Below are 144,179 nucleotides of genomic sequence, written 5' to 3' on the forward strand. Positions count from 1 at the left end.
GTGGGGAGCATTATTTAGTCCATGGGCCACATTGCCTTGTAGGTAACCTTATATGGGCTGTTTGCCAGGGGCGGGTGGGCAGCAGAGCCCAAAGCCAAAGCCACAGGTTTCTTCTACACATGCACACACACATATCCAGACAAACATGAGACAATATCGCAGTTTAAGGACACATTCTTGAGGAGGGTCGTTGAAGAATGTGGCCTGAGGAGAATTCCTGTGTTGTGTGCATGCACATCCATGTGCATTTGAACGTGTGCATGTGCAGCTTAATAATTTCAGTGCTTTTCTTCCTATATACCAACAGGGGGCCATGCAAATTGTACCACGAGGGCAGAACAGCTCACTCAGACAGATGGGCACCCAGGCAAGTCAGAGAGGAACAGCAGCAGCTGCCCTGTCCTGTCCTGTCCTGATAGTTACTGTATAGCTTGCCTGGGCCATAGTTTGGCAGGTGGGAAAGCAAGTGGCCAAGGCCAGTGAGGGGCTGAGGAAGTCAAGAGAAGGTAACTGGAGGTTGATGCCTGGAGCAGGGCCGGATTTAGGTTTGATGAGGCCCTTAAGCTACTGAAGGTAACGGGGCCCTTTATATGTCCAGCTGTCCTTTGTCAACAACAAATGGTCACTGTTTTTTGTTTTGAACATATGCTATATGGTGATTTATGGACCTAATAGATGTCTAAAGCCAGTCGCACATAACAAAATATGTATTTTATCAAAGTAATTGTTGAACTGAAATACAATTAAGAAGAAGTATATTAATTGTGAAATACAGTGGTACCTCGGGTTAAGAACTTACAGTAATTCGTTCTGGAGGTCTGTTCTTAACTTGAAACTGTTCTTAACCTGAGGTACCACTTTAGCTAATGGGGCCTCTCACTGCCGCACGATTTCTGTTCTGATCCTGAAGCAAAGTTCTTAACCCGAGGTACTATTTCTGGGTTAGCGGAGTCTGTAACCTGAAGCGTCTGTAAGCCGATGTGCCACTGTACAATTAAGAAGAAGTATATTGGGGGATCACTGCAGATAGTGACAGCAGTCATGAAATTAAAAGATGTCTGCTTCCTGGGAGAAAAGCAATGATAAACCTAGACAGCATCTTGAAAAGCAGAGACATCACCTTGCCAACAAAGGTTTGTATAGTTAAAGCCATGGTTTTCCCAGTCGTGATGTATGGAAGTGAGAGTTGGACCATAAAGAAGGCTGACCGCCAAAGAATTGGTGCTTTTGAGTTATGGTGCTGGAGGAGACTCTTGAGAGTCCCATGGACTGCAAGAAGATCAAACCTATCCATTCTTAAGGAATTCAGCCCTGAGTGCTCACTGGAAGGACAGATCCTGAAGCTGAGGCTCCAATACTTTGGCCACCTCATGAGAAGAGAAGACTCCCTGGAAAAGAGCCTGATGTTGGGAAAGATGGAGGGCACAAGGAGAAGGGGACGACAGAGGACGAGATGGTTGGACAGTGTTCTTGAAGCTACCAGCATGAGTTTGACCAAACTGCGGGAGGCAGTGGAAGACAGGAGTGCCTGGCGTGCTCTGGTCCATGGGGTCACGAAAAGTCGGGCACAACTAAGCGACTAAACAACAACAACATATGTGGGGGTGCAAGAGAATGGGGCCCTAAGCTATAGCTTGTTCAGCTTATATGTAAATCCAGCACTAGCCTTGAGGGAGGCAGGCAGGCAGGCTGACATGCTCTGAGGCTGGGTGAGACTGAGTAATCCAAGGTCATCCCGTGAACTTTCATGCCTGAGCAGGGATTTGAAGTTGAGTCCCTTTGCTTCACAATCCACATTCTATCCACTGCCTGCCTGATCAGACACACTGATAAAGCAAGCTCCCAGCCACATGAGGCTCTGTAGATGCTTATTGTGGACCTTGCTTACTCAACATGGGCAGGCAGTGTTTTTTCCCTTAAAAAATGTATAGGGGTCCTCTCATTTTGACTCAAGAAAAGCACCATTTTATAGTTCAAATCGGGGGAAATAAATACAGTAAATGGACCAAAAGCCGTCATCGGGGGGTAGCAACGGAATGGACGATTCACCGGTCTAGAGAAGAAACTAAAAATTTTAATTTTTTTTAGTTTCTTGTCCTGTTAGATTCACAAAATGTTTAGGGGTATGCACTCCCCTGTGTCCTCCTAGGGGAAAAAAGCACTGGGCATGGGGACTAAGTGGGTGTATGATGCACACACACAAGGATGTTGTGAGGGGCAGGGTTAACATGTACACCCTGATCCTGTCCACACTTTTGAGTGTTTGCATGTTCAGGCCGATACCTAAGCACACCTTTTCGAAGAGGCGCTCCTAACAGTAACAAGAAAGCAGCTTATGTTGTCATTTGCACCTCTGTTTTTGTCCTCTCCCTTTCCACTTCCTAGGTACCGCTGTTGTCAATTAAACCTAATCCTAACACTTCTGAGCGGACAGGGGAACAATTTGCAAAAAAGAAGGAGGCCCTTTTTGTAGCCTCAGAGAATTTAGGAGTTGCCTCGTCTTCCATCTGAAACTTGGTTCCTAACGAGTTTCGACCGAAATAGCGTCAAGGCCACACGCTTCCTTAAATATTAGTGGTTACTCAAAATATTTCAGAGAACAGCTGAATAGAATGCTGCTGACACAGCCAGTGTTCCAAAGTCTAGTAGCAAAATGTGGCGCTGAAGATAATCAGTCTGAAAATATGTCAAAAACAATAATAAACACTCATCTCCTGTTTACAGTGGTATATTCTTCAGCAAAGGAAGCGGAACCTACAATCTGGAACAAAAAGGAACCAGCCAAGTGCCTAAGCAGCAGTACTCTGAGCAAGCCTCTGCCTGACAAAATGATTCAGCCACATGGTTCGGCAAATATTTATGAATAACGAATTTGTCCATGGAAATCTGGAGGAGTGTCTGACAAACCACCAGCTGGAAGGGGAATGTGGCTGACATAAAATATGACTTGTAACAAACAGCTGTTTCAAATTGGCCCTCGCAAATCAGCCAAAACCCAGCAAAACAGTGACCTGCCTGCCTGCCTGCCTGCTTGTTGGTTTATTTATTTTTTGCTGCACAGAAAATCCACAGCGAAGACAGCTACTCAGTATCAAGTCATACAAGCTGGTCTTTCGAAAGCGGTTTTGTGTCTGCTCCGATATGCGTCTAGGCTGTGATTCATCACACCCTGGAAAACCCTTTGGAAGCAGAGAGATTTCTTAGAGTAAAAACAGAAGAGAAATACCCATGGATCAGCTCTGTCTCTGCCCTAGCTAGCATTAGGCATTACCAACAAAAGAGGGTACCTATTTGCCTCCAATCTGCATAGTCTAATTGATATGTCTAGATGTACATGTAGAATAATTACTATAATCTAAATGAAAATGCATTAAGCTCACCGTAACAGGGAAGGCTGTGGCCTGGTGAGCTTAGTCTGCTGACCAGTGTTGATGGACAACTTCAAGGCCCCTTTCTGCTCTCCCTTATGTTTCTGTTATGTACTGAGTTGAATAGGATCCCAAACTGCAGCAGTCTGATTGGTCCTAGAATAGGATCCAAAAGGCAGCAGTCTGATTGGTCCTAGAACAATAGGATTCAGAATGCAGCAGTCTGATTGGTCCTAGAACAATGCAGCAGTATGATTGGTTGGCAGGAACCACCCAATCATGCTCCAGATAGAAGTGAATCCACAACCTGCTACTCGGCCCAGTCTCATTTTGTTCCCCTCCAGGCCGACTTCCTGTGTGGTGAGCCAGTGTGGTGTAGTGGTTAAGAGAGGTAGACTCGTAATCTGGTGAACCGGGTTTGCGCCTCCGCTCCTCCACATGCAGCCGCTGGGTGACCTTGGGCTAGTCACACTTCTCTGAAGTCTCTCAGCCTCACTCACCTCAGAGTGGGGGAGGAAGGGAAAGGAGAATGTTAGCCGCTTTGAGACTCCTTCGGGTAGTGATAAAGCGTGGTACCAAATCCAAACTCTTCCTCCTCCTCCTTCTTCTTCTGCCGCTGTGGCAGCCTGCCGAAGATGCTGCCTGTCCTGCACGCCCTCTTTGGGCCCCAATCCTCCTCTGAGAAGCCCCTGCTGCCCCCAAAAGTGGAGTGTGTGGGACAATGGCACCGGTCCCATTTTGCCCACGCATGGCGCCGGGAGGAACAGCGCAGCGCCACCCTGTGTTTTCGGCAGCCCGGCCTCCCCTTTGCTGACCCAGCAGGCTCTTCTTGTGTCCAAAGTTTGGCCCGGCATTAATTTTTATGCTGAAACCTTGAATTGACAGCACCGCTACCCACCTCTTGGCTGTGATGGAGGAGGAATATATGTTTTGGAGAAACTGTTATATTCAGAGTTTGCTTCTGTTAAAAGGAGGGGGGTGGGAAGTGGTATCCATGAGAGTTGTAAGTGAAAAATCATGCATGGAGAGGTGGAAGAAGCTTTTTCTCTTTTTTGTACAGTGTGGAACTCTCTGTACAAAACCTTCACAAAGTTGGGCAGCACGTAATGCCAGTCCTTGTTAACAACAGCTATATGGAACGTGTGTGTTCTCCCTCACAACCAATTATTTGGACAAGTGAACAAAGTCATCTTCATGCTGATGTCGTAAAAAGCAGAGCATCACTGCAAATTAATTTGTGACATGCCTCGTCTTGACTTTTATGGCTACATAAGCCAGAAATCAGAGTTACTCAAGGCTATATATATATATATATATATATATATGCTTTCGTAGATTTTCACGGGTACAGGAATGCAGGTTTTGGTGTCCTCTGGAAATTAGCCCTCCCCACAAAAACTGACACCAGATCCAGAGGCACACAGAACGCTATCACCAATCAACCACACCAGACCCAAACCCAGACCCTCTCCACAGATAAATTACAGACACCATCCAGTAGCCAAACCATGGTGGCACCTCCGGATGCTGCACCCCCCTGCAATCCCTACACAGATCTGGCTGACACAGGCCACAAAACCACAGCTCGCCCCTATACACGAAGCCAAGCCAGAGCACAACTAAGTGCAGTACAGCCATCTTCTCAGAAAAACTCTTCACAAAGTTCAAGAGGTCAAGACACAAAGACTTTAGCAACTAATCCACACCTAATGACCCACCTAAGTGGTACTCAGGATATCACTCAAGAAATCACTCAAGATATCCCTCAAGTAATTAAGGAACAAAAGAAGAAAAGGCACACTAGCCTGGGAACTTCCTCTCTGCCCAGAACATTGGAGGCTATACACCACACCCCCTCAACAGTATTTATAGGAACTCAAACACTGAGATCCTGCTCTGTTCCAGTAACAAGAAGCCGAAAGCACCAGCCTGAAGATGACGAGTGAGACCTCGTCGAAACGTCGCCTAGACACCCCAACTTTTACACGGGAAGACACCCGAGGACACCAAAACCTGCATTCCTGTACCCGTGAAAATCTACGAAAGCATATATATATATGATTTACACACAAAGAAAAATACTGTGGAGCATAGCATGTAAGATTGTGTAATTTAGTATCTGTGGGTTCTCCTGATTCTGATGGGCAAAACACATACATTCAGACTAATCAAATCAACACATTAGCTCAACCACATGGAAACCATCACAAAATGGAGGTGGCTCCACATGAGGGGCAATAAACGTGCACCATTTTGTTGCCCTGAATGAAATGGAATGCCACTAACTCCAGCCAGGAAGGGGCAGTGTCAACATGCAGAGACTCTATGTACCGGTAATTTGAGTCAACTCATGCAAAGTGTTTCTATATATTGCAGCCAGTTCTATTTTTTTAGAAAAAGAGTTGCTGGAACTCGCCATGAACACCTCCCTCATTCTCCTAGAATGGCAATGGCGGTCACCTGAGAGGTGACAGAACTGAGTTCCAGCGAGTTCCGGCTGAAAAAAAGCCGATTACAGCTCTTCCAATCATAGAGAGTGGCAGCCACAGGGAAGCACTTCTCAGTAGGCTGGCATGACCGAGATAGTACGCAAATTGGCCCTGAACTTTGGCCAAAGGAGAGAATTACAGGAAGCCAGACCTACAGGAGCCATCCAATGCTGTATAGGTCAGAGCAGACCATATTATATACCCTACACTCTGTAAAATCAGCCAGGCTATGAACTCAGCTTAGGAATCTTCTCTGCTCTGGAACATTTCAGAAACATAAGAAGAAGCTGCCTCAGTCTATTTGTCTGTCTAGCTCAGTGTCGTCTGCTTGCGCCTCTCTATGGTCTTGGTCTTTCATCACCTGCTGCTTGTTGACTGGATATTCCAGAGACTGAACCTGGGGGACCTTCTGCATGCATAGATCTACAAGGTTGCACAAACTCATTCTCATAATTATCCTCTATCTTGGAATAGATTTTGAGATTTTTTCGTGTGTTCTGTGTTTCAACATGTAATCATCTGCTTCAGATTTGCATGCAGAGCAAAACTATACTATCAAACAAAACTATAAACACAGAAACCAACAAAGGAAGCCGATGAAAACCAACAAAATCTCATTCCCACGGTATGCTCTGAAGGCACATGGAGCCACTATCTTGCTAAAGCTAAGTTGCAGTCGGTGCTGGGATAAGAGACCACCTTGGATGCTACTTTGAATTCCCTGGTGGAAGAAAGGTGGGACGGAAAGTTAAGTTAAGTCAATAAACAGTGACACATCTCTGTTGTCTTTTAACTTTTCTGCACAGATAGCAGAACTGCACACAGCAACACACTGATAAATTCAGCTTCAGCCCACTAAAACTCATCCAATCTCCTCTCGGTTTTCCTAGACTTGCTGCATTCCTCTGAGCATTGCCTTATCTCACCTTGACCTTTGCACTTTTGTTCCTGTTCAGGAGCTTAAGCCTGATAGGGAGATGGGGTTACCTTTGCAGCTCAAGCCATTTTGAGCTCTAAAATAAAAATAAAAATGTCATCTTGAATTGTGCATGAAAGGTTATTTGAAAGCGACTGCAGGCTCCAGAGCATATCAGACACACCAGCAGTCTGATTACATTCACAATCTTTCTCCAGTCAATTACAATACCATTCCCCATTGAGGAAGGGTAGCTATTTTTAGCAGCATGTGAGAAAACCAGCGTCAACAGCCACAAACAGAGATTAAGCCAGCAATGGGTGGAACATGAAAGCAGAATGGTTCGGTCACCACACCCAGGGAATCAGCTGACACACGACCTTTCTCTTGGAACTATTTTCTACTTTATGGGGTGTCTATTTGAGGCTGGGTTTCGTCTGGTCTGCACATGTGGTCCTTTCTTGAGGGCTTTACGGCGACGAATGCTTACATTCAGACCTCATAACTGGAACAATGAAATTTGCCACCCACATAATGCTCCACCCACATGTATACAGGAAACAACTGGCTAGTAAATCAATTTAGCATGGGGTCTGGGCATGCTTATGCTCAGGAACATGGTGTCGCTGGTCACAAACCATACGTGCAGTTTTATGTGGCTCAGAATGGCCTGGAGGTTCACGCACGTACGCAGCGTTTGAGCATGTCAACAATGAGGTGTGTTCCGAATGCGGAGCTGATTGACTGCAGGTAAATGGCTGTCACCAACCTACCTTTGTGGTGAGTGTGGCGAGTCAAACGTACAAACTTTATGGTCTGGGACACCCAGAAGCCCTTGAATATCTGAACTCTGAGGATCAGCAAAAAAATATTGGTAGTGAAAGAAGTCCATCTAGACAAGACTCTCATTGTGAGGAAGGACATACCAGGCCTCTCCCTTTCCATTGGCTTTCTGATAAAAAGATCTTCACCTCGGTGTGCTGACAGCCTTGTGACCTATGAATGGCTTGAAGCAGGTTATACCAGCAACACCCCCTTCATTATCCTTTTAAAAGAGGTTTTGAAAAGAAGGAGAAGGAGATAAGTAGAAGGAGTTTTTTTTGGGGGGGGTAGAGAGAAACAGAAGGAAAACAGAGGGAGAAAGATAAAATTGCTTGGTGGGTGCTGAATTTCTACCAACTCCTGGGGCTTATCTGACAACCATATTTATTTGAATTATCAGAACATTACCTGCCTTCCTTGGAACACAGTCTCACAATGTTACCAGCATGTTCTCAGTTTTGACTTATATTAGCATTAGGAGATTTAGGAACCACTGCAGGAATAAAAACGTAGACATTTCTAACTTTCACGTGTGTTGTAAGAAAGTGAATAATTCAGCACTTACTATGGGGGGCTTTGTCCTCCAAAATATGAAAAGGCAGAGGTCTCCATGCATTGTTCTCAAAGCTCACCACGCCACTGTAAATTATACATATTACCTTGTGCATGACAAGACATGGAATTGCTTTGGTTTTTCATTTGAAGATGCTCACATCATGGTTTTTGTACTACTTATTAAGGTCAACCCCTGGTTATAGGTTACCCACAGGACAGAGGCATGCAGGGCATGGAATGAAACCCTCCAAAAGCTTATCCACCCATGTTTTCTCCTGCCAATTAAAGGCTTTGTAGCTGGGCCTGACATAGGGCAGTGGTGATTTCATATGTCAAGGAGAGCTAATGCACTTGTAATTGATTATTTTTCCTAGGTCTATCTATCCTCAGGGGAGTTGTGGAAGATATCAAGAGGCAACAACAACAGAACATGACAGAAAAAACGTGTCCCACACATCAGCAACTCCCCCCCCCCCACCAAGAAAATCTAGCCTATGATTGAAAGGCCATTTTTCATGGGAGGGAGGTAAACAAAAACAAATAACCACCATGCCTATTTTAGGAACTGAGAAATGAAGGGAAAATGTTCTTGTCCATCGAGTCCACTGTCCTGCCAATGTACAAAGGTTCTTCAGATAATATTTTCCATGGGATTTTCCGCCCTGTCCAGTTTTAAAGTGAGCAAGTTATGATGTTTCCATTTCTATTCTAGCCTCGAGGGAACAGAGCACAGAGGACATCCTGCCCTCTCCATCTTGTTTGCCCAAACTTTCCATTGCTAAAAGTTATCTTCCAGCCTTGGAACATCCAATCTTCTGTTACATTTGGGGGAGATGTTGATGATTGCAAGGAAAAAATAAATATAGATATAAAGGAGAATTCCTGGATGCCAAGAACCAAGTTTGGGGCAAGTAGTCTTTGGTAACATAACCCTAGCAGAGATTTTAAATCGTGAAATATGTAGCAAAGCATGAAAATAGAGGCTGTCAGACCTTTAAAATATGCCCTTGTGAGTTCCAAAATTTCCTTCTTCTCCTAGCATAGAAAAAAGCCCCACACACATTATATATTTGCTAGGAGATGCCTGATCAGTTCTCTGTGTTGGCCAGGATATGGCAAAACATCATTGTTGAGACTCATCCCTGCAGAGGCAGTATTGGGATGACATTAAAGGCTCACCTTACTTGGCCTGTAAATGCTCAAATATGTTAAATGTTTCAAGTACTTAAGAAAAGCTCATGATTGTGAACACAATTCAGCCCAAACTGAAATGAAACACTTTTATAGCAATTGGTGACAAATGTTGAATTATTTACTTTTTAAAACAATTCATGGTGAAAAATTCGCATCTAGATAATAGATTCTTGTTCATATCTCACTTCGCTTAGAGATAAACTGCTGAAAGTTTTTTTTAAAAGTAGGATATAATTTTTTTGAAATAAAAAAGTAGAAATGTTTGTGTATGCAACTTTCAGAACAAAATAGTGAAATTGCGATGTCCAGTTCTCAAGTAAGTCAGGCAATACTGTTGCTGTTGAAATAAATATGGCTCTTAGCAAACTCCTGGAATTTAGAATGCATTCACCATATGCCACCAAACCACATGCAATATAATGAAAAAAGCAGGTGATAATATAAACGTTTCCCTCCTTCGCTTCACTTCAGCCTGCATTCTGCCACTGGGAGGCACCTCTGACTTCTGGAAGAAGAACAGAGCATCACCAGAATTAACAGTTTGTTCCTTGGAAAGTCACAATAAAATGCTTTGACGGGATGGCTGCAGGAGCTTGCCAAGGGTAAGGAAGAAGCTGGTGAATTATGCCTTAGATGACTTTGGGTTTATGACTAGCTGATTCCTACAGTTCCCCGTGTGCTAAGCAGACCTTCCCATGGCTCTGCAAATATTGTTACAAGGTTTAGGTGCCCTTGCTTCCTCCCCAGTGGCTTTCTATTTCTACTTCTGTTCATGTTCGCTGAGCTAAGACTGAGCTTGCCATCTACAACCTGGTTTATATAAGCTGCAGAACTAAGGGAGTAGGAAACAACAGGTTGCTGTGGACGAGATAGGCTTTTAATCTTCTCCAGCAGGGCTTTTCTTGCTGTACCGCTTCGGACTGCAGACAGGAAATCCAGTTCCCAGTTGCTTATTAATGTGAAAATTCCACACAAGTAGAAGATCAGCACATCGGGAAGCAAGGTTCTTCTAGCCCAGTTCTCTCCCTGCTGTGCTGTGCTCTTCTTCCAAGGATTTTCCTTTTTCTTTTTCTAATGTTGGGGAACAACGATGGGATTCATGCATCTGCAACCTCAAGTGGTTTAGTCAACTCAACCTCAACCTCAGAATTCTTCCAAGTAATACAGTGGTACCTCGGGTTACAGATGCTTCAGGTTACAGACGCCACTAACCCAGAAATAGTATCTCTGCTTAAGAACTTTGCTTTAGGATGAGAACAGAAATCGCGTGGCAGGAGGCCCCATTAGCTAAAGTGGGTACCTCAGGTTAAGAACAGTTTCAGGTTAAGAACGGACCTCCAGAACGAATTAAGTACTTAACCCAAGGTACCACTGTACAGCGAGGTGTGAATGGACTGCAGGCCGGATATTCCATTTTTACATGTTTCCCCCATGCTCTTTCTTTAAAATTCCCAATACGTAGAAAATCAGCACAGCAGAAATATAGCTAGGCTAGCCTCTTATCATCCCTGCTTTGCTGGCTTTACATTTGACTGGAGTTTCACATTAAGGAAGAATTCAGAAGTGTGATCTCCTTCTCAGAACCCACGCAGCAACCTCAGCACTCGATCACCTTGTTCTGCTGCAAGGCCTATGTTTTCTTTATTAGCAAGGTCGTTTATATTAGTTTTAACTTCCACCTTTGCTAGGGGGGGACACCAGTTCCCTTTTCCCTGCAGGAGCATCAGGAATCCATCTCAGAATACAAGACCAACCCTTTGCATAAGCCATTTAAACCCTCCCTGACCCTCCCACCAAGTCTGTGGTTTTTTTAAAAAAAATAATAATTAATTTGGCCCGACCCTGAGAGATTTATTACCTCAGCCTTTCGGCAGACAGACATCCATGGAGCTTTGTTTCAGAAGAGCCCCCCAAATCGCGCCCTTTTGGTGTCTTTCAGAATTCCCCCCTCTGAGAAGCTTGACACGGAGGACGAGCGAGCAAGACCCTCTTTGCACCTCCTGGTGACCCCCTCCATGGAGAAGGTCAACCTTCCTTTCATGAACAAGCACCAGCCACCCACTGAGCTATTTAGAAAAAAGAAGCTTAAAGGGCAGCTCGCTGCCGGCACTCACATCTCTACAGGTTCCCTTTTGTCACTGAAACAACCCCTTGCCCTCCTTGCTTCTCTCGCCTCCCTTTCTCAGCTGTTTGCAAACTTTGCTAAAACGGCCCCAGATGAGTCAGGGTGATCAAGTTGCACTGGCGTAGATCTCTGGCTGATCCAGGAAGCTCCAGGCTCAGCCAGAGATCCGCTGCACCCTCAGCTGATCAACCGGGCAGGTCTCGCCATAGGATTGAGATTCTTGCATTGGTTGGGAATCCTGCATTGCAGGGGTTGGACTGGGTTCCTTCCAACTCTGCAGTTTCGTGATGATGCCATGAAATCACCAGTGAGTGCATCACAATGCATTTGCTGTGGCCAATTGCAGCTGGGGTGAAGAATGTTACTGAATACATCATACCAACCGTCAGAATGAATGCAAGTCATACTAAAGAGGAAATAAGCTGTTATCTCCAGAGGTGATGCTGTTACGTGAACAGAAACGGCCCAAAAGCTCAGCATCTCCTTCGCTCTGCTGAGATTTCATTGTGAAACAAGATGGCTGCCTCCTCCCTACTTGTGTCCTGGGAGAAATGGACAATTGGGCAACTGGGCATGTGCAGGACAGCTCCCAGTCAAGGATCTTGTGTATGGGCTTGTGTGGATGGGCCTGGCTTAAAGAAGGAGCAGCCCAATGCCTAGGTTTCCCCCAAGATCTACGGATGAAGGGCGTCGTACCAATTTAATAAATAATAACCAATGAGGGACTTGCTTGCTGGCAATGTTGCTGAGTTAATGGCGACTGACTTGACTATAAAGGAGGCAGGCAGGATTTTGTACAAGATTCTGGAGGGGCCCAGAAGTGTGGGGCCCAGGCAGTTGCCCCTCCCTCTAAAGCCAGCACTGTAGGACCCCTTGTCAGATCATCCCACCCCAACCCCATCGCCATTTGCAGAATTCTTCGCCTTCTCCCCAATGAATATTTGAAACCCAATATTCTTTCTGAATCAACAAAAGTGTATAATAACTAAACCCACATTTCTTTCTTTCTTTCTTTCTTTCTTTCTTTCTTTCTTTCTTTCTTTCTTTCTTTCTTTCTTTCTTTCTTTCTTTCTTTCTTTCTTTCTTTGTAAGGCCCAAACTAGAGGTCGCCTGATGGGGCCCTAGTCTGCAAATATAACAAGGGTGGTCTCACTTTAACAGCCAGATGAGTGTTCAGGAGAGGGGCCTTCTTTCTTTCCCTCCATTGCTCCAGGCACTTTTCCTCCTTTCACTAGTGGAAAAACAAGCAGAAATCTTTCCTACGTCTTTCACTCAGCGGGCCCCTTTCACAAAGATTGCAGCTCTTCCACATCTTCCAAATTGTTTGAGAGCTGCAGCCTACTCCGGCCTTTACTTAGGCTGCAATCCTCTCCCTGTTTACCTGGGAGCAAGCCCCACTTCATTTACTCCTGAATAGACATGTATAGAATTGCACCGTGAATGGCCCAGCCCAATACGACATCACTGTGCCTACTTCCAGACTCTGGTAGCGGGGCTCGTCTCGCAAAACAGTTCTTCAGATCCAATAGTTCTGTGTGTGCATTTGGCATGTTGGCTTAAAACAGAGGTAGGCAGCCTAAGGCCCGTGGGCCGGATGCGGCCCTTCTAAATCTGGCCCACGGACGGTCCGGGAATCAGCGTGTTTTTACATGAGTAGAATGTGTCCTTTTATTTAAAATGCATCTCTGGGTTATTTGTGGGACCTGCCTGGGTTGCTGACCCCTGGGCTTAAAAACATAGGATCATAGAATTGTACAGCTGGAAGGGACCACAAGGCTCATCTAGTCCAACCCCCTGTGATGCAGGAATCTTTTGCCCGGTGTGGAGCTCGAACCCTTGACCCTGGGATTAACAGTCTCGTGCTCTACTAACTGAGCTCTCCAGCCTTGTCAGAACACAAGAAAAGCCTTCTGGGTCAAGCCAATAGCTTGTCCTGTCCTCACAGTTGTCAATCGGATGCCTGTGGGAAACAAGCAAAACCTGAACACAAGAGCCCTTTCTCTGCCCTTGTATAGCTTCCAGTAACTGGCATTTAGACGCTTTACTCTCTCCAGCATAACCATCATGGCTAGGAGCAGTACTTTTTTTCCTGGTGGTACTCAATGGTACGCAGTACCATTTCCGTCAACAGGTTGCACTGTTCCTCTTTGGCTGCCCCGCAATGCATACTCTTCCCCCTGAACACACTGCTGTGTTGCTGCCTTGCTGCACCATGAGTTCTGGTGGTGCAATTATAGTGTCTGCAGAGCTGTCTTTACCCGGGGGTGCAAGGGGTGCAGGGCATCCGGGCGCCAAATTCTGGGGGGGCGCCAGGCGCCTGCCACTGAAACCACCTAAGCTCTTAACTATCTACCTGTTATGAAATAATAAATAATTTTGATCAAGCTAGAAAAACAAAATACATATATACCTAGGTATTACCAAAATGTATACCTACTGTTTCACTAAAGGACTTTCGACTTTGTGCACTCATTTACCAAAGATGCGCCATGCCAGCAGCGGCACTTGTCATTCACAACAGTGGCGCTTGTCAGACTAAACGACGGGCGCTTGTCATTCTCAGCGGCGCTGTGCAAGTGAAATTAACTCTTACATCAAAATATTATGTTATGTATTGTATTGAGCTGCTATGCGGCAGCGGAGTCAGCAGCACCTTTGACACGACTGATGTTTCTCCTAAGTAGGTGCCTAAACAATACTTATAAGTTTAAGTGTGGTGGTGTTGTACACTTAAGTATAAGTGTATTGTAAATAAATGAGCAAGTAAAGAAGTTTGTTTCTTTTTCCTTCTTTCTTTCATAAACAAGAGATAAGGTGTAAGCGTGGTATCTGACATAAGCATAATAAAAGTTAATTTGGGGGCTAAACTAAATTTGGGGGCGCTGGGTGGATCTTTGCACCCCAATGGCACATATGCTAAAGACAGCGCTGAGTGTCTCAACTAATTCCCCCCCCCCATTGTGTGGAGATCTTGAGGGAACAGAGCTCCTAACTGGGTTGTTGAAATGCAAATATGTTTTCAATGTGGCAGTTGGAGGAATAGACCTGCTCTTATTTTCCTGGAAACAAAATGGCCAACGTTGAGCCCAGTGTTGGACGAACTGCCCTCCCTCATGAAAAGACCTACGAAGTTTCCACACGACTAGCGACTGCAGACATATAATAGGTTGTTTTTACTTATCAGATTTTCTGCAGTAAAGAGAACTGTGCATTACGTAACTGCAAGGGGGGGGAAGCTTTCATAACAATGGCATTGTGTGGACAAAAAAACTTGTGCGCATAAGCTGCACTGACTCCACAATAAGCTGTTTATCTTGCAGTGATATTTGAGAATGTCTTTAGCAAGCAGCGGAACTGCATGCAAGAACTCAGTTTATATCTGCAATTATTTTAATATATTTATTCAGCATTGCTTCTGCTTCAAGCTATAGTTTCTTTTCATCACCTGAGTCTTGGTTACACTGAATACCACTTCCAATTTTCATTTTTGTTACTGATCTGCTCAGATATTAACTGTACAGTGGTACCTCAGGTTAAGAACTTAATTCGTTCAGGAGGTCCGTTCTTAACCTGAAACTGCTCTTAACCTGAGGTACCACTTTAGCTAATGGGGCCTCCCGTTGCCACCGCGCGATTTCTGTTCTCATCCTGAGGTAAAGTTCTTAACCTGAGGTACTATTTCTGGGTTAGCGAAGTCTGTGACCTGAAGCGACTGTAACCTGAGGCACCACTGTATTGTTTCCTAGATACTTAAAAAAAAAGGTGGTTTTGGTTCAGCTCCCCTCTCCTCTAATATCTTAGGGATCTGTTTGGTGCCTGGTGGGCCTGTTTGATGTCAGTCAGCTGAGTACATATTTGCAGTGGCTACACCTTAAGCACTGAGCAAGGTGCGAATGTTCCCCTGAACATTTTTAATGGGCTGTTAAGACCATAAAACGTGTCACCAAAACAGAGCGCTCCATTTAAGTAATTGAAATGCAGTAACACGGCGCAGCTGTTGGGCTGTATATTCAGCTGACCTAAAGAACAGATTGAAAGACAAGGACATGAGGCCATTCTCCCCCTCCCTCTTTCCATAACTCAAAAGAAAAGCAGAGGGAGGCCCTTAAACAAACTTACCCTTTCATGGAATGTGTTCTGTCTGTAGGCATCATTTCAGGGAAGGGAAGACTGAGGGTACATTGTAGGGTAAGCAGTCAGGTTGAACAAATCTATCAGTTTTGGCTTCTCTCCGTTTCTCACTTTTCCAGCATAAAATTCAGTTGTGTACATTTCCACAGAAATTTGCAGTGTTAAAAAAATCCTACTGAAAATTCATCAGTTTTGTGTGAATTCCCCCCCCCCACCTTTTTAATGTTGTTTTGATTAATCTACGTATTTGGCAAGCATTTTTCCACAATACAAGGCATTTTCGCATGTTATTTTAACAAATATAGACACTATCCCGCTCCCACGGCCTTCTGGCAGGCAGCTCCCCTCACTGTGAGAAGTTGAAGTTACAGGGAACCAGGCAGAGGGCCTTCTCGGTAGTGGCACCCGCCCTGTGGAATGCTCTCCCATCAGATGTCAAGGAGATAAAGAACAACACAACTTTTACAAGGCATCCAAAGGCAGCCCTGTATTGAGAAGTTTTAAATGTTTGATGCTTTATTATGTTTTTATATGTGTTGGAAGCAACCCAGAAGGGCTGAGGAAACACAGCCAGATGGACGTGGTATAAATAATAAAATTATTATATTATTAATGCTTACTTATCCCTAAAAGATGCATTTGTGTACACAAGAAGGGGAGGCCCTTCTTTTAATCCTGCCACCATCACAGGCATGTTTGATGGCGACATGGGAGAGGGCCTTCTTGGTGGTTGCTCCCAGACTTGGCATTCCCTTCTTAGAGAAGTTAGACCAGCTCCCTGCTTCTTGCTCTTCCACCGGCAGGTGAAGACTTTCATTCCTGCAGGCTTTTCGGAACTGACTGCTCTGAAGCAAAGAATAGTGCTGACAGTCGGGTGCCTGACTTAATAGAGATGGTTGCCTCTGTATAATGAGCGAGATTACATACAGCCCAATCGACTGCGTTCAAATTCAGCAGTCTCCCTGTGTTTAACAGGTTTGCTCCCTAGTACTGTAAGTGGTTTTAGAACTGCAGCTTTGTGAATGTGCTGGGCCTGGGGGTAACCCGTGAAACACTGTCCAGGACCGGTCCAGAATCCAAAGGTTCCACTAGGAGTCAGTCCGACAGGGCCAAGGCAGGACATGAGGCAGGAAACCAGGCAAGGACAGGTACAGGATCTCAGGCAGGATCTAGCATACAGCAATGTTGCTCCTGTAACCTAGGGTGGGGTCCGACAGCCTTTTATCTTTGTTGGGGTAGCAGCCGGTCCTGATCCTCCCTGTTTCGCCCGAAGGCGAGCGCTCCTCCTGCGAGTACTCAGGTCTCTTCTTCTCTCAGACCTTAGTCTCTGCAGCTCGGGAGACGTCTGTGGGTTACTAGACTCAGAAGCCGCCTCAGCCTCCCCTGACCAAACCGGTAGTGGAGCAGCTGTAAGTGATGGCCCTGCTGAAGGCAACGAGATAATCCCCACATCTGGAACCAGGGCAGGCGCAGGCCCCTGACTCAGCCCAGCTGGTGTTTGTTGTAGGGGAACCTGTGCAGACTGGGACTCTTCAGGATCAGGCCCCAGACTTGGTTCAGATGATGCCTGAGGCAAAGGATCCGGTGGAGACTGAGTCTCCTCTGGTTCCTAGTCCGAGCCCAAGTCCCAGGCCATTACTGTGAAGTAATCCTAAGCACGCTTGCTTCCTTACTCAGAAGCGAGTCTTGCTGATTTTACTCCCAGGTTCCATGGGTCTAGGTTTGTAGCCCAAACAAGTTTTGCAAGGATCACTAGTAAATGCACCCACCTGGTGTGAACAGAAACAGCTTTGTTTCAGAAGACAGAGAGCCCTTGGTTGAAGAGCCTCTGAGAAGGTAAGAAATGGCTGTTCAAGCCCAATTGCAAAAATAAACACAAGAGCCCTCCTTCCTCTTAGAAGCTGCTCCACTCTACCATGAAAAGAAAAAGTGAGTGCCAAGGAGTGTCCAAGTAGGGCTTGAGAGCCCGTCAGAGCTGCTCCCCAATCTGTCATAACAGCCTGTGGTATTGCTTGGTAATGACTTGTCCAAGTCTCTCTAGCCCAATTCAGAATGGCATTGATCTATAGCGTAATTGCATCAATGCATCCGCCTCTGACCCAGGTGGCAAAGATCTTCCAGTTCTGCGGTATGAAGGACGCAGTGCTGGAAACACAAGCTCTTCACTCCCTTTATACAGTTATGGGGTCTACTGGGCAGTGGGCTTCTCATATATATATATATATATATATATGCAGGTTTTGGTGTCCTCGGGTGTCTTCCCGTGTAAAAGTTGGGGTGTCTAGGCGACGTTTCGACGAGGTCTCACTCGTCATCTTCAGGCTGGTGCTTTCGGCTTCTTGTTACTGGAACAGAGCAGGATCTCAGTGTTTGAGTTCCTATAAATACTGTTGAGGGGGTGTGGTGTATAGCTTCCAATGTTCTGGGCAGAGAGGAAGTTCCCAGGCTAGTGTGCCTTTTCTTCTTTTGTTCCTTAATTACTTGAGGGATATCTTGAGTGATTTCTTGAGTGATATCCTGAGTACCACTTAGGTGGGTCATTAGGTGTGGATTAGTTGCTAAAGTCTTTGTGTCTTGACCTCTTGAACTTTGTGAAGAGTTTTTCTGAGAAGATGGCTGTACTGCACTTAGTTGTGCTCTGGCTTGGCTTCGTGTATAGGGGCGAGCTGTGGTTTTGTGGCCTGTGTCAGCCAGATCTGTGTAGGGATTGCAGGGGGGTGCAGCATCCGGAGGTGCCACCATGGTTTGGCTACTGGATGGTGTCTGTAATTTATCTGTGGAGAGGGTCTGGGTTTGGGTCTGGTGTGGTTGATTGGTGATGGCGTTCTGTGTGCCTCTGGATCTGGTGTCAGTTTTTGTGGGGAGGGCTAATTTCCAGATGTCTGGCAAGCGGGATGTGTCGTCACGCTTGTTCATGTTGTGAGGGTGTTTCTCTATCTCGATGGCTTCCATGATTATTCTCTTGTGGTGATGTTCCATGTTAAAGAGCAATTTGGAATCTGCAAAATTAATTTCGTGTCCTGTTTCTTTCATGTGTTGGAAAAGAGAGGAAGTTTTTTCTTCTTTTTTGACGGCATTCTTGTGTTCTGCGATACGTGCATTTATTCGTCTGTTTGTTTGTCCAATGTACGTGGCTGGGCAGACTTTGCAGGGTATTTCATAGACCCCTTGGTTTTCCAACTGGATTTTATCCTTGGGGTTTCTGAGGATATTGGCTATTTTTTTGGTTGGTGCAAAAGGCTGTTTTGATATTGGCCCTCCTTCCTTATATCAAGGGCACTACAGATAAAATTAGCAAAATCCTCCATAAACACAATATCAAAACAGCCTTTTGCTAATTTTATCTGTAGTGCCCTTGATATAAGGAAGGAGGGCCAATATCAAAACAGCCTTTTGCACCAACCAAAAAAATAGCCAATATCCTCAGAAACCCCAAGGATAAAATCCAGTTGGAAAACCAAGGGGTCTATGAAATACCCTGCAAAGTCTGCCCAGCCACGTACATTGGACAAACAAACAGACGAATAAATGCACGTATCGCAGAACACAAGAATGCCGTCAAAAAAGAAGAAAAAACTTCCTCTCTTTTCCAACACATGAAAGAAACAGGACACGAAATTAATTTTGCAGATTCCAAATTGCTCTTTAACATGGAACATCACCACAAGAGAATAATCATGGAAGCCATCGAGATAGAGAAACACCCTCACAACATGAACAAGCGTGACGACACATCCCGCTTGCCAGACATCTGGAAATTAGCCCTCCCCACAAAAACTGACACCAGATCCAGAGGCACACAGAACGCCATCACCAATCAACCACACCAGACCCAAACCCAGACCCTCTCCACAGATAAATTACAGACACCATCCAGTAGCCAAACCATGGTGGCACCTCCGGATGCTGCACCCCCCTGCAATCCCTACACAGATCTGGCTGACACAGGCCACAAAACCACAGCTCGCCCCTATACACGAAGCCAAGCCAGAGCACAACTAAGTGCAGTACAGCCATCTTCTCAGAAAAACTCTTCACAAAGTTCAAGAGGTCAAGACACAAAGACTTTAGCAACTAATCCACACCTAATGACCCACCTAAGTGGTACTCAGGATATCACTCAAGAAATCACTCAAGATATCCCTCAAGTAATTAAGGAACAAAAGAAGAAAAGGCACACTAGCCTGGGAACTTCCTCTCTGCCCAGAACATTGGAAGCTATACACCACACCCCCTCAACAGTATTTATAGGAACTCAAACACTGAGATCCTGCTCTGTTCCAGTAACAAGAAGCCGAAAGCACCAGCCTGAAGATGACGAGTGAGACCTCGTCGAAACGTCGCCTAGACACCCCAACTTTTACACGGGAAGACACCCGAGGACACCAAAACCTGCATTCCTGTACCCGTGAAAATCTACGAAAGCATATATATATATATATATATATATATATATATATATATATATATATATATATATATATATATATATGTTTTTCTTTTACAAATAGTTCTATCAACCATGATTACAAATTTGCAATTTTTGAACTTCCATCAGCACCTCCCTCAATCATCCATTTTTCTTATCTTCACACATTTTCTGTGTAGTATTGCCAATTTAATATTTACCTTCCATCTCTGTTTCTTTCTTACAATATACCTTGTATTGTCACAAAGCCTCTTTAAAACCCACTAGCGTTATCTGTTCATCACATATAGTTTTCAGATATTCCGTAAACTTTCCCCAGTCCTCGATGAATTTGTGATCTTTCTGGTATCTGATTTTTCCAGTCATTTTATCCAATTCTGCATAGTCCATAAGTTTCATCCTCCACTCGTTCAAGGTCGATAATTCCTCTTGTTTCCATTTTTGGGCCATTAATATTCTTGCCGCTGTTACTGTATACTGAAAAAGTTTATAGTCACATCTTTTTATCTCTCCTCCTGTTATTCCTAGCAAAAAGGCTTCTGGTTTTTTAACAAACATGTATTTAAACATCTTTTTCAATTCATTATATATCATTTCCCAGAAACCCTTTGCCTTCTTACATTCCCAACACTTCTTACATTTCCAACACTTATTACATGTTTTATACATTTTTGCTAACTTTATGGGTGTAATGTACCATCTGTATACCATTTTCATAATATTCTCCTTTAACGCCGTGCATGCAGTAAATTTCATATTTTCATTCCATACCTTTTCCCAATCATCCAATTGTATATTATAACCAAAATCTCTGGTCCAGTAAATCATAACCGACTTTATCTCCTCATCTTTTGTTTGCCATTCCAAAAGTATTTTGTACATTTTTGACATTATCTTAACATCATTGTCAATTATCTCCGTTTGAAATTTCGATTCTTTCTCTGTAAATCCCCTCTCTTTGAGGTCCGTTTTGAACCTTTCATTTACCTGAAGATAATGCAACCAATCATAGACATGCTCTTTAACTTGTTCATATGGCTTCATTTTCCATTTTGCCCCCTCTTTCATTACTAACTCACCATAGGTTATCCAATTTCCTCTCATATTGATTTTCTTTACACTCATTACCTCTAATGGTGACAACCAGTGCGGAACTTTGGGTTCCAATATATTTTTGTACCTATCCCATATTTCTATTATGGAGCTCCTGAAGATATGATTGTCGAATCCCTTGTGAGTTTTCTTCTTCTCCAGCCATAAGTAAGCGTGCCAACCAAATCTATTATCAAAACCTTCTAGATCTAATAGTTTGTTATTTTTTTATTTTATCCATTCCCTTAACCAACAGAGACAAGACGCTTCATAATATAGTTTCAGGTCTGGCAGTAGGCTTCTCATACTGTTCATGCATATTTCCCCATCCCCCATCTTGCTGTACTAAGAAATATGCAAGTACTCAAAATGTTGATTGGGGATGCAACATTGCAAAATTGCATGCACTGTTAAGTGGGAAGATATACCCTTCAACCTTTCTCCAATAGAAATTGGGAAGTCCTACTCATTATTATTGTTGTTGTTGTTACTACTCCGCCCATTTGACTGGGTTGCCCCTGCAGCTTCTAGCTAATATTAATAATAATAATAATAATAATAATAATAATAATAATAATAATAATAATTTATTTATACCCTGCCCATCTGGCTGGGCTTCCCCAGCCACTCTGGGCAGCTTCCAACAAAATATTAAAATACAGTAATACATCAAACATTAAAAGCTTCCCTAAACAGGGTTGCCTTCAGAGGTCTTCTAAAGGTTGTATAGTTACTTATCTCCTTGGCTCGGGGGTCACATAACTCCATACCTTCCAACATTTCTCTGATGAAAATAGGGACGTCTTCAGGAAATGTGGGACATTCCGGGATCAAATCAGAAACCGGGACGGCTTCTGTAAATCCGGGACTGTCCCTGGAAAATAGGGACACTTGGAGGGTCTGTGAAGATCCAGTCCTGCACTGTGTTGCTTCTGGGGGAAGGAGGAGTGACCCGGACTTTCTCCCACAAAGATGCAGCTGCTTTTCATTGTTTCTCATTGTTCTCACTCACACCTGACTTTACTTTCTGCCCCTGACAGCCCCAGATGGCTCCACGCCATTCAACACGACCAGTTGTGATCAAGAGCTGTCTCAACCCAACTCAGATGAGACCCGGATCCCTCCAAAAAGAACCAGTTTGGTTTAGGATATGGGCTTCAGCCAAATAGTAGCCCTAGTAGTTATTACTTGGACAGCAAACTAAACAGGCTCCATAGGTCACCTGGTCTCAGTGTCCCCCTTCTCTGGTGACAGGTATTGTATTTATATTTAAATTTCTAAATTTGCATCTAAAAATATAAAGGTAACGCTTTGATTAAAAAGGACATGGCAGAGTGAAGCAGCCTCTAAGAGGAAGGTGGGCTCTTGTGTTTATTTTTGCAATTGGGCTTGAACAGCCATTTCTTCTCAGAGGCTCTCCAGCCAAGGGCTTTCTGTTATATTTACCGTGTAAGGATAAATTAGCATATGCTTTTCTTGTGCAATGCTGCATCCTCTTCTTTGGCAATATGTAAGCAGCCACTAGAGGCACCTTCACATTTTTATTGAGATATGAGCTCAATTTTGTGTTCGCAAGCATGGGTTAGTTTTTCCCCATTTTGCTTTATTACCTTTTAATATTTTAATGCTTTCATTAAAAACAACCACCGTTTCCCCCCTGGAAATGTCTCTGTCTCCTGTAGGATGGAGCCTAGTAAATCATATGGAGGAACGCAATCGGTTGCCTTATATACCGAGTTAGACTTTTGGTCCCTTCGGCTCAGCACTGTGTACTCTGACTGGCAGCAGCTCTCAAGGGCTTTAGACAAGACTGTTTCCCAGCCCTACCTAGAGATACTGGGGATTAAAAAAGTACCTTTTGCATGCAAAGCGGATGTTCCACTGCTGAGTGATGGCCAAACTTGAGTGGTATATAAGCAGAGACTATAGAGATTTATGGCTTCCCAGTATGAGTTGTCTGGCAGAACATGGTATTACTGCTTGGCCCAGGAAATGCTGGCTGATCTGCAATCCTAGACTTTATCTCAATGTTGCTGAGGATTTCCAGTGTCAGGCCTTGGTAATCCTTTGCATACAGATGCTTCTCTTGTTGCAGTTTCAACTCCCCCTTGTAAATGGCTCTGGGATTTTGCACAAGCGTCAAGCATTTGTATAGGAGCAGACTTGATTTGCACAGTAATGAAAGCAAACAAGATCCTGACCTCTATCTATGGGGTACCATTTGTTGACTGCAAACGGCCGCAGGTGCCAAAACCAGACCTCCAGAATGAGACAGGTGGGGACCTCTTTACAATCAATGCTTTTATTTCACTCTGACTTTCATACACAATCCTCCTTTTGAAACTTTGTTACACATACACACACACACACACACACACACACAAATGCAAAAAATCCGAGGAGAGCTTTAAAGACCTTTTTCTATCATGCTGTTCCCTGCAGCTGGCCTTTTGATTCGGAATGTGTTCAATGTAATCAAATGCCTATTTATGCTAAATTGTTTGTCAACTTTTTGCTGCAATTGAGACATTCAAAAGCTCCGAAATATCTCCAGCTGTAAACACGGACCCTGCCCCACACCTTGATGCCTGGAATCAATATGGGTCCCCCCCCCTTTTTTATCGCATCTGCAAAAAATAAACAAGACATTTTGACAAGCATCTCCTACCCAGGTTGCTCAGGAAAATGCAGAGTGCATTGCATGTCCTTCCTTGAACTACAGCCAATAACGACCTCTAAAGCCTTTCCTTTGACATTTTTATGGTTCCATTATGTCATCTTCATTATGCTCTCAGCAAGCTGATGTTTGGAATGGCCCCCAAGTAACTCGTTCCTTTTAATTAGAAGACTTAACAACCTACATTGTCGTTAAAGCATCGCGCTGAAGGACTGCTTGCGAGGTAATCAAGGAGAACCCAACATACTGGCAGCTGTGCCATAACTTTGAGGGGGGAAGTGCTCTTCCTCAAATTTTCTAACAAGAGCTGGACTCTGAATCGTGCACCAAATATAATACCTAGTCCTGTTTTCAAGAAGAGATTGCGAGGTACAAAGACGGAACGGTATATGTTATGCCAGAAAAGGAAAACACATCAAACCTTCATCTTTCCAAATGAAGCAAGAAAGCTGTACTTTCTTGTTCTTTCTCCCTTTCAGTTCTTTAAGGCATGAGGAACCTTTGGCGCTCCAGATGTTGCTGAAGTGTAACTCCCAGCAGCCCCAGCAAGCATGACTAAGCGCCAAGGATGTTTGGAGTTATAGTTCAGTGACAACTGGAGGGCCAAAGGGTCCTCACACCTGCTCTGAGGTGATCTCTGGGCCATTCCCTCTGCTGGCTTTTGTGGCATGTGTTGCCACAGACATTTTTTCCTCTGTTCAAAAGTCAAAAGCTAATAGGCACCTAACTTCCTCTGCACAAGATACAATTTGTCTATACAGTCATACCTTGTCGAACAGCTTAGTTCCCGAACGTTTTGGCTCCCGAATGCCGCAAACCCGGAAGTGTCTGTTCCGGTTTGCGAACTATTTTTGGAAGCCAAATGTCTGACGGGGCTTCTGCAGCCAATCAGAAGCCGCACTTTGGTTTTCAAACGTTCTGGAAGTTGAATGGACTTCCAGAACGGATTCCGTTCGACTTCCAAGGTACGACTGTACTGCCCTTTACCGTACAACATATTGAAATACACTAATGAAAATTTCTAAAATCAATCAAAATAACAATACAAGTAAAACAGCATAAAGCTAATAGAGGACAACATGGGTTAACGAGTAAGGTAAAAGGTAACAAGTACCAAATACTGAGCTTACTTAATTATATTTCCTCATTTCCTGGTGGAAGGGGTACCTCAGTTATGCAGACTAGGTATAAACATAGTATTGGGAAGCAGCCCAACCCAACACAGATTCAACTTCTCAACAGAGTCAGGGCCAGCCCAAGACATTTTGTTGCTTGAGGCAGAATCGCAAATGCTACCCGCTCCCACCAGCAGAAAGCACCCAAGGCCAGTTTGAGACAGAAAAATCCCACAAGCACCTCTCTCCTTTCCTAGACAATAATAAGAAATTGGGTCCCCCCCACCGCCCTTTCATGACACCCAAAATCATCCACCTGAGGTGCCAGCCTCAATCTACCTAATGTACTAGGACCGGCCTGGAGAGGTGATAGAGATTTTCACTTTGATGCAGCCCTGGAAATGCAAGAAGGAACACCTGAGATCAAGAACGCTTCTTCATGTACTTAGGAGCCTCAGATGAGGAAAACGAGTTTTGGTAGCCAAGAATATAAGATAAAAAATGGAACACTCCATGCAGTGAATCCTCAAATGCTGGTATTTATTAACTTAAGAAGCAAATGAGGTCCAAGTTAATTGCCCTCCCAACCTCGCCGATGGGAACCCATCATTCAAAGAACACATTCAAGTTTCCAAAATGAGCAGGATTTAGAATGTAAAGGTTATTTAAACAATAATATGATGTGATGAAGGGACACAGGTGGCGCTGTGGGTTAAACCACAGAGCCTAGGACTTGCCAATCAGAAGGTCGGCGGTTTGAATACCCACAACGGGGTGAGCTCCTGTTGCTCGGTCCCTGCTCCTGCCAACCTAGCAGTTCAAAAGCACATCAAAGTGCAAGTAGAAGGTAAACGGTGTTTCCGTGTGCTGCTCTAGTTCACCAGAAGTGGCTTAGTCATGCTGGCCACATGACCCGGAAGCTGTACACCGGCTCCCTTGGCCAATAAAGCGAGATGAGCGCCGCAACCCCAGAGTCGGCCACGACTGGACCTAATGGTCAGGGGTCCCTTTACTTTTATGATGTGATGAACCTCTGGTAACAATATAATTTATGTCTAAGAAGGCAATGCTGTCGGTTCACGCTGTGTCAGTCTCCTTCAGCGTGAGATGGAAGAAGCCATGCAGAGCTGCCCCCCCCCCAATTTTGCTGCCTGAAGAGACAAAATGGAAGCCACCATTTCCCGTCTCACAAGCCAAGCAAATTGATGGGTGAATCTTGCTTCAACGCAGAGGGACTGTGTCATGGCAGAAGGGTCCTTTGGAGGGCACAGGACAGGACACACCCAGCTCTGTTTTCCTGCAAAGGAAAATGGCTGGGGAGGACTGAGGGAGAAGGGCAGGACGGAAGGCACTACTATAGCTGCTTCTCACAAGCCCCAGCTCCTGCTACCAGAGGCATCTTGCTCATTTGGTCCACTGGTAGGGCTGGCCTTGGCAGAAACACCCCCACCCCTAATCTTTCCTCATTCCGAACTGGACTTTGCAGCCAACTGCAGCCAGTATTTTTGCATGTGTGAAACCATTTGTGCTAATAACGCAGCACGCTGTGATCTTCGGGCTGATGCAGTCCAGAACTAGGTGTCTTTGGATAGACTGTGCCGTATTACTAACCCTTTGGGGTCAAGAGTTTTGGGAGCCTACGAAAAAAACATTCTGTCCTGCAATAGGCACAGAGCGTTCACTAGTAACATTGGGCTTTCATTCTGAGACTTGTGTTAGCGTCAGTCATCGTCCCTTAAGGAATTATGTGAAATATTTTTAACTCCTTGGGCCTGCTTGCTCTGCATTAACTATAAAACGAACCTTTAACGGATGCTTGCTTACTAGACTTAAAGCAGTGGCAAAACATCAAACAGCATGAGTTCCTGTGCACGTCTCTCTACTTTCTGTTCTAATAATCGGGGAAATTTTGTTTCTCCTCCATTGCATATTCTAGTTTAAATAACGGTGTAACTCTGTAATAACAGGATATTTACTGCCTTGTGGGTACAAAAAGAACCTCCTTTTATTTATTGAGAACGCAGGTCATTTATTATCCTGGTGCCAGTAGAAATTCATGACAAACACAGGGTTCTGGGTGGCAAGATTGTAATAACTCGATATTTGTAACCCTATGTTTGCTCAGTGGGCAGAAGAGTCTCTCTTGAGGGCTGGACAGAGACAATGTAAAATGGCAGTGGCTTGTTGGAGAGATTTTGTGTCTCATGTATTATCGAGTTGCGATTCTGGCATTGCAGGGGGTTAGACTAAATGACCCTGCAGGTGCCTTCCAACTCTACAATTCTATGGCCCAGGGAGGAGTTCACAATACGACATTGGGGGCTCAGGGTGTCCATTGCACAAATTGTACCTCCAGCAGAGAAACCTTTTGCCAAAAAAAGAAATAGAAAAAGAAAAGCCCCTGGCAGAGCGCTTTTGAAACAACCTCTTTAAAAGATGGCGGTGATTATTCTAATGTGCTTCAGAAAATGATGGATGCTGTTGAAGACTGAGCATAAATGAATACTCATTATTATTATTTGCTCCTGGAGCGTGTGCAACATACTAGATACTTACGGGAGGAATAAATACCTTCCAGTTGCTGTAATCAAGAACACATATTAGCAAAACAACAAGGCTTGTTGAAAGAAAACAGAATTCTGAGTTGGTAGAGTGAACTACACTGCTTCAGACTGTAGGAGGCTGGGTGATTAAAAATAAATAAATTAACATTTCCAGGCCTAGCATGAGCCCAAGGCATCCCCAGTCAACCTGCCAAGGCCCCAGGACCCAACTGTTGCCCAAGGCCCGCTGTTGCCCAGCCCAGCCCAAGCCCCCTCTCCACTCCAGCGCCAGGCTATCCACCGGCGCAAGCCTGGGCGCCACTTTTCAGATTTCCTACGATGTCTCTGATGTAGCATTTGGTCAGATCCCTCTTGGAAGGCAGGTGGAAGGAACTGTGCTCATCAGCCTGTCACTGAAGCCACTGATTTCGGAACAGGCCCATCCTCTCACCCCTTTAGCCCTCCACATGAAAAGCTCCCTGCAGCTGTGTTTATTAAAAAGTACTCTTCCCATCAATTTGCTGCTGCCTTTCCTGGGCCTACCGGTTGCCCCAGGCCTAGAATTGAAATATTTTTTTTAAAAAATTGCAGGAGCGAGGTGCCACTTTTGGGATGGTTGGACTAACATAAAATGGCACCTTCCGTGCAACTACCAAAGCAGGAAATGCCTAATTAAAAATCTCAGAGAGCCTTTTGCTGAATCGGGCTTGCTTCTGAGTAAATATTGTGGAAGGATATTTATTGGATATGCTAGGGAGACAGGAATTGATGGAAAATATAGCACTGTATTAAGCGCTAATTCCACCTGCTAATTGCAGAAAAGCATCGCCTCAGCCGTAGAAGCAGCTCCATGGAGAATTCTTTCATGAAACATGCACTTAGGATAATATGACATGGCTTCTTTGCCTCCATCATGACTAATTAAATCCACTTACTCCAGCCTAGCGGGTCCAAAGATCAGACTGATAAAAGGTTCTTATATTTCTGTCTAGTTAGAAGCTAGTGTCTTCCTGCATGCCCTAGAATAAAATATCCATCCTAATATAAAATACCTTGCAATATTTTCTGCCTCCTCCAGACATGCCTTGTTTTTCCTCTCTCATTCACTGGATCCATTAACCACGATTCCAGCTTCTTTTAACTTCGGTCTTCAGGTAAAAGCAGAAAGGAATTAAAAGGAAACAATTCCCGTTTCATTCCGGCCTGAGATGGCACACACTTGTTAGTGAAATCTAGCTGCACCGCTTGGCAGAGCACTTCAAAGATACGATAGTTACAGAGGGAGCCTTTTTTTTAAAAAATGTGCCTTTACTAAAAGGAACATTCCAGAATAAAACCATGCTCCTTGTAATATGCTATTCTGCTGTCAAACAGTTTGTGCCACAAACAGTACCAAATTTGAAAGTGCCTTAGCTTAGTGAATAATATAACTGGCCACATGAAGAAGAAAACATTGTGATAAAGCTAGTTCTGGCTGATAGGATTCTTCATGTTTAATAGAATCTAGGTTTGATGGGGGCATCTCAGTAGGACACATATGGTTGGTACAGAGCAGTGGAGGTGTTGAAAATAACACACACAAATTTATTTGCTTATAAGATGAACTTTTGAAACTATTGCTTCTGCTGCTTCCTGACACTCATTTAGCAAAAACTTCCAACAATTTTGCTGTTATTATACAACTTATGGCTGTTCAGCTCATCGCTGAGCCACCACCAACATCTTCAGGTCATTTGGCTTCCGCTCAGTGTGATGTTTTAAAATTTTTGCGGTACTTTCCTTTGCCCCACAAGCAGTTTGTTTATTCCTCAGGCAAATATTCTGTTACCTCTCTTCATTCTGCAGTGCTTGGCTATTTGCACATCTAACCTTGAAGTCAGAATGAGAAATACTGGTCCTTTATGAATACTATTTGTTTGAACAGAGCAATTCCACCACAGTACAATCATGCGAAGTAGGACAAAACCAGAGGTTGCGAGGTGGGGGAAAATTTTGCATGTTTTTATTAACTTTTTAACAATGGAGGCACGCAGTGTGAAAAATACCACTTCAGGATAGTGTAGGTGTGAAATACTTTAATCAATTTACTATATCCTCTACACCCGTTGTAGAGAGGCCTCATTCTCATCAACGTGCTATATCTGTGTCTGCATTGTACCACTTCAGACTGAATACATATCCTGTACACACACGAATGTTTTAGCCCAGTCTTCTCCTTGCCACACTAGTTTTCTACATGCAGGAACAAGGCTAGGCTTGACACCCCTGACATCTACTTTGCTGTAGGGAAACATTCCCACCCTGCTCTTCAGTTTATCCTTTACGTGAAGCCCCATCTGCAGGCAGAAGCCCATACACAAGATTGCTATTTTAGTCGGAACCAGACCTAAGTCACCAGCATTTACTAAGCAAAATGCCGATTCATGATTTCAGTATAAAACATAAACATGTGTGAGATTAAAAACCACTGCTTAGCTTAATTTGATGTTGCTTGTTAAAGAAGCACTGTGAAATTTGAGAAGTATTGTTTAAAGGGAATAGAAAAAGAAAGGTTTAAATAATGACAATACAAACCTAAGGAATGCGTAACTTAAATAATGACTATGGATGATTTACGGAAAAGCTGAAGGAAGTCCAGAAAAGAAATAATTTGTGAAAAATTGGATGTGAAATTATTATGTGTTTTTGTTGTAAACCAATAAAAATTATTTTTTTAAAAAAAAAATAATCATTTGATGTTGCTTGTATATAAAACAACAACACTCAGTGCTAGAAACATGCTAATTGCCCAACAGTAAAATCTGGTATCTTCCCCTGTGGGCCACACTGAGGTGGCCTAATGACCTATGCCACTGGTTTTTTCCTGACTCTTCTCAATAAAAGAGAGAGAGAGAGCAGTCCCTGACTCATCACAGCTCACTCATCTGTCTTTTTAGAACTGCTGTGATTCTCTTCCTAGATTCATCTAGAGATGTTTTTCTGCTTGGGGACTGCAGCGCAGGCAGAGCAGGCAAGCTTGCGTTCATGCTGCTTTTGTACCTATTCGAGAGCGGTGCTTTAGTGGCTCTTGAAATCCCACAGTGTCCCGAGAATGTTATTCCTTTCCCACAGTTTGGGCTCCTCTGCCCGTGATTGCTGACCAATGCAGCGGAGGTTAGGCTGCCCTGACTGAGAGAACACTGTGACAATTGGAAGTTTCCACCGAGTTTCTTTAGCTCCACGACTTGTTCTTTGGCTTGAGCCAAGGCTTCGGTGAGCTCATACCGTTCCTCACACTCCCTGCGCACTGTGTCCTGGAGAAGAGCATTCTGCGAGCATAAAGAAACACATATTTCATAAGGCATTTGTCAGGGAAGACAAAAAGGAAAGGTATAAATATTGTGTGCTTTCTTCTTAAAACGTAGAGGACTCAAGGAACAGAGTGCACAAGCGACTACGCATTATGTGCTGAAACGCTTGAAAACAGATAAGCAACGTATTCATGTCAGTAAAAGTATTGGCTGCCGCATTCTTCTGCCTTGGGTGTGGTGACAGAACATCTGTGCCTGGGATGCAGAGAGGTACTTTAGAGTTCAGATGCGCTCAGGGCTCTCTAAAACTGTCTTTCCTTTGAACAGTGCAGAGTGTCATGCATGACGCATCACAAACTGCTTTTGAAACTCAACTCAGCTTCAAAAGAGGTTTGCTTTTTTGGAAATGGTTGCTCCACTTGGTTCTTTGGCTAGACACAAAACTGTCCCTGGATATAGCTTGATTAAAATACTATATACCACTGTTCATTTTTTAAAATACCAAATATACAAAAAAAACCCCACATAGTCAAAAGGTAACTTAGGCAAGAAGAACCTGCTGCACAAATATAAGATTGGGGGGGGGGGCAACCTGGCTTTCCAGTAGTACATGTGGAAAGGATCTAGGGCTCTTAGTAGACCACAAACATAACAGGAGTCAACACTGTGATGCAGCAGCAAAAAAGTTAATGCTATTCTAACCGATAGTGTCCCAATCAAGGGAACAAATTTTATTTATATGCCACCCATCTGAATGGGTTGCCTCAGCCCCTCTGAGTGGCTCCCAACAAAATATGTAAAAATAAAACATCAAACTTTAAAAGCTTCTCTATACAGGGCTGCCTTCAGATGTCTTCTAAAAATCAAATAGTTGTTTATTTCCTTGACATCTCATGGGAGGGCGTTCCACAAGGTGGATGCCACTACCAAGAAGGCCCTCTGCCTGGTTCCCTGTACCTCCAGAAGGCCCTCAGAGCTAGACATCAGTGTCCGGGGTGAACGGTGGGATTGGAGGTGGTCCTTCAGGTATACAGGACTGAGGCTGTTTAGGGCTTTAAAGGTTAATACCAACACTTTTAATTGTGCTCAAAAATGTACTGGGAGCAAATGCACCAGTGTTATATGGTCCTTGGCAGTAATCCTTTGTATGTGAGTTGTGATATTGTTGAAAGCGAGTAGTTTATGTTTGAGTGGCTGGTCGATAAGACAAAATGTACGAGGCAGTGAAAGGTTCTGGTGGCTGTGCGGACTGCTGAGTGAGATTGGCAAGTTGCATGAAAGTGTGCTATATTGCTTGAATAATCTTCATTATGCTGCCTTATTAATGCTCTCTGGTTTTATCTGTATGGATATTCTTTGTACATTTGTTCCTTTATGTAAATTATTTGACATGGTTTTTATTGTACAGTGGTACCTTGGTTTAAGAACAGCTTAGTTTATGAGCAAACCCGGAAGTAGGTGTTTCGGTTTGTGAACTTTGCCTTGGAATAAGAACACATTCCGCTTCCTGTTGAGTGTGTTCCATTTGTAAACTGAGTCCCCCGCTGCTATGGGAAAGCACACCTTGGTTTAAGAATGCTTTGGTTTAAGAATGGACTTCCAGAACGGATTAAGTTTGTAAACCAAGGTACCATTGTACTTATTATGTGTATGTATATGTGTCTCATTCATACACACTCTCTCTCTAAATGGTCTGTAAATTAAATAAACAAAAAATAAACAAGATGAATTATGTCTACATCATTCATAATTTTATAAATCTGCCTTGGGTTGTCCATTTTATTTTCAACCACTTTTCTCAACAGAATTGTGGTTAAGGTTAAATGAGAAAAGGATGATAATGGTAGAGGAAAACATCCACAATGATACTAGATATTCAAGCTGCATTTAATGGAGCAAAACCCTTTTTCCTGAGTCATAGTGCGTAACCCAGCATTAAGAATTATACTGTGCAAGCCACATTGAACTGAATGTCAGTTGGGTGCCTTTTCCAGCAACTGTATAGCACTTAGATTTGCTGACAACAGAACTGCAAAGGCCGTATATCCCCCCCCCCCCCCGGAAGCTCACATGGTTCAGAAATGTCTTTGGCGATGTCTATGTGCCTCAAGCCCTTGGAAGGAGTGAGTTGGAATTTTTTTAACACACACATCTACCTTCACCTTCATTGCAGCAAGACCGCTCATCTTTAAATGGATCCGAGGGTGTGGCTTCTGTCTGATGCCCGGACGTGGGCTAGGACTACAGCTGTCAACTTTCAGATTTGAAAATAAGGGATCAGCAGCCTTGAAAACAAGGGACCAGCAGCCTCACCTGTCCCGGGGACAGTTTACGGGATATCTAACAATCCGGAATAGCAGCGGGAAGCAGTGGGAAACAGCGCTGGAATAAGGGAATTCCCCCTCCCAAAAGGGAAGGTTGACAGCTATGGCTAGGACCATGCCACAAACCCAATGGGGACCCCTCGGGGTGGCCCTCTTTTATGTAAGTTATAGGGCTCCTCTTATTGGTGATTTACTCTTAGTTGGACTCCCTGCAGACAGGTGGGAGTCGAAATACAGCCTGGCTTCACCCAATGCCTAAGCCAAATCACTCACATCTGTAACCAATAAAATTGTGGCCTATTTGAACCCATAAGCCAAAATACTTGTGTACATGTGTTTATTATCTGCTAAGTAACTGTGGGCCATGGGGCCTTGGCATGCAATAACCATTGAGCATTAAGGGCTGGAAAAGCGTTAGATGGTTTTGCATTTTATAAAGAATTAAAAGCAAACAAACCCCAATAGAGTCAAGGACATTGTGAAGGATCTGATTCTAAATTATGAGCTCAGTCTGATTTCATTAGTAGTCCTATTTCAATCTGAATCTGAATAATGAGGTCTTATTTTAGTATGAATCCAAAATAAGACCTTGTTGAGAGAGACAAAATCACATCAAGCAATTTTTAAAATATTTAAAAAGCAAAGGTGGTTCTAAAATATTTAAAGGTGATATATTCACTCTTTCATCAATACCCCAAAATTTACCAGCTCCCACCCTGCAAGGAAGATCAAGAAAATTTGAGGCAAGAAATAAAACTGAACAGCCTCTGGTTGCAAATGTCTATTTGAATGGCTCAACTTTCCCACCTTTCAGTGGGAGACAGGGGGGCATATGGTACAGTCTCAGAGATGAACATATTTATTTTAGTGGCAGAGTTTTATGATGAGCTAAAAAGCTACCCAAACTCACATGGGTCAGTACCATATGGCCTAGTTGTATCTGTTTATGTTTGCTCTCAATTCGATATTGTATTTAGCAAAATTTTGGGTTTGCTTTTTTAAAAAGAGATATGAATCAAGGACTTTCTCTCTTATTGACTGCATAACATCACTAGGGTGGTCTACACCATTAACAGTTGTACAGAAGAGGAAATTTCAGCAGGTGTAGCTTGCACCTGTCTACCTTCGTTCTAATGCCACACAAAGGGAAATATCTGGATTGTGGAGATTTAGCAAAACATGCCATCATTTTACCCAAACAAAAGGATAAAACCTAACCCTCATGCTTCTATCTCTTTCCCCTAGGACTAGGATAGCGAACCTGTGGCCCTCCAGTTGTTGTTGACTACAACTCCCATCCTGGCTGGCCATCAGCTGGGGCTGATGGGAGTTGGTGTCCAACAACATCTGTAGGGCCACAGGTTCCCCATACCTGATTTTTGTTTCTATCCATTGATCAGTACTGTGGCAGAGGATCTCACTACGGTCCCTATCTGAATTGCCCCTTTGCATCCATGCTGGCTATGCATGTTTTAGAAAAGGGCTTATTCACATGAGGGCTAAAGACATTAATATTGTCTTGTTTGGCCCCTAGGTTGCCTTATCTGCAGTACCCTTTCCAAAATATGGCATGAATTTGTAGAAAGGGATGTAATCACCCGGAGATGGCCTATGTCCCTGAATAGGCTTATCTTGCCTGATCTCAGATGGCTGCCATTTTGTGAACTCTTTTTGATTTTGGTGTTTAGCTTCTCAAACGTTTTATACTCTCAGGAATCTGAGCTATTTAAATCATATATTTTTTAGAAACCTCCCAGTTCTTAGCCTCTTTTTGGGTGTATTAGGGTTTTGATTTTTTCACTGTTTAATTATTTTATTATAAGCTACCTTGGCCATTTTTAAAAACCAAAAACTGGGGTACAAATTACTTTTAATAATTAATCCAATCAGTTGTCACAAAGAAAATTAGCACGTCCCATTTGAATTGATAATTTTTTGACATCTGGCTCATAATTCCCACCCACAGCTGAGTCTTTGGAGCTTATTGTATTTTGGAATATTCTATTTTGGAATGTCTTGTTCTGGCCTATGTACTACTATTCCTACTATATTTTGCAAGATTCAAGGTCACTACCACAGTCTGACTGAACTTGACAGCTACATTTCATAGGGCACTTTTATTGTGTCTGGGCACTTTGTCTGCGGCTAGCAGAGAACTCCCTGGAGACTTCAAAAGGATATGCGCTCTTTGTTGGAAGAGAAGCGGGAGCGGGGAGAAATGTGGACACAGCTTCTGTTGAGGGTCATGCGCAGAGTGAGACAACCTTGGTCAATCTGCAGCATGACACTGCTACCACAAAGGATGTCTTCACCCTGGCGCCAGACGACACTCATTCAGGAATGATGTTGCCATGGATTTTACTGCATCATTGTTGCTGTTTCTATAAGCTGATAAAATTCCGCGAATATGTCCCAATAGAAAGGTTTCCTTAGATCTTTCCTCATACTCTTGGGCTTGGATCAATTCCCCATATTCCTGGTTGTATCCTGCAAACCAGACATGCTCGAGGGATGAGTTCACACACAATGGCTCATCACTCGATGGCAGCAACACTCAAATGTGTGAAAGTCACTGCAGCTCAAATGCTACACAAAGATGTACCTCTTCCAAAAAATTTGTTTCGTCTGACATGACACTTATCAGTGGAGCCAGTTCTATTCAGACAACTATGGGTGCTTTCAAGTGCCAAGCAATGATACCTTTTTGCATGTTGCTCTGAACATTTGAAAGTCAGCAGCATTGTGCAGTGTCCCTGCTCTAGACATCCCTGTGCCTGACTGTTTGCAAAGAACTTGGTTGGCATCCATCTGTCTTGGGAGATAATGAAGGAGTGCGCCTTTGTGGGTGAAAACAAACTGTTGGAAGGTTACAGCGTCTGCTGTGGCTGTAGAGACCAATATGGGAGAGACATGTTTTGTTGTAGCTAGGGCAGATGAAGGCATTCGCTTGTGCTGCTACAGATGCACCATGGTATTTCTTCTCTCTGCGCTCCTCCCAGCAAATAACTTATGCATGTACTATGGTATACTTGTAGGGCTTTCTGGGAAAGCGGGTTTCTTAAGTATTGGAGGACGCGGGGAGAACCCTACTACACTGATGCAGACAGTCAAATGAGCATGTAGAATTTGGGAGCCAGGTCAGTATGTGCAACCCCACTCCCCTCTTCCACATGTTCAACATAACGGGCTTAACAATCCTAATGCAACAAACCACTGTTTGTTCAACCAGGAACAAGCTCTGTGCCTGATGTTCCCTCCATCTCTTCCATTGTGTCTTAACTGAATACTTCCTTATTTCTTAACACAGTTTCTCATGATGTCCAAACCGGTAAACTGTGTTTTGAAAGATCCCTACATACTAGGACATCAAAACACAAGTTGATCTTGGTTAGATATTCTAGTTTTTGGCTCTGATGTCCTGGACGAACACGTACACATTAAGCAACCAGGAAGGTACACAAGAGAGGAGGAAAACGTTGGGGAAGAAAGACTGTGCAGGTTCATGGTTTGCTCCCTAGTTTGTTGGACTAGGATGGTTAGGTCTCAACCAAGACAAGGCACGAAAAGGACTTAAGAGATGAGACATTCAATTGTGAACCCTGGTTGAATTCATACCTCCTCTTGAACCTGACTCATTTTCTGAATCAACTGCGTTTGCTCTTGAGTCAGTTTTTCCAGCTCATAAGTTTTCTTCTTTATTTCTTCTCTCATGTCTTCTGTCACTGAATGATGGGCGCTCTGTTCCTCCTGCAGCTGGAGCTCAAGCACGGCAACTTGTTTTTTTAAACTTAGCCATTCCTCCTCTCTCTCTCGGTGCTTCTCTGTAAGCTTGATCTGGGCTTCACAGAGTTTCTTTTCAAGGGTGGCCACTTCCATCTTCAGGTTATTCGTGGCACTGGATATCAATGCAGGTATCTGAAAGACAAATAATGACATTCCTTGGTTTGCAAGGCGTGATGGCAAGGCACCCCTTTGGTTAAACACATTTTCAATAGGGTTAAGTGAGGTTTCAAAAGATGGAGAAAGATGTGAAATCATCACTTCATAAATCAGCAGTGCTAACAATAGTTCAGATAAAATGTGTAGCCTTTTTTTCTTTAAAAAGGGGTGGGTTTTTTCCAATTTATTGTGGACTTGATGCTTGCACATTTTACACCGTGGACCCACACAATATTGTCTTCCTTAAAATGCCATTAAGTATTATTTTCCCATTTAATCAGGATTTATCTTTTCAGGGGGGGGAATGGATGTTGAAAGGAAAAGCAGAATGGCATATCTGGTTCAAAGTGGAGGCATGGGACAGCAAAAAACATAGAAAATAATAATAAATAAAAACAATTAAACCATGACAGAATTAAAACTATATACATATATAATATCTGTTTAAATCAAAGTTCACGATAAACAGTTGTGTGGGAACGCCTGTTCTTTATGTAAGTGTATTACTGCAATAGGACAAGAGAGAGAGCAAACTGCACTAGATCAAGGACAGATCACAAATGAATGAACAAGGAATATTTATTATGTTATATATTGTATTCATTAATTTACTCTGTTTTCCAATAAACGAATAAAATAAATGGAGAAGAACTAAAAAGATCCATAAATAATGTAGTAGAAAAGTTTTAAGTATCCAGAAGTCAGCATTGAAAGCCTTGCAGAACAAGCAAACAAACAAACAAACAAACAAACAAGCCTTTGTGACATGTCTGAAGACTCTGTGTGAGGTGGGGATGTTAGCTGCTGGATTTTCTCAGGGAGCCATAATGGAGCCTGTCTAATGAAAAGGCCCTGTTCCTGGTGATTTCCAGTCTTAACAAATGACAAGCTCTGCAAAGCAGATCCTGCTTCTCAAATCCAGAAATTCTGAGGTGATCCTTGCCAAGTGAGCTGCAGTGCTGCACAAAGGCATGGCGGGGACTGTGAGAGAAGTTAGTGGCTGTTCCCCTCTATAGAGGTGGCTGCCAATGGCTTCTCAGCTTCCCTTACTTTTCCGGTCTTACTTGGGGTTGCTGTATTTCAAAAAATGAAAATTCAGACACAAATGTTGTTGAGGGGTTTTTTGTTTTTTTGGCAAAGTTGCTATATACGCTCAGGTTTCTCCGGACGTTTTTACCGATTTCTGCAAATTCCTCCCGGACGCTATTTCTGACAGGCAATTCCAGGCTATGACCGGGAAATTCTGGACATATGGCAGCCCAAATCCTATCTTCTTCCCAGCCAGCTTCTCTTTCATTGAAGAGGAAATGTCCTTTTTTGAGGGTGGCGGGTGTAGAAGGAAGGAACTCCTAGCCACCTTGCATACAAAAGGTAAGACACACCTCTTCCTCACAAAAAATGTGAAGAATTTGCTTTTCCCCACCTCCAGCCAACTGGATTAGGGGGAGAGTTCATTCCCTCTCCAAAACTTACAAAAATCACCAGGAAGATACTTGGGTCCAGTACTATTGGAGATGGAACCTGGAGCTTTCTGCATATTCTCCTCTATTGAACTTTGATCACTTCCCCCTTCCCGGCCCCAAATATGATCTTTATGCATTTTCAAAACAGGAGAAGCCAGAGCAATAAAATAAAAATTGGGTTAGGAATTTTGGGCTTATACCAAAATGTAACACTGCATTAGATTGATTGCACATTCTTTTATCATTTGATAATCAGAATTTACTTCAAGCACAAAGACATGTGAGAATTACCCTGTTTACATGATCAGTTTTCCTGGGACAGCCACCATAGAAGTCACTTTGGACTCTTTGAAGTATCAGCCTCCAGGGCCAGAGCTCAAGAAGTAAAATGAATGGAAAGAGGGTTCCCGATTCATTTCTTTTCTGAAGTGGGATAAATGTGTTTAACAGCAGAGCTGCTGCCTCTGATGAATGGATTTCACAGTCACACAGAAGAACACTGTGATCTGTAAAAGTCCGAAGGGAGTCGCAAAAGGGTGTGCCTGAGACTCCCAGGGATTCCTCAAATTTTGTAGACAGGATTACAATTCAGAAATGACAAACTGGGCGTCTTGACTGTATAAACAAGTCCAGTTTGAGCAACATGCTGTAACTAAAACACTCTTTTGTTGCTTGCCCATGTCAACAATAACTATTGATTCTGGGATTGTTTATTGATGTCAGCTCTAAATCTTCAAAACCTAGACTGTGACACTGTTTGTGTCTAACACCCTGACTGTGTCTAACCGCCCCATGGTATCATTTGATCTACATGATGAAATTAAGTGAATTCCCCCCTGCCCAGTGCATTTGTCAAAATCCCAAAGCAGTTTATTTCTATGTTGCTAAAACCTTAAGGTGTAGCTGGTCATCATGATCTTTCTGATATTTTGCAATCAATTCCTGATGCTTTTGTTTCTCAATTTCTAGTTCCATTCTGGCTTCCTCTTTGAGGCTGAGAATCTCCTCTTTGTGATGAGCTTGTTCCTTTGCTCTATCAGCTTTGATCTAGAAAGCGAAAAACCTGGGTGTCAGTAAGTATCTGTTCAACTCGTGTCTTGTTTTACATTGAATGTACAGGCACCCAATTCAGAAAAAGGTGGTGGTAAAAAATTATGTTCATCAAGATGAACAGCCTTTATGTATCTATTTATATCTATACATTTTCATTAGTATGAAATACACAAAGCATGCAAAACCATAATATATATATAACACTAATCACAGAGAAATATAAAAGCTATCAGCAATATTGTATGAATACACACAGATATAGATAGCTGTTGTTGCCATCTGAAGTGCCTGATGCACCACTGGTCTCTAAGCTTCACACAGCCAGCTAATCTTATGCATGTTTACTTGGAAACAAGTACCTCCCAGCTTGATGATGCTCAGTTCCAGTTAGTGTACATAGGACTGCAGTCTAAGCTCCATTCCAATTGTTTTCAATAGAACTTAAGTGCATACCAACATATTGTTTTGAATGATCTGAATATGGGTTGTATTGATAAGAGTGAATCATTAACACAGCGATTTTGCCTAAAGAGTTGCCTAAATGGGTTCAGGGATTTGTTCCCCGATGACTCTTGCCTCCAAAATGCAACACCCCTCAGAAGGCAATGCAAAGAAACAGCTTGAAGCCAGTCTGAAGAACAAATTTGGGGAGAGGGAACGGTGGGACATTTGTCTGTGGAAGGTGAAGTACGGGCTTTTTCTGGAAATCTTAAAAACTGTTAAATACGTCTCTTTGTTTCCATTTGCATAGGTGAAAATAGTCTCCACTATTCTTTCCCCCTCTCTCCCAACAGAACCTAAGCACTGTAACGTAACCTCAGGAATTTCTCATTGCTCAAGGAAGTGAGAGCACACCCAGAACTTTTGCTTGCTCTGAAAAGCATTATTTTGATTATATCTCAAAGGCAAATTAGCAGAATGACTGGAGCCCACACAAAAGGATGATCTCATTATTGCAGCTTTCTAATCAGAGATTCACACCTTGGCGCACTCTCAAGCTCTCATTATGAGAATTTCATGAACATTTACGAGAAATGTCAACATTTTTTGGCACAGAAAAGCAGTGGGGGAGCTCCTGCCTTTCAACCTGGCAGCTGTACGGATTTGGCCCACAAGGCAGTTTGGTGCAAGCCATACCCACGTTCCCCACACTTGATATAATGTCAAATGTGGAGCAAGTTGAAGACACGGGTGAAAAGGAACATGGCGGCAAAGGACTATCAGGAGTCTTTAAATGCACCTTCAATAGTTCCTTGGCAGGCAGGGCTTATACTTGGTGCCTTTTAAATGTGCCCTTGCCCTCTGCTATGCTCATTTTGCTGGGCTGATGCCCAACCTAGAAAGAACCCCAACCCCAGTCAGATTGAGTACTGCTGGACATCTCTTCGGGGAAAGAGGGGAGCACAGCCTCAGCTCCCAGATCAGGCTTTTTAACCCTGTGAAATGTGTGGGCAGCACCCCTTCTGTGTATACAAATCAGGATAATGGTGTTTTTCCTATCAGGACATCACCTCTGTGCTGGTAAAGAAGTGGACCTCATCACTGCTGAAGTGCAGCCCAAGTGTTTATTATATGTTGCATGTGCAGGTCAGGGAAGTGGCTGAAGTACACTTAAACATTACCAACAGGGGTCTAAAATGAAAGTTGACTGGCAGTATTGACACATCACTGGAAACTGCTCTCAGGATGAAAATGTTTCCCATTTAGCAAACACCTGAAATCAGGGGAACTAATAACCATAATAATGAGGATTCTGAAAGACATTTCTCAATTATCTTGTTCAAGTTGCATAGCAACAATTGATTTCTTCTACTTGCAGAGCATTTTTATAACTCTGTGCATTAAATGCCAAAACACCACTTGAAGCAACTTAATTTTAAAAGAGATTTTTTTCCCATTTAACAAAACATGTGGATTGATTTTTTAAAAAAATAAAGGGAACACATTATGCCTATGTAATGGCACAATGACCCAAGAAAAATACAGCAACATCTCTTTGCTCTGATGAGAGCATTTTCAGAACACTTGACATTCAGCACATTTTAATACTGGTTAGCAAATCTAAGTGCTGTCTCTTATTTCTGTTAGTTCTTTATCCATTTTAAATGTCAAGCTGCACAACAAATTCTGATGGTGCAAACAGAGTGACCTCATGCTAAATTATATCCTATATGTGAGAAATTAAGTTGTTTAGGACAGCTTGATATATTTATTAATAAAAGCCTAAAATGATGATGAATGTGTATAATCTGTGCCTACTGGGATAAAAGATGTGAACATTAAGAGCCTGGCATTGAAAGCTTGGGGTTTAATGACCAATCATGAGTAAAGAACATAAGTAGACTTTTGAGGAAGTTGTTTGAAACAAAAGATTGTAGATCCCTCAGCCCAGACACCTGAATAGAAGACAGAGAACAGCTGTCTAATATAGAACTTATTCACATAATCAAGTCTGTAGATGAGCCATTATATGTTTGTTATAATCATGAAAACGAGGCACCACAGAAAGAACCTGCAAAAAACCCCGATGGCATTCAGTGGAGTAAGTTCACACATTCAACTGCAAGTAACCAAGTGATGCATGTGTGAACTGCTCAAAGAGGGTTTTAAAAAGCAGCATATCAACACGTCTGAGGTTTATTGCATGAACAAGCAGTGTGGTTTGCAAGAAGTGGAGGAGACCAAGAGCAGATTCTTCACCATGAGAAAGAGTTCAAAAGGAGACTCGCCACTTCGATACTTCAGTAATTAAGCAATATATAAATACCTTAAACAAACAAACAAATTGTCAGGACTTTCCATAGCCAGTCAATAGGTGACACAGTTCTGCTTGTATTAGAATAGGAACTGGAGGAAAGTTGGGCCCTAATATTTTCAGGAGGTCCCACGCTAGTGTATAGAGCTGTGTTTGCCTGTTGCCCTACAGATTTTTTTGACTACAACCCCCACCACACCTGAGGGCACCCGACTGGCAAAGGCTGATGCAGAGGGTCTGAGACATGTTTTGTCTCAGCTGAGGGATCCTAGCTCACCTTTCCAGACAAATGTTGCCTTTTGTGTCAAATACAGTGAACACACAAAATGGCAGTGGAAGTGTGCTCCCTGGTCACATAATGGCTGAATATTTTGAGTCGTGTGTTTTATAGCATTGGGTCTTTAAGCAGAAATGCTACCCCTGCTTCTCCTGCTTTTACATTCACCATGTTTTTTAAAATGCCATACGCTGCCCTGTGTTTCTGTGGAGTTGTATGTTGGAATAAACATTTTAAATAAATAAATCAGTATTTTTTTGTACAGTAACCTTAATTTTGGATGAAAAAATATGAAAGCGTAGCTGAACAGAAGCTGTTAGGAAATGAGTGTCGGGCACATTTGCCTGACAACTGACTGAAGTTGGAGAAAACAAATAAACGTGACCCTGGAAATCCAGTATTACCTTTTCCTGCCAGTTCTTTTCCTTCAGCACCTTCTGCCTCAATGTTTCCTGCAGTTGCTCCATTCTGCTCCGATGGGAAATCAGCAGAGACTCCCTAAACATGAGAAATATCCATGAACACCAGAGTTTCTATGGAAAGAGTGGGGGAAACCAGCTCTAGCTTATGAGATTTACCTTCCCTCTCACCATTCAACTACAATACATGCTCTCTGTTTCTAATTAATTTTGTTTCCTATTACTGCAGTGGGCTCAGAAATCTAGTCAGAGCCTGTGTATGCTTCACACTATAATTAAAAATATTGATGTAGTTGATTCCAACTCTCTCATGTACCGCATGGTATTTGTAATATTACTGATGTGCAATCTTGTGAATACATTGATGTAAAATACTTTTCTGTGCCTGAAATAATTTTCAGATCATATAACTGGATAAATATTGACATGTGTGGCATCAGATGCAGGCAAGGTGGGCATGGCTTCACAAAAACAGCCTCGTGGGCCACATGCAAAGGCCTCAGCCCTGATTTCAAGGCTCTCATCATTCTTCATTCCCAGTCCTCCCTGGGCACAGAGGTCAAAGCAAGTACTAACATGCCCAGCCCCAATTAGATGGGAGCTGCTGGTGGTATGGGTACAATTTATATTCCACTCAACTATCTCCCAGAAAAGCAGCTTCTACTATGGGAAGAAGGAAATGATTCTGATAGCCAGCTGATCCCCAGACTTAAATGTGAGATCACTCTGTGACCTGCAGAGTATTCTGGGTGTGTTGCCCTGGAAAAGATTTTCCTTGATTTAAAGGAAGCTGGCAAGGGCTCGGAACACTTGTTCTAATTAAAATCTCATTGCTTGAAACGATGCCCGATAGATGCTCTGCAGGGTTCCTCTGAGTACACAGAGCTCTGTGCAAGAAGGTCTGTGAATTTTTGCAGTGTTAAGAGAAAGCACCAGCTTCTGCTTACATGAAGAACTGTGAATGTATCAAAGCCCTTGGTTGGTGCCACAGGGCAGAGGTGGGTATGTTGTGATTGCTGATAGATCTGGATTGCCATCTACTCCTATCTGTTCCTGTAAAATGCCTCTTTGTCAGAAGGAGTACTTTCAACATATATAGATGGAAAAATGAACGTTGCAGGGAGAAAGAAGACTCCTAGCATTTCTGTCCCAGCCAGTGAAACTTTATTCAATTAACTATACAAATAAATGTTTGCTAGCTTATGAAGGTCTGCCGTGGAGAAGTTTAGCAAGTGCAGCTTCTCCTGTGAAGCAAGAACTTGCACTTGCTGGACTCCTAATTTCCGTTACTACTGCACTGTTCTGAAAGAAGCAAGAGCCCATTCATTCAAAGTTTCACCTGCAACTTTAATTTCTATGCGGTGACATTATTAGTCACCCGGTGGTGGGATTTATACATACATGAAACTTCCACTTGCTCAACTTCCACTGAACTATGTGAATTAAGTGGGGCTACATGTTCCAACAAACAACAGAATGCAGGCACCATTTGGAAAGGCTACAAAATGACATCTGCTCAGTGACTGATGGGCTACGGAATCCAAAGTCTGTTGGGCCTCTTGACAGACCATGTATTTGGAAGTGAAAGACTAAGGGTCAAACTAGGTGATAAGACATTGTGGTGGTTTTAAAACAGCACGATTGGATTGGGGCCCTGACACTGCACCATTCTTGTCCCCCCTACCCAAGGTATTTGCCCCACGGGAGAGAAAAAATGCATATCCCACACAAGTACAGTGGTACCTCGGGTTACATACGCTTCAGGTTACAGACCCCACTAACCCAGAAACAGTGCTTCAGGTTAAGAACTTTGCTTCAGGATGAGAACAGAAATCGTGCTCCGGCGGCATGGCTGCAGCAGGGGGCCCCATTAACTAAAGTGGTGCTTCAGGTTAAGTACAGTTTCAGGTTAAGAACGGACCTCCAGAACGAATTACCGGTAAGTACTTAACCTGAGGTACCACTGTAGCTGAATATTATCCCTAGGAAGCAAATGGGCTGCCCAATATAGATTGGGAACATGACACAGAAGAAGGGTTAAGCCCCACTTCCCCAGCACTGCAGTTCCAGGCTGAAATCCTCCCCTCCTCATTGCTGCTTTTAAACTTTAAGAAACAATGGGAGATCAGCTCACATATCTCCAGACATCTTGTCTTGGCCAAATTTCAACCCCACTCCATGTCTAATGTAATCCACATTGTGTTTCCACTTAGGGGCCCTTTACAGAGCAGAAACATGGTATTACTGGGGCTACTGTATTGAATAAATTGGTAATGTTACAGTATTTCACTAAGACACGGTTTGAAAATTTTATAAATCATGCAGAAGGTCCCAGGTTCAATCCCCAGCATCTCCAGGTAGAGCTGGGAGAGACTCACTGTCTGAAACCCTAGAGAGCCACTGCCAGTCAGTGTTGGCAGTACTGAGCTAAATGGACCAATGGTCTGACTCAGTATAGGGTGGCTATGGGGGAGCTTGGATTAAAGAACCTTTAAGAGCCTATCCAAAACCCATTGTTAGTAGATGTTGAATCAGTCTGCAGAATTCACATCTTAGGTAATGTAGTCAAATTAAACACCATCACTATGGGCCAATTTCACTGTTAATGGTTTCCCTCTGAAGAATGCATGCAGAGAACTATGTTGAAAGCTCTGCAAAATCCACACAGATGCTCCATGGGTATTTTTTCATGAAGGAAATGAACCAATCTCAGCTTCAGTGGAAGGGTCTGCCTTAGAAGATGGTGGACTCTTCTTAGCTAGAGATTTTAAGCCAGGGGTGGCAAGCCATTTTAGCTCCAAAGACTATATTTTTTGTCAGGATCTGACTTGGGGTCAAATTTGACAAGTGGGTGGCTTCACCCACTTGTCTAAATTCCATTTGCTCACCTCTCAAAAGTGGGAAGTGGTTTGTAAAAGTCTCCATCCTTCTTTTTTAAGCCCCCAACCTTTGATCTTTAATCTCCACTCATCAGCTGACAAGAGGTGATTAAATCCTCTTGCCAAGGCTGCACAATCCTGTTCTATGCTGGGAAAAGGGCAGTGCAGCCAATGCATGATTAAATCCTGTCCTTCGACCTATCAGCTGACATTGCCAATGATGTCAGCTGATGGTCAGGTGGCTATTGCTTGGGGGAAATGGCATGGCAAACCAAACTGGACCCACTGGAGAGCCAGGATTGACTTGTGAGCTGGAGATTCTCCACCCCTGTTTTAACCAGAGCGTGGATGGCCAACGATCATGGATGTCATAGCGGCAGAATTCCTGCATCAGCAGGAGGTTGAAATAGTTGACCTTTGAGGTTGCTTTCAACTCTGTGGTTCAAATTCTACATGCATGTCCCCTGTATCCACACACACCCCATAGTATTGTAGATTGGGAGCAATAACTTGAAAACATGCAGCTCAGGGAGGGGAAAGGTTATCCCACGAGAGTTCGGCAGAAATGAGGTGTTCACTAGACAATTATAATTATTTGCTTGCACTCTTATGAAAATGAAAACACCTGCTGTATAAATGATGCTGCACTACTGAGGAAAATAGATTCAGGATTAGACAAATTAATGGAGGACATGGCTATCCCTAGCTACTAACCCTGGGGTTGTAGCCAATGCTAGCCCTACTCAGAGAAGACCCATTGAAATTAATGAAACTAAAGTCCTGCTCATTCATTTCAAAGGGTCTGCTCTGAGTAGGACTGGCATTGACTACAGCTCTTGGTGGTTAAGTTCTTCATCACTTGCTGGGAATCTCAAGTGGAGAAAGTGCTCTTGCCCTCATGATTCACTTCAAACTTCCCATAGGCATCTCATTGGCCAGTGTGAGAAGAGGATGCTAAACTAGGTGGGTTCTTTGGTTTGATCTAGCAGGGCTCTCCTTATGTTCTTGTGTCATTTCATTGCAAGCATTATTTGAAGATACCATTATTTGAAGAAGCACCAGAAAGATCGCTCATAGGATAGCATGCTTAGAGAAACAGGCAGGGAACGATTTTACAAGCTTTTAAATATATATATATAGAGAGAGAGAGAGAAGAACATAATTGTTATACGTGAATATCATCACTGAAACAGATATGTCGTAGCTGAGAACTGATCTGATGTGATGCCTGTGTCTGATGTGAACTACTGCATCATTCAAACATCAAGTTAGCCTTGAACTCACTAGGTTGCTTGAGAGAAGCTACTAGGTCCCCATCAGCAACAAGTGGACAATATTACTGAATCATCTCCCAGAGATGTCAGCAGTGATCATGGAGGGTGGTTGTGGAGGGCAGGAAATAGCCACTGCTGCTGAGCAGCTAGCAAATGAGGTGGTTGGGGCCCCACATCCTTAATTTCAGATGCTGGTGGAAGGCAGGGGGCAGTGCAGGCCTTCCAAGAAACATCCACTTGTAGAACAATAGACTAATAAAATTGTAGAGGTGGAAGGGACCACAAGGATCATCTAGTCCAACCTCCTGCGATGCAGGAAACTTTCGGCCAATGCAGGGCTTGAACCCACGGTCCTGAGATTAAGTCTCATGCGCTACCAATTGAGCTATCTCTGAGGACGCTTGTAAAGATGTGAATTCTCCCTCCACACAGATTGCTGCTAAGTGGTGGTCGTAGTATGTGGAGCATCTGAGACATTTTAAGTACTATATCGACTGCACCCAATCCAGAGGAAATCAGTCATGATTTACCACAGGAAACCAATTAATTTCTTTATAGTAAATGTGTATGTCGCCCTTCATTGGTAAATCTCAGGGCAGTTCACATCATGCAGATGGGGTTTGTCACAAAGTTCTCTTGATGACTTAAGTGGGATTTAAACATGATTAATTTCTTTTAGATTGGGGTCAGCATTTCTGTTCTAATCCTATGCAGTTAAGGCTGAAATCCTAAACACACCCACTAGAGATTAAGCCTTACTGCGTTCAATGGGAATAGGCTTGTCCTAAAAATATTTTCCCCCCCTTATTATTTAAAATATTATTAGTTCCGTGCACAGTTAATATGCTGTGCTCTGTAATGATTTATTTTGGGTGTGGAGGACTGTGAAGAGTCAACTTGTAGGGGACTTTCAGTTCGACGATATTCTCAGAAAGAAAATCTAGGCAGAACATCCTGTCCTGTAACGCTATGCATGGCAAGTCATTTCTGATTACCTTTCTTGCCTAAGCATTACCACTTCTTCCTCTCGCTGCTTGAGAAGGCTCTTAATCGTTTCCAGTTCGCTCTCCAAATGGTCGGTGCGTTTTTTTAGCTCTTCTTCTTTCCTCTCTTTCTCAATCACTTCTTCCTGTAAACGTCCAGATGCTTGTTGACAGGCAAGCAAAGACTCTTCTCGCTCTTTCAGGGTATTAGCAAACCTAAACTCAAAAAAAAGACCGCATGTCATAACCGAAGCAGTCGGTAAGCATATATAAAATGTATTCTGACATGGCCCTTACAGTAAATGCGAACACTATGCAAATAACTCTTCTGCATTATACCAGTGTAGTTAAGTCAGTGTGAACAGACTGTGTACTGATGAAATATATAAAACAGCACAAGAAAGAGAGCGTGATACATTACTATTGTCATCATTTGTTATTAATAATTCTGTGCCTTAAAAATGTAAACATTTTACAGAAATTGATGAGGGGAAAAGGAGTTATCATAAAAGGGTTGGGGAAGTAGAAGAGATATGAGAATAAAAAACAGAAAATCAGCACAAAGCAAAAGAGGAGAAAAACTAAGATAAATGAAAAATGTCGGTAAAACCGTCATGTGAATAGAATAATTTGATTTTCCACATTTCAGAGCAGCATCTGCATACAGTTGTAATAAATTCTGACTCATACTGAGATGTGGATGCTCCAATTTCAGATGTCAGTTTCTGGAGTTCACTTTGATAGTCTTCAACTTCTTTTGACTTCTTTCTAGAAAATAAAATGTAGTATTATAAATCTACTTGCATTTTAAAAATCAACAGAATCCTTCTCATACAGTAGCCTTTATTTGTTAATGCTCTCAAGATGTTTTATTTTACCTTTTGGCAAAATAGAAACAGGAGAGTGTTTTTGCACCTTTGCCCTGCTTGTGGGGGAAAAATGCTGGACCAAGTAGGTTTTCTGTCTGAGTCGGGCGAGCTCTTCTCGTGTTCTGAAAACAAACCGCAACTGCATTTTGTTTCAGTATATACTTATGCTGACTATGTAGCTTTAGATGGGGGATTATTAAAACTGTTTTTTTAAAAAATCTGCAACAAGAATGACTTTGAAGGCCATTGTAAACACATGTACACATCCCTTCTGTTTAAGCGGTGACTACATTTCCTTGCTGATGCTCCAAATTGCGAGCAATACTCTTCCATATCCAAAAATTCAGAAAAAGTATTAGGACAGAGTCAGGAGAGGTACTTATCATAGGAGTTGATGTTTTTTGCGTGGCTGTGGCCTGTTTCTGATACATACCCTTTTGGCTAAAGGTTAGATGAGCATACAAAGGAAGTGTACTATGTCACTTAGTAGGAGCTGAAAAAAGGATGAGGAAATAAGAACCTGAAATAAAGGGCAAGCAGAAAGTGGGTAAAGATGGGTGGGGTATAAATAATAATGTATTAATTATTATTATTATTATTAAATTCTTGATAACAAATTCTTTATGATGCAGTAGTACAATGCCACAGTGTCCATTCCCTATAATTCCAGCAGTTTTTCCAGGTTTTAAAAGACATGTCCCTTTGGATTGTTTTGCTCACAAGTGTTGTCTTTCCTTAAAATATATGGGTAGGCTAGGGAGTGGGGTGAAGGATCTGCATAGAGCTCTTCTTTGCCTGGAATGATTTAGATCAGGATGGCTCAGAATAACTAATACTTGACTTTTGTGACTTGATGTCACAAAAAACTATAACAGACCTGGCATCGTTTCTGACAGGTAAGGCAGAATGAGGACTCAAGGATTAATCCATTCATCCAGAAAGAGAGAGCAGTCACATCGTGGCATTGGAAAACTCTGCATTTGTATAAAGATGTGGGGCTTGTACTTTGACTAATTTATTGTTTAGATTTTGTACTTAACAAATGTCTCATTAACTAAAAATCCAGGCATATTGCAGGAGCATTACATCACTTTCAAACATAAGCCCAGTAGGAAATGCATAACTTGGACAAGGCAAATACCTGCTGTGTATTGCTATAACCAATATTTGGAAACAGCTCAGCTCATGCATAAGGAACCACTGTACACGCCACTGACTAAGGCTGACCAAACTGAAACATGTCTGGCATTCCAGGTACTCATAGAACTCCAAGGAAGAATATTTAGAACCTCTCGTGTGTTGTGCTGAGTTTTTCTTTCATACTCATAACCCAGCCAGATGGGCGGGGTATAAAAATAAATATCAACAACAACAATAACAACAACATGCTGTGAATACATTATTGGGAAGTTTTGAATGCTTGATGTTTTAGTATGTTCTGATATATACTGTGAGCCACCCAGAGTGGCGGGGGTATAATAATAATAATAATAATAATAATAATAATAATAATAATAATAATAATAATAATAATTAGTCAATTGAAGTCTCTGCATTAGACAGGTTTTGTTTAAAATTTCTATTTCCACATTTTTTGTTTTTGTACTTTTCCTTTTCCTTTCCACATCCATGCCAAAGTTCAACTTTTTTTTCCTTATCTACTATTTGTGATAAATAGTGCAAACACATTCACTGACCGTTTCCTCATCCTGCTTTGTCAAAATATAGGTTGAAAGTAAGGCACAACAGTACCAGAAGTGTGGCTTCTACAGATTAAGGTAGGGCCTTCGGAGTATAAAGACGTACTCTTCCAACCTCAAACACTTGCTATGACTTCAAACCTTTCCAGTCTCCCACTGTTCTCCCACAGTACTGTCAGAACTCAGGATCTGGAGGCAAACTGGAAGCTCAGCCAAGAAGCAAATGGGGATGGTAGTCTACGAATGGTCAGGGCCAACCCTGCTACTTGGCAACAGGGTAAAGACGACCTGCTTCAGGCAGCAACATGAACTGGGTCGGGACAGATAAAGGCAGGAACTGATCTCTGAATGGTATAGCAATACTTTTCAAAAACTTGGCTCAGCACTGAGAGCAACTCAGACAAGAATCAGGTAGAACCTTACTATCACATTTGTAGCACCTGACTCTTGTTTGAGATGATACATGCAACAGCACTCTGTTGCTTTCTTCTCAATTTTGAATAGTTAACAGTATGAGAAAAAAGAGTTAAGCAGTCACTCTCACCTACTGGACTCTAATGAAGATATCAGCTTATTGTAGTTGCAATTTATTGCTGTATGTAAGATACTGGTTGTCAAATTAATTACTTTGGTGCTGATGTAGTGAACATAATTACATATATTCTGTAACTTTGTGTTTCTTTTTTAAAAAATGAAGACAGAATTTTGAACGCCTTTTCATTCATTCCTTTTATTCTACTTTCAGAAGTAAAAAAATAATTAGCCAACTGTCCAATGATTCATATACCTAATTATTGTCAAATAACTGCTACATGAAAGTAAACACATTTGCTGAAGAATGTCAGAAGACCTTTAAGTCTAAAGAATTTCTTTTGAAATTTGTCAAGTCAATGATTTCCAGAACAGGCTGTCACAATGATTTATGTAATTGCTGAATTCAAGCATTCAGTTCAAAAGAAAGTTCTACAGCCATTACATGTGGCATGGAAAAATGATGTCTTGACTTAATATCATTATGTGTTAATGTTGCCAGTAGGCATTCCTTTGAAATGTATAGATATTCTTTGGCAACATGATTCAAATATTCAAAGATTATAGCTGTAAATCCAGGACATAGACACCACAGATGCTAATTTAGTCTGAATGCTGCTAATTATATACTAAAAGCACCTAATTCTGATTACCAAAACTAAAAGGAGGAAGTATAATGCATGATAAACTTTGGAATAAGGTCAAAACGGTGAACTCAGTGCTACTGCTGCTGCTGCTGCTGCTGCTGCTGCTGCTGCTGCTGCTGCTACAAGACACACACACACAGAGAGAGGGGGGGGGGGAGACTTGTTTTTGTAGAATAAATATTTCAGGAACCTTGCTGCTGTTAGCCATGGGCAAGCTGCCATTCTTCCAAGCAACCTGGTTGCTTCAGATGTCACTGAAGTTGCCATTTGTGATATATATGTACAGGTGGGCAGTTGAGAATATAGATTTTGTGGGGGGGCACCTCTTCAAAATCTCTCTCTCTCTCTCTCTCTCTCTCTCTCTCTCTGTGTGTGTGTGTGTGTGTGTGTGTGTGTGTGTTTGGATAGCACTTTTTCTGGATGAACCTGCAGAGTTATATTACTGATCATCCTTGTGCATGAAATCAGTGAGGAAAGTAGGAAAAGGGGCACAAAGTACGTAGGATCCTAGGATCATAGAATTCAAGTTGGAAGAGAACCCAAAGGGTCATCTGGTTCTGTAATGTATCCTACTCAATATTGATCCAGAGCAGAACCTCAACGTATAGTTAGCAGAGTAAAAACTTAAACATGTTGCAGGATTCCTCCAAAATAGACCAGAGGCAATTAATATTTCATCCAGCAGAACTTGACTGCTACTGAAGGCAAATGAGCATAACGGTCACAAATCCAATACATTCAGGATTGGCACTGTTCATAAGAAATCCAGTTGCAGCAGACTTAACACTTACAATAACTTATAATAAGACTAAACCTTAATATTAAGCATACTATATAAAAAACACCACACCACTTGGAAAGAGAGATAGAAAAGAGTGAAACCCAGGCTCCTTCTGGCCTTACTATTATTGCCAGCATGACCCTGACAGAGATAACAGAAACAGTTTAAGCCAGCTGTACTCAGCTTCTCTGAAGGAATAACCCAAACATCACGAACCTTCTGCTTGTTTCTTTCACACGGAGAAGCTTCCAGAACCCTCTTGAATTAAGTAGAATAGGAAAGACTTTCTGCACTAAGAACTCAACCCCTTGCAATGCAGGAATCTCAGCTAAAGCACCCCATGACAGATCCAAGGTCTGCTTAGCAACCTTCAAGGAAGGAAAGTCCACAACCTCCCAAGGGAGACTGTGCCACTGTTGAACAGCTTTCAACCGTCCACATTAGGTAAATGAAAGCCCTTCCTCGCTATTCACACACCTTACCATAGATGAAAAGGGCCTCTGCTAGGTACATCAACTGGAAGTATATGAAAAGCAAGTAAAGAAACAAAGCATTTATGTGGTAAAGTTTAATCAATATGCCAAGGGTTCTAGTGTGAAAGATTTAGGAGGCCTGCCCCATCCCCACAGTCTCAGAAGTTGCATCCATCTCTAGGCACCTGAGTCCCTGCCTACATAGAAACTCCAAGGATTTATCTTCTCACCAGACGTTTCCTTGATCTCCTGTTTGCCCTAGTGATCCAGGTTCAGTGGGATTTATTTGAGCAGACAGGAGAAATGTGCTTGGCTCTTCTGCTGACAAGATCACCAGACCTCCCAATTCCCTTACCCTCCAATTGTTCCTGTAGCCTCAGGGGCATTTTGTAGCCCCCACCCCCAGGCCATGCGTCAAGATAGTGACCCCCTGCTGGCACCAACCCACTTCCTTCCTTGCTTTGTTTAATCCTGGCCAGGTTGTTCTTGTTACAGAGCCGCTATCAGTGCGATCCACCATGTCTTTACATGAATGGCTTGCTTAAATGGCTATTTACTGAATAACTACACAACACTTCAGAGGAAAAGTGTTTCTGCAGCGCCGCTGATGAAGTAACAAAGGGAACTGGGCATTCTCACCCCATGATTGAGCTGCAATTTCAAATTACAATCTCTTCCAGTTTTTGCTCTCTTCTATGGGAGTTCTGTAAAATGAAACTTTCTGTTCTATCTTGCAGATGGAAATCAAAAGGCATGTATGGAAGATGAGCTTTGGAAAATGAAGGAGGAGGAAAAGGGATATTTCTTATTGTACTCGGCAAGTATGCCGCCCAAATGGAGCCAGGCCCCTGGGTGATCATTCTTGCTGGAAATGTCTGCTGAAGAGTGATAATAACTGACGTCTACTAGACAGAGAAAGTCCCTCCAACATGTTCCAGATTCTGTGCACACAGAGCATAGACACATTGCTTAGTTATCTCTTTGTTAACCATCACTTGGTCTGACAGAACAACTGTTTTGCCAGGGCTGGTTGGACATGCACTTCTTTATTCAGATTAGAAAATTAACTGTTTAAAATATTTACTGTGGTTTTTGGGTTGAACTGTGAAAGGCCTTTTCCTATTGAGAAAAAATATGATATTGTTGTTTAAAATGTCTATGTGGGTTTAAAATGGACTGGTTTGTTGTTGTTGTTTTTAAAGAAATCTATGAGCCTACTCATTCATTCGTCGTCTCCTGAGAATCTGCCTAGGGTTAGACAGGGGTGGGGAGGGGATCTTGAACTTACACCACCAGCAGCCAAGTACCATTTTCCGGTCTGCATCACCAGCCGCTGGGTGAGTCCTAAAGCCCAGCTCAACAGGCTCACTCCTGCTGTGGGAGATGGTTCATGGTGTCAGCAGCCCACACTGAGCACTGCTGGTCAGTCACTGAAGCTGTCTGATGGCTAGTTCTGACTGAATCATCTTTGCTTCTACAAATGTCACACAATCACCACCACAAGACTGCGGGGCTGCCTTCCCTTTGGTACCACTCAGAAGCTCATTTTCCCACTTTGCCTCACATATCACCAGCTGCCACCAGCTCACACTGCACGCTTCCTCCTCAGCTCTTCTCAGAGCAGGAGAAAGCTGGTGAGTGCATCATGCAAGGCTGCATCTATTGGAGCACAACACTTCCCTCTCACCTGGAGGAAACTAGAGGGAAGTAGGGAGCAAGGGAGAAACCATGCTCAAGGCCTGCTCCTGGTCTCTGGCTGAATAGGCTAAATGTGTCATATGATGCCAGACTCAACACCACCAATATTTGATGCAGGAGTAGAGAAGACTATGAGAGCACCACAAAAGAAGGCAGGCACACAGAAACAGATGCACTGCTAGTCTGCTGGTTAAGGTCAGCCAGAATGTTATTTCAGTGCTCAGTTCTGAAATATAAATTAGAGTTCCTGTACCAAGCACGCATAACATATTTAGAAATATATTAATCTATCCTTAATTTTCTTGTCTTTTCTTATGGTAATTATAGGTGAAACAACAGGGAAGATTGGGACTTCAGACTGGGGGGAAAGCCTTCAGATTGGGGGGAAAGTTGGCAGGCATGTATTACAAATGAGTGATGTGCTGCCTGACACTTTAAATGTGGGCAGTGTATGTTCTCAATGTAATTTAAACCTAGTATGTGATCATTTACTGTAGCAACCACCAAACACTGAATTTGTAGTGCTGGTTTTTCAGTAAGTCAGGAATGAAAACAGGCAAGCAGCATAACAATTCAAACCCCACTAAAGCTGGAAACTTGGAGAAATTTCTCATCATTATAACATTACTTCACCTATTAATAACTCTAGTTAATCTTTATATTTATACTTAAACTGAAATAGAATATACTACTTCGCTAAATTAGACCCAGACTCATTATGGAAACTCATTATGGTATATTTATGAATATGCAATCACTGTGTTTTTCATTTCAATTACTGTTAAAATATTTGGAACGCTTAGCAACAGGGTATTTGTAGATTTGATTTTCCACTCCCCCCCCCCCAAATGTGAATGCAAGAACGTACATGTCATAAAGAAACCATATATATATTTCAAGGAAGGAAAGCCTGTTGAAAAGAATGCTGATTGCTGTCTTTTGAAATAACAATGCATGTACACTACCTCTGAATGTAAAATGCACCACAAATATAAAAAGGAATTTCATTCCTGAATTTGTTATGGTTAAAAGTCCACTTTTTATATAGCAAGGAAAAAAGTATTAAGAGCAAATATTACTAATCATGACTGTATCTAATGAATGTCGGGAACTATATGATAGTGGGAGGGCACTTGCTATGCTTTCCATGCAAAAGGTCCAAATTTCAACCCTAGATATTTCCTGGATGGGCTGGAAAAGTCTCCTTTCTGAAACCTTAAAGAGCTATGACTAGTCAGTGTCAATAGTGTTGATAAGATGAAGCAAAGACCAATGGTCTGACTCGGTACAGGTAGCTCTTATAAGACCTGTGCTTGTGGGCATAGCCCATCTAGAGATGTGAAAAGAGACCTGACAATTTGTCCTTCTTGTGGACAAGAAGGGTTCTCTGGCCTTCACAAACAGGGGTTGCAGGGAGCTGGAAAGCTCCCCTGGGAGCGTGATAGACCACAACCAACCTCTTCCCTTGGATTTATTAGAACCAATGGAGGTTGTAGACAGGATACTAGGCTAGGTGGACCATTTGGTCTGACCCCCTAAGATGATTCTTATCATGGTTCCAATGGATTTTCTACTTGTTGAGGTATCATTTAACCGGAACTGGCTATTATGGGTAATGAACTTTTCACCATTCTCGCCAACAATGCTTCTTCCACTAAAGTCTGTTTATACCGGCTATATCATTTCCACATGCTCAGTGGCAGGCCTCCCTCCTGTAGGGCAAGAGTTTGGGCTTCTTCCTACAGACTGTGTTGCGGTCTGAACAAGCCAAGCAGCCCACTTGCTCGCAGTGCATTCTCCGCCCATATTTTGCGGCAGGCTTTTCTGCATCTCTTATATAAGCATCTGCCTTGACTTTGGGTGTGTGCAGGTGTTTTTCACTTAGATCTCAGCCTCGCTTGTTCTTTTTATGAGCTCTACACTCTGACTTGGCAGGATTTCCTGTTTTCTTTGTGGCTCTTGCATTCACATTGTACAAATGGGTTCCACCACCACCACCACCTTGCTGCTGGAAATTGTACATTGGAGGAGTGAGAGGGTTGTGTGCCACTGTTCCTTATCACTGCAGTGCTAGATGCCATGTACTCAAAATCTGAAACAAAAATGGGCTTTTGTCCATACTGGTTACTTCCCACAAATCACGTCAGCCTGGCCCACACATGACATAATATGTGCTTTCAGGTGTGGGGCAGGGAAAGACGTAGCTGCCACTGCAGTCAGGAGCCTTAAAGTGGCCAACCAATGGCTATTGATCATGATAACTACTATGGAGTTCCATGTTTGGAGGCAGTGGACCTTTGGTTTGATCCAGCAGGGCTGCTATGTTCAATTTCCTTGCAGTGAAAAAGATTCCCAATATCTCCTGAATTGTTTTTCTAACTTCTCTATTCATTCAAAAATACACTATGCGTGTAACCTCATTAACTCTCTTGATCCCCAAATCTAGCAGTGGCAAGGATATTGAGTTGGAAGTTACAGGGTCACCAGCAGAGGAAGAGGACTGGGTTTCTGGCTCTAAGCATGATGCTGGTGTTCAGGAGCCCACTGAAACCAAGACTGGCAGGTAGCACCAAGACCCATAGGACCATAGCCGGGAAAATAATAATAATAATAATAATAATAATAATAATAATAATAATAATAATAATTTATATCCCGCCCTCCCCAGCCAAAGCCGGGCTCAGAGCGGCTAACAACAGTAAAATGATACAATGGTTGACTTTTTTCCAGGCCTGAGGAACTGAGTGTCCCCCACTCCTACAGTACAATGGCGCAGGGAGTACACCAAGTGGAAAATCCAGGAGCACAATAAGAGAAGTGTCTGTCTCTTTAAAAGACTATTGCTCTCCAAAATAAGAGGAAACATAGGAGATCAAAAGGGTTCATTTCATTTCCAGCTCTCCTTGGAACAAGCTGCTCACTAAGACGTCTATAGGTTGCTTCATGGGATCAGAAGAGGACAACAACATACAACGTAATAAGGCACCACAAGGATAATAAAATAGTGTTGTGAGTTTGTGGGTCCCAGACTCCCCTAAATTCCTGGGTCCAGTAGATGTTAAGATTTAATTAAGGCTAAACTGTGCTAAACTGTGTGCTTGACACTTCTAATCCCCTGGAATCAGTAAGTGTTAAAAGTTAATTAAACTAAGCTAGTTTGCCTGAGGTGATGGGCTATTAAGAGATAAAGCCATAGCTTAGGTTAGAGAAGTTAGTGTTAGGAGTGATGTCACTGAGAAGGAAAGCAGCAAGCTGGGGGCAGGGAGAGAGAGAGCAATGGTGTCTGTCTGAATCCAAAGCTGTGACTATGGGAGAAACAAGACCCTCAATGAGGTGCTAATGCTGCGAACCCCTCCATTGTAGGCTCAGGTTGTATAGATGTGTAAATAAACCCTGTATCTTAAAGACACCGCAGCCTCATTCTGAAAGGAAACATGAACCCTAGGTAAGTGCTCAGAGACTGGGGTGGTGTGAAAGCAGATTGAGGCTGCATGCAACAATATGTTCCATGTCTTATATATCTTGAAAATAAAAATCAACACTACTCTCAGTCCTTAGCAGACTTCAGTAAACTAACCTAGTATTCATTATCTCTTACATTTTAGCACATAATTACAGGGGAATCAGGCAGAAAAAACGATACCTGTTATGAATAAAATTTATACCTGATATGAATAAAATTAAGTGTCTTACACGAATAGTTCTTTATAATGGCTGATTTCGGCAGCTGCTTTCTGGAACTCGTGCTCAATTGTCTCTATTTGATTTGTTAAATCTGAAATAAAAAATTGTTAATATATATTATCATCATTTAACATTATTATTCCATCCTGCATTCTTCCACGAAAGCCCATAGTAGGCTGCGCACATTACAGCAGGTAGTCTTTTTTAATGCTCTCATTTGCATGTCACTTTAAACCGCAGTTAAAGGAAGTGGAACATGGCCATTGAAGCTAGTAGCCATACCATCCAAGTTGGTGGCCATCACTCTCTCCTGTGGGAGCTAGTGCAATAGTTTAATTGTGTGTTGCATGAATAACTTTCTTTTATATGTCCAGAATCTTCAAATGTTCAGCTTCAGCCATATCAGAGCTTAGCTCCCAGCAGTTCAGGAGCAGCAGGAATGATGGAAGAACCAAGCACCCATGATTTCAGCATCATACACCAGCATGCTGTGCATTCACCTTACTTCATCTGTGACTTAAAGTGATACAAGAACAAGGCACCTTTCTACAAAACCAGAAGTGTATAATAAACATGCTGTATATAAGCTTTTTGTAAAAAGAAGTCAAGCAGCGTCAACTTCTGAAACTGATAGGCACTGATAGGAATTGGTCTTTCAACAGATTTTGCATTACTGATAGGAAGTAATTAGTATGTTTATTTTGTTTTCTTACTGTCTATTCTGGACTGATTTTAAACTTGCACATAATATTGTAATAACCTGTACACTAACAAATCATTCTGGAAATAAAAGCCACCGGTTTATACAAAAGTCCAATAAATCCAATTTCAGGAAGGATATTCTTAAAAAATTATTTTTGTGCTGTCCTATCCTTAAAGTGCTATAAATTCTTATACACTATCATTAGCCTAGGGAACATTTCTAAAAATTCAAACAATTGATATTTTAGGCAGCTGGTATAGACAAGTGATGATACTATTAACTCAGAGAGGGCAAATTCACACTTTACAGTTGGTGAGATTTTTGCAGATGTAGGAGTCACTCCTTCATCAGCATCCATGGGGCCAGGGTAATGCGCAAAGTGGCAGATCACAGACCGCAGCTGTGGAAACATCTTGCCAGGGACTGCTAGGCCACCTATGTACAATGAAGCTAGAAATGGGCAGCAAGAAGGGATAGTCATTTACTAAAGCTAAAAAGGTAAAGGTACCCCCTGACAGTTAGGTCCAGTCACAGATAACTCTGGGGTTGCAGCGCTCATCTTGCTCTATAGGCTGAGGGAGCCGGTGTTTGTCTGCTTCCGGGTCATGTGGCTAGCATGACTAAGCCACTTCTGGCGAACAAGAGCAGCGCATGGAAACACCATTTACCTTCCCGCTGGAGCGATACCTATTTAGCTACTTGCACCCTGGTGTGCTTTCAAACTGCTACGTGGACAAGAACTGGAACCGAACAACGGGAGCTCACCCCGTCGTCGGGATTTGAACCACCAACCTTCTGATCGACAAGCCCTAGGCTCTAAGTGCCACATAAATAACCTCACAACCAAACAGCATTTGATGATAATTGCTGCTTTAATCTTGGCACAGATGTCCCACCCCTTGAATTTGAAACTATTTCTACCCTGATGTACTTCATATGCACATCACAGATAAATCTATTGTCGTCGTTGTCTAGCATATCCAGAGCACCCGGGTACTGCATGTACATAAGGTGTGTAATCTAAATAAAAAGGAATGGAAAATGAATGACAACTTAGATAGAACTTCTTAAGATGATGTTAAAAAGAAGAGGACAAATGGCTTTGCCCAAACATTAATTTGCTTTGAACAATTACAGTGGGCCATACGGACAAATGATCACTGCAAATGATGGAGAAAATAAAGAAGTTTCACAGTCACTTCCCCCACCCCCAGGAGTTAATCTGTCAGCTTTTGTTAGCACACAGTGGCTGCCAACTTGCCTTGCTTCCTGCACCCTGCTGTGGATATACTGAAGCACCTCAGATTGCACATCTCCCAAGCCTGCTGTTTTCCCCTCAGTGAAATCATTTAAGCCAACTGACTGGCAGTGGCAGGGAACAACAATAACAAAGCTTCAAAATGCCTGGACTAAATGCAACCCCAGAGAAAGACACACAAACACACATACAAACACACACAGCCACAATAATGGGAAAGTACCCGAGAGCATAACATTCCAGAAAAGCAGCCATGTCAGCCTGTAAATACCTGGTTGCATATAGCCTTGAGTGCTTAGTTTCTGAGTGGAAAGGTGACTCATAAATGTTTTAATTAATAAGAGCAGTAGGAAGACAACAGGTACCTTGGACTTAGTGACACATGACAGATTAAATTTTATTTCTTTAGTTCAGTGGTTCCCAATTGGTGGTCCATGGACCCCAGGAAGTGTGAATAACCCATCCAAGGGGTTTGCAGCACCACTCATGTAACAAAAACTATCATAGATATATATAAAAAAATCAAAAGTAGGGGGTCCATTGCTTGGCCTTTCAAAAACAGAGGGCCTGCATTTCTTAGCTAATTGCTTTACTTACTTGTCACAAAAAAATTTGGAAAGCTTCATTTGTATTCAGAATATTTAGCTTATGTTTTTCATAGAACAATGTTTTTTATGCTGCCCTTCAGATATAAGCATGTGAAAAATCTGACAAGGACAAAAAAAACCCAACCCACATAACTGTAGATTATATCAAAAAGGTATTGTCAACAGCTATAACAGAAGCGGTCATGGCGACCCTTTCATTCCAGCTCGAACATTCCAGAGATATTAAAGATGGCACACAATGATGCCAAATGTTGAGATAACAATAGGTGAACCTTTTACATAACCCCCCCAACCCATCTTCTTAGTAAAACCTCATTTACCGAGAGGAAAACGAAAGTACACACAACTGAAGAGCTGTTACGTAAATATGTTTCAATAATTATTTCAATATAGCAATGGCAAACCAAGACAGCATCTTAAAAAGCAGAGACATCACCTTGCCAACAAAGGTCCATATAGTTAAAGCTATGGTTTTCGCAGTAGTGATGTATGGAAGTGAGAGCTGGACCATAAAGAAGGCTGATCGCCGAAGAATTGATGCTTTTGAATTATGGTGCTGAAGGAGACTCTTGAGAGTCCCATGGACTGCAAGAAGATCAAACCTATCCATTCTGAAGGAAATCAGCCCTGAGTGCTCACTGGAAGGACAGATCCTGAAGCTGAGGCTCCAATACTTTGGCCACCTCATGAGAAGAGAAGACTCCCTGGAAAAGACCCTGATGTTGGGAAAGATGGAGGGCACAAGGAGAAGGGGACGTCAGAGGGCGAGATGGTTGGATAGTGTTCTTGAAGCTACTGGCATGAGTTTGACCAAACTGTGGGAGGCAGTGGAAGACAGGAGTGCCTGGCGTGCTCTGGTCCATGGGGTCACGAAGAGTCGGACACAACTAAACAACACACTTACTGAGAAGTGCCATTGAACTCAATGGTCCATGGGGTCACAAAGCGCCGGACACGACTAAACAACTAAACTACAACATGACAGATAATTCAGTTGGAGAGATCAATGTGCTCGAGTAAGCTGCCTTATGCAGACCATTGGTCCATCCACCTCAGTACTGTCTGCACTAGGAAACCTTTGACCCTCCAAATGTTGCTGAATTGCAATGCACATCAGCTCCTGCAAGCACAACCAGCACCCAGGGAGGACGGGAGCTGTTGTTCAAGAACACGTGGAGGGCCAAAGGTTCCCCATACCTGGTCGACATTGACTGGTTGCAGATATCCATGGTTTAAGATAGCAGACTTTCCCTGCCCTTTCTGGAGATGCTGGCAATTGAAACTGGGGCCTTTGTATGCAAAGAATGTGCTCCACAAGGCTAAGCCACAGCCCTTCCCCAACAGGAATTTGTCCTGGGATAGCTCAGTAGGCAGAGCATGAGACTTTTAATCTCAGGGCCATGAGTTCAAGCCCCAAGTTGGGTTAGAAAACCCCTGTGGTCCCTTCCAACTCTACAATTTGACGATTCTATGAAATATAAGAGAAATAAGTATGCTTTACATATCACTTACTCATTCTCTCACACACAAATTATCAGGCCTCATCAAAATACATGAAAAAACAAGAGGTTCCTTAAGAAAATTGGTATATTGTATGATTAATGTTACAATTAACCTAAAAGTTAAGCACTTGATGAGTCAGTCTAATCTATGAAGGGTTATGCCATAATAAAATTTGTTATGTTTTTAAAGATACCACAGAAAGGCAACAGAATACCAAGGCCGCATGGCTGACAACTAAATCTGTCATAGGCCTTACACTTTTTCCACTGGAAATGCCTACATTTGATGACAGCATGCATGCAGAAGCTGCAATGTGTGGGGGCCATTCCTGTCAAGGATTGGCCTCCACATTCATGCCAGCCACTACTAAAAACACATACTACACCAAGTATGTAAAACCTCCAGGTAATAAGGCTGATTCGTGGGGTGAGCAGCTTTTGCACATTACAGCTTGTGCATACAGCCGCTTGCCACAAAGAGCATTTACAGTGGTACCTCGGGTTACATATGCTTCAGGTTACATACGCTTCAGGTTACAGACTCCGCTAACCCAGAAATATTACCTCGGGTTAAGAACTTTGCTTCAGGATGAGAACAGAAATCGTGCTCCGGCGGCGCGGCGACAGCAGCAGGAGGCCCCATTAGTTAAAGTGGTGCTTCAGGTTAAGAACAGTTTCAGGTTAAGAACAGACCTCCGGAACAAATTAAGTACTTAACCCGAGGTACCACTGTACTACAGTTTCCTGTCAGGGTGTAGGGGGCATTACATGAGGATCAGCCTCAGGTTATTGATAATACTGTTGCTGTTCTAAGCTCTTTGAAGGGAGGGAGGGAGGGAGGGAGGGAGGGATAAAAATGCAATAAATATGTTTACTGTGCTTGTTGACGTCATGGTGTTGAGGATCTTATTTTACAAGTAGCAAGAGAAAATTGACAATTATTTTGCATGCCTGTCTCTTTTAGGTTATGTTCTCTGCAAAAAGTTCTAGTCCGGTTAGTACACTAAAACATTAAGCACATGGGAAATTAAATTACAAATAATGGCTTTCTGCACACATTTTTTTTAGTCTTTCTGGCTCCCCTAGTGGGAATAGATTGTTTTGTTAGACATTTCTTTTAAAATGCTCCCATTTACAGCAAAGCAGAAACATAACTGATTAAAATATATTTTGGTATGATTAGTTATTTCCCGGGAAAATAGTAATTCAGCCTATTAAGTTTTTATTTTTATTTTCCTTCATGACAGTCATGATGTTGTTGTCTGTTTGTTTGCTAAATACCTATACCACCCTTTATCCACAGAACATAGGGAGGTTTACAATGTAAAATGTTTATTGAAAATAAGAGAACATTCACCCTCTTCTGGGGATAAATAGGAATTTAGTTTACTCATTTTCCGGTCATACTGACCTCTAAGAACAGAAAGGCAGATTAGAGAAAAAAATATGAATATTTAAAACTACTTCAGTGAGAACAAAATGTGCAATTATTAATATGTGGTTTTTATTTTTACTTGTCAGCTATAACTGCTCCATCACTGCCTGTTACTCAATGCATTTATCACTCTTAATAAAACAACTAGTTCTAGATAACTGCAGCTTCATTAAAACAAAGTAATTAGATGTTTGCAATTTTTCCCCCAGCCCACTGCTTAAACTTTCTCCAAGTGTGTTCGCTATGTCAATGGAATATTAGAAAAGGGGGAGGGAGGGGCATCTCAGTCTGTGCCTGCTTTCCTATCTGTCCCTTACAGGGGTGATGTTGCAGCACATAGTAAAGAGGATCTTGATCTTATGCGGCGAGAAGAGCAACGGGACTAGAAATTTAAACTACTGCAATGTGTTATACGTGGGGCTGTCTTTAAAAATAACTCAGGAGCAGCAATTGGCCCAGAACAGGACTGCAGGATTCTCCACTGGAACGGAGCAGTTTGATGCCTGTGTTTTGCAAGTTGCACGGGGGCCCCATCCATATTCATGTACAATTATTGTGCAGCTTTGACCTCTGAAGCCCCAGGCAGCTTGGGACCAGGTTATCTGAAAGGCTACCTTCTCCTTTAAATATCCCAATAACTTCAAGGTCTTCTTTGGAGGCCCAGCTTCAATTTCCCTGTTGAATGCTATGAGGTGGGTAGCCAGAAGGCTGTCTTGGAAGGAGCACCTTATGGAACCACCCTCCTAAAGTAGGTTTGCCTGATGCAATCCTTGTGGTCTTTTAAGTTCACCCTGGCTTACTAAGTAATTTATCTAGGGTTTGCAGAAAGTTTTGGGTTTCTTGCTGTTATTTATGCATATTTTATGGTTTATGCCTTATTTTTTATTTAAATACATACTTCTAGATTGAAAACCACTCAGAGAATGTTATGCTGTAGGGAAGCAAACAAATGTCAAAAAAATAAATAGGCTGTGTGTGTGTGTGTGTGTGTGTGTGTGTGTGTGTGTGTGTGTGTGTTTGCCACAGGATCTTGTGAGGCTCAGGCAGGTGTTTTACATCTCCTTCATTGTCCCCAGATCCAGTGGATTCCTTGGCTTTACATGTCAAGGGCTCCTTCTGCAACAACAGCCCATGCTAAAATGGCAAATTCCTCTGTTCATTGCTGTATCACCATTACCACTAGCCCTGTAATGAAAGCCATTCCGTACCATAACTACCGCTGTTCAGGACTTGAAATCACATACTGTGAGAGCAGCAGTGCTCTGCAATTACACTGTCATTTTGATGAAGCAAAGCTACTTTTTGAATAGCACAACCTGTACACTTTTAGAATAGTTGCCGGTCAGGATCACAGACTGAATGATGGCGTTGGCTTTGAAATGAAGTTTTTGAATCAAAACAGAAAGGCAGCAGACTTTTTTAAAAACAACAACACCTGTTAATGCCTGCATTGGACTTGTAAAATGAACGAGAGACTAACACGATGCTTCTTCAGTTTCAGAGAGGAGACCACAAGACACAATTAGGAGAGGTGCCAGATTGTGCCAAAACAGACAGGCATTGGATGAGCCTAAGAACTCTGTGCCTGGCTCCATTCGAGCTTCACCAGGGATGCCAAAGGCACTAAAATGATCAGCTAGAACAAAGGGTGCCTCTAAATGAATATTAAAAAGAGATTCACAATACTGAATTCTCTTTTGAGCTCTCATTTTAATGCATTTATTTATTATTAAAAGTTGTATCCTGTCCACATGCTGTATCCATGCATACAGAATATTATCTAATCCATCAGTAGAATGTGCTTTTCTCCACTGGCAGGCTGCTCCATCACCGCCACCTCATCTCCCCTCTTTGACAAACAAAGAGCCCTACGGATGAGTGCCTAAGATGGAAGTAGTACGACCTCCTCCTGTCTTTGGCAATCAGCTGCTAGGAGTTTTATGACATATAATGCAGACACAAAGCTGGTGTGTAGCACGGTACTTAAAAGAGACTCCTCAAATTTTGGTCACATCCATGCCATATGTTTAAAGCACATGGCTTCCCCCAAGAAATCCTAAAAACTATAGTTTCTTAAGGGTGCTGGGAATTGCAGTCCTGTGAGGGGTCAACGACAGTTCCCCCAGTTATCTGGAGTAAGCTGGTACGTACAAAGCATTGTGAGATGCTTTAATATATCTCTGAACGTATCTCAAAAATCTCTCTGTGACAGGGCAAGATGTTTGGAAGTAAACACAGATGCAAAAGTAAATGGCACAAGATTATGTAAGGCAACCTGAGAAGACTCTTCTCAGTTGGTGCAAAGTGTGAGCCACCAGAAACACGTAGTATCAGGTACAGTCATAACTCGGGTTGAAGTTGCTTCAGGTTGAGGGTTTTTTGTTGTGCTCCACAGTGACCTGGAAGTAACGGAACACGTTATTTCCTGGTTTCGCCACTCGCACATGCGCAGACGCTCAAAATGACGCCACGCGCATGCGCAGAAGCGGCAAATTGCGACCCGTGCACATGCAGACACGGGTTGTGTTCTGCTTTGGATGCGAACGGGGCTCCGGAACGGATCCCGTTCACATCCAGAGGTACCACTGTACTCCAGGTTCTGCTCTGGCTTCCTGTACATCAGAGAAAAATGTTGTGGAGAGATTTGAAAGGGAGAAGTGGTAGATGGGAGAAATCCACCTTTCCCCAGCCCTCTGTGTTTCCTCAGAAACAAGTTTCTGGAGATTAGTAAGGCTATTAGAGGAGTCTGGCACATGTGGTCCAGCATCCTGTTCTCAGAGTGCACATGGGAAGCCCAGAAGTAGGATCTGAGTGCAACAGTACTCTCCCCCCAAAAACCAAAGTGGAATGAAATTGCTGTGGTTGTATGAATGCACTCTATGGGCTAGTTAGGATGTAATGAGGAATGATGGTTTCTCAGTACATTAATGAACAGTTGGTTCATGAGCAACCCTCTCCCCATGTGGCTGTAAGGAGATTGGGAACACTGCTCTTCTTTCAAAGTAGCCACAGTTCCTCGTTATGTCTGTAGTTGGGGAACTGTAGCTGATTTAAATAGTGGTTTCAAATTAGCTGGGATCTGAAAGTACATTTTGATCCTGGCTTTCTCCTTAACATACCACCGTTTAAAGAAACCACAGTTCTCTTCAGCTCAAAAATAATGGGGAACTGTGGTTACTTTGAAAGCAGAAGTGAAAACCATAGAAACAGAAGAGGAAGCACATGTGAAATGATGGCGCATGGAGATTTGCACATGTACCTCTAAGAATGGCCGACTACAGCAGGATAGAAGTTTTAAACATGCTGCTTGTCAGTGAAGCCAGCTGCTTGTTCTAAAATTAACACCTACCTTGTGTTCTCTTCTGTAGTTCGTGACATCTGTTTTGTAATTCACTCTCTCGTAAGAGAGTCGCCTGGAGTTGCTCAGCTTGCTGCTCAGCTGCATCTGATATCAACCTTAAATGCTGCACCTCCTCCTGGAGGAGCAGATTTTCCCTCTGGCATTCACCCAAGCTTCGGTTCAGACTGGATATTTCTGAAAGGTAATTGGATTTCTCATCAAAAAATAAAAAATAAAATTCCAGATACCATCACAAGAAAAATGACTGTCCTTTGTTGTATAGAAACAACTATTCAAGAAAGAAGAATGAATTTCAATTAATTTTTGCTGGCTATTTAAGTACTGCAGATTCAGTATCTACACCAACGAAGATGCCATCACTGTTAAAATAAATTATAAATAAATAAATATGATTTTGATACCTTTGTCCCAGCTTCAATTTAATTGTCAATTTGTATAGTACTTCTGTATTTGACAAGTACCAAGCATATGTACTGCTCCTTATCCAGACTTCCTTTGGCTAAGTATGCATAGTTATTGCCAGTCACTGCTGGAATATACATTAATTGTGACAAGTCAGGGCTGAAGGACCAAAAATCAGAGGTAATTGTAAGTGTGGTCTGTATTGCCAAGTGCATAAACAGTTACAGAATTTCAAAATGGCACTGCATGCAGAGGGCACAATGTTCTCAGGTTCCTGAACCTTAATTTCTTGCCATCCAAACTCAACATTAACAAAAGAAGCACTTTTAGAATGACGTATTACAGAAAGAATGGAGAAAGCATGCACATATTTTTACATTTGCCTCATGTAAGATAGTCAGAACATTTCTGCACTAGCTACTCAGAAAAACCAGAGACAGTGTCGTATTCAGCAAGAAAAGCACATGTATCAAGTCAGCTGCTCTCAACATTTACAAAACCTTCCATAGTTAACTGACCAAAATAACAACACATCTGAATAGGAGGAGCTGGGATTTCATGCAGATTACAAAAATAAAAAATGTGCATTAAAAAGAATCAGGGTCACATATATCTAGGGCAAAACAACATTAAAATGGATTTTCTTATAACATATATTATCTAGTCAGATGTCTGACCGGGGCCCAATGTCAAAATAATTCACTCATATCCCTATGTCCTGCTATTCTGTTCTGAAAAGCTGCAGTGAATTTAACACTTGCAGAAAAACATGAGATCACCTGGAAACAGAGAGAACAGCAGTGGCAGAGGCAGCATCCTGCCAATGTGCCTCTTTTGCCCTTTGCGAACGAGAGCACAGCGAGTTCTCCCATTGCCTACCCCTTGAGGCGCCTTTGGAGACTTCAGATTCCATGACCCTTCATCTCTATGACTTAAGGGGAAGGTTGACAGTTGTTTTTCCTGTGAGGCAGAAAATTCCCTGTGTTGGATTTTGTTCAAGTCATTTCAACGTGACCCATAAAAAACGGTCAACAGTCATAAGCTACTGCATGCAGCTAATTTTTGTGGGCAAAAGCTGGCAGGGAAGGGAGAGGACTGAGTTTTGATTTTAGAGACCTGGACCCAAATCAGAGCTCAGCTATGAAGCTCGAGGAAACCATTCTCTCTGACGCCGAGACCTCATTGAAGTACGAAGCCCTTGCTAAGGCTGTACCCATTTCAACTCACAAGACTAAATGCCTAGTGATAACTAAAAAACTTTCTTTAAAAAGCACCTTTGCATAGGAAAACAGATTTCAGTGAGGCTGGGGCACAAGGCTTCTCCCTGACATCTCGCTTTCTCTGTAGCATTATTATAATTAAAGAGCCCATCATATCGCAGCCGACCATCTAAAGTAGTACGGGCAGTGCACAGGTTTACTGCCTCAGCAATAACTAGTTTTTAGTCTGATATAATTTACAAGGGTGCTGGGAAGACAAAATAAATCAGAAGTGTAATTCACTATTGAAAGTCTGTAAAAATGACCAAGAATCAGATGCTGGGGAAAGTTGTAATCTGGTAATTTACCTGTCAATGCTGTTAAATTAATCTTTTTTATGTGTAAAAAAATCTCTCCTTTGAGTGCACTCCATTGGCTGAGAAAGTCAAATATTCCTCCTTTAACACTGTGTACCTCTCCTTTGATAAAGGGAAGGAGAACAAAGGCTTTCTCTAGGATGAATTTATGTCGTTCCAATGTTTTTCTGCCAAAAAGGAAAAGAAGAACTAATTGGTAAATAGTTTTTTAAAAACAAAATAGCACTTTGAAAAAGAAGCATTTAAAAAAATTATTGATTTATATCAATAAAAGAAGCTAACTGAGTTTTCTGCCTTGCAGTTGGATTCATCAATACTTGGAATATGTTTCAACATTTTCAGCTAAGCTTCATATGACAATTATGACTATCTTTACCAAATACCTCTCTATCTCATGCACCTGGCACACCTAGCACATGCACTATTGAATTTAACTTGCATGATTTTTTAGAATTATATCATTGTTTGGACAAAATGGGTGCTCTACAAAAGATTACAGCTAATATTCAGACAAAATTTTCATGGATTACTTTTTTAAATGCCAAACAATCTGTAGGCATCTTGCATTTTTGGATAATTTTCTGATTCAGAAAGACATCAGTCTGTCAAAAATCTTGATTTGTGGTAGAGATGGCCAAACTTTGGCTCATGAAGTATAGCTCCACACAGTTAAACAAATGAATGTGTATTAATGAAGACGCTTGTAGGGAATTCCTGTGTGAGGGCCAGTTGTGACTGACTCTGGGGTTGCGGCGCTCATCTCGCTTTATTGGCCGAGGGAGCCGGCGTACAGCTTCCGGGTCATGTGGCCAGCATGACTAAGTCGCTTCTGGTGAACCAGAGCAGCACACGGAAACGCCATTTACCTTCCCGCCGGAGCGGTACCTCTTTATCTACTTGCACTTTGACGTGCTTTCGAACAGCTAGGTTGGCAGGAGCAGGGACCGAGCAACGGGAGCTCAGCCTGTTGCGGGGATTCGAACCGCCGACCTTCTGATCAGCAAGTCCTAGGCTCTGTGGTTTAACCCACAGCGCCACATGCGTCCCTCTACTAATCATAGTTTACGGAAAATCATAGGAATGAAGCATTTCAATAAAAACATGTAGGCAGCTAATGCTATGATTTTACCAGATACATCCTACTGCGTGCATCACAAAAAAGTTAGTTCTCCTACGTACTGCCTTCTGAAATCTCTTACCGCAACAGCTGTGTTTGTCTGCATGAAACTTCATTCTCTTTCTGGAGGCTCCTCATCTGTTCATTTAGATTTTGTATTGCTGCTTGCTTATTTTCAAGCTCCAGAGATAAAGTTTTTATCCTATAAGAAGTTAAAAATAAGGAGGGGGTTAAAAAAAGGTAACACCACCATCTACCTAATAAGAAATAATAATAATAATAATAATAATAATAATAATAATTTATTATTTGTACCCCGCCCATCTGGCTGGGCTTCCGCAGCCACTCTGGGCGGCTTCCACAGAGACCAAAAATACACTAAAATCACACATTAAAAACTTCCCTGAAGTTTTTCAGGAAATCAATGCCTTGGATCCAAAAGTACCCTTCCTTGAGAAAAAAAGCATCTTCTATTCATGGAAGGGCTGCTGCTGATGCAGTGGAAGAACGTTGCACTAGACATGTGAACTAAAGCCCTGAAAGGCTATTGTCGAAGACCTGATGATACAGTGAGGGATGAGGGGAACACTCCGGCATCCTGCTTGTGAATATTGTGCTGACATATCTGCCTTTAACACCAGTTGTAGAGTCATGTTTTGCTCAGCATCTTCTGCTCAGCAGACAGCATGCTCCAACATACCGTAAGCGCTTCTTTTCTTTTCTTTTCTTTTGCTGGCACAGCAGATCTTTCCATTATCTTTTGATCACTGCACAGTTTTAAAGCAGAAGGATTTTCATCTTCATTTCCCTATAGTCTTACAGCCGGAAACTGGCATTTTTTTGCTTTGGCAGGAAGAACAAGGGGAGGGTGGTGGTGGTGGCGGCAGTGCAGAACTTAACAGCAAATTAAAAAACCAATTACCGTATTTTTTGCACCATAACACTCACTTCTTTCCTCCTAGAAAGTAAGGTGAAATGTCTGTGCGTGTTATGGAGGGAATGCCTACGGGTGGCATGCCTACGGATTTCCCTCCTCTAAAATCTACGTGCGTGTTATGGTCGGGTGCGTGTTATAGAGCGAAAAATACGGTAATTGTAAGATATTTTACACTTCTTTCAATAACCACAAAAGGCATTCGAGATTCAGATTACATAGTTTATTTAAATTTAAGACTGTTTATCAATTAATTAAAAGCCTGGTGATTAAACTAAAAGTCTTGAGATGGTTAACATTCTTAGATATAATTCAAAGCCCTGGTAGGCAGTGGGGGGATGTGATGAAGTGGCATAGCCACTGTCACATCTGTAGCCCCACTGCTCATCCCTGCTATGGTGGGGCAGGGCAGCTAAGTCATACTTGGAGATGTATCGGTAACTAATTTAAGTTCACTCATTTCGACGGGTCTACTGTGGATATACCTTTAGTAGAATACAACACATGGAACACTGAGGAACTGACCACTCAGTCATGCAAAGACAACCTGCCTTAGATTACTGGCTCGCTCATTCATTCATTCATTTCTGTTGGTAAATAAAGGTCTGCTAAATACTTTGTAAAGCCATCTCTTTGTGGTACCTTCGTGACAACCAGAACTGGCTTATTAAAGGCAGCTGAAGGTAGTTTGAAAATGATTCATGCTAGCCATCTTCATGCATTCAAAAGGGGAGCAATGTGCATGGGAGAGGGAAGCCACTGCCCCCAATCAACATATGTCCACTATGCACAGGGGTGTTTTGTGAACAGCTTGAATCCAGACTAAGTTGATTTTAATGGTGACTTAGTCATGATTTTTTACACTGATGTCAACGGGACCCAAGTTCCACTCATTTGAGCTTGTGGTCCACCTAAGTTCTACTCAGAGAAGATGTGCTGAAATAAACGGACAAGTTGGTTATGTCCATTAATTTCAATGACTCTGCTGAGTATGATACATACTAGATACAACCCTTAGTCTGTATGCAACCCAGTGTGTAGTTTGGGAGCGTAGCTTGCTATCAAGATGTTCCACCATCATCACCATGTTCATCATCTCCAGCTCTGAATGGCTGAAAAAAGCTGGTGTGTTAATTTACTCCACTTTCAGCTCAGGTAAACCAATTTGCAAGTTTTCTATACTCCAGAAACCTGCAAAACTGGTTTGACCTGAGGCAACAGTAGGACAAAAGGAAAATATGGGGAGGGTCCATATCAGTGGTACAGCATATGCTTTGTTTGCAGAAAGTTTCAGGTCTGATCACAAGCACCTTCTCCAGTTAAAAAGATCAGGTAGCAAGTGATGTGAAAAACCTCTGCCTGAAACCCTGGAGAGTCCCTAGCTGTCAGAGTAGGCAATACTAAACTGGATAGACAATAAGGGCTCTTTTCCTGATAAAAAACCAATTTCCTACGTGAATAATACAACATGAAAAGTGAAACCTCTTAAATCACGTGCAAACCTTTAAAAAGCTATCTGTCCCTAGCCTTGGTGTTCCTTGTTAAACCTCTCACAATGGAGTACATTTCTTTACCCTATAAAACACATCCCACTGAAGCTGCAAACATGCTGAAATACCAGACGTGATCAGCAGATCCAAAGGATGTAAGAACTATTGTGTGTGAATAGCACAGTCTTATGCTGTGCCCTTTTCTCTGGTGTCCAGCTTCTGGCAATCGGATGCCCTTAGATAGCTTATCAAGCAGTTTTCACTTTTTAAGAGAATCATAGAATCATAAAGTTATAGAGCTGGGAGGAATCCTGAGGATCATCTACTTCAATCCCCTGCAATGCGGGAATATGCAGCTGTCCCACACAGGGATCGAACCTGCAACACTGGCGTTATCAGCACCACACTCTAACTAACTGAGCTATCCAGGCTAGAAGTCAGGGGGTTGCATCTCATGAAGCTCTACTCAGAGCAGCCTCAATGAAATAAACAGAACTAATTAATGCTTTTGAATTATGGTGCTGGAGGAGACTCTTGAGAGTCCCATGGACTGTAAGAAGATCAGACCTATTCATTCTTAAGGAAATCAGCCCTGAGTGCTCACTGGAAGGACAGATCCTGAAGCTGAGGCTCCAATACTCTGGCCACCTCATGAGAAGAGAAGACTCCCTGGGAAAGACCCTGATGTTGGGAAAGATGGAGGGCACAAGGAGAAGGGGACGACAGAGGGCGAGATGATTGGATAGTGTTCTCAAAGCTACCAGCATGAGTTTGACCAAACTGCGGGAGGCAGTGGAAGACAGAAGTGCCTGGCGTGCTCTGGTCCATGGGGTCACGAAAAGTCGGACACGACTAAACAACAACAATGTCATCATGTCCATTAATTTCAGTGGGTCTACTCCAAGTAGGATTTAGTCGCCTAAAAACCACTTTATTTAATTCACAAATGGGTGGCAGGATTTAAGTTAAATAAACAAAAAACGAAGGTGCTAGGGGAAAACATGACAGATACAGAGTCAGAACGGTTTCAGAGAGAAACAGAATTATCACTAGTGAAAAGGGTAAAATACCTAGGGGTTAATATAACAGCCAAAAATCTGAGTCTATTTAAAGATAATTATGAAAAATGTTGGTCGGAAATTAAGAGAGACTTGGAAAGTTGGGCAAAGCTGAAGCTTTCTTTGTTAGGCCGAATTGCTGCAATTAAGATGAATGTGCTGCCAAAGATGTTGTTTTTGTTTCAAACATTGCAAATTGTGGACAAAACAGAGTGTTTCCGGAGGTGGCAGAGAGATATTTCTAAATTTGTCTGGCAGGGCAAAAAGCCCAGAATCAAGTTTAAGATATTAACAGATGCAAAGGAAAGAGGGGGCTTTGCCCTGCCAGACTTAAGGTTGTATTATGAAGCCGCAGCTTTCTGCTGGCTAAAGGATTGGCTACTTCTTGAGGACACTGATGTGCTAGATCTCGAAGGTTACAACAATGCTTTTGGTTGGCATGCATATTTGTGGTATGATAAAGTTAAGATCAATAAGGCCTTTAAGAACCATATTGTCAGAAAAGCAGTGTTTAATGTCTGGACTAAATATAAAGACTTACTGGAAAATAAAACACCAAGGTGGCTTTCACCTTTGGAAGCTAAGGCCCGAAAAGGAACCAATATGGAAGCCTATTGGCCAAAATATTGGGAACTGTTAGAAAAAGACGGAGATAATTGGAAATTGCAGAGTATGGAGAAAATGAAGGACAAAGTGCGAGACTGGTTACACTACGCTCAGATTAAGGAAATTTTTAAAAGTGACAAAAAGTTAGGATTCCAGGTGGAGAAATCGAAGTTGGAAACAGAACTGTTAGAACCTAAGACCAAGGTACTTTCAAGAATGTATAACTTGCTGTTGAAATGGAATACACAAGACGAAATGGTTAAGTCGGCTATGATAAAATGGGCACAGGATATTGGGCATAATATTATGTTTGAGGATTGGGAAAGGTTGTGTACCACTGGGCTGAACTTTACTGCATGTAATGCTTTGAAAGAAAATGTAATGAAAATGATATACAGATGGTACATGACCCCAGTTAAACTTGCTAAAATATACCATTCGTCAGATAACAAATGCTGGAAATGTAAGGAAAATGAAGGAACATTCTACCACCTCTGGTGGACTTGCCCTAAGGTGAAGGCCTTCTGGGAAATGATATATAATGAGTTGAAAAAGGTATTTAAGTATACCTTCACCAAGAAACCAGAGGCCTTTCTTCTGGGCATTGTCGACCAGAAGGTGCTAAAGAAAGATAGAACATTCTTTATGTATGCGACAACAGCAGCAAGGATACTACTCGCTAAGAATTGGAAAACTCAAGATCTACCCACACTGGAAGAATGGCAGATGCAACTGATGGACTATATGCAACTGGCGGAGATGACCGGCAGAATCCGAGACCTGGGAGAAGAAAATATGGAAGAAGATTGGAAGAAATTTAAGACTTACTTACAAAAATATTATGAATTATTGGAATGTTAAGAAAGATGCTTAGTTATAAATAATTGGCCATCACTAAAATAGATCAGGAACTGATGACAAGAGAGATTAAGAAAAACAAATATGCAGGAGAACTATCTTATTGTAACTAAATAAGCGGTTATAAAATTTGGAAATAAGATGATAATTTGCTGGACAAAATTCATTAATGATGCAAATGGGAGTGGGAGGCGTGAGGAAGTTCAAAGAGGATATGAAATTTTGTTAAACAAAGTAATACTGTTTATTGTTATTGGATGTTTTTTTTCTTTTCTGTAAAAACCTTAATAAATATCTATAAATAAAAAAAAAAATATTTAATTCACAAATGTATGCATTTCTGTGTACTCATGCATCCCCAAAATATGGAGAAGCCCCTATGTTATTTTTCAGTAGCCTGACCTTGACCACTTGACTGGACCCCAAAAAGATTTCACTTCAAAAAAACAGAATGGCCAATGAGAACAGTAGGGAGCCAGCATGGTAGTGGTTAGGAGAGTCAGACCACCACTGAAGAAACCTGGATTCCATGATGAAGCTCGCAGTGATCTTGGACCAGTCATTCTGTCTACCTAACCTGACACACAGGGTTGTTGACGGGGGTGTGTATAATGTATGCTGTCATTGGAAGAAGGATGGGATTAAGACATTAGTTTAATAAAACACATGCAATCTGTACACTGAAGACTTGCACCAGCTGGAGAGTTCTCCCTAAAATTTAATGTGTGTGAACAGGCTTTTGAGGAAAATGACCGATGTTAGCAGGATCCTCTGAATAAGGTGTTAAACGTTATTAAAGGCAGAACTGAATGTCCTTCTCCTTGGACATTTTAATCAAACATACTGAAAGTTTTTGAAATGAAACACATGTATCTAATCTTTATTCAAGGCAGTATAAAATATAATAAGGAAGTATAGGGTTACACCATTAATATGCACACCAGCAATTCCTTGCCAACAGAGGCCTTTAGCAACACCAGAGACTGGTAGCTTTTGAAAACTGAATTACTTAAGCTAATAAAACTTGCAGTGACACTTCTTGAACTGAGCTTATTGTTCCTTATAAAGTAATTATATTCATCAGCATTTTACTGCAATGATTCAGGCTAACATTTGATACCCATAAATTACATACTGTGTCCCTTTTGAAAAATAAACAGGAAAATGAACCACCAACAATTTCGTCACATTTTCTTTTGCCAAAAAAAGATTTTTTGTCTGATTCCCAGGATTGGGTGATAAATATCTCCTGGGAATGCCTTGAAAAGAACAGCCAGCTCTCCCAGTTTAGCTGAAAATTGTACATGACATAATTCTTACTGGGTGTGCAATAAAGAAGTGAGTATAATCAATTATTTTTAGATCAGCACTTCTGAAGTTGGCTGGTCCATTCCTTCTCCCAAGTAGGAACACACCTCTTTGAGGATCTCCCAGTGTGATTGAGGAAAAAAGAAAACAAACATGAGGCTTATATGACAGTGGCTGTTCTCAAGGCATATCTGAATTTCCAAGAGGCAGTGTGGTGTAGACTAGAACTGGGGAACCCGCCCCCCCCCCCCCGAATTTTCAGGGAAACATACAGAATTGCAGAGTCGGAAGGGATTCCAAGGGTCATCTAGTCAAACCCTCTGCAATGCAGGAATCTCAACTAGATTGTACATGACAGGTGGCCTTGCAACCTCTGTTTGGGGGAAGCCATTTGCAATGAGGTAAGAGTAAGGGCAAAGTAGTGGACACTCTCCCAAGCTGAGTGTCCAGGGAAGTGAAGGAAGTTTCCTTCACTTTCCGTTTGCAAGTTGCCTTCCTTCAGTGAAAGAGAGACAAACATGGCTTAAGATTGGGTGATACTGGTTTAATATTCTCTAACATCTTAGACCAGGGGTCAGCAAACTTTTTCAACAGGGGGCCGGTCCACTGTCCCTCAGACCTTGGGGGGGGGCAGACTATTTTTTTTTTGGGGGGGGGATGAACATATTCCTATGCCCCACAAATAACCCAGAGGTGCATTTTAAATAAAAGCACACATTCTACTCATGTAAAAACACGTTGATTCCCAGACCGTCCGCGGGCGGATTTAGAAAGTGCTTGGGCTGGATCCGGCCCCCGGGCCTTAGGTTGCCTACCCAAGTCATGAGTAGGCAAACTAGGGCCCAGGGGGTGGATCCAGCCCAATCGCCTTATAAATCCGGCCTGCGCACGGTCCGGGGATCAGTGTGTTTTTACATGAGTAGAATATGTATTTTTATTTAAAATGCATCTCTGGGTTATTTGTGGGACATAGGAATTCGTTCATTTTTTCTTTTCTCCCCCCCCCCAAAAAAAAATATATAGTCCGGCCCCCCCACAAGGTCTGAGGGACAGTGGACCGGCCCCCTGCTGAAAAAGTTTGCTGACCCCTGTCTTAGACTAATCATGCAGCTTACAAGGTGACTCTAGTCCACAAAAGCTTGTGCCATTAAATAGTCCATTGGGTTACAGTTAAGGGAAGCAGGGCCACTCCATAAGCTCTGCTGAGAAGCCAGCTTCAGCTGGCTTTTCCACTCCCTCAGTTATCACCTGGCAGCAGCCATTAAGTCAGGCTGCAGGCAAAGGGAGGGAGGGAGGAGAAGGAGGCCCACTCTATAAACTCAGTTGATAAGCCACCAACTTTGGCCTCTTTCTCCTTTCCTTGAACTGTTTCCTTTCCAGCTGCTCATCATAAGAACTTTGTAACTGAAAACTAGTGCCTGTGTTTGCCTTTCCCCTCTCCTTCCTCCCAATCCCTGTTCTTCTTATGCTGTTATTGTTCAAAGTATTGTAAGCCTGAGAACTGCCCTATTTTTAATCGTTGTAAGTCAAACTGGGAGCCTTTGCAGATGAAGAACAGGGTAAAAATGCTTTAAATCAGTGGTTCTCAAAAGGTGGCAAGTGTGGCAGGAAGATTCAATGACAATCAAAGAAGCATTTAAACATTTCAGTATAGTACAGTATAGTATAGTATGATTATTATTTTTTTGCACAATATGGATAAATCTTTTCAAAATGAGAACAGCAGCATCAAGTGATACTGAGGACAATCTTAGTTGAGATCTTTTTGTTCTCCAATGTATTTCTTAAAAATAAGAAATTTGGTGTGGTGCGAGCAAATTTCCCTCCTGAAAGTGTGGCCCAGAGAATAAAGTTTGAGAACCACTGCTTTAAATAAAACAAGCCTTTAAGGTGCTGCAGGACTTCTGCTTGTTTTGCTGTGAAGACCTAAATCAAGTACCTTCCAGAAGAGTTTTTTGTTTCTTAGGCTTCTGAGGAAGAAAGTCAGACTCCTCAAACTTCTATGAAGCTGCAGCTGCTGAATATTGAGACAAACCACCTCTGGTCCATTAGTCTGAGATGTTTTTAACTGGAGAGAAACTAGGATTAAACATGAGACCTCCCGCATGTAAACATATGGTCAACTGCTGAGTCATGATATGCTCCCCTCAAACTGCCCCTCACAGGCCTGTTCATAACAGGTGAGATTACTTCATTTTCTTAAGACCTGCCTGCTTTTCTCAGCAATATATTTATTTGACTCTGTGAGAGTATGAAAATACTGGTAAGTCATGACAACTTGAACAGTGCATCTTGGTGTCAAGCACAGTGCTTTAATGACAAAGGTTGATTATAATTTTTTTGGTTCAAATGTGCAACAAAACCATGTCCTCCTGACTGTGTTTCCCACATCAAAAAGGCAAACTGGAGGAAGAAAACACTTTGTCACTTTCCTAATTTTTAGCACATGAAACCATGAAAAGCATACTATGCTCCATGGATAATTAACTCTGGGCACTAAAGGGGGGGGGGAATAACAACTAAGAACATGCTGATCTCCACTGCACTTGCACAGTTCACATAAACTGTGAAACTGAACATCTTGCTATCGCAGCCAGCATATGGTCATCTGCTAAACACAGGATAAATTGGCACAAAGCGAGATATCTTGAGAACCAGTGCTGATAAGGAAAATAGAAGGCAGGAGAAAAGAGGTCAGCAGGCATCTAATCCAGGAAAAAATGACGGGTCCTTCCTCAGGGCTGTGTAAATGGTTAGCAAACACCATAAAATCTTGCTAAGGGACCTTAGCGACCACAATCATTTTCAGTTTCGTACACAGACTTGTATTTGCACACATAAAGAAACTGGAGGCTTGCTTCCGAAGGTAGATGAGAAGTGTAGTTGGGTACATGAGAAGTAGAGAAGCATAGGCTGGCAGGATTTCTCTCCCCAACACCTCCTGCTTTTGAACAGCATTCCTATGCAATGACAGTTTCAAAAGTTGATTTCCCGGCAGCATGGGCTGATCTTCCAGAAACACACCCTAAAGCTGCCCTGGGTGCACAGAGCTAATTGGCCAGGCCTATGTATTGTATATCACAGGCAATGGCAAACTTGACTTCTTCACATGCACACACTATCAGTGGAGAAATTAAAAGCTGGAAAGCTGGCTATAGTTTTAAAATAAATAAGATTAGTCTTAGATTAGCAAGTATACGGATATTTGATGTGCAAAATAAGTATAATTCCGAATTGAGATTTGTCAGTCATCTGAAACTGTGATTTGTATTGATATAATCTAATTCAACACAAAGCAATTCCTTCAATAATATTTTTGGAGGCATTGATTTATTAATATATGCAAACACTAAAATACAGTGCCTAGAAGAACAATACTGTTTAATCAGGGGTACTGTTGTATCTTATCAGGTTTTTTTGTGACATAAGGTAATAATTGTGTAAAAGAAATCCTTCTCAGAATCACAAATGTGTTTGGCTCTGAGCTTTGTAATTTTCCTGTCTGTGTGCAATCCATCTTGTGCTAGGTTAGCCCGTTTCTTTCTAGAGTTTAAGTGACTTTGAGTTGTGCTTAGCAGTTGTTCAAAACAAGGAACGTATTAAGTTTCTTGTGTCTGGAATTGGCTTTGGACTACTGTGGTACCTCGGATTACAAACACTTCGGGTTACAGACTCCACTAACCCGGAAGTAGTACCTCGGGTTAAGAACTTTACCTCAGGATGAGAACAGAAATCGCAAGCCGGTGGTGCAGCTGCAGTGTGAGGCCCCATTAGCTAAAGTGGTACCTCAGGTTAAGAACAGTTTCAGGTTAAGAACGGGCCTCTGGAACGAATTAAAGCCGTAACCAGAGGTACCACTGTAGCAGCAGGTTTTCTCTCACCGTAGTGCAAACCACTGGAAAAGAATAGCACAGTCTCACAGTCTAGGGTTGTCAGACACAACATTTCCTCCTTCAGGGAGGACATACATGCCGATAAGCACATTGACAAAGATATGGGTCAGATAAAGCTCAGTCAGCTAAATTTAAAACAATACATTGAAAAGGAAAACAATGACGTTTCTCATGCTTCTGGCACTAGGTTATATCTTGGTATGGAACACAAGTGACAGCTTTCAGATTACATATTAAAATTATACACAGGAGTTTGTAGGACAGAAATATCAGTAATTTGTAAATTACAAATAAAGAGCACTCGAGAGGGATAGCTATATTAGTCTGCTGCAGCAAAAGCAACAAACCTTTGGCACCTTAAAGAACAACAAATTTAACATAGCATCAATTTTCCTAAACTAAAGTCCTCATTGTCAGAAGATAATGGAGATTTTTACACGGTTAACAGTTCAAATGTGATAAATCCAATTATAGAATAACATCTACCCCTGACTAAATAACTACCGTATTTTTCGCTCTATAACACGCACCTGACCATAACACGCACATCGTTTTTAGAGGAGGAAAACAAGGGAAAAAACATTCTGAATGAAACAGTGGATGTATCATTTTTGTGCTTCATGCTGTGGCCACAGACATGTGAGCTGATGGTGAATTTGGGGTGACCCAATGCAAAAATCCTGAGAATCCCTGTGGATCCATGCTTTGTAACCACGTTTTTGCACCATTGCAGCCCCAGGCAACTGGGTGTGTGATTTTTGGGGGGCAGGCTGTAGCCATGGACATGCTATGTGCTCTAATGGTGAATTTGGGCTGACCCAATGCAAAGATCCTGAGGATCCATGTGGATCCATGCTTTGTAACCACGTTTTTGCACCATTGCAGCCCCAGGCAACAGTGGGTGCGTGATTTTTGGGGGGCAGGCTGTAGCCATGGACATGCTATGTGATCTGATGGTGAATTTGGGGTGACCCAATGCAAAGATCCTGAGGATCCATGTAGATCCATGCTTTGTAACCACGTTTTTGCACCATTGCAGCCCTGTTTTTGCATCAGATCATTGCTATGTGATCTGATGGTGAATTTGGGGTGACCCAATGCAAAGATCCTAAGGATCCATGTGGATCCGTGCTTTGTAACCACGTTTTAAGTGGGGAGGGAAGGAAAAATATAGAAGGGACAAGGAGCACGAGAGGGGTGTGCGGAGAAGCAGCTGGCTAAGAATGCAGGAGAGGGGTTTAAAGGGGGGGAGAAGGAAGGCAAAAGTCCACCCACCCACTCAAGCCAGCCCTCTCTCTCTTTCTCTCTCTCTCTCTCTCTCATCTGCATGTTTTCCGCTGCCTGCCGAGTCCCCAGACGCTGCACCGCAGCACGGACGCTCTGCTTTCCTCTCTACTTGCCTGGAGGGGAGGGGTTGCCTGGAGGGGAGGGGATTTCACTGCTCTTTGTTCCGTCTGAGCAAACAGCAACCGAAACAGAACAGGGTGGGCAGTAAGACCCTGAGGCAGAATGCAGGAAAGCAGCAGCCTCCTCTCCTCCATGACGGCGCAATATGATTTTTGTCTGATTTTTGCCATGCACTTGGGACAAACGGCTCCAGGGACCACACATTCGCTCTATAACACGCACGGACATTTCCCCTTACTTTTTAGGAGAAAAAATCTGCGTGTTATAGAGGGAAAAATACGGTATATTGAGAAGCATGTTCCCATGCAAGAAACCTGAGCTGTGTGCTGACCAGCAAGTTTGCATATTAGCTCGAAAGAGTAAAGAGACATCCATGCTTTGTGAAACACTAGTTTTAGGAGAATAGCTCTGTTTCCAAAAAGTACTTTCAAAACAATCAGAACTATTACTATGGTATGACTTGCTGAAACAGATAACACAGCCTACAGGATCCTGCGTGCTTGATAAAAAACCTCCAGCTGCGCTATCTGCAAGCCTTTTCTGAGAATGAGTCACACTGAGGGTATCCAAGTCAGAGGTCACACATTCATCAAATGTCATTCAAATATATGAAGAAGGGGTACAAATCCAGATCCACACTTCACAAAGATAGCACTCCTATATCCGGCTGGGCCCTGCTAGATCATAGCTCTACAGCTAGCAACTTTAAAATAATGTAAACACATATTCCATTCAATCAACGTGAAACCAGCTTACCAAACTTCATAGACCAACAAGGCCAAATCAGTTAATGCTGAGGCGCTCAAACAGGAGTTCCCTGGTGATTAGCAAGCCTTATTACCCAATGAGATCCCCTCCGCCCCTGCTTCAGGTGTTTCTTGCCTCAAGGACCTTTGCACTCTTCCTTTGTAAATTGGAGAAAAGTCCACAGCTCAATTGTCTGGCAACACCTGGGCTCCGAATGCAGTGCATTCAAGAGAAAAGATCAATAGCCCTTTATCTTTTGTACACAAGGCACTTCCTCAAATGTCCACCCAGGCCTCAAACCTATTCTTTTTAACCTTTTCCCCTCTGAGTTTTGATGTCCTGTTGTTCCTGCCTTAGTTATCATACAATGGATCCTGGCCCTGCACATTTACCCAATCCCACCCTTGTTTCCTCTAATAAGGCTTTCTGATGCTGTCATTTTTCAAGATTATGATGCCAAGAACCATCTGAATAGATGTGGAAGTAGAGGTGAGTGGCAGAAAAACAAAGAAACAACCACCTGTAACGGGAAACACAAGCCACTGCAAATCTAGAATACAAAGCCATTCCAAGGAATCATTCATAATCATCATTATCCTACCTTGCAGAACTGTTTTACTAAGATAATGTATGAAGTGCTTCCAACATTCCAATTCAAATGCTAGGTATTATTATTATTTGCTGAGATTGCTCGTGCCATACCTAGTCTATCTGGTGCCACAAAAAGATTTTTAGAGGCCAGTGTTGTGAGTGATAAAACTTTCACATTTCAATACAATTAAACAAGTACAGGTGTATTTCTGTTTCAGCCAGGTGTGTTATCTGTATTAGGATTTGTAACCAAAAGTTACCAGTATGGGCCAAATGACATTAGTGTTCAGTGTAGATGTGACAATGGCTGCCTGCAAACCAGCTTTCTATGTTTCTGTGTAACATGGTTTAGAACTCAGAAGCTAGTCCATATGACATGCACTGCTTTCCCCCCCCCTCCCTCTTCATCTCTCTCATACAATTCCCCTCTCCCCTTCTGAAGGTCTCAAAGTTTGGAATTACATCAAATTCTTAACATTAACCAACTTCTCTGAGTTTGCAAATCTGTTTCAACCCTAGCTTCAAGTTCTGGTGAAGATTGCAACCCTGGTAAGCGGTTACCATTGTTGGTGTTAGTGCAGATGTAACACTAAACCATGGTTAAAACCGACAAGGGAGGGAAAGGGGGCGTTTATATCAAAAAGGAAGTGGGGAAACTATTGTCTATGTTGGCTCCTGATTCGCAAACCAACCCATGACTGAGTTCGAATTTCCCATGTTACAGCAGGAAGGGCAAAATCATATTCTCACCTGTCTTTTTCACAACAGGGCAAACCTTTAGGTTGCTAAGAAAATTATTAAACTGGAGTTTCACCTCTGATGACAGCAGACTTTAAAATAACTTTCCTACCATGAAGTTACTGACTGGTACTAAACAATTCAAGGAACAGACACTGACCTCTAAAGAATCAGTCAAACTATGGTTTAATGAACATGAATTCATCGGGATGCAAGCTGAATCTGGTAAGACAGCCAAAGTTTGCTTTTCCTTGAATGACATTAATGAGTATGTTACTTTTTAAAAAACAAGGACGAATAGCACATTCCAACCTTTCTCTTTTTGATTTGCTGGCTGCTGCACACTGTTCAAAATCTTGATTTAGCTGCTGTAGTTTTTCTTGAAGTGTTTTCTCCCGTTCTATGCTGCCTTCATAAAACTTCACCTTCACTTCCATTGCTTTTACTTTCTCTTCCAGCAGCTTAAACTCATGGAGGATCAAATAGCTGACTCCGCAATATTTACACACTGTCTCTTCCCGGGACATCTAGAAGGGAAATGGTAAGCAATATATTTAGAGAATGGATTAAATGAAGTGAAGTAGCAAATCACATACAAAGCTGAGTTAGGCCACTGGAACATCAAGCCTCAATTGTTTACTTTGACGGGCAATAAATCTCCGGGATCTCTGACTGGAGTCATAGGTGGAATCTAGACACCTATAAAAAACACTGTGAAAATGCTTTTTTTTATTAGCGTTTTGAAAAATGTCTTGATTTGCCATAAGCTCATCATCGCCATCTAGTGTCCCATTTGTATAATGCACTTAAAACGTTATATTTGCAGCTGTATAGCTGAGTCCATAGAGTCATAGAATTGTAGAGTTGGAAGGGACCCTGAGGATCATCTGGTTCAACCCCCTGCAATTCAGGAATATGCAGCTGTCCCATACAGGGATCGAACCTGCAGCCTTGGCATTATCAGCACCATGCTCTAACCAACTGAGCTGTCCTGGGATCTTCTGCATACAAAGGATGTGCTCTAGCAGTGAGCTACATCCCTTTCCCAACTGGATATAGTAGTATTTAAAAAAAGTCTAGGGGGCAGCAGAACAAGAAATCACAGCTGTTTCCCCCATCAATTAAACCGTTTGCTATATTAGCCAATGAAGGAACAAATCAGAGATTAAGATCTGACCAAAAAGAAGAGTCTTGCTACTTGTGAATAGCAAAGATCATCTGAGCCCCTGCAAGTGGGAATTTCTATCTGGGGAGGCTCTCCTGTTCCCTTTTCCTGCTGGCTGTAGCAACATGTAGGTGGGTGTTACTTCTGAACAGAATTACTGTAGAGACAGAGAAGCCATTTCTACAGTGGGAACAGTGTCTTCTGTCGGGGGTTGCTGTGTTCCAGTCTTCCAACTCTGCCTTTGCCATCTGTTAGTTGCTGCAACCAGCGGGAGATGACAACAGAAAAACAGAACATGGTGGCACTGAGGCAACTGGGGCAGGGCCATATCTCCAACCCCTGGTTAAAAGATACTGAAAGTTGCGAAAGGTCTCCATCAGGTCTTCACATAACCTAAGAAGGGGAGGAAGCATTTCTCGTAAGAAGAGCCCTGCTGGATCAGACCAAAGGTTCATCTAGTCCAGCATCCTGTTCTCATAGTGGCCAACCAGATGCCTACAGGAAGACTGCAAGCAACAGCATTCTTTCTACTTGTGCTCTCTTTTGTTCTTTAATTTTTTAAAAAAATAAAATCAAGATACTGAGTTATTGACTCCTTTGGAGCACTTCAGACAAATGAATTACCATCTCTTGCCTGACAAAACCACATCTGCGGTCCACCAAAACCATGATTAGGGTAGTGTTCATAGAGAGCATCATGTGATACACTGCACGTGTCACTTATGAGTCACACAGAAACTATGAAATCTGGCAGGTGTGGGATTATTAATCATCGGCACAGGATGTATTTCAGCACACAATTACTTATTTGGGTGAAGCTGAGTTTCTTACAAAAAAAAAAATTATAAGCCCTGCAGCATAACTTTGTTCCCCCTACACTTTCAGTTCAATAATTCTCCCCTGCAAATCACAACCCAATTTAATTACTCCTGCTTGTGTGTATGTGCACAAACAGAAGTACTGAAACAACATTACTCAAGCATGTAGGATTACTTAACGACATGCAAAATTTTACCTTGAGAAAAGAGGACAAGAACCACAGAACTTCCATGTGAGCACACACATTTCTATCTGTGCTCCTGGGGTTCCCTTATTAAAAACATTTGAATTTTAAAGCTACCAGAATCTGCCAAATTATAATTTGGCATTAGAATCTGGTGCAGATGTAACAAAAGTTCTCAGCAAACTATGGTTTAGCACTCAGAAGCCAGTCCTGGTAACAGGTCTGGTGATGTCCTCCCTACACCCCCCAAACCAATTCCCCACCTGGAGGACCACCCAAAAATAAAAATATGATACAGCATGAATCCCTCCTGCATGTTCACAGGCCACCGGACCATGTTACTTTTTAAACACCTAAGAAACCTTGCTATTGTGGAGACAATCATACAAACACCAGCACCAGACTTTAGCTTAAACAATGTTCTTGAAGGGAACATAACAACTGTATTGCAAGATTAGACCAACACAGGTAGGCAGTTCACAAGAAAAGCATGACAGTGATAGCTTTCTCATTTGCTTGCCCCCAGTATCTTGTACTTAGAAGCATACGGCCTCTAAACATTGAGTGATCATACGTGATGTCATGCAGCCATTACAATAACCTCCAGCAACTCTGCAAACCCAGTCAGCGAAGGCAGTTTAGGGTTCTGAAGGGTAGGATAGAGCAATATGTTGTAGTGGAAGAAATGGCAATTTGAGAGAAATAGGGGAGGCTAGTCATCAGATGAGCAAAGGCACATGGAAGGGAAACATAATGAATGGGGCAAGCAGAAGCAAGGAGCAACCTAAAGAGGCCTCCTATCAAGCAATGCAAGTTGAATGACATTCTCTTCTGAGATCACCAATGGTCACCAAAGGGAATTGGCAATATGTATGCAGCCTAAATCACCACACAAACCAGTAAAGCATTTATAATGCTGAAGTAATTGCATGATTATTTACCCAAAACCATGTCGGGACAGGACCTGTCATCAAATTATCAAATAGATTGTCAAAAAAAACAAACCCCAAAAAACAAACAAACCACCCCACAGCATATATAACTCCTCATATTTCCATGAATGAAGAAACACTTTGACTATACTACAATTATTTTAATTTTATATTCCACTCAAAGCCTTTGAGAGAAGAGGGATGACTGTTATCTGATAAGAAAGCTTCCTGTGAGAAAGGGGGAGGGAAAAAGAGATTCAAATGTAAGCAAAAGGGAAGAAAAGACAGTCAAGCTTTGCAGCAGTCAAAACAATGAACACTAATAAGATGTAATTATGAGACAAGCCATAACCAAATTAAGCATTCCAATGCCATACCTCAGTGCTATGCATTTTAACTATTCTTTGATAAAACTATGCGTCTGAGATGTTGGCTCCAGGACTACTATGCCAGCCTTTATTTATCCTAATTCTTCTTTTTGCCTCGTGAAGCCTGATCATAGCTACAGTGGCTCTGAAGGAAATGAAAAATTAATTCTGTTTTTCCTGGCAGTTACAACCTGTGCTTGGAAATATGAAACTGTTATTCAGAATAAATACCATAAGGTTCCAAAGTACTTAAATTACTTATTGAAAGGGGACAAACTGAGCTGTAATGTGAAGGGAAGGGAGGGACTGTTATCCCAAAAAGAACATTGTGATTTCTTGCAGCATCACTGCTTCTGTCTTTCAAAATAAACAGTTTTAGACATTCCACTTCATGTCTCCAGTATGAGAGGGGAGTGGAGAGGAAGGGGATGGGATCCTGCTTGCGGTCTATCTGGAAATGTCACAGAAGTGTTAATTACATTATAGTTCCTAAAATGAACAAGATGCTTTTAGCATTGCTAACGAAACTGGGTTGTGTTTAGTTGAGAATCATCACAGGCTCATCTTCCTTGCTCTTCAAGAGCTTGATTGTACCTTTCACTGTATATCCCTAATCTCTCATGGGGGTGGGTGGGCAGGGGGTGGGCATCTTGGGACTCACTCTGACACTTGTCAAGATTTTAGTTCTCCATATACATGCTTGAAGCAAAAGTAACTTAACTGCTCTTTGATTAAAGTATGATTAAAAGTGCCAAAAATACATTTTAAGCATAAGCAACATAATGGATCAATTTGATCACAACTTAACATGCATTTGAGCCGCATCTGCCAGGTCTGTGCCTATGATTTCTGAAGTGACAAAGGACCCTACTCTTGTCCAGATTGCACATTATACAGCAACAATTCCAATTTGTTATGTTACACATAATGGGAATATAGAGGAGGCTGGGATAATATAACACCAGGTGTGTGTGTGTGTGTTTAAGCCTTTTATTTGCATATCCCCACCATTCAGGAATATGTTGCCGTGCCCATGGAGGATCCATTAGGCTAGAATGCTGAGTTAAGGTGGGGAGGGACCTGGGAAGAGAAGGACGTGGAACACAAAATGCTAAGGGTTGCCCATTAAAAATCAGGAGAGTTTTGAGAAAGCAAACTTGCAGGGTTCCCTTAGACTGATTGACCATTGATAAAAGGATGCTGGACTCTTCTTAAGTTCTTCTTCTATTGGCACCAAGTAATGATGTACAAAATCAAGGCTGTGGAACCTTTGGCCCACGAAGGGCTGATGATAAATCAAGAGAGGCAGGAAGTTTGCTGCCTTTCAGGATTTCATTGCTCTTTCTAAACCTCTCTCCCATCCCATCTCTCTCTTCCTTAATACGCCACGCCATGTCTGTGGGCTGTAGGTTCCCTACCCCAGTACTAATTGAAAGCACTCAGAGAAACAAGCTCAATATTGCATTCCAACCAAGAATCCATCCCTTTGGTTAAATGGAGATAACTGTAACTGTGCTATAAACAGAAGTTTACTTCCTTATAGACACTGCTTCAAACCAGGGATTGAGTCAGAGGTCAGCATCGTGGAGACCTGCCAAGGCTCATCAAGCCCCAGTTGGGGGCCTGATTCCAATCCCTGGAGACTCCTGGCTCTGATGATGTTCCTCATCTTCCTGTTGCTGCCTGTTCACCTGTCTTCGCCAAGCAAGCAGAGAAAAGAATGAGAAGCTGGAGTGACCACAGCACAACTTAACATCTCCCTTTCTCTTTCTCTGGAGGTTGGTGAGGATTTGGCCCGAGGTGGGGAGATGGAAGCAAATGGATATAGCAACAGTGGTGAGGAGAAGGAGATGGGTACAGCGTGAGTGGAGGATCAGCTATCTTGCCCAAGGGCCCCCTGGAACTGGCACTACTTCACACAGAAACACAGGAGTAAATATTGTTTAAAAGGTTAAAGGAATCAGTACTTGTAGCAAAGTACTGCACTGCCTGTACTACATATGAAAAGGATCATGGGGTCTTAGTAAGTAGAACATAAGCTTAACATGAGCCAAAAGTGTGATGCAGCAGCAGCACACGCACAAAAACATCGCTAATGCTATTCTAGGTTGTATCAGCAGAAATATAGTGTTCAGCTGAAGGGAAGTCATAGTCCTGTCTTATTCTGCCTTGGCCAGACTACACTATGTCCAGTTCTGGATGCTACAATTTAAGGAGGATATTGACAAACTGGATTATGTGCAGACGAGGGTGACCAAGATGATCAGGGGTTTTCTCCTGCTCTGGAGGCAAGAACGCGAACAGTGGCTTCAAGTTACAAGAAAGGAGATTCCAACTAAACATCGGGAAGAACTTTCTGACAGCAAGAGCTGTTTGACAGTAGAACAGACTCCCATGAGACCTTGGAGGTTTTCAAGCAGAGGCTGAAAAGCTATCTGTCACTTATGATCTAGCTGAGATTCCTGCATTGCAGGAGGTCGGCCTAGATGACCCTTTGGATCCCTTCCAACGCTATAATTCTATGAGTCACAATTTTAGTATAGCTCTTATTCCACTCCCCGCAATGCATTATGAAAGACCCTCCAGGTAATTTGTGCTGTCAGGTTTAATAGGACCAATTACCTGCTCAGAACTCTGCAAGTGCAGTCCCTGATCTAACAACAGGTAGTAACTATTTTCTGAATACACATGCAGATCCTCTTCCAGCAAGGGAATCTATGAGTGGAAGCTTGGACAAATCTCCCTTGTTCCATTAAGAATTATTATATATGGCAGAAAACTGGAATACTAATCCCTCTTTAATAATGAAAGTATTACTTCTTCAATCTTGCATTTAAAAAAATGAAATGCCAACAGGCTTGTGACACATTATGCATTACACAAATCTCTCATGTGCCACTGTATCCTGTTCCCTTCCCCACATCTGTTTTTAAAATGTGTACTCTGGTATCCATAGTCATATTTAAAGACAGCTCATACTGAAAGATAGTTGCAAAATATTTACATGTAAAGCCTTTTCATTTTAACTTTCAGAATTATAATTCCTGTTTTATAAGGCTGCTGAAAAATGTGCAGTGCGATCATATATGATACCCATGTCAAAAGTGAATCCCACTGGGATTTATCCAAAAGGTATAGGATCACAGGCTTAGACATGACTGTATTACCAATACAATGAAATTGATAAGTTACACATCAAGAACATTATCACTGAATACTGTTATTAAACAGTGCAAGCAGATACAGTTACCCAGTTTGTGGGTACATACTAACAGAGCTTCGTGCAAGCAAGTAGGCTCCCAAACAGATCATGGCTTGTATTTTGACTGGAATAAGATGAATCACAGGCCTGGGTTGGGCATAATGCTAAAACAGTTCACAGAAGCACCACAGTAACAAGACCAGAGGTGGAGCAAAGCAGCTGTGATCTTCTCCATAGGAACCTGTATGTTTGCTCATTAATGCTAAACCATTGAATGAAGCCCTTAGATATATAATGTTTTCTTGAAATGGCTGAAGAAAATCCAGCAATGGAAAGCACAAAAAACTTGATAAAAAATCAATATAAATCAAAGGGTCCTCACTTTCCAGGCTACTGTTATATTTCTTTATTTCTTACTCCTCGGCCCCCTTTCATCTATTTTGCACAATTACTGTACTTCAAAGTCCTGTCCTACTCTTGTTCAATCCCTCCTAAGCATCAGTCTCTAGTAGGCATGATAAAATGGTAATTTGGATTCTCTCTGCCAGGGCTTAAAAGGGGAAACAAAGTGTCATTTTTAATTATTTGGTATTTGTTCAAAAACAACTACAATTTCTGTTGAAATACAGTGAATTATCTTTCCAAAAACACTGGCTTGTACAGACTACTTTATCTCATTGCATGATTTACATTTAAAAACTGAACTGAAACAAAGGAATTCTTCTATAACTAGCATATTCAGGTTTCACTCAATTTCCTTTTTTTTTTTTTTTGGTCATTTTTGTCACTGCCCTGGAATAATTGCAAAATGCTTCCTCATTAACAACTTCTATCTGCAGTTCTTGTTATACAGCTACTAAGGGCTTCAAAACCAACATAAATAGTGCTTCTTAATTTGACATGGCACAAACAGGATGCCATTACAAATATGACTTTATTTCTTAACATCTTCTCCAAACAGTATGGCTTATGAATGTATACTAGTAAGAAAAGCCATATACGTATCACGTGCAGGTCTTCACAGAAATGCATTCTATATATTTTAATTAGTAAGTGGTTTTTGTGCGTCTACTGTTGTTCTTTCACTAATTTATAATTATTTTTATTCTACTGCTCTAGAGAATTTATACTTTTGATCTCTGGATCTTTTGCACCAGTCCCTCCTCCATGTTCAGCAATGCATGTGCATCACACATTACTGGGCATGTGGAAAAAGGCTGTCAAATGGAATCTCTATAAGTGCACAGAGGTTTGCTATTGAGGGAATGGGTTGAAAGAGAAAGAGAAAATCATTCCCTATGCTGCTATTACATGTCAGTCACTTTTGAGTATTTTAAACATGAGGAAGAAAATATTTATATCTCTCTAAAGCAAGATTCTTCTCTTCTAATTGTGTATTAGTCGTATTCTGCACAATCGGGATACCAGCAAACCTAAAAGAGCACAGTCTGCACTGCATTCAATGATCTGGTACTATTTATGTTATTCTTTTAAAATTCTCATGGGCTGGATTCTAGACACATCAAAGAAGTTGCAAAGTTTGCATGAGAAATCAGGTTAGAAAAAACAGAACTCCACAGCGCCATCTGGTGTCACAGTGTTAGAATGCATAAACAACACATATAAAGCATTTTTTCTTTCCCAATGGAGCTGAGCCCCTGTTGAAACCTGTGACTCATTAAAGAGAAAAAAACCTTTCTGTAATTCAGAGGACATAAGACCCATATCATCCTTCTGCCTGGCCAACTTTCTAGTCTTCCTCCTTTGTTATCAAACCCTTTCGTTTCCAAATAGCTTTTAGTTGGCAGAAGCTAAATCTGGCTGCTTTACAAACCCTCCCATCTCAAGGTTCCTTTTTTCTCCAACTGATTCCACAATCTGTCAAATTTTGGGTTTGTGTGCATGGGTTTATTTGCACAATATAATTTCTTCAAAAATCCCAGGCGCACAATTCCAAGAGGCAGCACACATGTGCAAATATTAATATATATTGAGCAGCAACAGACAGAACAGAACTATGGCAAGAGTTCTGTTATGGACATGACAACAAACTGCAGACAAATAAAATAAATAAAATATACCAGAAAGCAAAAGCTGCCAAGTTTGCTCACTGTAACATACCTTTCGTATTTCCTCAGGTAGTGGATGCACAGGAATATGTCGGTCCATATCCTTCTATGGTTTAAATACAGATTTGCAAGACTGGCACACAAAACTGTTAAAAGATTTTAAACAGACAAAACTGATTATAAGTTTGGAGTTTGAAAATTCCCCAATATGACCTGCCTTGCTTGTGTTTTGCTTTGGCAGCTCAAATGGCAGGTGTACAATATTCCAACCCAACAGCACAATCTGACAACAGCATTTGCACATGGAAAGACATTCAAAAGCAATCAGCTATAACACGGACACACAAAAAGCAGCTGTTTGTGGGACAGAGTCTGACACCTGACCCGCAAGGGTGGCAGCTAGTGCACTGATGTGGGCAGAAGATAGAAGGTGGCTGCTGCAGGAATTTTGAAGCATATACACTCACAATGATGGTTAGCTACTACATTGATTGGGCTGAGTCCAAGGCACCAACAGATACTACCTCTCCTGTACTACATATCAAGAAAAAGAGGTGCTTAAGAAGATTTACTCTGAATTGTTCAGAAACACCAAGCTTTGGGGATAATAGAAGAGGGAAGGAAGACTCCATCTACAGTATATTGTAGCCACTCCCACCAGCTCCCCTCATGCTGTAAAACATGGACGCGGGATACTACAGTAAAAAGGGAACCAATCCTCATTTTCATAAAGCTCATTGGACTAAAAACAGATTACCTCACCTGTGCATATTAGTCATCGGTCACAATAGAAAGAACTATGCCAGATGGAAGGATGATGTGACTCTGCAAGGGTCCTGCGGCCCGCCAGATATTGTTGGACTCCAATTCCCATGAGCCCCTGCCAGGATGGTCAGGGATGATGGGAGTTGTAGCCCAATATCTGGAGGGCCACCGTTTCCTCATCCCTGGTGTAAGGCAAGTTCCTATGTACTGTAAGCAGGGGAGGAAGGTATCCAGTGGTAGCAGTTGGTAGCTGCCGCACCTATCTCACCTCCCATCTTATAAACATGGTGTAGAGTTTAGTGCGTTAAGCAAGGAGATCCAGGTTCAAATCCCCTCTCAGCCATGAAACTCATGGCCCAGTATCTCTCTCTCTCAGCCTAGACTATCTCAGGGTTTATGTGAGGATTAATAATAATACTCAAGGCGGCTTCCAACAGATTAAAACACAATACAACATCAAACATTAAACACCCCCCCCCCACCGAACAGGGCTGTCTTCAGATGTCTTCTAAATGTCAAATAGTTATTTTTGTCCTTGACATCCGATGGGAGGGCGTTCCACAGGGCAGGCGCCACTACCAAGAAGGCCCTCTGTCTAGTTCCCTGTAACTTTACTTCTCACAGTGAGGAAACCGCCGGAAGGCCCTCAGAGCTGGACCTCAGTGTCCGGGCTGGACGAGGGGGGTGGAGATGCTCCTTCAAGTACAGTGGTACCTCGGGTTAAGTACTTAATTCATCCCAGAGGTCCGTTCTTAACCTGAAACTGTTCTTAACCTGAAGCACCACTTTAGCTAATGGGGCCTCCTGCTGCTGCCGCACCGCCAGAGCACGGTTTCTGTTCTCATCCTGAAGCAAAGTTCTTAACCTGAAGCACTATTTCTGGGTTAGCGGAGTCTGTAACCTGCAATTCCAGCAGCCCGGCTGGAATCTGCTAAGCCAAAGCAACGGGACTTCACTTTTGTGGCAAAAAGCAGGCCATCGCTGAGCCAAGCGCCTTGCTTGCCCCAGAGAGCGAAACGCAGGGACCCGTGGAACTGCCTCATGCCAAGACCCACTGCGCTGTCTAGGTCAGGAGTGCCGACACTGACAGGCAGCTGCTCTGCCCCAGGGTTTCAGGCGTAAGAAGTAAGTCCTCGCCGAGTAAGGCTTACTCCCCGGTAACTGAGGCGCTCACTCACCCAAGCAGGAGGTGAGCAGGGCAGCGCGGAGACGGAGGGAGCGGTAAGCCGTGCGGACACACCGGAGTAGGCCGCGCCGCTTCCTCGTTGCCCCGGCAACCAGCTTGCCCGCCAGGCAAGGAAACCAGAAGTAGGGCAGGCGCTAAGGGCGGAAGTCTCTCCTCTGGCTTAGCGTCCTCCCACCGGGCGTGCGCGATTGCTGCCGAGCGTTCCACGGCGTTCAGTCAACACGTGCCGCTTGTAGCCCGGGTCCTGCGCGCGTTTGATGGGAAGCGAGCACCGCTTGAGCGCAATTTCATGGATTTAAATGTATATACCGTCCTTCATTGAAAGTTCATAGGGCTGTTTACGTTACAAGATAAGACCAGAACAGTTCTAGGAACATAAGTAGAATAAGAAGGGGGGAAATACATCATAAAAAAAACAAAACAGATCTGGGGGGGGAACTCTTCGTAATGGCGTTTATGCACTGAAAATCAATAAAACTTTTTTAAAAAAACAAAAAAATTGATGATAATAATAATAACAATGGCATAAACATTAAAGGTAAAGGTAAAGGTACCCCTGCCGCTCTGGCGAGCCAGAGCTGCACACGGAAATGCTGTTTACCTTCCTGCTAGAAAGCGGTCCCTATTTATCTACTTGCACCCGAGGGTGCTTTCGAACTGCTAGGTTGGCAGGCGCTGGGACCGAGCAGCGGGAGCGCACCCCGCCGCGGGAATTCGAACCGCCGACCTTTCGATCGGCAAGCCCTAGGCGCTAAGGCTTTAACCCACAGCGCCACCCGCGTCCCCCTGGCATAAACATTATTCCCTCGTAAATCACAGTTACTTGTGGGAGCAAATTATGTTGGCGGCAATGAGACTGGCCTCTCAAGTCCGCATGGAGTTTTGGAGCACAGTTATTTACATGTCTGCTCCGTGGTAACGTCCACACAGTAGCAGTTCCAATGAGAGCAACTTCTTCTCCCATTTTCCTTTCAAACTGAACTTGTTACCTTAATTCCCCTTGCCCAAAATACCTGACAGTTTCTTCCGTCCCTCTCCCTTGATTCTTTAACATAATCTTCTTCCTCCTACAACAGCTTTCCTCTTATGCCTTTCCTTTCTACCCTCTGTTTTGTTTATGAATAACATTTGTTGTTGTTGTTGTTTAGTCGTTTAGATGTGTCTGACTCTTCGTGACCCCATGGACCAGAGCACGCCAGGCACTCCTGTCTTCCACTGCCTTCCGCAGTTTGGTCAAACTCATGTTAGTAGCTTCGAGAACACTGTCCAACCATCTCATCCTCTGTCGTCCCCTTCTCCTTGTGCCCTCCATCTTTCCCAACAATGAATAACATTAGAAATATTAAACCTTCGTTTCTCTATTATTTCTTTCAATGCATCCTCCTCTGGTCCTTTCCCCCCAAAGATGGAGACATAGGAAGCTGCCTTATACAAAGTCAGACGATTGGTCCACCTAGCTTGGTACTACCTACTCTGACAGCAGCTCTGCAGGCTTGCAGAGCTGGTCCTCTACCAGCTCTTCCCCTTCCCTCCTCACCATCTGACCTTTACCCAGCATGCAAGGAGTATGCAGCTGCTGGCATTGCTCCAGACAGCAGGCACAGCTAGGGGGCAGGGCAGGCAGGTGAAAGGACACCTGCCAGGCTGTGGCCCTGCCTGAGAATGACTCAAGGGTGACCTACTGTCGGAAAAACACAGACCCATGCAAGTTTATCTCATAGGCCTGTGCGCCGGATCCTTCAAGCCCCTAGTGACACCACTGGTCGCCACAATGCCCTTGTTGTTGAACTCTGGTGTTATGTACTGAGTTGAATAGGATCCAAAATGCAGCAGTCTGATTGGTCCTAGAACAATGGGATTCAGAATGCAGCAGTCTGCTTGGTTCTAGAACAATAGGATTCAGAATGCAGCAGTCTGATTGGTCCTAGAACAATAGGATCCAGAATGCAGCAGTCTGATTGGTCCGCAGGAGCCACCCAATCCAACACCAGGTGTAAGTGAATCTGCAACCTGATTGGCCTACAGGAGAATCCTGGAATTAGCCAATCACGTGGGGCCCATTGTGTAAATAATGGTATATAAAGCAGACATTATGGGGGAACTTCCATTCCTCCTCACCACTATGAGGCGAATAAAGAGCATGAAATCCACTCTCCACTCCGAGTATATTTCATCTGGGATGGGGGGAAATGACCAGGGTGGTTGACCCAATTGCCCCCAAGTATCCATCCTATCCTTGTTGGTGGATAGGATGGTTTTCGAAGGAGCTGGAGAAGATGAAACTGCAAGAGTGAACCCTAGAGCTATGATGGGGAGGGGGGAAATGGGGAGTGAACAGGACTGAGCACAAGCCAGATTGTACAGCGGGACCTCCTCTGCAGTGCTAATTGTGGCCAAAAATATATACAGCAAACACACCGCTTACACACTTTTAACTTGTGTGCATTCTGTTTTATGTGCTTGGCCAAAAAAAGAAATAAATAATAGAAAGGGGTCTGGCGCCTGGAGAAAATACTTTTGACAATCCTACCCACCACTGAGCTCAATGCATTTAACCGTATGTGATTTTGGCTTTAGGCACAAGCCCCAGAATGTAACCCCCCATGTAAGTTACGGGCTTATTGTATCATCATAATACCACCACCATTCTATCTCTGCAGAGCCATTCAGAGGAGCCGATTTGAATATTTTGGAATAGATGTATATCCTATCAAGAACCCTCTGTGATTGGAGAAGTACAGTGATACTTTGGGTTACAGACACTTCAGGTTACAGACGCTTCAGGTTACAGATTCCGCTAACCCAGAAATAGTTACAGATTCCGCTAACCCAGAAATAGTTAAGAACTTTGCTTCAGGATGAGAACAGAAATTGTGCAGCGGCAGCAGGAGGCCCCATTAGCTAAAGTGGTACCTCAGGTTAAGAACAGTTTCAGGTTAAGAACGGACCTGCAGAACGAATTAAGTTCTTAAACAGAGGTACCACTGTATACTTGAAGGCCCAATTTCCACCATTTTCCCCTAGTTCCTTTCATCCACCTGGTGGTGCCAACAGCTGACCTGGTAGCTATGACAACTATATGACTTCACAGCCAGAAGAGACGTGTGTGTATCCATGCAGATGGACATACATCACATCAGAAAGGCAAAAGCAGATCACATCACCCTCTTATTGGCATCTGGCAAATACATTTTTTTAAAAATTGTGCCAGGTTTACATGTGTTTTATGATGCTGCTGTTTATGGTATGTTGCTTTCTTCTGATTCCTCTCCCTCCTCTTATCTTGTTCCGCAAAACTGTCCTGGAAGCTTTGCTGCTTATAGGTAAAGGTAAAGGTACTCCTGCCCGTACGGGCCAGTCGTGACCGACTCTAGGGTTGTGCGCTCATCTCACTCTAGAGGCTGGGAGCCGGCGCTGTCCGAAGACATTTCCGGGTCACGTGGCCAGCGTGACGAAGCTGCATCTGGTGAGCCAGCGCCGCACACGGAAACGCCGTTTACCTTCCCGCTAGAAAGCGGTCCCTGTTTATCTACGAGCACTTAGGGGTGCTTTCGAACTGCTAGGTGGGCAGGAGCTGGGACCGAACGACGGGAGCTCACCCCGCCGCGGGGATTCGAAACGCTGACCTTTCGATCAGCAAGTCCTAGGCTCTGTGGTTTAACCCCCAGCATCACCCGCGTCCCACTTTTGCTGCTTATAGGAATCATTAAAATAAATAAGCGAAGTACTCAGCTTTATGAGAGAAAACCTGGAAATGGAGCTCTGTTGGGGGTGGGGTGGGGTCTCCAGAACTAGGCATTGCCGTGCATTGGGTGCAATCCTGCATACAGTGGTACCTCGGGTTACATACGCTTCAGGTTACAGACTCCGCTAACCCAGAAATATTAACTCGGGTTAAGAACTTTACCTCAGGATGAGAACAGAAATCGCGCGGTGGCAGTGGGAGGCCCCATTAGCTAAAGTGGTACCTCAGGTTAAGAACAGTTTCAGGTTAAGAACAGACCTCCAGAACGAATTAAGTACTTAACCCGAGGTACCACTGTATATTGGCTCAGAAGCAAGCCTCAGGGAATTTGATGGGGCTTGCTCCCAAGTACATTTCCCTGTCTGTGATCTTGTAAGCCTCCGCTCTGCAGCAGCTGTTCCAGGTCTGTTCTGCTGGCGGAGCAACACTCATTTTCCTCTTAGCCTTTTTCTAGTAACGTAATGCCAAAGCTGCTGCCACTCAGCCGCTGTGCAACTACTGAACTCCAGTGAACCCGAGAGCAACGGAACGGGACTTAAGCCTAATTGTAGCGGTTTGCCTCTGCTCCCATGAACTCTTGGCCTGGGTACGCTGTCATCTCTTACCGGCTTACTACCGCTGCTGCACGACAGACTGCAATGTCCTTGCATGCACTCTTGTAATGCCGCAGCCCAGCCGGTGCCCCCAGCTAAAATTAGCAGCCAGCGCTTTGGACGGGCACAGCACATCCAGGCACAATAGGAAGGAAGGAAGCCAGGAAAACAGGGACCTCCTGACCATTTTAATGTTAACAGAACCTGATTTCACTAGAACTCTCTGTGAACCCTGAGCTGTCCCTTCAACCCAGGTCATTCCCCCTAAACTGGGACATCTGTTTACCCTGTACTTGAACTGCCTTTGCTCTGCCAGCCCTGGAGGAAAGCTCTTTCAGAGCAGCGTGCAAGCAAAGGGAAACAAACTAATAAGGGAGATGATCCTCAGGAGTGGGCAGCATTTCTATTAGGGCTCCATCGCAGTGGAGTTAATTCCACTCATATCTTTAGACCTTTCCCTTCATTCTCATTGATTAGTCCTTCTAAACCTACCAAGGTCAAGCCTTCTGAGACGCCTTAGCAGGGCTTGATGTCCACATCCCAGCTGAGTTGTTTTGTTTCCAGACCACTGCTATTTGTCTGAGGTGTCGAGATTGATCTTAAGATTGGCTCAGAGGTTCTCATTCCACCAGCTTGTTTGCAGAACGAATTGGTTGCATGGTGTGTCTACTCGTTTCGGACATGACTTGTACATCACTTGGTTACTGAGACCTTGAGGACTGGAAGCGGAATGTGTGAACTCATTTGGTGGCTCGTTTGCACGACGTTTGAGATTGCAATCATGATAAAACGTGTGGGTGAACCAATGATAAAAGACCCTCATAGTCGTTTCCCATATACCAGGCATGGCCAAACTTGGCCCTCCAGCTGTTTTGGGACCACAACTCCCATCATCCCTAGCTAACAGGACCAGTGGGAACTGTAGTCCCAAAACAGCTGGAGGGCCAAGTATGGCCACCACTGCCACGCACTGAGATTCGCACACCCACTCACAGCTTGTCCACACTAACAGAAGCTACTGTGAGGGCTTTCATTAGAAGCCACAACCAACATTTCATAGCTCGTGCTGTGAGCAGTTTTGTGCAGCTAGTTTTGTGCAGCTAGTTTCTTAAGTATCTGGAAGGGGTTTGCCTGCTATCTAGGCCTGGTCTACGTCACAGAATGAGATCCTGTCTTTGTGGGGCCTGTTAACATACTCTGCTTCTACAGACCCCACCAAACTATGACCTTCAACCTTAGGGAAGAATAAGGAGACAAACTGCAGCCTTAGTGGAATGCTCTAATGATCACGTAGGGTACTCCAAAGGGGCGGGAAGGTTTTTTGAGTGACAGATATGTAGCCAGTCTGGTGTAGTGGTTAAGAGCAGTAGATTCGTAATCTGGGGAACTGGGTTCGTGTCTCTGCTCCTCCACATAGAGCTGCTGGGCCAGTCACACTTCTCTGAAGTCTCTCAGCCTCACCTCACAGAGTGTTTGTTGTGGGGGAGGATGTTAGCCGCTTTGAGACTCCTTCGGGTAGTAATAAAGCAGGATATCAAATCCAAACTCTTCTTCTTCCCCAAAATACACCTGGAGACTGTGCTGATCCCTTTATTGATTGCTGCTGGCCCACAAGCAGACAAGGAGGTTTCAAGGAAGAGCTATAGCTGATAGAGTGGCTGATTGAATGCAGAACCTCAACCCCAGGGGCTTAATTCTGCACACCAGGTCTCTCTGGGCCAAGCTGGCTTTCCAGGTCACAGCCCTCCTGTGTGCCTTCTTTGGAATGCTTTCGTCTGACTGAAATATGTCCTTGAACTGCGATGGCGTCTCTTGCTTGCCTAGATGAAAGAGAGAGGTCTATGCATATAACACCTTTGACTTTTGTGTCACACCTGTGTTTGCTTGTGGTCCTGCCCACGACTGGCATGGGGTCCCTGGAAGGTTTCCCAGGAGGAGAGGCAGCCCTCAGGCTGAAAAAAAGAGATTCCTCCATCCCATATTTACATGCAGAAAGTCCCAAGCATCCCCAGGTACGTCTGGGACAAAGGCTTCTCCGAAACCCCTTCATTGCTACCAGTCAATGAAGACGACACTGAGCTCAGTCAAGTGATACCAGTAAGTTCCTATATCCATGTAGCTCTCTGAACCTTTAAAATAATTCATCCCCTGTGCACTGGTAAATACAGTAGAGGATATAATTTTTAAAAACTTTCTTAGGGGTGCCATGTGTCCTTTTTTTCCAGGACAGGTCCTCTTTTTCATGGGTATGTAAAACGAGTCGTCATAGCGATCCATAGTTAAAAGTAGAAGTCGTCAAATGTGCCCTCTGTTTTGCTCTTCAAAATATGGCAGCCCTAAATTGAGACCAAGTGTGTTACTGATTTCCTTACTTGTGACTGTTTGATTATGTAACACAACTCTTGATCAAGCATCTGCTACCATTCAGAATTATAAAGGGCTTTCAGCAAGCACGGAGGAAGGGAAATAAAGTAGCATTACTGTGGTGCCATTTGTCAAGCAGATTTTCACTCCTGGAGGACCAATTCAACCAACTGTTACTTCTAAAACAAAGAGGATGTGGCTGATACAATATCAACAGCGAAATCCTGTGTATTTCTACTGAGAAGCCCCATCAAGTTCAAGGGGACTTACTCCCATGCAAGTGTACATAGGATCACAGGCTGCAATTCGGTGCACAGTTGTAAGTCCCGTTGAATGAAGTAGCACCTACTTTGAGTAAATATGCAACAGGCTGTAGGGTTATTATACAACTCTTCTCATGCCAAACCCCAACAAGCTCTGCTGCTGGTTAGTACCAAACTGGATAAGGGCCTTTCCCCCACATACTGCTAAGCACATCTGAGTTGCAGTGAGACGAGCTCTTGCTCAGATATAGTTCTATCTACATCTACATAGCTCCTTATTTCAGACATAGTGATATATCAATGTATCATGATGTTTAGCTGGCGATATATCACGAAGCTGAAAACCAGGTATCGCCCAGTGCTACTGTTCACCTTTGCAAAGTTCCATCCTTATTTCAGACATTGTGATATATCGGTATATCACAATGTTTAGTTGGTGATATATTGCAATGTTGAAAACCAGACTGGTAGCAATGGCCCAGCCGTATTGGCTACATGGAAGGTTAACCTGCTTAAACACACACACACAGTTAACCTGCTTTAAAAAAAACACAGAAGGTTAACCTGTGGGGAAATGCTGCTTTGAAAAAAAAAATCTGGTGTATTTTAAGGGCATATGTTGTGAATTGAGAAGTTTTATGTACTTTTCCGTAACTATAGCAATGTCAACAATACAAAACAAGCAAGCATCATTGGGTGTGGGCCAGAGAAGCAGAAACATATATGCCTTGGGCACGCATGCTTTATATTTAACAGGCCCATTTAATTCTTGCTAACAAGTCACTCCATGTGTAGAAACTGGTGCTCCTGAGTAATAATCATGTGCGATCTCAAACATGCCTCCACCTCTCTAAATGGTGTCCCTGCTGCAAATACTTATCAACATGAGAAGATCCCTTGATGGGTGGATAGGCTCAAAGGTTCATCTTGTTCAGCATCCTTTCTCCCACGGTGGCCAATCAGGTGCCGCCAGGAAGCCCGACAAGCAGGGCGTGGAGGCAGGAGCTGGAACACTCAGCCTCACCATGTCATGATGAACAGCAATCGATAAGCTTATTATACTTGACTAATCTAGCCCAAAGCATGTCTGTGAGGAAATGCTGACTCTTCAAGCCCTGATCCTGCCAGGTACAATAAGAAAAGCCAACCTGGCTGGAACAAATGTTTTCTTATGATTGCCAAGCTACCACAATGTTCTCCTCCCACGCTTGACAAGGGTAATCTGGCTCCCAAGAAAGCGCATACTGGAGAGCAGAGGTAAGGAGTGTTCTGGCGTGGGGTGTGTGTCTCTCTGTGTGTAAATGAGACACAGAGAAGAGGTTGATGCTCCTATACATGCAAAGTAGAACGGAACACAAGCATCTGAACAAGCAGAAACTGTGCAGGGATACCAAGGGCCAAGATGATAACAAGTTCCTAACCGGAACAGCTCACACCCAAATTAAAGTCAAGGCTTGCTGAAACTCCTGGCGTGTCTTCCCACTATTGAGAATAATTTGGGAGACAACCATACACCGTTCAGAGCTCCACTAGCATAGCCAAGAGATGATGGGAACAAAGTGGATTCAGAAAATATTTTGCAAAGGGAAAAATGCAAGAATGACCCTACACTACAGTCTAAGGACTTTAAGTTGTGCTTCATAAAGTGTGTACTGTACTGTACTTAGGTTCAAAATGTTTATTATCTTAGCACAGGCAGCACAACTTCAAAGGTCCCTTTCTTTTGTAGAAAGGTCTACTGTAATTTTAACTGGCAAACATAAAACAGCCACCCAAGCCTCCATTTGTTTCGTTTTCCCTCTTCTGCACAGGGAACGCATGTTTACATTTAAACTGCTTCAAAGCAAGAGTTATAACACTGGAGGGCATGTGGGGGAGGGTCTCCCCGCCCCCTCCATCTGAATGACGACATTAAAAAGGGCCTCGCTCTCTTCAAAACTTCTTTCACCAGCTGGAGAGGCGTGGGAAATGTTTAATCTCTCAACGCAGGAGCCTCCCTTCCTCCGTCCTGGGAAAAGTTCTATTGAGAAGTTGGGGGAACACCCTCGGGTTGCAGCCCTATGCAGGCTTACCTAGCAGCAAGTCCAGTGGAACTTGCATCGACACGCACAGGAATATTGCAGAGTAAACATGCATAGGAGTATTGCTGGGTAAACATGCGCAGGATCTGGCTGCCAACCAGCCGAGGAGGGGGTGAGAGGGGGCGACGGCTGCTTGCAAGCAATCGTTTTTTTCTCTAGATAAGAGAGAGGACGTCGCGTTCCCGTTCTCGCCGCGCTCTCAGGACGAACGCCTCCTGCTCGTCCCCGGCGCTCGCGTGACTGGCTCCCCGGGCCAGGCGCGTTGGGCAAGCGGGAGTCACAACGGCTTAGCGCTTAAGCGGCTCCTCCCCGCCGCGGCACCTGCACGCCAGCCCGGCGGTAGCAGCAGGAAGAGGGCGCCGGGGTCACTGGGGCGGGAGGGGAAAGTGAGTGCGTGCGCGCTCTGCCGCCAGCCCGCTGATCCCGTCGCAGCACGCAAGCCTGGAGCCCAGAAGGCAGCGGCAGCTGGCCTTGCGTGCCAGCGCCGCACGCAAGGCACTGCACACGACGGCGCCCGGCACGGAAAGCGCCGCCGCGCGCACTGGACTCGGCCGCGCCCTCCCCGCGCACGCAAGCAAGCCCGGGTCGAGGAGATCGCCCTCCCCCCAGGGGAGGAGGGGGGCGTGGGAGGGAGTCCCCAGCGCAGCGCTGCAGGGCAGGATCCGGCCGGCCCGGGGAAGCGTCTGGCGCTGCAACAGATCGCCGCCGCAGTAGCAGTCACGCTCTGCTTCGCAGCCTGGGCGCAGAGCGGCGCCCGGGGAGCAAAGGAGCCAGATGGCACTGCAGGGCACGACTCGGCACACCGGGGAGAGGGAGACCCCCGTCGCCTCACTGCATGTCACGATCGGAGGAGGGGCGGGGGAGCTGGCACTGCATAGCACGGGAGATCTCAACTTGGAAGCCCGTTTCTCAGTATCTTGAGTATTTTATAATATAAAAGGAAACAGCAGGGACAGAGCACGATGTTTCCCTGGCTATACAGCACTGCTGAGATCCAGAAGAGGGCGATCACCCTGGTGGGAAGGGGGGGGGGGTACCCGCTGGGCGCCATTTCCATCCTTCAAGTAACGTGTGAAAGGTTCAGCACCTGCCCTCGCAGAGGGGTTGCTACCTACCCCCGGTCCCTATGCCTCTTAGCAACGACAAGGCAGGCGGAAATTCAACCTGTGCGTGACGACGCTTTCTTTCCCTACATTTTGCCGAGGGCCCCCGCCTATGTTTGGGCTTTTCTACTATCACGCCCCTTTGAAAAAGATATACAAGCGCCCTTTCAGAATGTAAAGCTGGCAATCGCGCGAATACAAAGGGGGTGCGATCTGTTCACTTGGCGAGGATTTCTACACGTGGCGAGAGGCACTCTCCCCTTTATTCGTGCTCTGAGCCCTTAGTTAAATTAATTAAATCCGGCCCTTGGATGGGTGTGAACGCAGAAGCGGTGGCCAGCAACACACACGCCCACCCTCCCCAGGGACCTTCTGACATGTCAAGGCAGGATCAACACCACTGACGACCAGGCCCAGTGGGGAGAAGGAGGTGCGGAGTTATTCGCTGAATTAAAACCTTTTCTCTTCTTCCAAGAAGCGCACATGATTCTCTTTCATTTTACCCTCACAACAACCCTATAGATTAAGCCGGTGGAACGACTGGCTCACGGTTGCCTCTTGAGCTGTTGATTTCTCATTCTAGGCCAACCGCTTAATGTTGCGCCCTGCCTCTTACTCGATCGGTGCGGACGAAAGCAGGACGGGGTGTGTGGTTCGAGGGATTGCAACCTCTGACCCACTAAGGCTCATAGAGCTGGTGTCACGCACGCCACTCCAGGCGCCCCAGGGCTCAGCCCCGCAGCCAGTTTCGAAGATCCGGCGGTGGCATGACGAGAGTGCCTCTGCGCACGCACAGAGAGGCACGCCCCCTCCCAATATTGAGCCTTGGCCCATTCCCTGCTCCTTTGGGGATGGAAGGAAGGGCTTCTCGCTCAGGCCCCTCTCTCGGTTTAATCGCTCGTGTTGCAGCTGCGCTGGGCAACAACGACCCCAGGAGGAGCTCCTCTCTTTCCCACCCGCTCCGGGCGACCCGACGACTCCTGGCCAAAGCCTCCTCCTCCTCCTCCTGGCGCGTCCCCGCTTCTATTTCTTTTTCAGCTGCGCTTCGCGTGTCGAGCCGCCTTCGAAGGCTGCAACTCCCTCCGGGCTGGGCTTGAAGACGCGCTGCTGGGAGCTTTGCGTGCCGACTCGAAAGCTGGCCTGACTCGCTTAATCCGGAGCTTGGCAATAGCACAAGAGCAGCGCCGTCGGCCGGGCCTCTTTGATCCCTTCCAGCGGGACAGGTTGACTGGAGGAGGAGGAGGCCGTGGGGGTCCTGCTTTCACCCCTCCTACCCACCCCGAGCCCTGGCCTTGCCACGGGAGGCGACCCGAGCGCCCAAACAGCGTGGTTCTTGACGTAGGGACGCGCGACACGCGTCCGCCGCCCCCCTCCTCTCTCGTTAACCCAATTGCAGCCCGGAAGCGGCCATTGTCAACACCCGAGAGCGCAGCCATCGCCGGAGATGAGGCAATTACCTCGTCTGCCTACTCGGCGGAGCTATTTTGAGATACAAAGGCGGCAGAGCACGCGCGCGGGCCCCCCTGCTGGGCTCTCGGAATGCGAACGCGGGGGAGGATCCGGCGCGGAGTTCCAGTCCCGGAAGGGTGCTCAGCCCCCGCACCTGTTCCAGGAACTCCCCCCGCCGCCGCGGTTTCGTCCCCCTGACTCGGCGACGCAGCTAGGCGAATGGCGGTGCCCTCGAGCATGTGCAAAGTGCCCTTCGCAAGTGTAGACACATTATGATTGCAGTATTATTACTAAGCATTAGTGTAACTAGAGTAAGCCAGTATAGGTACCTGTTTTGGGTGGAAACTGGACACGGGTGCAGGAAATATGTTACAGGTCGCGTTACCTACTGTTACTAAAACATTGCTAAGTTTCGTAATATTTTTTTTTCATCATGGCATCATTAAGTCAACGAACAGAGCTAAACATCATACAAAAATGAACCTCTGAGTCAATCTGACCTTACATGGACACTGTTTGTTGATTTACCTGGTGTCCTTCCTCCCCTGCCATTTCCTTATGCTATATTTGTTTTTATTATACTTGTGATCTTCTGGGAACAGTCAGCCATGGCATAGGTCCCAGTCTCTTTACCCAGGCACATGGGCATAGCTGTCAACTTTCAGATTTGAAAATAAGGGATCAGCGGTCTCACCTGTCCCGGGGACAGTCTACGGGATATCTAAGCGGGATACAGCGCTGGAATAACAGAATTTCCCGCAAAAAAGGGAAGGTTGACAGCTATGCACATGGGTGTAGCCAAGTGGGGGGCAGGGAGGGGCAACAGCCCTCCCCCAAATCAATAAGAAATAAATAAAAATACATAGCCCCCTCTAAGAAAATTGCTGCCCCCCCAACAAACTGAGCAAGTCCATTTTCTACCCAGCAGATAAGAATAGGCACTATTCCTTCAGAATAATTCCCTATTTTACGCAAACTGCCATGAGATTAAAAAATAATGATGGGTTTTGAAAAATCACACACAATAAGTCCTGAGACAGCCAGTATGGTGTAGTGGTTAGAGCATGGGTAGGCAAACTTAGGCCCGGGGGCCGGAACCGGCCCAATTGCCTTCTAAATCCGGCCCGCGGACAGTCCGGGAATCATTGTGTTTTTACATGCATCTGGGTTATTTGTGGGGCATAGGAATTCGCTCATTTTTATTCCCCCCCCCAGTATAGTCTGGCCCCCCACAAAGTCTGAGGGAAGGTGGACTGGCCCCCTGCTGAGAAAGTTTGCTGACCCCTTGTTTAGAGGTAGGCTAGGAGACCAGGTTTTGAATCCTAGCCCAGCCATGAAGCTCACTAGGTGATCCTAGGCCAGTTACAGTCTCTCAGCCATAACCTACCTCACAGGGTTGTTACGGTGTTTAAATGAAGAGGGAGAGAACCATGCATTGCCACCTTGAGCTTCTTGGAGAAAAATGGTGTGGTATTAAATACAATAGTATATAGACTAAACCTAAGGTCTACTTAAGATTCAGCAGCCGTTCCAACAGGCCTACCGGAAATATTTAAACTAACATTCCACAAGTGTTGTAAAAGTGTCCTGCAAGCAAGTCTTGGGATGCTGAGGTTGCTTGCTATGTAAGCAAGAGAGGCATGAAGACGTGAACTCTGGAAGAGAGAAATTGAACAGCACAGTCCTGTGCATATTTACTTAGAAATAACTTCCCCTGCTTTCAGACCAGGGTGCGTGGAATTGCAGCCTTAACTTTGGAAGCCTGGTGCATATTCATTCTTTGATAGTTGCTGTATTGAGTGACTGTGCTTGAATGGACAGATCAATTGTTTTGTTTATTCTTGTGATTTGGATGTGAAACAAAAGGAGGCACCAGAGTAGGCATTTGTCCAGCTTGCTTTTGGGTAACCCATGCTTAGGGAATTTCTCATGGATCGGCTCTGTCTTTTCCCCGACTGTGTTGGCGCCACCTCACCTTGGCTCAACGGTAGGCTCAGCTGTGTTTACATTCTAATTTGGGGCCCAAGTCAGAGGATTCTTATGCAAGATTTCCGTATGCAGTGCCTACTCAAGTACAGTCTTATGTGTTCTTTACTCAGAAGTATGTTCCATTGAGTTCAATGGCACTTCTCAGTAAGTGTGTTGTTTAGTCATGTCCGACTCTTCGTGACCCCAAGGAGCAGAGCACGCCAGGCACTCCTGTCTTCCACTGCCTCCCGCAGTTTGGTCAAACTCATGCTGGTAGCTTCGAGAACACTGTCCAACCATCTCGTCCTCTGTCGTCCCCTTCTCCTTGTGCCCTCCATCTTTCCCAACATCAGGGTCTTTTCCAGGGAGTCTTCTCTTCTCATGAGGTGGCCAAAGTATTGGAGCCTCAGCTTCAGGATCTGTCCTTCCAGTGAGCACTCAGGGCTGATTTCCTTAAGAATGGATGCGTTTGATCTTCTCGCAGTCCATGGGACTCTCAAGAGTCTCCTCCAGCTCCATAATTCAAAAGCGTCAATTCTTCCGTGTCTCCGTAAGTGGGAACCTTGCAATTCCAAACTCACCTGGAAGTAAAGCCCTTTGTGTACCCAGTGGGACTTGGGGTTGCATCCAGAAAAGTCCACCCATTAGTGCAAGGACTTCTGCTTGCACAATGCAAATCTCCCTTCTCTCCTCCCTGACACCCTGCTGCCACACCCCACCCAATCTCCTCTCCGGAGGAACATGGGGAGAGAAGAGAGGGGAAGTCCTTGTGCAAACAGGATGATTTTGCTGGATGCAGCCTTTACTTCTCAGTAGACATGAATAGCACTGCACATTACCCATCTCCTTAAATCCACCACTGGGGTGGCTAAAGGCTAGTGAAAGCTGCAATGGGTTTCCCCTGTTCTTTCAATGCATATCAAGTTATCACTGTGTGGGGTGGTGACCCCAAGCCGCCTTTGGAGTTACCAGGATGCAGAATCGGGGTGGTCCAGGATGAAAGTGTAGTCCTGTGTGAGAGCACCCAGAGAGAGAGGAAGGCTTTGATCGGATCGTGCAGATGCGTTTTTTATTTTGGTTGCATTAATTTTAGCCCAAGGAAATTGCCATCTGTCCCTGTTGCACCAGAAATAGTCTCTCTCTTCTCTCATCTCTGTCACACACACTTTCCTTTCCTTTAATTTATTATATCTGTGGATTGACTTGCACAGCAACCAGAGGGTAAAAAGGGAGTGCAGTGTGTGTTCTTAGTGTGTTTGCACACCTGCTCCTTTTGTATGAGATAGGGAGATATGTATTGGAAGCAGCACATACTGAGAAATGCTACAGGTAGGTCATTCTAAGGACTATACCACTTCAAACTGCAGACTGGAGATCATGTGTAACGTTTCCCTCCATATAAAAAAGTAGAACATTTGGAGACTGGAGACGGTGCAATCCTTCTCTCTGGCATGCTGCTTTTGTACAGGCAAGGATTTTTATTTTTACAGGGAGAAGCTCCCGCCTGCAACCTGAAGGCTACACATGCATCCCACCAGTTCTCTGCATTGTGTAGTTTGCCCAGGCTTTCTGTTCAAACATGAATATAAAGGCTGTAAATTCCCTCTGTACAGCCCTAGATAACGCAGTCAGATTATCCCGCATTTCCAGACGCCCTTTCTCCTTCCCTGTTTGCAGATCCTTTTAATAAATCATCACTTTAGCGCACTGCTTAGCACTCGTATGGCGCTTTACAAGGTGAAAGCTCCTTACAAACATTAACAAATCGTGAACGGTCACGTAGGAGGCCATATGTTCAAAGGTCAAAATTGACTGCTTAAAGCTCCATCTTTTAACACTAACTAAAACACCTACCCACCCTAGGATTTCTCTCTCCAACATCCTTGGACTTCCCCCTTTGGCTATTTAGTCCTAAATCAACCGTGGATAAGCCCACTGACATCAGTTGCCAAAGGAATCCGAAATGGTTCAGATGATGCCTTATAGTGGACTAACAGGTTGTTTCTTACATACATGAGCATTTCAGTGTAGGAAACATGCATTTATCTCCATTTCTGAAATGTTTTTTTGTTTCTCACTGTCTTGTTTAATTGCAGCAAAATACTCAATAATGTTGCATTTTCAAAATCGGCAAGTACACCCCCCTCTACCACCACATTTATTTATTTAAGGTATTTCTAGCTTAGCTCTTAGTATGGAAGTGAGAGCTGGACCATCAAGAAGGCTGATCGCCGAAGAATGGATGCTTTTGAATTATGTTGCTGGAGGAGACTCTTGAGAGTCCCATGGACTGCAAGAAGATCAAACCTATCCATTCTGAAGGAAATCAGCCCTGAGTGCTCACTGGAAGGACAGATCCTGAAGCTGAGGCTCCAATACTATGGTCACCTCATTAGAAGAGAAGACTCCCTGGAAAAGACCCTGATGTTGGGAAAGATGGAGGGCACAAGGAGAAGGGGACGACAGAGGACGAGATGGTTGGATAGTGTTCTCGAAGCTACAAGCATGAGTTTGACTAAACTGCGGGAGGCAGTGGAAGACAGGAGTGCCTGGCGTGCTCTGGTCCATGGGGTCACGAAGAGTCGGACACGACTAAACAACACCAACAAGCTTAGCTCTTCATAGTGGGGTACAATGTAATGCGCAAAATAAAATAAAATAAAACAAAATCACATTATTTATAATAATGAAACCACATTTTAAAACTGACAAAACAGCAGCAACAAATAAGCCTTGTGCAGCAGTGGCAAAGCCCATCTCACAACCAGGCCTAACTATCCATTAGAGGCCTGTTATCTCCCCTGCAGGTTTACGCAGTAATTTGCACTAAGAGACTTGCGGCAGGAGCAGGGAAATGCTGGATGTGATATGATGACATCATGTCACACGCGTATCCATTTACTATAGACATTTTGAACGAGACTTGTGAGGGGAGAACACAGGTTGGTAGCAATCAACCTAATGTCTAGTTAGGAACAACATGGGGGTGCTTTGGCCCGCTAGACCAACTTCAACTTCCATCCCCAGTCACATGGGCATAGCCAAGATTTTTGTGTGTTTGTGGTTCAATCCTTAGCATCTTCAGGTAGGGCTGAGAATTGCCTGGATCTGAAACCCTGAATAGAAGCAGCTGCTGCCAATTCAGGTAGGTTACAATTATCACCCATGCGTCTTTGTCTATACATGTCTGCCAACTGGAGGTAAACTGCAGTTCACTATCCCGATATAACTTGAGGGCAAAAAAAAAAATGCAAGGCAGTTTTGCACAGGTAGCGGTAGAACATCGTAACTGCAATGGCCCTCTCTCTGCCTCCCCTGCTTTTAAATGCTGTTGGCCAGGATGCGTGCAAAGAAAAGAGGCCACAAATGGAACCTTCCCCCTTACTCTTAATTCTTATCACCACTGGAGATATTTAATTCCTAGCCTTGAATGTATCCGAGAGAAAAGCCAGTGCCTTTGATCAGCGTTCGAAAACAAAGGCGCGCCTTCCTCTCTGCGTTTGATTTTGCCCTTTGAACATATGTTCCTCCTGCGTGAGCCTCGCACGGTAATTTGCTTCGGTGGGGAGCGTTTCGGAGAAGGGGGGGCCATCGGGGCTGCGGGCGGAGGGCATGGGGAGAGGAAGGAGGAGCTGGGGACAGTTGCCTGCGAGCAGCCTTCGCTCTTCTCACGCTATCGCTGTGCAGATTTCAGGCGAAGGGTGTCGTCGTGCACATCGGCAGCGAAATCAGTTTAAATAACCACAGTGTTGTGGTGGTGAAATGGAGTAGTCACGCAGCAGCCTGCCGGGAAATCTGGGGAGGGGAAGGGAGGTCCGGGGACCACCCCCCTCCTTCCCCACGTGCAACCCTGGCTGGCTGGCTGCCTATTCTTCTCGCTGCCTGATTTGGAGAGGGCGGAAGGGGGGCGCTTGCCAATTGCGCACGCGAACGACGCTCCGGCCCCAGCTCTCCCTTTTGCAAAATTGAAAAGCGCAGCGGCTGGGAACAGCTGACTCACACGGCCGGCAGATCGGTATAGAGCAGAGTTTAAAGCGTGAGAGGCCGGGAGCTGCGGGGGCCGGGAGAGAAGGGCGCGCGAGGAGAGGCAAGGCGCGCGCGGGCCCGCCTGCCCGCCCGCCCCGCGTCCGCTGCCCCAGGCGGTGGCGGCAACAACAATGGGGAGAGCCGCTGCTGCCTTTCCTCCACCTTTGTCGTTCCTTCCTGCTCTAAAATAAACGAGGTTTCTTTTCTTCCTTTCGCTCTCTCTCTCTCTCTCCACCTTCCTCTCAAATCAGGCAACGCGGAAACCAGAAGCCAGCCCCAGAAATAGCTGTGGCTCCTGCTATTGCCGTGGGTTGGACTAGATGACCCTTTCCAGCTCCACAATTCTGTGATTCTATGAAGAGAAGCTGCTCAACTTAATTTAGAAATACATTTTTTTCAAAGCCCCGAGATCCTTTGTGTGCAATAAGATGCAGGCAGACTCGAGAGATTTCGCCACCTAAAAGTGCAAAGCCTGCACACGAGAAACGTGCTTGCCAACATGTCTGGCATACAAGCACAGTCATCAGGGAGTAGCCATTGGCCACACCTTGTTGAGTGTACACTGCGTATTATCGGAGTTCGAGGACACATTCCAGCCAGGCACAAGCACCTGAGGAAGGCTAGGGAGGGCAGAGCCTGGAGAGAGTCCCGAGGTCCAGACAGAGAGGTGTGGAGGCCACATGCTGCTCCGGGCCTGAAGTTCCCCACTCCTGGCCTAAAGGACCGACTCACACATTGTAGGACAGAAAACATCTCCTTGGGCCACCAAGTGCCAGGGAGCCACAACCAGTAGCAGACAGTGTGCCTCGTGATAGCTGTGTCACTGCTTCTAACCGGGAGGCGTGGGATAGCATGGAGCTCATTGCTGTGCCAATGCACCAGCCCATTGCTTTGGCCCCATTGGTGGTGCTTTGGTTCCATTTCTTCTCTGGGCCACCCTTTCAGAATAAAAATTTCTTCTCACTTCCGGAGGCGGCGCGAACGGCAATGGCTGCCAGCTCCTGAACGGGAGAGGGTAGCTCCGTTGAAACGGGTCGCCCGCTACGGCGAAGCGGGGACCCATCCAGAAAAACCACAGGCAGCAGAAGCCTGTGGTCCTGAGACCCGGCGGGCGCCAAAAGCAGCCCCTAAAACGACGAAGGGACCCCGTAAGGGGCTCCGGACCGCGGAGGGGGTAGCGGCGCTGTGGGTCGTTGCGCGATCAACGGAGCGAAGCCGCGTCGCTGTTGCCGGTGAGCGCTGACCTTTCTTCTTGAAACTGCTAACTTTGGAAAGCAACAACCCGTGAGTAATTTGGACACTATACTTCTAAAGCCTCTAAAAATTGTGAATTTGGCTGAAAGCGGAGTGACGAAAAACAGGAAGTCCGTCTTCCGCTGACACTGAACTTGAAAGTAAAGAGCAGGAGGAGTGGAGACAAAGAGTAATTTTTTGCATTGACTGATCTGGCATCTATTTAAACTGTTGTTTCTGGCTGATTTAAAGACTTTAAGTGGCTGTTTTTTGGACCTTCATTGAGACAAGGGTACCTGTCTTCTGTTGATCTATTGGATTACAAATAAAAGTAAGAAACCCAGGTACTGGAGCTGCCTGAGTAACTGAGCAGTCAGCCTGCAAGCTTTGGATACTTTGAATCTGAACTTTGGAACATACTGAGTTTGAATTTGTTACTTTGAAACACTTGTGGTCTAAGCACTTTTGGAAACAATGTTTGGCTTTAAGTTTTAACTCTGCTAAAACTTATCTTTGTGAAGATCTTTGGAGATCAATTCAGACTTACTAACTTCAATTGGATTGGACTTCCTCCCCAAAAACATTCTAAGCTCCACCTAGAGGATTTTTGGATTTACAGCAGTGACTTTGTTTTACTTTCTCTTTCCCGGCCTCCTGTTTGAGTGTTACCATCTGGGCTCTTACTTTCTCATGGGAACAATTCAGTTTGACCTTGGCTTTTAGATAACTTTGGAATGAGTGGAACAAGAAAAAGGGGAAGAACCAGACAAACAACGTTAACTTTACCGACAGTCTCACAGCGTAGATCATCTGTGCCTGCTTTGCCTACTACTTTGCCTCCTGAGGCAGAAGCGGCCTCCCTGCTACAATCAGGGGAGGGAGAAACTGAGGAATTACAACTGGAAGATATGGCCTCAGGAGCAAGTGGCACTATTTTGGAGAAAATTTTTGAAAAATTGGAGGCTCTGGACAGAAAGGCTGACCAGCAATCAGCTAAAATTGACTTAAACACAGAAAGTTTAAATAGACTAACTGGACAAGTTGCACAGAATGTTCAATCTATTGGAGAATTGAAGGAGGCTGTAGGTGAAAATCGGAAACTGGCGGAAGACACTAGCCAAAGATTGGGACAGCTTGAAAAAGAAGTAAGACCACTCAGCAAACAAGTAGGAGAACATCAGATCTACTTTTCCATGACAGAACTTCGGAACAGGGAGGCCAATTTAAGGATACGCTCAATTCCAGAAGTGGAAGAAGGTAACTTAACTGAGTTCCTTACCAAGGAATTTTCCAAGTTTTGGAACTTAGAAGAAAAAGACTTTAAAATACTATCTGCTTTTAGGCTTGGAAGACTTATAAAGAAGGAGAAGCCCAGAGACTGTTTGATAATATTGAGATCAAAGGAGGAAAGGGACAAGATTCTAGGCCTGCACTACGGAAAGTCACTGGATATTTTGGACAAAAGAATTGAAATTTATAAGGATATTCCTAAACAGCTGTTGGATCTTCGAGCAGACTACTCGGAATTAGTAAAACTGCTAAGGAGCAACTCAATCATCTTCAGGTGGGAGTTTCCCCAAGGGTTGTCGTTTACTTTCAGAGGGAGGAAGATTAAAATTAGAACGCCGGAGGATAGAGACAAGTTTTTGGTGGCACACGGAGAAGATCTTCATAAGGGACTTGGATTACCCCCAGGGCCTGAACCTCCGGGGGTTCCTGCACCCTCGAACCCCCAAAAATCTGACAATAAGGTACCCCCACAGCAAGAATAACCAGATATATTCAGGATGTCTCTGCAACTTTTGAGCTGGAACATAAATGGCTGTAACATTCCAGGAAAAAGGAGAAAAATCTTTCACATTTTAAAAAAGGAACATTTGGACATTATTTGCTTACAGGAAACACATGTGACCAGGCTCCACAGAAAAGTGTTAATAAATAAAAGACTTGGTCAGGAATTTATATCTTCGGATACAGTTAAAAAGAGAGGTGTGGTAATTTATGCAAAAGAGAGCCTTTCACCTAAATTTCTGTTTAAAGATGAGCATGGAAGAATTTTGGCGATAGAAATACAACATCAAGGGGAAAAAATACTGATATTAGGAATTTATGCTCCAAATGAAGGAAAATCGGAATTCTATAAGAAGTTGCATGAGACCATGCTGGACTATCTGGACTACAACAACATCATTATGATGGGAGATATGAATGGAGTTGTATCAACCAATATGGATAAGTCACAGAGCCAAAAAATTTCTAAAGATGGGAGACTACCAAAGACCTTTTTTGAAATGACAGACAATATGGACTGGATTGACATTTGGAGAGTGAGAAACCCCTTGGGAAGGGAAGGAACATTTTTCTCTGAAGCCCAACTGACTTGGACAAGAATCGACCAGATATGGATAACTAGAGGTCTGGCACCTAAGATCAGAAAGGTGGAAATCTGCCCAAAGACATGCTCCGACCATAACGCACTGAGAATGGACATGACATTGATTCCAACCGGTTCCTTCAGATGGAAGATGAATGATGGCCTGTTTAGAGATCAGGAGATCACTAAGAAGGCCCAAAAAGCCCTAAAGGATTATTTTGAGATCAATATGAACACCACAGTGGAAAAAAGAACTATCTGGGACGCAAGTAAGGCCGTGATGAGGGGGTTCCTGATACAACAGAACACAGTAAAGAAAAGGAAACAAAACGAAAGGAAAGATAAAATTTTGGAAAAAATCAAGGAGTTGGAGAAGAAGTTAAGACTTAATCCGAAGTCCCAGCCGATTCTGAGAGAAATCAAACTTTACCAAGCACAGTATTGTAAACTGATAAATCAGGAAATAGAATGGAAAATCAAACTAATGAAACAAAAAACTTTTGAGTCGGCTAATAAATGTGGAAAACTGCTAGCTTGGCAGTTGAAGAGGAGACAAAAGTTAAACACAGTGACAAACTTAGAGATTGAAGGAAGATGTATCCAGAACCCCGGAGAGATTAGAAAGTGTTTCCAGAGATATTTCAAAAAATTATACACTCAAGGGCCACAAGATGAAGCAGTGATTAAACAATTTCTAAAGACAAATGGACTGGCAAAGTTGTCAGAAGAAAATAGATCAATTCTGAATGGCAAAATAACACGACAAGAGATTGAGCAGGCCATCCAAAATATGAAACAGGGCAAATCACCAGGACCAGATGGGCTGACCTCCAAGTATTATAAGACATTGAAAGACTATTTGATACAACCACTGATGGAGGTCAGCAATGAAATTTTAGAGGGGAAGAAGGCGCCAGAATCGTGGAAAGAAGCTTTCATCACATTGATACCAAAATCGGAAACTGAAAAGACACAGCTTAAGAACTACCGTCCCATCTCCCTTTTAAATGTGGATTACAAAATATTCGCAGACGTTTTGGCAAGTAGATTCAAGAGGGTTTTAAACAAAGTAATCCATAAAGACCAGGCAGGCTTTCTCCCAGGTAGACATATGTCTGCCAATACAAGGAACATTATAGATATATTGGAGCTTTTACAAACAGACATAAATACTAAAGCTGTTTTAATTTTTATAGACGCGGAGAAGGCCTTTGATAACATATCCTGGAAGTTTATGAAAGGGAATCTAAAAGAAATGGGAGTGGGCCGGGGGTTTGAGAATGGGATTGATGCAATATATTCAGAACAAAAGGCTAAACTGATAGTTAACAATGTGGTTACAGAAGAGTTTAAAATTGAAAAAGGAACACGACAAGGCTGTCCGATTTCCCCGTTACTATTTATCTCGGTCCTGGAGGTGCTCTTGAACACGATTAGAGGGGACAGGTTGGTGGAAGGGATACAGGTCGGAGCGAAACAATACAAACTTAAAGCGTTTGCAGATGACTTAGTTCTGACATTACAGGAGCCAGAATCTAGTACGAAAAGAGTACTACAACTAATCCAGGATTTTGGTCGGGTGGCGGGATTTAAACTAAATAAGCAAAAAACCAAGGTGTTGGGAAAAAACTTGACAGATATTGAGTCGGAACGGTTTCAGAGAGAGACAGAGTTAACTGTGGTTAAGAAAGTTAAATACCTAGGGGTAAACATAACAGCAAAGAATTTGAGTCTGTTTAAAGATAATTATGAAAAATGTTGGTCTGAAATTAAGAGAGACTTGGATAGCTGGTCAAAACTGAAACTTTCATTGTTAGGTCGAATAGCTGCTATTAAGATGAATGTAGTGCCAAAAATGTTATTTTTGTTTCAGACATTGCAGATTGTAGATAAAACGGAGTGCTTCCGGAAGTGGCAGAAAGATATCTCCAAATTTGTCTGGCAGGGCAAAAAGCCCAGAATTAAGTTTAAGATATTAACGGACGCAAAAGAAAGAGGGGGCTTTGCCCTGCCAGACTTAAAGTTGTACTATGAAGCCGCAGCTTTCTGCTGGCTAAAAGACTGGCTACTTCTGGAGGACACGGATGTGCTGGATTTGGAAGGTTTTAACAATGCATTTGGATGGCATGCATATTTATGGTATGACAAGGTTAAGATCAACAAGGTCTTTAAGAACCATATTGTCAGAAAAGCAATATTTAATGTCTGGACAAGATACAAAGACTTATTAGAAAACAAAACACCGAGGTGGCTGTCACCTTTGGAGGCCAAGGCCCGAAAAAGACCCAATATGGAGGCCAATTGGCCAAAATATTGGGAAATACTAGAAAGGGATGGAGACAATTGGAAACTGCAGAGTTTAGAGAAAATGAAAGATAAAGTGCGAGACTGGTTACACTATGCTCAGATTAAGGAAGTGTTTAAGATTGATAAAAAGTTAGGATTCCAGGTGGAGAAATCGAAACTGGAGACAGAACTGCTAGAACCTAAGACCAAGGTACTTTCAAAAATGTATAACTTGCTGCTGAAATGGAACACACAAGACGAATTGGTTAAATCGGCTATGATAAAGTGGGCCCAGGATATTGGGCACAACATTATGTTTGAGGACTGGGAAAGGTTATGGACTACCGGGCTGAACTTCACAGCATGTAATGCTCTGAAGGAAAATGTAATGAAAATGATATATAGATGGTACATGACCCCAGTGAAATTGGCTAAAATACACCATTCGTCTGATAACAAATGTTGGAAATGTAAGGAAAATGAAGGAACATTCTTTCACCTCTGGTGGACCTGCCCTAAAGTGAAGGCCTTTTGGGAAATGATATATAATGAGTTAAAAAAGGTATTTAAGTATACCTTCACCAAGAAACCAGAGGCCTTCCTTCTGGGCATGGTCGGCCAGAACGTGTTAAAGAAGGATAGAACATTTTTTATGTACGCTACAACGGCGGCAAGGATACTTATTGCTAAGAGTTGGAAAACCCAAGATCTACCAACACTGGAAGAATGGCAGATGCAGCTGATGGACTATATGCAACTGGCCGAGATGACTGGCAGAATCCGCGACCTGGGAGAGGAGAGGGTTGAAGAAGACTGGAAGAAATTTAAGATTTATTTACAAAAGTATTGTAATTTGGTTGAATCCTAACAAGGAAGCCAGAGCAGAAATAACTGTCTACCATTAAATTATAATTTTTTATTTGAGTTTAACCTAAACATTGCACTTAAGAGTATAAACAAGATGATAATTTGCTTGGAAAAATTCGTTTTTAATGATGAGAGTGGAAGCGGGAGACGTGAGGGAGTCCGCAATAGAATGAAAAGATGTTATGAAACCTATTTTGTTTGTTAAATATGTATCTGTAAAAAATCTTAATAAAATTTTTTATAAAAAAAAAAAAACAGAATAAAAATTTCTTACTCCACACCAATTTTTATTTTTCCTGATAAGAAATACACTGGAAAACAGAAATACCGTATTTTTTGCTCTATAAGACTCACTTTTTCCCTCCTAAAAAGTAAGGGGAAATGTGTGTGCATCTTATGGAGCGAATGCAGGCTGTGCAGCTATCCCAGAAGCCAGAACAGCAAAAGGGATTGCTGCTTTAACTGCGCAGTGATCCCTCTTGCTGTTCTGGCTTCTGGGATTCAGAATATTTTTTTTCTTGTTTTCCTCCTCCAAAAACTAGGTGCGTCTTGTGGTGTGGTGCGTCTTATAGAGCGAAAAATACGGTAACTAGCAGCTGTTTGCAAGACAGTACATAGCTACTTTATGATATGATTATACCAGAAAGTATAAAACAATGCAGGAAACATGAGAAAGTGAATCATTCCCAAAATATAAATGAGCATCTTACATATGTACCTTAAGTACATATACAGTGGTACCTCTGGATGCGAACGGGGTCCGTTCCGGAGCTGCATTTGCATCCTGAAGCGAATGCAACCCGCGGGTGTGCGGGTCGCAATTTGCTGCTTCCACACATGCGCGTGACGTCATTTTGAGTGTCTGTGCATGCATGAGCAGCGACCAAGAAGTAACGCACTCCGTTACTTCCGGGTCGCCACGGAGTGTAACCTGAAAACGCTCAACCTGAAGCACATTTAACCCGAGGTATGACTGTACAAACTCAATGAGAGATGTGAGTTTGCTTTCGGTAGGTAATCTCCTTTATATTGGGTCTCATCTGAGGGAAGCTCTCATCTCATCAACCGAAAGCAGCTTTTATTTCTTCTGATCTTGATGCTATACTATCCTACACGACACTGAAATCTTTAAATGTTTCTTTGACAGTCCTTTAATCTTCCTGCCACACTTGGCCTCCTCTCCTGCCACACCCTTTGAGAATCACTGATCAACCCAGTACAGTGGTACCTCGGGTTACATATGCTTACATATGCTTTAGGTTACAGACTCCGCTAACCCAGAAATAGTGCTTCAGGTTAAGAACTTGCTTCAGGATGAGAACAGAAATCATGCTCCGGTGGCGCAGTGACAGCAGGAGGTCCTATTAGCTAAAGTGGTGCTTCAGGTTAAGAACAGTTTCAGATTAAGAACAGACCTCCAGAACAAATTAAGTTCTTAATCCGAGGTACCACTGTACTAGTCTCCCCGCTGCCACTGCCTCCAGAGCCATAGGTAGGTGATATTGCGCCCCCCCCCAGCAGAACTGTCCAGATTGCACCCCCAAGCCACTGGAATTAGCTCTTCTTTCCGCCTCTCCTCCAACCCTCCCCCCCCCCCCCCGTTCAATTCACTCCCTATTTAAAACCTTTTCTTGTGAGGTAATAATATTTTTATTTATAGATATATTTATGGACATATTTTCAAGCCAATTTTGTGCCCTGCGCCCCTGGCAGGGGCCTACCTCACCACCCCTTAGCTATGGCCCTGACTGCCTCCCCCCCCCCCACACACCAATGTCTTCTACTGACCACAGCCAATCCCAAATGAAATTGTATCATGTACAGCTGTTTAGATGTGCACCCAAAGCATTTTACATTTCGACTTGGGAAGGGGAAGTCATGCATGAGCCGCTCTGATCTCAAGGGAAGGGACCTCTGATCTCAAGGGAAGGGACAATAAATATGTGAATATGGAAAGGTCTTCGCCCACTCCATTGTTTTCCTGTAAGGGGAGCTTCCTACTGGCTCAGCATTAAAACACGCAAGCAGGGCTTCCCACAGCGCTTTCAGGAACCATGATACAGAGGAACAGCGCATGTACTTTTGTGTGTACATCTAGGAATCAAGCTAATACTACGTCCAGGCTTAGGTACTAAGAGGTCTCATTCAGAACCGTTTCACATCTTCTGCAAGGTGTTCTTTCCCTCATCATAGTGGGAATGCGAGCATGAAGCCATCATCTAACAACTAGGCTTTTTCTCTTGTCTGGTATGAAATGGATTTGCTGTGGAGTGTTATTGTCAGGTTAGTAGCAGAGAAAGAAGAGAAGAAAAGCAAATAAGAGGAGAGCTTCCTGCCTTAAAATAAAAATAAAAATCAAACCAATCTTATGGGAAGCTTTTGAGCTTCACAAAGAAGGTGCTGGTTTCCCCCCTAAACTCGATTTTTTTTAAAAAAAAATCCCTCAATGTTTAGGAAAGAAGAGATTTGCCGCATTGTTCCAAATACAGTCTGTTATGTGAATTGGTAAAGTTTAGCACAGGCAATGCAGGACTGCTGTTATGCTGTTAGTTCTACATATTTTTGGTACGATGCAAAAGTTGTCATGTACAAAGTCTAGTACAAAGGCAACGTGTGTTGGTGGGTTGGGACTCACACCTTGGCCTCAGCCTGACCAAATTCAGCACCACCACATACGTGGAGATGGAGGAGCAAGAAAGGTTCTTGAAATTTGGGCTGAAGAGGGGTCCTGTGTTTGAAGAGACTGAAGACCACTGATGCTCAAGACAACAAAGGAAGAGCTTATTGGAACACAGAGTCAGGCCATTGATCCATCTAACTCAGTATTGTCTCCACCACACTTAGCCCATGTACTGCCCACCTAATGTTACTGGGCTACAGTTCCCATCATCTACCACCCCTGGGTATGCTGGTGAGGCTCATGGGAGTTGTAGTACACCATGTTAGTCACCAGTGATCAGTAGTAGTAGTAGTAGTAATAGTAATATATTTACACCCTGCCCATCTGGCTGGGTTTCCCCAGCCACTCCGGGCGCCTCCCAACAGAATATTTAAAACACGATAAAACATCAAACATTAAAACTTCCCTAAACAAGGCTGCCTTCAGATGTCTTTAAAAAGTCAGATAGTTGTTTATTTTCTTGTCATCTGGTGGGAGGGCGTTCCACAGGGCAGGTGCCACTACCGAGAAGGCCCTCTGCCTGGTTCCCTGTAACCTCACGACTGGGTTATCATGCTATCTCTGCTATGATCTTAGCTGAGACCATGAGAAAATTAAGGCCGGTTTGCCCAAAGTGAGTCTTGAGAAACGGAGGTCCGCACAGAATGCTCAGTTGTATTCTCTCTCTGTGTGTAGACAAAGCTGGCTGTGGGGGGGGGGGTGGAATGCAGGAGGACTCAAAAGAGATCCAGCAGAGAGAGTCAGTTAACACAGCATGGGGAAGGAGGCGGCATTGCATTGCATTTAATGCATGAGATGCCGCGGTGCCAGCTAAGTGGCTCCGAGGAGAGGGGCACACGGTCAGGATGACAAGCGTAAGAGATGATTTTGGCAGCAGTTTGGACAGGCTCAGAAGGGGGCAAAGGCAGGCATCTCGTAAAAAGGCCAGAGGGAAGGTGATCCAGGCAGAAGGAGGCACAAACACTGGGAGCTTTTCGGAAAAGATGGTGGAAGGGGCTTGTTGGTGCTATGGAGGCGGAACCAAAAAAGATTAATATTGTTAAGCATTTGGGAGTGGATAGGCTGCATGTCTGGTATGTTCCTGGAATAACCAGGCTAGCTTCCTGGTGAGGCGATAGCCTAGGTAATGGGACATTAAGGGAACAAAGAAAGTGTTGGCAGACACCAAATTGGTGGGGCCCAATTCCCTCAATTGGCTGGTAGTTATAAAGACAAAGGGCGGAGTTGAGAGTTGAGCTATGTGAGCTAGAAGCCAGAGAGAGAGAAATGTTTGATTTCTGTTTGAATCCAAGGCTGAGGCTATGGGAGAAGCAAGGTGCTTTTGGGGTGTTGATGCTGTGAACCCCTCAAATGTAGGCTCAGGATATGTGTGTCTGTGGTGTGTGTATGTTATATATATGTGTTTGTTTGTTTGTTTGCTTGTGTGTCTCTGTGTGTATATAAATAAACCATATATCATAAAGACACCACAGTCTTCGCTGTGCCTCATTCCGAACCCTGGGTAAGCGCCTGGAACCCTCGCAGTCTCACACACTTGGAGATGGGGGTGACATGATGCAACATTATCTAGAGCTGTCAAGGAAGAGGCTAAGAACACACAGGAAGTGTGTGTGTGTGTGTGTGTGTGTGTTTGGGTCGATATATTGCATTATACTAGGAAAGCTTTAAATGGAGCTTTTGTTTTCACAATTTTTAGACATGGGCTGATTCCTGGGCCTCCTATATACCAGTACTCACAGAAGTTGTGCTCTGCTGAGAATTGTTGGGATACTCCCTATTCCCCTCACAGAGCTACAATTCCCAGAATTCCCTGGGGAGAGGGATTGGTTGTTAAACCACTCTGAGAATTATAGCTCTGTGAGGGGGAACACGGTGTCTCCCAACCACTCTTCTGAACACTCTTAAGAAACCACAGCTCCCAGGAGACTGTTTAAAGTGGTATGACACTGCTTTAAATGTATAATGCAGACGGGGCTTCATGCAGTGTCTGTTGTAGTTATTGAACCTGGCAAGGGAACTGTGGATTCATTCCCTGCCTAGTCACAAAACCTACTGGACGGCCTAACCTACCCCACTGGGTTGTTCTGAGGATGAAATTGCATACTGCAGCCTTTTAGCTCATTGGGGGAAGCAGGGTTTACCATTGCAATGATAATAAATTAATAATAATAAATTTATTAGTCTTCAGGAGCGCTACTTTTATTCAGTAGTAAATGTGCACCCTGCTTTTCTTCCAAAGTGGTCTCTATAGGATGATTCTCAGCTTGGCAGTTTCCCACATGACCTTGCCAAGTGTCCTCAGACGACAACTTGCCCCAGATGTTTTAGACTACAGTTCCCATCAGCTAGGGTTGCCATATTTTGAAGAGCAAAAAAGAGGACGCTATGACGACTCTCATTTTAAATACTCCTAATATATGTAGGCTATAGAAGCTGTGATAGGGGCAGGAGAAGTGAAGAGGAAAGCAAGTCTTCAACCATTAGTTATGCCTATCTCTTATCCAGAAACTATAGCTGAAGACGTTTCAGCAAATTTCTAAAAATCCACCAGCACAGAAATGTTACCCCTGAAAAAGAGGACGTGTCCTAGAAAAAGAGGACACATGGCAACCCTTCATCAGCTGAAGCATTAAGAGCACCAGGGGGGCAAAGCCTGCCTTGAAGTTTGAAACAGCTGGCCTTGTCTTTTCCATTTGCTGTTCTGGGCTTCCAGCCACGTCCTGTGGTTCTAGATGGGCTAAGTCAGCCTCTCCCGAGTTTGCTGTTACTGTACTCTATTTCTTCTTGTGACATTCCGTCCATGGTGACTCAAAGTCGCCTTCATGATAGCCAAAATGATAATACTGCAGTGTTATGGTGTGACCAGACAAATCAAAACAGGTGGCAACCCCGCAGGACAAGACAGGGTGTGCTTTTTATGATGTGCTCTTCCCGTAATTGTGACCTTCTGCTTCACAGCTGGAAATAAATATCGCCTAATAAAAAATGGGCCTGTTGCAATTTGGCTGCCTTTTACCTTCGTGGCAAAACTCCCACTGACTTTGAATGAGAGCAGCGGCACAATCTAGTGTATAATTTGCTTCCATTCTGATTTAACTGGGAACACCAGCAATCAAATGCTAATAAATCTGGCTATAATTTTGCAAAACGAAAATATAGCCAGAGACCTGGGAGGATATGAAAATGAAAGATAAATATTCAGCACGACCACTGACCACACTACATTAATCACAGCTTGAACAAGAAATCCTGTTTATTGGATTTATGGTAATTTCCATGTTTGGTAACATGCCATTCACCCCTTGCACTCACACATAAGGCAATAATAGCAAGTGGTGACTTACCTTTTGCTGTGTCGCTTGAAATAAATGACCATAAAGAACTTTTTAGCCAGGAAAATGGTGAGTGCTAGATGATTTTTCAGCTAGATGATCATTTAATTTCCAACTCTTTGATTCAGTGGGGCTTACTCCCATGTAAGTAGGGTGAGGATTACAGTCTCAAACATTAAAATACAAAATCAATCAACAGACAATGAAACAGAAATGGGGGACCTGTGGACCTCCAGATGTTGTTGGACTCCAACTCTCATCAGCCCCAGCTATCATGGCCAGTGGTTGGAGATGATGGGAGTTGTAGTCTAACAATACCTGTAGGGTTTTTAAAAGCTTGGGAAAATTAAAAGGTTTTAAAACTCTTGCCAAGAAAGGTATAAGCAAAGTGCTTGGTGAACCTATCTGTAGAGGGCATTCCATGGCCTGGCCACCACCACTAAAAAGGCCCTGTTCCCCAGTACAGTAGTACCTTGGGTTAAGTACTTAATTTGTTCTGGAGGTCCGTACTTAACCTGAAACTGTTCTTAACCTGAAGCACCACTTTAGCTAATGGGGCCTCCTGCTGCCGCCACGCCGCTGGAGCCCAATTTCTGTTCTCATCCTGAAGCAAAGTTCTTAACCTGAAGCACTATTTCTGGGTTAGCGGAATCTGTAACCTGAAGCATATGTAACCCGAGGTACCACTGTATCTGCCCTTCATATCACAGTTGGCAGAGAGATACCCATACACAAACAAGGGTCCCAAGGATGATTTCATGGTTTGGTTAGGTATACGTGGGAGGAGGTGTTTCTGGAAGCATGCAGTAATTTAAATTTCTCATACCAGAAAGCTGAATTGTGCTCACCTCTTTCTCCTTGCATGGTTCCTGGCAGCTTCTGGAAGGGGGAATTATTTAAATTAGGGAAATGGGGTTGTTGTTGTTGTTTTTGAAAACCTCTCCGTACAGTGCCACAGACTTATCCAGTTCTCTCCTTGTAGATGCCTTTACCTGCAAAAATAAATAAATAACAAAATAAAATTAGGAGTTGTGATCACGAAACTCCCACATCCTGCATGGTTTAGTGCTGTGGAACACTCACGAAAGAAACATTTTCTGGAGTGTCTGCTTACCTGGCACACCCTCTTGATTGTTCCCACATTTCTCTGATTCAGCCATGAACAGTGTTCTGCAATTTTATTTTGTAAGGCACCCTTTAGTGCAACATGTGAACCTTCCCATTTTCAGAACCTTCAGTCCATGCCTTATTGTTACCGATACTTTGCAGGGTATGAGTGTTCAAAATAGAAAATGGTTTAATTATTTCCAGTGCTCAATTTGTGTAGCAATTCATCTGTGGACAAAAGTCCTGCTGTTACTGCTGTAATTTTTCTTACTTCCTCCAAAAAGTCCAAGGTGCCTTAAATTGTTTGGGCCAAGAAGTCGTCCTTTACCTGCAAGGCATAGCATCCATTTAAGATGCCCATGGGTCTTACTTTACAGAGGACTGCTAGAGGTTAGTTATCTCTCTGAAGGAGTCTCCCATTTCAGGGTTACCCTGGAGTAGACACACATATTCTATCTCCCAATCCACACTGTGTCTGGGTTTGAGAGACTGATTGGTGCTGGGCCAAGGAGACAGAATGAGGATGTTGTTAGTGCACTGTTGTTGTTGTTTTGTTGTTTAGTCGTTTAGTCATGTCCAACTCTTTGTGACCCCATGGACCAGAGCATGCCAGGCACTCCTGTCTTCCACTGCCTCCCGCAGTTTGGTCAAACTCATGCTGGTAGCTTCAAGAACACCATCCAACCATCTTGTCCTCTGTCGTCCCCTTCTCCTTATGCCCTCCATCTTTCCCAACATCAGGGTCTTTTCCAGGGAGTCTTCTCTTCTCATGAGGTGGCCAAAGTAGTTAGTTAGTGCACTACAACCTCCCTAAGCGAGCTATCAGGGGCAGTCTCGGATGTGGTCTTGAAGAACTTCTTCGAGGTAGTGTTGAGAGACTTAAATATCCCTGCTTGAGGCTACCTCAAATGCACAAGACTGCAGGGCCCCTCTGTGCCTTTGAAACCTAAGATGTGTGTCAATCATAATATATCACCTAGTCAAAGTTTTTCCCGATAGGATGTACAGTCATACCTCGGGTTACAGATGCTTCAGGTTGCGTTTTTTTGGGTTGCGGACTGCTGAAACCCAGAAGTACCGGAATGGGTTACTTCCAGGTTTCGGTGGTTGCGCATGCATAGGAAGCACTAAATTGCACTTGGTGCATGCGCAGACGCGCCACTGCGGGTTGCGGATGCTGCAGGTTGCAAATGTGCATCCCGCACAGATCACGTTTGCAACCTAAGCGTCCACTGTATTTATATTTAAATCATACTGATTCTTTCTGAATTTGCATTTATACATATAAATTAGCACATGCAAATTTCATGCAAATCACATCATTTTGGGTGATGCATTTCTATCTTCTTCTTGTGGGGGGCGTGCATAAGTGACTAACTTACTTCCATGGGTTTTTTTAACAGCACACAATACCACATTGCTCTTAAATTCATCACTATAGCCAGCATCAATTCAGAATCAAAATCAGTGAGATGATTTGCATTATTCCTGTTTATCTGCCAGTCGAATTTTGTACTGTTTGCTTTCATTTTAGAATAGTAAGTACTGTAGAGTCTACAGTCGCACCAGTCTGAGAAAGAGGCCTGCAGCACTGTGCTGTCACTTAGGATTAATCATAGCCATAGCCACAAGAAAACTGTGGGGACAAGCCATATCACATTTGACTGTCTATAAGGTCTTTTTATAGTTGGTGCTTCTCTCTTCCCATACGGAATATAAGCTTACTTAAAACAAAACAAAACATCACGACCTTCCTGACGTCCTTTCGCATGCAATGTAGAAGGACATGTTGCCTTTCTGCTCTGCAAGCTGATCTGAATAACACTCTTAGCTCAACACAGACTCATATTTTAGATTTAAACATAGGACAAAGTTATTCAGTTCATTTCCTGGGCACGCCAGATCTCTAGTCTGACCTGTTATAACCCATGATAACCACCATCTCCCCTATGCACTGCCAGTAGACTCCCTACCCTCCACAGGCCACTGCCAAGTCTTGGTCCTTCTTGGCTGACGTCTGTCTTCTTCCAGTGTTGCATGTACACCAATATGTGTACGTGCCCAATACAAACAAGAAACTCTGGTAGACCCTGCAGAGAAAGATACACAGGCAATGGTGACAGATGGGGAAGCGGCAAAGGTTGAGAAGGGATTAGCTGGAGAAACTAAGCAGGCCTGACACTGATCCACCGTGAACTCGTTGAGGAAGAGGTGTCTATTGGTTTGGAAACAGGAAAACTCATATAGAACTAAGTAATTATCAGAGCGACAAAAGAAAGTCCATCTCCACACAGAATGATCATTCATTTATGGAATTTGCTGCCACTAGTTAGGAACATAAGAAGCTACCTTATGCTGAATCAGACCATTGGCCTATCGAGCTCAGGACTGTATACACTGACCGGCAGCAGTTCTCCAGAGTTTCAAGTGGGAATCTCTCCTGGTCCTCCCTGGAGTCGCCAGGGATTGAACCTGGGACCTTCTGCATGCAAAGCAGATGCTCTACCACTGAGCTATGGTCCTTCCCTTAAATTGTGGGGATGGCGATTGACTTAGATGACACCAAAAGTGGATTAGACGCCTCACTGGAGGCTGTGCCTATGCCAGGCTATTTTGCTCCTTAGGCAAGGCGAACTACTTGCACACAAACCTCACCCCAAAATTGCTAATTTCAATTTTCAAAAGTGTAAGGGGGGATGTAAAACACAAAACTGCTCAATTTGTTTTGAATTTCAGGAAAAAGCAATGCAACCATCTCAAATACAAAAAAATAATAATAAATACCTTGGCACATAAATCACTTTGAATAATCTTGCCATTTGGGATGTTAAAATTCCAGCCACATTGAAATCTCACCTTGTGTGTCTCTTCTTTTGCAGATTTTGTTACCAATTCCTTCGAGTTGAGTGCTGATACTAGGGCATGTTGAACTGATCTAGCTGCCAAGCCAACTACGGTAGTTTCTTTTGCAACACTGTTGAATTCATGCAAGTTTGTGTAAGTTTGAGCTTTGAGAGGCTGTGTTCAAAATCTGAAATAAAACTCAGATAATACCAGAAATTTGTAAGATGTAACAAAAAACCAATCTGTTTAAAACTGTGCCCCTCAGAGGTCTGTGCTTCACCCCTCAAAGGTCTGTGCCCTGGGCAGCTGCCCATGTGGTCTAATGATAGCACCAACCCTGCTTGGAGGATAATTTTGCCCATTAGCCATGATGGCTATGCAGAATCTCCAGGTTCAGTGGCTGTGGTTGAGAACAACAAGAGGAAAGAGTTAGTGCCTTTGTGTCCTCATGGACTTCTCCATAGGTATCTAGTTGGCACCGGCCACTGGTATTTCCAGATGGAGGCTTTTACTTCAGGTCCTGTATACCTGAAAGAGCATCTCCACCCCCATCATTCAGCCTGGACACTGAGATCCAGCGCCGAGGGTCTTCTGGCGGTTCCCTCATTGCGAGAAGTGAGGTTACAGGGAACAAGCCAGAGGGCCTTCTCGGTAATGGCGCCCGCCCTGTGGAACAGCCTTCCTTCAGATGTGAAGGAAATGAGCAGCTATCTTCTCTTTAAAAGACTTCTGACGAGATTGGGTGTGTTCAGGGTAGTATGGCTGTAGACCTCTTTAAAAGACTTCTGAAGGCAGCCTTGTTTAGTGAAGTTTTTAATATTTAATGCTGTATTGTTTTGGAAGCTGCCCAGAGTGGCTGGGGAAACTCAGCCAGATGGGTGGGGTATAAATAAATAATTATTATTATTATTATTATTATTATTATTATTATTATTATTATTATCATCATCATCACTAAATCAGTTAACTCTAGTTGCCAGTGAGTCGATTCCTGAGCTAGGCTCTTGTCTACAAAATGCAGCTCCCATGGAGGTCTTAATCCATGTGGCATGTTCTGAAATTAACTCCAGAGATTCTTAAAGGACTGCAGTCAACATGTTTTGTTAAGGCAAGAAGTTTGTAGGCTTCAGGTCAGATGTAGGACCTTCATTAAAGTTCTGTGTGGGCTCACATCCCAGTCTGTTGTGGGCAAGCTGGGACCCTCTCCCCAACTTCCTGTTTGTGTTCTAGGTCTTGAGCATCTCCACTTAGTTCTGTAGCTCATGAGACATTAGCTTCAGCACAGATGGCACAAATTAGTGAGACAGGATAGTTTTTGGGACGCCATGTTCTTAATACCTTTTATGTTATGGTTTATTTCCGTGTCACCTTAGGGCCAAAAAGGCTCAGCTAAAGTGGCTCACAAAGGGTAAGAAAAATCCAAAAGTCAAGTGGTTCAACAGAATACAACTGATAACAAATTTAAAATAGTAGTACATCAAAAACACATTTCGGGTGTTGCTGGATTAAAATTACCAACATACCTGGCCATTGGCCATGCTGGCTTAGGCTGAGGGGAGTTGGAATCCAACAAGATCTGTGGCTCAGTATCACAATACCTCAAGGTTGTCTCTCTCCACAGGAACCTACTCGGACCCTGAAATCATCCTCTGAGGCCCTTCTTTGTGTGCCTCCCCCATGAGAGGTCTGGCAGGCAGAAACGTTCCTGTTTAATCAGGCCTTTGGCTGATTGGCATCCAAAGCCCTTTTAAAATGTGTTGGGAGAGGGGGAGTGAAATATACTTAAGAGTCGAGAGTGGATTTCATGCTCTTTATTCAGCTCATAGTGGTGAGAAGGAATGGAAGTCCCCCCAGAATGTCTGCTTTATATACCATTATTTACACAATGGGCCCCACGTGATTGGCTAATTCCAGGATTCTCCTGTAGGCCAATCAGGTTGCAGATTCACTTCCACCTGGAGCTGGATTGGGTGGCTCCTGTGGACCAATCAGACTGCTGCATTCTGAATCCTATTGTTCTAGGACCAATCAGACTGCTGCATTTTGGATCCTATTCAACTCAGTATATAACAGGGAGATTATTGGTTTGTTTTTGTTCTTATTTTTATTATGCATTTTGCATTTTTTTAATGTTGTAATTCTATGTTGTGAACTGCCTGGAGGTCTACGAAAGAAGAGCTGTACACAAATTTAAATAATAATAATAATAATAATAATAATAATAATAATAATAATAATAATAATTGAAGGGCCTCAAGTTCCCCACCTCTGGTTTAGCGGGAAGCAGTGTTGGGTCACCCAAGCTGCACCCAAATCTGGCCCTGCTTATGGCAGTCAATAGCCTTAATGGCACAGATGAAGGCTGCTGCTGTTAGGCTGCAAACAGAGCTGAGTTTAAGAATGCAGACGTGTCTCAGTTCAGCGCATTAACGACAGCACGTTCTGCTGTTGGCACGTTTCTAGCTTTGAACGTTTTCCCCCCCTTTCCCCTTTAACCTTTTTATTTGCAAGTGTTCCCATCATCTGCAAAATAAGTGCTGAGGGAAAGAATGCTCAGGCGTGGGTGCCAGCATAATCGACGTGATTTCTTTAACCTCTAGGGAACCTGTTTGTCAAGTGGTGGATTTAGATCTCTTAAAAACCGCTTTTTCTGGCTGGCGTCTGACCGCGGCATGTGTACTATTGCCAGGGGTACATGTGAAGATGCACGATTTTTGCTTGGTGTTGGAACTGCCTGTGGTCTAGTTGCTCAAGTGCTTGCCAGGCCCGATTCTCACAACCATCGTGGGAATAACCTATACATTGTGACTGATGACTGGTGACTGAGGTTTCCTCATACGTTATCTCATTGCATTATCACCTTCCACACTCATGTCTCAAGGCAGTGTAGAAGATACCATAACTTATCCTCCAACATTTCTCTGATGAAAACAGGAACATCTTATTCCATAACAAAAACAACAACAACTATAATATTTAGGTAAAAAAGGTAAAAGGTTTATACCCCACCCAACTGACTGGCTTGCCCCAGCCACTCTGGGCAGCTTCCAACATATATGTTGTTGTTTAGTCGTTTAAGGTAAAGGGACCCCTGACCATAAGGTCCAGTCGTGGCCAACTCTGGGGTTGCGGCGCTCATCTTGCTTTATTGGCCGAGGGAGCCGGCGTACAGCTTCCGGGTCATGTGGCCAGCATGACTAAGCCGCTTCTGGCAAACCAGAGCAGCGCACGGAAATGCCGTTTACCTTCCCGCCGGAGCTGTACCTATTTATCTACTTGCACTTAAAGGTGTTTTCAAACTGCTAGGTTGGCAGGAGCAGGGACCGAGGAATGGGAGCTCACCCCGTCGCGGGGATTCGAACTGCCGACCTTCTGATCGGCAAGCCCTAGACTCTGTGGTTTAACCCACAGCGCCACCCATGTCCCTACAGATTCGGACTTAGAGGCGCTCAATCAAAATCCCACAGATGGTAGCTTTGGCTCATTGGCTCCTCAGCCAAGCACATACACCAAAGGTCTGAACCTACGTTTCCTCTCGTACTGAGCAGGATTACAATTGCAGCAACACATCATCAGTAGGGTAAAACTAACCTGTTGTGTCCAACTCTTTGTGACCCCATGGACCATCCAACATATATAAAAGCATAATAAAACACTAAACATTAAAAAAAAAAACACTTCCCTATACAGGGCTGCCTTCAGATGTCTTCTGAAGGTTGTAGAGTTACTTATTTCTTTGGCTCCAGGGTTGCATAAATCCATACCCTCCAACATTTCTCCTAAGGAAAAGTGGGACATTCCAGGATCAAATCAGAAACCGGGATGGCTTCTGTACATCTGGGAAATAGGGCCACTTGGAGGGTCTGTAATTAAAACAGCTAAAAAACAAACAGCTAAAACAGGGAAAAACAACACAGGAAACAACAGACAGACAGACAGATAGACTAGGGATTGCTGCCACACTTGTTCTGCTCACCAACCCCACCTATCTACCTACTTTTTGGCCAACCCTACTTCCCCCCCACACCTGCCCAACCCCTCCACCCTTTACACCTGACTATCCTCCCTACCTTTACACTTCAACCACCTGGTGTCTATCCCCTCACAACTCTTCCCCCCCCCACACACATCCCAGCTCGCCCTAAAACACATGCCCTTCACTCAGAGCTTACGCTATCCCCAACCCTCTTAAGGTCTTGGAAGCAGTTTGAGCGCTAAGAAATAAGTTTTTTCCCCCTGTTGGTTAAATGTTTGACATAGTGTTATATGGACGTCTGGTTGTCTTGCATTTGTCCGGAGCTGCTGCTTGTTTTATCTGTGCCGCCCAAGGTCTTGGTAGTTTCTCTTGCAGCCAGACAACCACACGAAAAATCTGCAACACTGCTTGTCAAAACACTTCCCCAAAGTTGACCTTGGTTGCCACTTCCCCTAAAAACAGTCCTCTTAATAGCTGCATATACAGCTGCTTCGGGATGCCAACCTGTATACAAAGGCCTTGCTGAAAGAAATGCTCCCTAGTGCCCCATAAACATGCCTCCATCACAAGTGTTTGATAAACACCCGCCCTGCCATGGACTGGATGAAATGATCCCTTGGTAATGGGTCATGGCACCAGATCTTGTTTCAACTCCCAGCAGCCTCTGCAAGCATGGCCAATGGCCAGGGATGATGGGAGCTGTAGTTAAGCAACATCTGGGAGGTGCAAAGGCTCCCCGCCGCTGGCTTGCAGGCGTCCAACACTGGCACAGCATGAGCGAGTCTATGCTAGCCTTTTTCTCCATTAGCTCTCCAAAATGCTGCAGTTGGAGAAGGGAAACAGCTGGAAGGGGCCTCCTTTTGTAGGATGTTGTGTGGGAGGAAAGGGGCAGTGATTTGCAGCCTCCCAAATGCTACACCAACTGTGGATTGTTTAGGTCCGCTGAGCTGGATGCCGGAGAACGTTGTTTGGCGTCATAGTTGGCAGCACCTAAACAATTGCCTAGCCATAAAGAACATAGAACAGCTGTGCTACAGCAGATCAATGTAGTCCAGCATGTTATTTCCACAATCAGACACCCCATGAAGTTAATTGAGTTAATAGTCTGTTGTTCTTCACTCCCAACTGGTATTTAGAGACATCACGCCTCTCATCCTGGCAGGAGAATATAGCTATCATGGTCAGTAGCCATAGCAGTCTATGAATTTGCCTAACTCCCTTTTAAATCCTTTTAAATCCACAGATTTGTATAAAATAGTGTTGCCATACATCTGGAATTTCCCGGACATAGCTGGTATTCAGCTGGTATTCATAAACAGCGTCTGGGCAGAAATGTCTGGGAAAATCCGAACGTATGGCAGCTCATGTTGGTAGTGTAGATTTTGAGGAATTTCATTACAAATAGCTCAGAAACTCTCTCTCTCTTTTTAAACTGTTGGCAATTTTTTTTTTTTAAAAAAAAAACTCAACAACTTTGTCCCCCCCCAAAAAACCCCCTTTTGTGTCTGGATTTTCACTTTTTGAAATATGGTAGCCCTATAGAAAGGCATGATGCTATTGGCAGCTTTGTTTTCTATACCTGTTTCATTTTCAATATCTGCTCTTCCCCAACCTCCCCTATACTCTGATAAATCAGGGGTGTGGAATTTTTCTCATCCTGACGGCAACATGCCCTCTGGGGCAACCTTCCAGGGGTCAGCAGTGGGCGGAGAAAAATAGAACAGTGAATGTAACTTTTAATCTTTGTACCATAAGCTAGTTTCCACACACACCTACCTGACTTTATACAGCCTTTTCTTTAGACAGGCCAGTGAAAGGCAGTATCAGAGTTCAAAGACTCATTGTAGGCAGGCAAGAATTGAGAGAGGCGCAAATCAGGGCCAGGGAGGGGTATGGCCTGGGAAGAGTCCCAAGGTCCAGAAAGAGAGTCCTGGGGGCCACATTCTGCCACCAGTCTAAGGTTCCCCCCCCCTTAAAGAGATATGTTCTTCTCACAGCTCTAAAAAGGTTTGAGGTTTGTGTGGCTTCACTGATTTTATGGAAAGAAATCGGTGGTCCGGTGACAGCTCGCGGGGAGAATTTGGGATGCTGGCTGACTCTTGGCCTATATACATTAAATAGGGAGTAGCAGTCCCTTAGCAGAAAAAATAAATAGATGGCGCATGGAAAAGAGGTTTCTGGAACATGTTTGTGTACATGACACAGCCTTGTTTATGTAATCTCTTCTTCCTGTGCACACTGCCCTGTAATAGATGTACATTGTACACCCTGTTTGTGTACAATTATATGCTCTAGGTCACCTTTCCAGACCTCTCCTCCAGCCCCTACAGGATACAAGGTTTGTGTCTCCCAAAGGGTCCAGTCCAAAGATGCTGTACTGTGTGTTTAAATGAAATTGCTATATAATCGCTGTCTTATGCCAAGTCGTGCTTAATCCCAGTCATCAGCAAACAATGCCTTTCTTGGCTTCTCCCATGGCCAATAAGACACAGCTGCAAGTCAATGTGCCGAGCCAATTTCATGCTTAGTATAATTCTATTGTTTTAGTCTCCTTCGGAGGAACACCCAAAGGGCAGATCTGACCCATTGCCTCTTTCATGTCGATGACACATTACGTGGCGTGTGAACTGACTGAGGCAGCTGGCCTGACGTGTCATTACTACGCAAGGAAATTAAGGCCAATGAAATTTATGAAGTGCAGAGACAAACTCCCTGGCTCGGGCTGCTCGCGCAGTCGTGCATAGTCTGAAAGCTGGCTGTAAGCTATTAATGGGGAAGTCAAAAATGACACCATGCAAGAAATTCCCGAGAAATGTAGCCTCAGACCATGGTGCAAATGCAACAGAGCCAGACCCTATCACTGAGAATGCACTCTGTGTGTGTGTGTGTGTGTGTGTGTGTGTGTGTGCTCTTGTGCTTCTTCCGTCTGCTTATTTTTTGTTTGTTTTTACAATGGTGGGTGGCTTTTTCCAAAAATTGCTCAGCTGCCTTGAATCTCATTTTGCTTAATGGTGGCATACAAATCTTCCAGTCGAATCTTCCAGGGTTCCCAAATTGTGGTCCACAAGGGTTCATTGTCTGTGAATTTGTGGTTGAAGACAGGAGATGACACAGGCTGGTTGGTTGGTTGGTTGGTTGGCATCCGTCCGTCTGTCTCAGGAGGCAATGGAAGAGTAGCGTCTTTGAGGGTGAAGTCAAACTGTTGAAAGGTAGCTGTAGAGACTGATGTGGGAGAGGCATGTTTTGTTGCAGCTGAGGCAGATGAGGGCATCCAGTTGTGCTGCTGCAGATGCACAATGGTGTTTCTTCTCTCTGCACTTCTTCCAGCAGGTTATTCCTGCTTTGGATGCATGGCCTGACTACAGTGTTACCTCGGGTGACATACACTTCAGGTTACATACACTTCAGGTTACAGACTCTGCTAACCCAGAAATAGTACCTCGGGTTAAGAACTTTGCTTCAGGATGAGAACAGAAATCGTGCTCCGGCGGCATGGTGGCAGCAGGAGGCCCCATTAGCTAAAGTGGTACTTCAGGTTAAGAACAGTTTCAGTTTCATAGTCGGCCAAATGGTGTTAAAGAAGGATAGAACTTTCTTTATGTATGCTACAACAGCTGCAAGAATACTCATCGCAAAGTACTGGAAGACGCAAGATCTACCCACCCGGGAAGAATGGCAGATGAAGGTGATGGACTACATGGAACTGGCGGAAATGACGAGCAGAATCCGGGACCAGAGAAAGGATACGACGGAAGAGGATTGGGGAAAATTTAAAGAATATTTAAAGAAATACTGTAAAATTAAAGAATGTTAGAAAGATGCTGGATTATAAAATAAGGGGTTAATTGCGGCAAGGGTAAATTTAAAGAAACTAAATTATATTAAAATTAAGCTAAAAGTATGGGAAGAATTTGCTGAAAATTTATTCAGAAATTAGAATACAGAAAGGGGAGGTATGAGGAAGTCGGGAAAGTAAGCTATAAGAAAGAAAAATTAGAATTTATATGTGTTTTATGTTTGTATTTTTCTTTTCTATATTGTCTTACTATTTTGTCTTTTCTTTACTTGTGTTACTTTACAAACATGGTGGGAATGCGGGCTTGGGAGAGTTCACCTTTGTTTAAGACTGTCCTGCCATGCGATGCCCCAAATTTTCCTGATGCAGCACATGTGGAAGGCGTCGAGGCATCGCTCCGGGCGGTTGTGAGCTGCTCAAAACTCACTTCCACAAAGCAGCATGCTCGACACGCAAGCCTGGTAGGCCTTCATCTCGGTATTTAACATCACATTCTCCAATATCTTTTTGGAGAGGCAAGCCATTGCTGTAGCGCTCTTGCCAATACAGTGGTGCCTCGGGTTACAGACGCTTCAGGTTACAGGCGCTTCAGGTTACAGACTCCACTGACCCAGAAATAGTACCTCGGGTTAAGAACTTTGCTTCAGGATGAGAACAGAAACCGCTCATCAATACTTGTTAATTGAATAGAATTAAAGACTGGTATGCATATATGACATTTACGTAGGTTAATTAACTCTTCAAATGCTAATTGCTGATACTCAGAACATTAATTATATACCTCGAACCCTTTGCATAACCCTGTTCTAATACACCGTATTATATCCTAATAGACCAGTAATAACATACAAGTTTTAATTAAAACTTAATGTTTACTAAACCTAGAACATTTAGCACCACAGATCCATTGCAATATTGATTTTTAATTGCATTTTTATTGCTTCTTTGATTTCTTGTGTTTTCTTGTACTACAATTTGAATTCTATGGAATTCACATTGTAATGCATTAAATTACCAGTATATGGAATTCAAACTGAAATACAAGAAAATACAATATATAAGAAATAAAAGAATCAATAGAAATACAACTTTTAAAAAACATACAGCAGTTAGCAAAGCAAATTACCTACAATTGCTACAACAGGACAATAAATAAATAAATCATTAAGTACTCCACCAAGGCACTCAGCAATTTTTAAGTAGTCTATGTTTGGGAACCACTGCTTTAAATAAATCAAATCGATAAAGAATAAGTAACTATGCAACTGCTAACGAACAAGTTCAAACAAATATAGAACACCTCCCCACACATACAAACAGAAAGGGACAGAGCTTAGTAAAAATAGCTCAGTATGAAGTTATGCATGGCAGATGTGTACAGGGATTTGGGGTTTTAAATATAGGAGAAAAATTTGGTTTCCCCGCATCCCCGCCCTCTCAGAAAATACCTGTGTGTTATAACAGGAGAGAACTGAATTGACTGCCTGGAATATGATTCAAAGGTGACAAACGGGGAAGCAAAGTCACCTTTGTGGGCTGGCATGATGTGGGCGGGTGCCATTTTCATACTGAAAGCGCAGAAGAGCAAATCTATATTGGGAAACCAACAACTCAGAAAGAGAAGGGTGGGTGGCAAAGCCTGCTGAAGCTCCTGTCCCACCCACCCCTTTCTGGCTGCTTCTTCCTCACCATCCTCATGTTCATTGACAAATTTAGAGCCTGGTGATGATGAAAACCATGCCAGCCCACGCTGGCTGATAACTGAATGGGTGTTGGGAGCAGAACTGAATGACAGCTCTGACATAAGGAAGGAACGACTCCTCTGCTTTTCTTTTCTTTTTTTTTAATAAATTTTTATTAAGTTTTCACATTTTTTATAGACAAACACACACACAAACACAAAACACAAAGCAAAACATATATAATTTTCATTACCCTCTTTCCTTGACTTCCCCACAAACTCTCCTTCCCACATTCCAGTTTCAATAGTTAATTCAGCAAGTTATTTCCTCTTACTCTAATATATTGTTATCCTCTATTCTTAATATTTAACGTCTCTTGTTAGGCTCAAATTTAATTGCCCAATTTTTACACATTAGCTCCTTTCTCTAAGGTCGACCTGCCTTCTCTCCCACGAAATCCTCCCTTTTTACATTAAACAGAACATATCCAAATTAAAAAATCATAAATCATAAATTTTTACTATTCTACTCTCCCCCTCCCTCCCTGGCCCGGTTTCTGTCCCTTCCCAAGTCACTATTCTAAAAGAACTGTTTCAGCCCGGATTTCTCACATCCGAGGCTCTCAAGCCCCAGTTGGTCTCTCTCCGTCTATTTTGTTGCTTTTTGGCCTTCAGTTCTCGAAGGAGTTGTGTCCCAAACTCCCTCTTCTTTCCTTCCACCAAAGTCAGTAGCAGTTGCTGCCAAGGATCTGCCAGTCTCCCATACTCGAACTTAAAAATAGGGTCCCAGTCATGCTTGTTCTTTCCTTCCACCAAATCAGTCAATAGCAATTGCTGCCAAGAGTCTGCCAGTCTCCCATCCTTAAACTTAAGGAAGAAGTCCCAATCATGTTTATTTATTCTTTTATATTCCGGTATTTCAGATATTCCAGGGGCTTCTTCCTTTGTCCTTCTCTCCTTTTGCAGATTTACGGTCCACTGGTCCTCTTCTTCAATTCCTTTGTTTCCTAAAGCTGCAGGCTTTTGGCTGGTGCTTTCCATCTGAACATCCTCTCCTTCTTCTTCTTCTCTTCCCCCCATTTCCAAAGCTGTCTCTTCTGTTCCGGCTGCAGGTTTTTTTCCCAACTTTATGTCGTCAGCAGAGTTGCTCAATTTCAAATTCAAGGTCACAAGTTGTTTGTTTATATTTGCAGTCTCCTCTTGTAGAATTCCCACGAGAAAGAACATCCTTTCAATCTCTGCCAGTAATTTTCCTTCTGCCGCCATTGCAGTATCTTTTGTTCCCTCCAGGGGGATTGCCAGTCCGATAGCTCTTTTCCAACAATTCGTTACTTTATTGTTCAAAAATACTTTGTTTCCAATCAGTTCAGATACAATATATCACCTTTAATCCAAAACAGGTTTCTAAATATCACAGTTCCAGCCTTTAATCGCCCGTTTGACAGCTCTTTTGACAGCTGCCAAACTTTCTTTCTCCTTTTCCTCAGGCTCACACGCAGGACACCCCCGGGTTCAGAATGGGGGGGGGATTACATAAAAGCTTCTAAAATTCCTCTCTCCTCTCCAGCACAATAACTTTTTAATCCGATTCGTGCAAGTTATCTTTCTAAGCACAAAAGTCTTTCCACCTCAGTGCTCCTCTCCTTGCTTGATTCTTTTTGTGGGGGGGGGGGAGTGTGGACTTCCTTTTAGCACATCCCCCGGTCGTACTCCAATCAAAGGTAAAATTTTAATGTCGAATTTTCATTTTACTCACGGGTTCTTTGTTTCAGTCCAAATTTCAGGAAGGAAGACAGCGCTCTCCGGCCATGGCTCGCGGCTTCGCTCCGCGGAGGTAGCGATGGACTCTCAGCACCGCGCCGCACCCCAGTCCACTCCGCAGCCTTTAAAAAGGCTCTTCGCGGGTCGGGGAGGGCGTTTAAGGTGCCCACCGAGTCACCAAGTCCGCAGGCTTCAGCGCCTGCGGTTTTTAAGGGTCCCCGTGTCGCCGGCATGGCAAGACCCGTCCTCTGCGGAGCCGATTCCCTCCGGAACTCGGAGGGAATCCGCCATTACCAGATCGCGCTATCCCGGAAGTCGACTCCTCTGCTTTTCTTTTCGAGTCCGTTGCACATTCTCCTTTATGACCTGTTTGCGTTGGAAGGCGATATAGAATCGTAGAATTGGAAGGGACCCCAAGGGTAGGGTTACCAGACGTCCCCGGTCCTGGGGACAGTCCCCAGATTTGCAAATCTGTCCCTGGACAAATTCCGTCCCCGGAATGTCCCCAGATTTGCAAATCTGTCCCCAGGAAATGTGGCAGCGGCCAGTGACGTAGCGTGGGTTGTCAGCACCCGGGGCAAGGCAAGTAATTTGCGCCCCCTAACCCATGGATTTGTGCCCCCTAACCCGTGGATTTGCGCCCCCTAACCCTAACCCCCAGATGTTGCACCCGGTGCCGCCGGGCCCCCCTGCACCCCCACGCTACGCCACTGGCAGCGGCATCCTCAGCAGCCCAGAGCCAGCCTGGTAGTGCAGTTGGCTCTGGCTGGCTTCAGGAGCTGCTCGCTGCCTGCTGCCGTGGCGCCCGCCATTTTTCCTCACCAGAAGTCCCCATATGATGTGCGTAACACATCATGTGGTGACCTCCGGCGAGGAAAAATGGCGGGTGCCATGGCAGCGAGCAGCTCCTGAAGCCAGCCAGAGCCAACTGCGCTACCAGCCTGGCTCCAGGCTGCTGACTGCTGCTGCCGAAGGGGAACCAGGGACATCTGCAGGCACAGATCTCCTGCCCCCTTTGTTTTGACTTATCGGGGGAGGCTCGGGAGTTACAGGTGGGTGGCTGTTGCCCAGCTTTTAAAAAACTCAGTGCATTTATGTTTCATGAAAGAAGAGCTTTGCACCTTTATACAACACGCATGTTTGCTTGGGCCCAAGGTCTTTTGCCTCACCATCCCCACTACTGACTTCCTGTTGCTACGCAGCTATATATATAAAAAAGTGTCCCCGTATTTATTGAAAAAAATCTGGTAACCATACCCAAGGGTCATCTAGTCCAACCCCCTGCAATGCAGAAATCTCAGCTAAAGCATCCATGACAGATGGCCATCCAACCTCTGCTTAAAAACCTCCAAGGAAGGAGAGTCCACCACCTCTCGTGGGAGTCTGTTCCACTGCCCAACAGCTCTTACTGTCAGAAAGTTCTTACTGATGTTTAGCTGAAATCTCCTTTATTGTAAGTTGAAGCCATTGGTTCGAGTCCTACCCTCCAGAGCAGGAGAAAACAAGCATGCTCCATCTTCCATGTGACAGCCCTTAAGATATCTGAAGATGGCAATCATATCTCCTCTCAGTCTCCTCTTTTCTAGGCTAAACATACCCAGCTCCTTCAAGTGCTCCTTGCAAGGCTGTTTCCAGACCCTTCATCATCTTGGCTGCCCTCCTCTGCACATGTCCCAGCTTGTCAACATCCTCCTTAAACTGTGATGCCCAGAATTGGTCACAGTATTCCAAGTGTGGTCTGACCAAGGCAGAATAGAGTGGTACTATTACTTCCCTTGATCTGGACACTATACTACTTCTGTTGATGCATAGTCTCCAGATATAATTTGTTAACAAGTTACCCCAGACCCATTTAGGAGCTTCTTGTGTTGGGCAAATCTAGCTGAATTCTGTGATGTCTGAAGATAGCTTTGGAGACCAGGAAAGATGTGGTGATAATAAATGAGTTTCTTGTAACTTGTTTAATCTAACCGAAAGATAGTCCAACCCTCCCACCCCCCGGCCCTAAATAGTCCTTTTCATGCATTTCAGTAGTTATGGATCTATCTGAACCGGCAGCGGCAGATTTAAGTGTAGTGAAACATTCCACAAAAGAAGACAACAGAGGAGAGATTCCTCCTAAAATTGCTCTTTCAAGAAAGAAAAAAGAAGGGGGTTGCTTAATAGAGCAGAAGATGCTGAATTACAGATAAATCTATTACTTACAGTCTCTCGGGTAATGCATTAACCAAATAGGTTTTATGCATGTTAAAAGCAAGGAATTAGAAGGGTCAAATCCTGCCCTAGTTATGCATAGGCCCCCTTTGCTTTGTGTCAGTGGGCATTTTGCTTAGGTGGCTGATCTGTTATGGAGAGGTTAACATTTGTCTTTCCTCCAGGGCAGGACTTGCAAGTGCTCAGCTCCTGAAACTGGGGCGTGATTTTAAAAAGCTCTGCTTCGGAAGCTTTAGGCACCAATCCCACCCCCCCTAAAAAAATGTCCAGCTTTTCCAAATAGATTTCCTACATAATCAAATCCTGTATACAATGTGGCTCATACTTCACTTTCCCATGCGGGGAGAATTTCCTTGGGTAGCGCTACTTGGTTTTGGTTTGAAAGCGCATTTGGGTCACCGTTTGCTTGATTTACAAGAAGAAAGAGGAAAGGTAGAGGCAACAGTAGACATTCCGATAAGGCAGTCAATATTATGCTGCACGGTAGTAGATTCTCAGAGTATCACACAAAGCGGACTCCAGGAGCGGAGATTGTAGCTGCATTGCAATTGCTCTGCTTGCTATGCTGCACTGAGTTAAATTATGGCTTGGCCATAATAATCTGAATCTGGTTTTTGCTCTATCCAGGCTAAGCATGAACTGTAACCAAGGCTTGGCCTTATTGCTCATGTTTTGCCCTGGAGAGCTAGACCATGAGCCCAGGTTTGAATGATATGCTAACCAGAGCTTTCCCCCCCAGCCAGAACTCAGTTCCGGCACCTCTCAGGTGGGCACTAATGCCAATTCAAGAGAACGAGGGAGGTGTTCATGGTGAATTCCAGCACCTTTCTAGAAAAATAGCCCTGGTGCTAACCCAAACCATGGCTCAGGGCAGTACATAGTTTTGTCCCCATCCTCCTCCCTGCCAAGTTCTACAAGCGCAAAACTGAGACTAAGTGGAAGCTGACAGGCAGTGCTGGCTGTGACTCAAAAGGCAGACAGGTGGGGGCTGACGGAGGGCAGGTCGAGGTTAGTGGGACAGTTTCTCATTGACCCAAATGGACCGGCCTCTTCTGGCAACAGCAGAATGGTAAGAGGAGGAGCAAAGCGGTTGCGATCTCTTTTCTGGGAGCCCGCACACTTGCACATTCATGCTAAACCATGGTTTGGCTTAGTGTGCCACACATACTAGGCCCACAAGACGTCCTGTGCCCCCAAAGTGTCTGCAGTCAGTTCACTGCTTCCTCGTTTTGTCACTGTCTGCACTGCAAAACTCGCACCCTTTGCATCAGCTCCGCTCTTTTAGGGGCAGGCGATGTCATCATCTCCAAACTCTGACTTGTATCTCATTCACAGACACAAGAGAGACTCCCAGCTATTTCCTAACCATTAGTCAGCGGGTCTCGGCTTTTAACCAGCAATCTGCTGAACAAACAGATGGTTGGCCAATTGCTGCAATAATAAAAAGGCATTAAAAGGCGGCACGGCAGCATAATAACCACAATGAACATCCAACATACTTGTACTGGGCAGCAGAAGCTGTACCGCCCTGAAGGGGCAGCTCTGGAAACCCAGGAATGTGCTTGGCAAGAGCACAGAGCTGGGATCTCCAGAGCACTCTCTGTCACTGTTGACTCCTGCAAAGGCTGCGTTTGCTCAACCACAGGGAACACTCAGCAG

General features: G+C 43.6%; 1 protein-coding gene across 8 annotated transcripts; it reads right to left on the bottom strand.

The window, feature by feature from the left end:
* Positions 1 to 29,428: 29,428 nt before the first annotated feature.
* LEKR1 (leucine, glutamate and lysine rich 1) lies at positions 29,429 to 94,900 on the bottom strand. 8 transcript variants are annotated; one of them, XM_081911002.1, is made up of 15 exons: positions 94,770 to 94,888; positions 93,294 to 93,360; positions 92,879 to 92,972; positions 87,565 to 87,700; positions 84,400 to 84,614; positions 70,540 to 70,659; positions 69,332 to 69,507; positions 67,351 to 67,536; positions 58,505 to 58,586; positions 48,803 to 48,880; positions 48,125 to 48,328; positions 42,962 to 43,055; positions 39,364 to 39,519; positions 36,686 to 36,985; positions 30,193 to 30,764 (listed from the first exon to the last, which is right to left on the bottom strand). In XM_081911002.1, exons 4-15 carry the CDS (start codon positions 87,577 to 87,579, stop codon positions 30,366 to 30,368), a joined length of 2,025 nt encoding a protein of 674 aa, XP_081767128.1. In that variant the 5' UTR covers positions 87,580 to 87,700; positions 92,879 to 92,972; positions 93,294 to 93,360; positions 94,770 to 94,888; the 3' UTR covers positions 30,193 to 30,365. The 8 variants fall into 8 exon arrangements, 7 of the variants coding, with proteins under 7 accessions (XP_081767128.1, XP_081767125.1, XP_081767127.1 ...); XR_014168255.1 differs by lacking the exons at positions 87,565 to 87,700; positions 93,294 to 93,360 and adding an exon at positions 29,429 to 29,961 and having other exon boundaries at positions 30,212 to 30,764; positions 94,770 to 94,900; XM_081910999.1 differs by lacking the exon at positions 87,565 to 87,700 and having other exon boundaries at positions 93,310 to 93,360.
* Between the last annotated feature and the right edge of the window lie 49,279 nt (positions 94,901 to 144,179).

This window comes from Podarcis melisellensis, assembly GCF_964234715.1.
Source record: "Podarcis melisellensis genome assembly, chromosome: 5".
Classification (NCBI taxonomy): Eukaryota; Metazoa; Chordata; class Lepidosauria; order Squamata; family Lacertidae; genus Podarcis; species Podarcis melisellensis.

Bases quoted from the DNA above. Each gene is read 5' to 3' on its own strand.
- LEKR1 (XM_081910998.1), bottom strand. From the start codon at position 92,926: ATGGACCGACATATTCCTGTGCATCCACTACCTGAGGAAATACGAAAG. The intron at 84,615-92,878 runs GTATGTTACAGT...TTTCCCTTCTAG, and splicing joins TACCTGAGGAAATACGAAAG to ATGTCCCGGGAAGAGACAGT. The intron at 58,587-67,350 runs GTAGGTGTTAAT...TTTTTATTTCAG, and splicing joins ACTACAGAAGAGAACACAAG to ATTTAACAAATCAAATAGAG.